The following is a 141,227-nucleotide window of genomic DNA, read 5'->3' on the forward strand; positions in this document are numbered from 1 at the left end:
TATCTATTGTGTAGCCTGTTTTTGAATTAACGACTGTCGGTTTACATTCCCTTCAAAGAAAGCGAAGATTTGTTCAAAGCAGTAAACACTGAGTGGAACTTTCCCAGTGTATCAGATGCATTTAGTGAAGGATGCTTTCATGTGTGATGTCTGAGCCTGCGTGTGTGCAGAGGGGGGAGCGTGTTCAGGGTTGGGCAGGAGAATTTTCTCTTTAATCTCCTAAATTATTCTGAACTCACATGTGGGTATAAAAACTTATAAATTACAAATGCCTGCGCTGAAATGTTGTGAAGGATGTGCGAGCGGAGATCGTTGACAGATGATGCTGTAAACTTTTTTCCCTGAGCTGACAGATGTTTCCATTTCATCAGATTTTATTGGTTGTTTTCAGACGAAGCTAATATGTCCTATTAATATTGACAAAATCATGTAAGACCTTTGCTAATTCACAGCGCTGACTTTCCCATTTGTGTGATAAAGACCTGGGGAATAAGGCCAGCGTGGGAGTGGGAAAGTGTGGGAGGATCACCCGTGGCTCATTAATATTTCACCAACGATAAGGCTGGGTGTCACTCTTGCTCGTCACCACGGTAATGAGCGCGCACTGCCCTCTTAAAGATCAGTTTATTATTCAGCTGGGCGCAGCAGAGACTCAAAGATACCGAACGTGTTTCACACTAATGTGTGAAAATCTCTCCCAAGGTCAGACAAATGCAAATGGTGTGAATGATATTAGTGAAGCTGCAGTAGTTATGAGTGGGAAGGATTACCTGCGTTAAACTGAAGGTGCTCATTTTAATAAATACCATCGCACACAACTTCAAACCAGGAAATTAAACATTAACATTTCAAGTGCTGAAGTGAAGCAGTGTCTTTCAACAGCAAGGTGTGTTTCCTTGATTACCTGCACATCTGCTCAATATTCCCCTGGTCCCTTGAGTCAGTTCATTGTACGGCCCCGTTATAGGTTAATATTAATCTGCACTTCCACCTTTGCTGATATGATTTGAATGTGGGAAGATCCATTGCGTGGATGTGTTTTTACTGAGGAATTCTTGCTCTTACGCACTCGTGTTGCGGAAACTTAATTCATGTACTTTTATAATACATGGTTTCAAATTTCTTAATATTGAATCATGCATGTAAAGTTGCATGTAATTTCACTTCATGTTCTGTTTTGTTTTTTCCCCATTTTTACATCTCCCACCTAGTGCAGTCGAGCCATATAATTAATTACGCTGCTCCAGAAATACATACGCAAAATACGGCTTCAGTGTTTTTTGTAGCTGATCAGAGTTAATGAGCCAATTTAACTCATTACACCACCTGACTGTTCTCATGTAAATAGACACACTGTAGCGATTTAAAAGTAACACCTTTGTGAATGTTAGCAACAATTAGGACGCATGGGTTTATTTATATAAAGCTAATAATTAACTTGTGAGACGCACTAATTAAGGAAGAGGTGGTGACTGAGTGCATTCAGTGTAGCTGATTTGTCAACAACATTGTGCTCTGTGAGGCAAAAAGCAAGAAAAGATAGATCATATGGTTTTATTTATTACATGTAGTTTTACAATACTATTATATAATTTATCATTCTTATTAAAATCTTATTATACTTTAGCTTGACATTGGGTATTTATGTAAAATACAGACAGCTTTGCCTAAATGAAAAGCTCCTAGCATAATACATAGAGTGGTATTAACATTTGTTTAATAAACAAGTATTTGGCACCAAATAATATGTATCTCAATCAGATATTTTAGAGTAGCTGTTTAAGTTGTTTTTACTTTATATAGTGATTTTTATTTATTTATTTTTTTAAATACTGAGAGGCTATTTTTTTAATTTGCAAAAAGTTAAACTGGGAAAGTACAAATTTATCAAAAAGGTTAGCGTGAAAAAACTGCATGCATAGATCAGCTTCAGAGGTGTAAACAGTTTGAGCTTATATAAAGTAAGAAAAGTTCTTCCTGAAATATCATAATGTAATTACTGACAGTACATTTGGTACTTGAATGTGATTGATGTAGCTGAGAAGTCTTACAAATCTACTGGCAGGCTACTCAGACTGTTTTTTTCTACTCACACAGCTCTGGCTGAAAGATAAATACAACTCTCGTATTCTCTGAAATGCACCCTTGTCATGAGTGAACCCTCATCTGCTCAAAGGCATCGGGCCCAAGATTATTCATCTCTTTAAAAGTCCATCCGTTAAACGCCGTCAGCCTGTTTGATTTCAGTCCCGGCTCTGGCAGCGAGCCGCTCGGGTTGGCTCGCAGGTGTCTGGGTGCTCACTCAGTTGCCGACATCAACCGCATCGCTCACCCTTTGGTCCCTCAGCTCATGAACTGCGTATAGCCCTCTGCACCCGTTACTATGACATCCATCCAGATCCTCATGGCCTCGGGGGATGGGGCCACCATGTAGTAAAGTCGGTCGTGAGTTTTCACACAGAAGGTCAAAGATGGATTAGGGCTCTGGGAAAAAAATCATAGAGAGGGGGGTTATCGAACTGAAAGCTGCACCTGTTGCTTTTTCCAGGCATTTTTCAGAACAACAGAAAATATAAAAATGAATAAAACAGTTACACAAAACTGTGTGTTGCACCTTTTGTAAGTAAAGATGAATATTGAAATTAACAAAATGACTTATTTAAACCTTCCCATTGCCCTGAAAATAATGAAAGGCAGATATTTGGCAGTAAAAATCTAGTTTTATACTAAATTTAGGATCTCTTTTTTTTTTTTTAAAGGCACCCAGCACTGCTTGTTAAAATTAATTTTATTATAGGCATTTGTAATAGATCCAATTCACAATCTTCACTTAAAAAAAAAAAAAAATGTCGGTTTGTGTGCGGATTCATTTGTGATTTTAAAACGTACAGTATGAAGCATTGTTTTGGAGTTGAGCACATCACAAACAAATCCACCCAGGCTTTTCATGAATTTACACCTGATTGTCATGCATGCAAAATATTATAAAATAGTCGGTGAAGTTCTGAATTGTAAGTGATGAAAAAAAAAGAGCGTTTACCTTGGTGGCGCTGCGTAGGTGATCATAATAAACCTCTTCGATCGCCTGAAAGTAAATGAGCCCTTTCAGCTTGGTCTCATGCTTGTCTGAGAAGGAGAAAAAGAAAATAAATATATTAAGAGACATTACATTACATCTTGTACTGATGCAAGACCTCTGCCAGCCCAAGCACCAGACGGGAGAATCAGCCAGGGATACATGGGTAATAATAACAATGGACTGATGGAGTTTATTCTTACCTGAAGACTACAGGAGACATTTGGTGACCAAACAAATTTCACATTATAATCTCTGTTCTGTTCTTGTATTTACAGTATTTTATTTACTTTACTTATTAGTCCTGATATAGGAGAAACTAAACCAGAGGAACAAAAACTGTACCCCTCCTTATGGCTTTTAAAATAAAGGAATAACTGGGATCAGTACACTGTGAGTCCCAGCAGGAAAGTTTAAGACGGCTGAAGGATCAGGAGCATAAAAGCTGAATGATACTGTCCCTTATTCAAAGGTAAAGAAACTACACTTTAGTACTCACTGTGTTGATTTCACTTTAAAACCAATTTTTATGTAATTACTAACTGCTTTTTGCTAATTTTTGTCCTCTGGTCTAAGTTGCGCCACGCCTGCCTGCTGATTGCATTCCTGTGTTAGTCCTTAGCTTTTCAATGAATTTCAGTCTGACTATTGATTAAGTATGTGATTCCCCCTTTTTTTAAGATCAAGCTTTGGCACATTTTTCCCCATCTTTCTTTTTAACAGTCACTTGACTTAATACAATTTGACAAGCTCAAACTTTCCCCAGGGTCTGAGCAGTTTAGTAGTAAAAGGCAGATATTTTTGAATGGGTGGGGTTTGTTTGTTGTATTGGATCTTCTTCAACAGGAAATGTGCCTTTTTCTAATCTTAGTCTTATGGCTTACATCTAGATGGAGAACGCAGACAAAAAAAAAAAAAAAAAAAAATGAGGAAAAAGGTGTTTAATTTTTTTTTTTCCCAGCAACACACAATCCATGAATAGGTATGAGCAGTGCCGTATCTGAGCAAAAATTAATTAAAAGTGCAAGTCTATTTCAAGCTATGCCTGAAGTCTTTACCATCCTATTAATTTGACTTGTTTTCTTCAGTTGTACTTTCTGGATTGTCTCTGTGTTTTCTGTAGCTTTTCCCCTTCTGGCGAGGTTGAGAATTTTTATAAATCTTAAAAGAAAAGTCTCTTTTGAATACTACATATGATCCTTCTGTTCAACATTTTCCTTCAAGCAGGTCAGACCTTCTGTCCGGTCCTTTTTTTTTTTTCCCCCCTCTTCCCACAGGATCGCTTTAAGCCTTTTAAAAATCACTAAGTGAAACCTGCACATGAAGCTCATTGGATGCAGTTGGTTGGTTGACAGGATTTTCTAGTTTGGGGCTAAACTACAGGCATTTAAGTGTAAAGGAGAATGTCTTCAAATAAAATCTGCTAAAACAGTTTCTGGATTCCAGTCTTGCTCGAATAACAGTGGTCTTTTTCTTTTAGTCTCTTTCATGCAAACTGGAGTGCCCAACTGAGAACCAAACATCCACCAACAATTAAAAGCAGTCTTTTGAAATGCGTCCGGCACGTCTTCTTGCTTTCCCCTTTTCCATAAAGTCAAATCTGCTTAGTAATGAGATAAATGTTTTTGAAATGTGAGTTTCGTTTTATTAGTCACGAACAAGCCAGGAGCTAGCCTCCTCCCCAAGAAAAACACATCCAGAGAAAGTATTGCATCTTATTTCATCACCGTCATCACCATCATCTTCGTCAGGAGTGAGGGGGTGAAAAGGCTAGGCGAGTGAGCGGAGAGAGAGGAGCAAAGAGAACCGGGGGTAATGAAAACACACTCGGATTCTATTTTGAACCCGACTGTAAAATAATGGCTCAAAACATGCTTTTGAATTATTCAGAAAACTAATTGTTCTCGATTCAGATTCAGAGGACAGTCTGATAGACGTGAATTACAAACAGTTTTAACACACGGGAACAAGGCGAAAAACACCACTTAGAGTCACTTTAATTAGCATTCGCTCACAGGTGAATAAACACAGAAGTGTTTGGGACACAAGTTGGTGCAGTAAGGGAGCAGAGTGTGCGTTTCTCAGAGGAGCCTCAGCACTGCTGTGGGGTGGACTGAATAAATCAGGTCAGGGCCTGGTGTACAGTAAGGAACCTTTTTTTTTTTTTTACCAAAAGGTATTTTGATCACTTGGTGCTGAAAGTTTTTCTGTGAATGAGCCCAGAGGCTAACTTGACAAACCAAACGAGGAGGAGCACAGCATGATCCTTCTACAGAGACTCAAAGAAAGTTTACATAAAGTCACACTGTTAGTCCTTCATACTTGTTGGTGATGAGGGCGCTCAGCAGCATTTAACAGACACTGTAACTTTTAGGCCTCAGAGGAAGGAGGAAGGAAGGGTGGGTGGAAGTTTTTCCCCTTCAGTTGCTCTTGAAGTGCTATTTGAAGATTCTGAAGTGGACTTTGAAAGACAGATCCAATGAGCAGGCTGTGTCTGTGCAGTCAACAAGAATGTAAAAAACACTAACACAAGGATTAGTACACTAGTACATAAGGCGCCGTCAGTGCTGAGGAATAATTGCACTGTGACAGTCTCAGGAGTGACTTCAAGCTGAAACATATCTCAGCTGCTACCTGCTGACCTGCTGTTTAAAAGAAAAAAAGCTGAAGTAGCTCCACGAATACATTGATGTAAACATTTAAAAACATGTTAATATAAACACCACATATGTATGAGTATTGCTTCACGTGTCCCTGTTTCTGTTCTCCATATTATATGGACCAGAGGACGGCAGCGTGAGTGAACAACAAAAAAAAAAATCTACTATCACAACCAGAAATGTCCTTTTGAGGGCGGGAGGAATCGAATCAGAATGTGCCTAATGACTGAACTGCATCCTCGCAGTTATGATGCCAGTACAGCCGTTAGCTCTTTTTTTGTTTTTTTAGGGTAGCATTAGTTTGATGCCATCCTGATAGCTGTGTTTTCTATCTTTGTCATTTACTTTCTTATGTGATGCAACATCTTGGTGTGTTGTCTGTCTTGAGCTGCAGGTGTAAGAGTCTGTTTTTATTTCTGCTCTAATGAAGACCTTGTAAGTTTTGAACTTGCTGGTGTTTAAATAAAGTCTTTAACTATAACTCCCCTTTGTGCACAGTTTGGAATGTTTTCTTTTCTGTGAGCAGCGTTTTTTATCTTTAAAAGTACCTTAAGGGCGCCTGCGTTCACTGCGAGCGTGAGACTGAGTGAGTACACTTGAAGAAAAGCTTCATTATAAATTGGAAAGCTGAATTCACATTTAATGGGGCACCAGATCACAGGATAGATTAGCTTCAAATACTCCAATATACCAGCTGTGAACTTGAAATACTGGCTGGCGATGTGTAGTTTTTTGTGGGGGTTTTTGTGGTTGATGGTCTTGTCTGACTTGTTATCTTGAATACATGCGCGTTGTTCTCAGGCCTCTTGAATAACTGAGGCTCGACTTTCTCTTAATAATAAAAACCTCCCCTCGTTTATTTCTTACCCACGTAATAACAGAAGTTCCTCTTGAGACGGTCAAAAACGAACCAGCGTTTCTTCCAGGATTTGAATTTGCCGCCCATCTTCACCAGGTGGCCCTTGCACATTTTCTCTGAAAGGATGACGAAGGGGCAGGTATCTATGTTGTGGCCGCACGACTCCACGTGGGCACGCAGGTCAAACTCCTCCTTGCGGTTCGGCAGATAGCGCGTCATTGGACGGGCCTGCGAAGAAAACCCCTGATATTGCTTCAACGCTGCTTACCAAAGTTTTGTCAGATATGGAATTAATCAGAAGACTTCACGAGATTTCCTTTCAAAGCCGTGAGAACACAAGATGCTGCCTTCATTTGGCATCATGACGGTCCACCTGGCAAATCCACTACTTCTTTTGAAGCCAGAAGAATATCTGGCTGCTTAGCTGCCAGATATTCTTCTGCCATATACTACCATTTTCTGTTAGTACCATTTAAAGCTGGCAGAGTAGTGTACAGTGCTTTATTTTGTGCTAAAACAGCTGTTTCATGCATCTGAATATGATGCTGATGAGAATGTGTACTAACAGCAAAATTGCAGGACGCATCAAACTGAAGGGCTGAGTGACAATTGTTTGTAGTCTGGCTTCTATAAGCATTCACTGCTACATTAGTCATTTAAGCTGTATAGGAGTCTTAATTGGACACCCGAAATCAAAGTCTGGAACTGACAACAGGCTGATCTCTATGTATTTCTTATCAAGTCTACTATGATGGATGCTGGTAAACACAATCAGCCAGGATTAAAGCTTCAAGTATGTGTATATCATACTTCCATCACCACCACTAATAACTTTCTCTCTGTTCTTCCCTTCTCTCTGTTCACCCTCCCCTCCATTGTCTCCCCAGTCTCTCCCTTCCTTGACGATCTTTGATCTTCATATATACCCAGCCTCTCTTTAGTGTCTCGTCTCTCATCCTCTCCCCCAAGTCTCCTAACCCCTCCCTCCTCTCTTCTCTTCTCCTCTCCTCTCTCTTCTTCCCACCACCCGTCTCCACCTTCTGTTCCACTGACCTGGGAGAACTGCTTCTCTCTCATCTTCACCTCCTCCTCCACCAGCCTCTGCCTGTGGGCCGTCTCATCCTGAAGCCTCCTCTCGGCCTCCTCTCGCCTCCTCCGCTCCTCCTCTAACATCTGCCGCCGAGCCTGCACCTCCCTCTCCTGGGAGCATCGGGGCAGGAGAAAGAGACACAGATGGAGAGAAGAGAAGAGAAAATAATGGGGGAAAGGGAGACGGAGAGAATATGTTAATGGTAGGCAAATATTGCAATACAAAGAAAATGACTGTCAGAAGATGCTCATGAGAATTCAAGTCCCAATCCAGGGTTTTGTAAAATATATCCCTTAAGTCTGTGTATGTAAAAGTAAGCTTTGCTGATGTAAAATGATCCTTTGCAGCTTTCAGAAACTTACATATGGGTCTACTTTGTTTCCACATGAGGAAATAATACAAAGGTAAACACAATAATTACAACTTCATTTCACCACATCTTAAGCTCACCGATCACTTTGAACGCTCGTATAGGCAAGTTTTTATCTGCTGAGCAGGAGGAACACAGGAGTTTTTGCAAACTCAAAGATAGGATGTGTTGACTCTCAGTGGAACTGGATTATTTGGTGATCAGAGTTATTTGTTTATTTTATAAAATTTGCAAGCCAATGATTTTTATAAAAAACTGTAACAAACAATAGAATGTCTGATTTTTTTTTTTTGCAGTGAACATCACTTTGATTATTTTAAATCATATTATGATATTCAGAATATTGCTATGGTTTTAATAATATTGTACCAGTAGACTGCAGCTGAAGAGGTGCACCCACTGATCGGTTCACCTTCTGGCTCCTCCAGTCTGCAGGTAGAAGTGTCTCCAGAGCAAAATTTCTCCTGATGTATCACAGGTGTGTGTGTGTGTGTGTGTGTGTGTGTGTGTGTGTGTGTGTGTGTGCGCGCGCGCGCGCGCGCGTGCGTGCGTGCGTGCGTGCGTGTGTGTGTGTGTGTGTGTGTCTGGTAAAAAGAATGTGGCTTGCAGTGTAAATGTAAATGCAAATCTCTATATAAATGTAATCATTTTAGCCATATAACACTGGACTAACTCCTGCTGCAACCAGGATTTTTTTTTTTTTTTTTTTCCCCACACACACGTCTCCCTGGCTATAGTCATATTTTAATAGTTATCACAAACATTATTATTACTTTGATATAGTCAGTGCTTATACCTAAAAACAGCATAAATATGCATCACTTGTACAGAGATGAGGTGATTACTTCAGGTTCACCACCTGAAACAAGGGCTCTAACTGCTGACTGTGGCATCAATTTTATCAGCTGCCAATTACTTTCTTTTCAATTAATCCTTTTTCATTTTGTTTACACAGTAATTGAACATAATGAAATAAATCCTAGATGTAATTTCCAGCAGCCCAAGAAGACAAATTCAAACAGATTTTTTTTTTTTTTAAATTTGAGTATAATCAAGGTTACTATAGCTGTAAAGGCAACTAAACTAGAATTGGTGGGGAACAACATTTCAGCCAACTGAAATTAAACTAAAAACTAGCTATATGTGTAACAGAAAAAGGTTAAAAACAGTAAAACAAGCAATATAAAAATGCATAACTTTAATAACTCTGGTATATTCAGTTTACTGTTTATTACATATGATACAGGAAAGTAAACCTTCATATCTGATTTGAAGATTTTTACTTAAAAAAAAAAAAAAAAGACAAAAACAGCTGATTATTTAAACTGATATCACCTAGGACTGACTGGTGTGACTGTTTGTTGCAGCTGTGTATAAGCTTTTGGGAGTGAGGGGATTCTGATGTCCAGCCTCGTCAAAATGGAGCCTCTTTTTTTTTTTTTTTTTAATGTCAGAGTTAAAAGTTCTCAAAACTCACTCTGTTCTCAATCAGTCGGGCTTTCTCCTGCTGTGCTTCTTTCAGCATCTTTTCCATCTCTTCTATCCTCTGGGCCTCTAACCCACAGGCGCTACAACACACAGAATGAAGGAGCATGTGATGACAAAAGAGTAAACAGACATGCCTGGAAACCAAACAGTGGAAACAGCAGGAGAGCGAGACGCAGTCATTAACATCACCAAACTTAACTTCACAGCATAACTGGAAACTAGATCTGGCTGGTGTAGCAACAGTCGGTGTACCTCAGAGGCACGTGAGCAGGCATGTAAGAAAACATGTTGTCACGGGAACAAAGCGGCAGTGACCCTTCTAAGAGACGGGGCAGACTTGAGTGTTCCCATGGAAACAGAGCCAGCCTCTCACCTTTCTGGGGTACAGGCGGAGTTGCCGGTGGAGACGCTGGTCTCCATGCTGTCTGAGCTCTCCAGACTCAGGGTGTCATACGCCTGGTTGCCACTGGGTGGCGGCTGGTGATGCAGGATGGAGTGATGGACTGTGGGAGATGCATCTGTGCAGGCAGAGAGGGTGCAGAGTCAGGTGTGACAGACTTACACCACCCTCTACTGATGGTGCCAAGTCATTGCTACTTTTAGATTAAAATCACATGCAGACCACAAGGACACAGAGTACACCACAGCCACAACATAGACTGTAGTAAAAGGTGGACATAGCCACTGTGACATCACCTACTGGTTTGTGAAGATCCATTATGAAGTAATTTCACCATTATGGCATTCATCATTTTTGTTTGTTTTTTTTGTTTTAGACAGAAAATAAAATAACTGGATGAGAGGGTGTAATTCTAAGTCATCAGCCATCACATTACGGTGCATCCATATGCTTTATGGGTACATTTCACAAATACCAATACACAGATCTATTAGTAAGATACAAATAAAATCCTTGTATTTCACTCACCAAGAATGGGGCCCAAACTTTTTGGATGAGTTGCTATTAATCACACAGCAGTCTATTCAGATAATCACACGAAAAATGTCTCCAGCACCAAAAAAAGCACGGTCACAAGGTTCAGTGATGCAAATTAATGGTAAAGGAGAACAGAGCAGCCAGCTACCGGCTACAGTTTCTTGTGTCGGCATTCACCAGTCTGTCAAAACATCCAAGCCCCTAATAATAATAATAATAATAATAATAATAATAATAATAATGACTAATACATTTTGAACAAAACAAAACAAAACAAAAAAAACACCTTACAGCTGTCATATAGAGACCAAAAACATTTTTGGCGCCAGGCTGATGAGGTGTCGATTTTGTCTCTGAAGATGACCATTTTAACATGTGAGCCAGTTGGAATTGACTCGTTTTTTTGGAGCCGAGTGACCACTGGAAGAACTGCAGGTTTTGGCTCATCACATGAAGTGTTACTATTCTAAATAGGCCTTATCTTGTGTACTGCTGGCACATCATTCTCAAAGGTTTTCCCAGAGGGGATTTGGTAGATCTCTGTATAACTTCTGAATGGTACAAGAACAAACCCTTCAGTAAAAAACTTTTGATTGCAGATAGGGAAGCTGGCGTGTGATTACCCAAGACCTGTTTTTGAAGCTTTAACCTGAGCATTTTGACCAATGCAACCGTAACGTTTGCGCTGACGTGCTGTATTTGTAAGTTAAGATTTTAAGTCATAGATATCGACATTAAGTTGCACCAGTTCATTACTTAATTTTAGATGGTATTTTTTTGTAATAAAAGCTTAGAAAATGTGCTGTTTAAATACATAAATTGTCTCATTAAATGTGCACTAATTTACCTAAATGTACAATAGAACAAAGTGCAGTAAAAAAATAAATAAATAAATAAAAATAAGCTAAATGTGTATTCTGAACATTTTTTTTCTGCAGGAAAATGTACATCTCTCAAAATGATCAAATGAATAAAAAAAAAAAACATCTGCATCAGTTTTGCCTTGAGAGCAAAAGGCTATACTCTTCATCTATGTTCCAGAATAAGTCACAGTCTGTTTATCTGTTTAAAGTAGCTGTGGGCATTCAAGCTGAGACCATGCATAGATTGAGGGGCTCCATTACCTCTGCTCGGCAGAGCCAGTTGCCTTCTGGAGTCCATCTCCAATGGGTTTGACATCTCTCTCAGCGCTAAGTGTAACCCCTAAGAACACATAAAAAAGCATCAGGAAGGGAACATTTTACTGATTACAGTTCAGCTGTGTGAAACTGACCTTTGTGGATGCATTTTTCTCCTGTGCAGCACCACTGCAGTGTGGCAGTGCAGTGGTGCTTCTGTTTGATGATCCCTGTCCAACTTCACCATCAGATTTGGATTTTGACAGCTGAGAGAGGAAAAACCGCTTACTCAGTCAGTTCCCAAATGTACAAAGGTTTTTGTGTGTTTTATGACCTGCACTTGAACAGCATTATGGTTTTTCATTGTGTGCTTTGTGTTGTGTTTTGTGTATTGTGTTTTATTTTAGGTATGTCAACAGAATGTTTTGTTTTTTCTTATCTTAATTTAACTTACATGTTGTTTGGAAGAACTGAGTTTTAACTTAACCTTTATGCCCACTAGAGGGCTTCCTAGTCTTAAATATATGGGTGGTGGCGTGATTAATGAGATCTGTATTGCTTTAGTGCCCTTTGGCAAGACACTAAAAGATGTAAGAAATTTACCTGCCCATGTCTGCGTGCGGCAAAAGACTTTGCAGGCAGCGGTGGAGGGCATGGCTGAGGCTCTCCAGCTGCCATGATTTCCTGATACCAGCGCTCAAGATTAAGAGGCGGCAATGCATTCCTGCTCAGCTCAGGCTGGCTCTGCGGTGATGTAAAGCGTTCAGCCAAAGGAAAAAGGGAGCAGTAGAGCAACGGCATCAATAACAGAAGCATCAGGCAGGTAGGAAAGACCGTGGACTAGTCCTTGTGACAATATCAAGCTAGGACAGCAAAGATCATCATAGCAATTCAGTGGATGGCTGCAAACTGTGCACCATTAACAAGAATGAACAAACCTGTGCAGAGAGAAAGGAGGAAGGACCACGTGCAGTTGTGTGGCATGAGAGGGTGGATTCAGAGGAGGCAAGTTGGAATGATGGCATAGAGGAGGAGGAGGAAGAGGAGGTATCAACTCGCTGCATCCCAAAGATCTGACTTAACTGACTAACTGTGATGTACTCCTTCACACAGAAACATGACGTACACACAAAACAAAACAGGAAGAGAGCAGAAAGTAGAAAAGAAAGTCAAGAAAGACATCTGGAGATAATGTTAACATACTTTGTTGGGTTTTAGTACTATGACAAATCAGAGAAATGTATGACAGAGAGCAGAAAAGGGATCTACCTCAGTTGGCAGAGCAGGAGCCACAGTGAGGGAGAGGCAGTGGAGAGCAGCAGGAGAAGAAGAGTGAGGCTGCATGTAAGCATTTCCATACATCCTATAGACATCAGACATCCTGAGGTACTCCTGCATCAACAGCCACAGCACAAGAAGGCTGAAGTAGTAGTACTCACTTAATTCTAAAGATTCACAAAGCAAACCTGAGGAAGTCTCAACACACTCCACTACTCTTTGAAAGAAATATTAACGCCTTTACAGTTTAATCATCAAAGATCATCACGGAAACCTCAAACCATCAGCAGATGTAGAGAAAGGCAGAAAGTTGGCCTACCAACAAACACACTGCAAGCTTGCTGCTGTTTGTCAGCATATGCTACAACACACCGTCATGCCCATTTTTATTGCAGAAACACAAGTGTTAGGATTTGTTAGGTTCTCTTGAGATTTACCTCTTGTAGCCTGACAGGATAGAGTTCAGGGGAGGGGATGTGAGAGGATGAGGAGGAGAAGGAGGCAGAGGAAGGACAGGGACTATGAGGAGAACCATCCACATAAATAAGGTTGGGTTCGCTGATGTGAAGCAATTCCTGTTTAAAAAGTTGACCTAAGTAAAAAAAAATCCACTTTTGCAGTAATTTTCCTTCAGCTCAGACGCCACTGGTGGTTGCAACATGATGCCTCGCATGTACCTGCTCACCTCTTTCATGCTGCTGTCACTGCACTTTGGAAAGTTTCGCCCTCCTGTCAAGGTGTTGTACTTCTTCTCCAGGACACACAGCTTGTCTTGCTCCTGAAAGTCAGAACCAACGTGGACATTTGAGTGTTTCGCAAGAAGTCATAAATATATGCAATGCACTTAAGAGCGGGTTCATGAACAGTGAACAGTGACAATCTAACCTTTTGTAACAGATGCAAAGTCACTATCCTGTCCTTTGCCAACCTTTCACAGTCTTGGGATGCCTGTAACCCCAACTGCTTCACCTGAGTTTCTAGAGCAGCCATCTTCTCCTGCAAATCAAACATGACCGGTTTCTTGATATCATGATGGCAGTCAGCTTGTACACACACATTATACATGTTTATCCCATTCATGTATCCCCACCTTCCTCTTGGCCACGCTACCGTGATACTCAGCTCGCTCTTGGAGCAGCTGTGAGCTCTGAGCTTCCTTCTTCTCCTCTAGGCGGCTCTCTTCCTCCAGCTGGCAGAACTCCATCTCCTCAAACTGCTTGGTCCCAGACTCCAGAGCTTCAGCTTTCTGTGCACATACAGATTTACATATAGGTTATCAACTGTTTGAGATCCATGAAATTTAAGATGAGGCTGGTCGCATCCTATGTAGTATTTTTGTTAACAAAATGCCAATGAAAAGACCAAAAATAATATTGTATTCAAAGCTTCATACATGTTATTATTCTGAGTGTTATATTTCTTTTTATTCACGTTTGCTTATTTGCCAATGCACCATGTAGCAACACTTCATGGACTGCACATAGAAAGTGGATGAAACTTCTGGGTCTAAAAATTTTAACCACTGTGGAAGTACCTTAAACCTGCAATATTTCTAATGGCCAACAGGAGGCGACTTCTCTAATTGCAAAAACAAGCAAACTATATACACTGCTCAAAACAGTTAAAGTAACACTTTGAAAACACATCACATCTCAATAGTGAAAAAAATCATGCTGGATATTTATACTGATATGGACTGGATAATGTGTTAGGAATGAAAGGATGCCACATCGTTTGATGGAAATGTAAATTATCAGCCTACAGAGGGCTGAATTCAAAGACACCCTGAAAATCAAAGTGAAAAAAATGATGCGGCAGGCTTGCCCAGTTTGCAGGAATTTCATTGCAGCAACTCAAAATGGTACTCAGTAGTTTGTATGCACCACACATGCTTGGATGCATGTCTAACAACATCGGGGTATGCTCCTAATGAGACGACAGATGGTGTCCTGGAGGATCTCCTCCCAGATCTGTACCAGGGCATCACTGGCCAGCCTGAGGTGCAACCTGGTGGTATCAGATGGACTGAAACATAATGTCCTAGAGGTGTTCTATTGGATTTAGCTCAGGTGAGTGTGGGGACCAGTCAATGGTATCAGTTCCTTAAGGATGAAGGAAATGCCTGCATTCTCATGCCACATGAGGCCAGGCATTGCCAGCACCAGGAGTAACCCAGGACCCACTGCAGCAGCGTATGGTCTGACAATGGGTCCAAGGATTTCTTCCTGAAACCTGATGGCATTCAGGATGCCGTTGCCTAGCCTGTAGAGGTCTGTGCGTCCCTCCTTGGATATCCCTCCCCAGACCATCACTGACCCACCATCAAAACGGTCATGCTGAACAATGTTACAGGTAGCATAATGTTCTTCACCGCTTCTCCAGACCCTTTTACATCTGTCACGTGTACTCAGAGTGAATCTACCCTCACCTGTGAAAAGCACAGGGCACCAGTGGTGGACCTGCCAATTCTGGTATTTTATGACAAATGCCAATTGGGAGCCACGGTGCCGGGCAGTGAGCACAGGGCCCACTAGAGGACATCAGGCCCTCAAGCCACCCTCATGAAGTCTTTCTGATTGTTTGGTCAGAGACATTCACACCAGTGGCCTGCTGGAGGTCATTTTGTAACTCTGGCAGTGCTCATCCCATTCCTCCTTGCTTAAAGGAGCAGATACCAGTCCTGCTGATGGATTAAGGACCTTCTACGGTCCTGTCCGGCTCTCCTAGAGTAACTGCCTGTCTCCTGGAATCTCCTCCTTCCTCTTGAGACTGTGCTGGGAGACACAGCAAATATTCTGACAATGGCACGTATTGATGTGCAATCTTGGAGGAATTGGACTACCTGTGCAACCTCTGTAGGGTTCAGGTATCACCTCGTGCTACCAGTAGTGATACTGACTCTAGCCAATGCAAAACTATTGAGAAAAAAAAAACAAAACAGAAAAGATGAAGAGGGGAAAAAACGTCAGTGGCCTCCACCTGTAAAACTATTCCTGTTTTGGGGGTTATCTTATTGTTGCCCCCCTAGTGCACATGTTGTTAATTTTATTAACACCAAAGCAGCCAAAACTGATTAACAACCCCCTCTGCTACTTAACTGACCAGATCAATATCCCAGAAATTTAATTAACTTGATGCTATACTCTGATTAAAAAGTGCTTTAATTTTTTTGAGCAGTGTATAGCAGCTCTATGGGAAACCACCTTTCTGCTCACATGATCCATGCCCTCCATAAACATTTTCAAGTCATATCCAATACACCGCAGCCCCAATTAGATTCAGAAATAACAATAAGCTTTAGGTGTGCCTACCTTGCGACACCCAAGTCGCTCAAGGGTGGGCATGCAGCGTCCTTTGGTTTCACAGCGAGCTACCCTTTCACGCCTGCTTTCAAAAATCTAAGATGGCATCGGCCAAAATGCTTCAGAAACAGGAATTCACAAAACAGTTCTGGCCGTTTAATATTATGTGAACTACGCGCATCTCTGGCATACAGTTTAAGCAATAAACCTAGCTGCCACATATCAATCCACAGCTGAAAATAGTCCCCAGCGGATGCTGGTCATAGAAATACTGTATGTGTTTCTCACCTTTGGAACTGTTAAACTACATTCTTCAAAAACCTAATTGTACTTTAAATCCTGCTGAAACGTTGTACCACACATATTTTTGCACATACACACACACAATGTTACAGTGGTTTGCTAAGTGTGGCTAAAGGTAGTAATGCTAGCACCAGCAGCCTTGTCCATATGCCTGCACTTAAATGTTTCATACTAATCTGTCTAACCGAAGGGGTCGGCAACCCGCGGCTCATTCAGGCTCAATCTGCGGCTCTGTGCGGCTCGCGGAAGTAAATTATAAGTATCCAATTGAAGTGCATTTTATTTTTGTCAGTTCGGTTTTTGTTGTAGTTTTAAATTGGAACATTACTGTGATCTTGAAATATTAAAATAAAATCATTTTATTTATTTATTTATTTTAGTTTCTCAATATATGCGTCACCGGCTTCCGCTAGTATTTGCGGCTCTCACTGTTTTGTTTTCCGTGGAAACCGGGTTCAAATGGCTCTTTCGGGATTACAGGTTGCCGACCCCTGGGATCGCTCCTTAGGCTGCCTGGGTTTAGTGAAGGATGGCTGCATAACATCTCAGATCCAACTGTTAGCCTGATGTATATGAATTAACAATTGAACCAGATTTCAGTAAGTGTAGCAAAGTTTAAATGTCTGATTAATCATGCACAACTCTAATTTCTTTTGAGTGGTGAGAAGATACGGTCATATTTAAATATGGACACAGTGTTGCTTGTTTTTTCTTTTTCTTTTTCTCTTTTTCTTTTTTGGTCTTTTCATAGAATTCATTGACAAAAGTGACATAGGCAAAACAATATCACTTCAAGTCTGTGACAGATTTAAAAGTGAACTTGAACAAATTGAAATCATTTTCTACTAGAAGGCAAGCAACTTTTTTTTTTTTTAAAAAGCAAAGCTGTTAATAATATTAATAATTATTACTAATTGAGAATGACATTGTCAAGCATCCAGAATGAGGGAATGGCAGCACATAAGCAGCAGACTAAAACTGCTGCTGGAGCGAATGGGTTGCCTGCTGTGGATTAACGCACACAGATAGCGTTAACATAATAAACCTCGTTTATGTAACGAAACACAAGAGCAGAAAATGAGGAAATGCACAGACTGCAGATTTATGAGAAGTTCTGAGTGCTTCGAGACAGAGTCAGTGTTGTTTCTGTGCAGTACTGCAGTATTCTGTATATTATAACTCACTGTTGCCAGCCTGTGGGCTGCGTGAGAACACTGACCCTGCTGAGCTGCTCCTGTAACTGTTCCCTTAGAGACAAGGGGCACTTATCAAACTGCCTCTTCAGCTCATTGTACTCATTCCTCTGCTTTTCCAGGGCCTTCCGCTCAGCCGACACATTAGCCCTCCCCTAAAAACACACAGAAACACACACGTGCACACAATTGTGCCCGCATTCAGACACACATATCACACCAGAAAGATAAATAAAATCACGAGTAACTCATATTCATGCAGTTGAGCTTTAAGGCTGACTGGCAACCAAGGCAGTTAAAGAAGTTCAAGGGGAAGCACAGGCGTTAGGTCAAGTAGAGATGTTAGGGATTGCAATGTTTAACACAGTTATTAAAGTGGAAGCAATTAAAATGGTTTATGCACATCTTTATGTTATTTTAATTATTTTTTTTTTTTTGTAGTTTTGATCACACTCAGCAAGACTTCAGGTTGCTCTTTTACTCTTTTTTTTAAACAGACGTGTTGCACATTTGAGAAAAAGGACAGGTTGTGTCTTCTGTTTTTGACATAAGCAGTGCAAGTCAGTTGAGAAGATTGTCTATACGTATGTACTGTGTATCCAGAATATTTGCACATTCAGGAATGAGTAAGCTTCATGGCTTCAGATGCAGATGTTTAAGAACATGTCATTCACTTGCAGTTTGTACATGTAAAACCAACGCCTACTGGCCAACAAGCAGGATTTCTGCCCACCTTGTCCTTCTCCTTCTGGGTGGCCTTGTCCATCTGGCTGAGTTTGAGCTGTAACTGGGAGATCATTTCATTTTCAGCCTCCACCTGCTCCTGCTCTGCCCGCCTCTCCGCTTGCAGCAGGGCTTGCTCCATCTCCACCTGTAGACAAATATGGAGTCAGAGTCTGCGAGCCAGCAACTGCTGTCAAGTTAAATAAATACTTGAAAGAGCTTTTACTCCTCTCGCTGCATTGGTGAGGTGATATAAGATGAAAGATGAAATATTTCATCGTAACTGACTGTGTGTGTCTGTTGACCTCATGTTTGGTCTCTTGTAGCTGCTGCTCCAGCTCGCTAACTCTGTGCTTCAAGTCATCAACCCTGGCCAAGATCCTGTTCCTCTCCTCCTCCAGGTACATCTGCTGCTGTCCAGCTAACAGCTCTTCACACTGAGTACAGATTTATATATTAATAAAAACAGCACAATGCAAATCTAGCACATCGTTTAACGCTGGCATAAATACATGAATGTGTATTTTACCTCTTGATGTGTGCTCTCTGTGCTGCTAGACTCCTCTCTCTGGATTTCCTCGTCATTTTCTCTCACCCTCTGGTGTCGACCGTCTCCCGGCAGAGCCATCCCACCTCCCAAGTCTGAGCAAAGTCCTCTAGCAGCACCCAGCAGGCCACTCCTCACCAGCTCCACAGAACCATCCTCATGGTTATACTCTGCGCACAAGTTCAGGATGGTCTCCAATCTCTGTCGCTCCTATAGAAGAGATGCAAAATATAAGCATGCCATCTGATATTAGAGACCACCACACTGTAGATTCAAGTGTCCTTGAGTGACATTGTCCCATTTAGGCAGCTGCCCCTCTGCCGCTGGCACAGGACAACTGTAACCTGATAGCAGCGGGGCTGAGTCTGATGCTGTCTGTCTCTCAGGAGGGGGGCTTCATAGTAAAACCTTCCTGAGCTGCTTGGGTTGTTTATGAAAACACAATCTGAAGTAACTGAAAAACAACAAAAATGCAAGATACTGGAAAGCTGTGTTTGCTGGATGCATGTATTTCTTTAGATGTTGCACTTTTTTTTAGAAACATAGTTTTCATCTATTGCATCATGTCACTTGGTTCGACCTTTTGGCATAGTGTCTGTCATTACAGCAGACAATGGCATGTTTGCTTTAAAACCAAAATAGCATAGACTGTGTAATCATCATTCCAGTGAGGAGTCGAGCAAAACGAGGAACAATTGTGTCTGATGCGCTTCTTCCTGCACTCTCAGTTTGTCTGATATATAAAATACTCAGCCAATTACACAACCACCACTTCTGTTGTTGCAATATTTGAGGGAAAGAAGCAGTACTATCAAAACTGCGTGATTCATAATTATTAGCAGATTAGGAAAAAGCCATAAGTATATGGATATAAAGTGAATCTGTACCATAAAATGGTTCAGTAGATTGCAACAGTAGATATTTAAAGCTATATGTTATTTTACTGCTATATGGCAGTAAAATAGGTTTTAAGTTGAATATTTAACATTAATTCTTTCTTTGTTTCACCCTGTGTGTACATCAGAAGACACCATCAATAAATTAGTTTAAATGACACAATGCAAATGATTTTAATACCTCCCAAATATTGTCTCATGGAGCACAGATATTGTGATGAATTATGGATCTATGACTGTATGAGTGGTATCAACCTTCTTTTTCTTTTATTTACTCTTAATGGGTAATAAAGCAAATAAGTGAATTTCATATCTTATAAAAGAAACTTTCTCACTTAACTTCAGCTCACTCAAAAATACTCTGTGACCTCTTCACAGTGGAAGTGGTTCTAAAATTAACCTCTCTATTGCATCCCTTCCTTTCTGACAATGCCTTTTGCTTTTCCTAAGAGCCTGCAGACAGTTTTTTTTTTTTTAAAGTACAAGCATAGGTGGGTTCTGCATCTGTGCCAACTGTGCCAAGAGTGTGGCGAGCCAAAAATAGGATTGTATTTTACTGAGAGGAAATCCTCTCTTTGTCTGTCTCAGCAGGTGTGCAATTTATGTTTTTGAGGGCTTAATCCAAGACTGTGATACTAAAAAACAAGAGCTTATTTGACTTGAAAATGGCTCCCTGCATACCAGTCATTTTATTTGTTTGTACCATTTCACTAATGAATCAAGTCTGTGTGGGGAAATAGAGACCCACTCAGGCATGGATACAGGGAGAAGCTTCACAGAGAAAGTTTCCAGGCAGGTTTGAACCCAGAACCTCCTGCTGTGAAGCGCCATTGCTAACCACCACATAACCACTCAGACCAATGCTAAAATAAATGTGTGTAAAAGGAAAAGAAACTGCCTACTAGAACCCGCTACAGCTCATTAGTTAACTTCTCACTCTTTATAAGCCAAGTTTTACATTTAAGGTACTTTTGACAAGCCTTTCTGCCAAATTACGCCAAAAATCTTTTCAGCCTCTGATCAAAGCCTGGTTTACTTTTCATCCAACTCTGCTCTTTATGCCAATGAGCCAATGAGCTAAACGTCTCCTTTTCTGGCTTACAGTTAAGAACTGAGGCTGTTTTGCAAAACATTCAATTCAATTCAATTCAATTTTATTTATATAGCGCCAAATCACAACAAACTGTCGCCTCAAGGCATCACATCACCTTTAATAGGAGCCCTGCATTTCCTTGTTGTAATTCAATTGACCGCTACATGTTTATTACTTGAATTTATAATAATTAGTAAATATTATATTAGCACAGTGGTTGGTTGAGTCAGTATCCATGAGTACTATATGTGTGCCAATACTCAATTGCACAAATTATCATAAAGAGTTTCATCAACACAGCAGATTGAAGAGATCACTGTAAACCTATAGCCAATTTCATAGTTATACCTCTGTGTATGAAGGCGTTTGACAGGACAGCAAATGATACTGCTTTTAGCACCTGCAAAACTAAAGGCAGGTAGTGGAATAAAATTCAAATATAGATTAGAAGCAAAAACGCTTAGCAATACATCCTTGGGCCAAGAAATATCTGTTCTCTAACTGCTTGGGTAGTGGATGACATTGTCTACGCAATCAGGTGACTCAACACAAGGCTAGAGTAGCTCAGTAACTATTTTATTTGTTACCAGAAACCCTTTGGGTCCTTAAATAGTCTGTGGACATGAAGGCCAAGCAGCGACCAGCCGCCACTGTGGTCACTTCAGCTGTCACTAAGCCGGCAGGATGAGGTGGGGCTGAAGTATGGGGGGGGGTTGGGTAGTGGGGAGTGGGTGTGAGGGCTTTACCTGAAGATGGATTATGAGTATGTATGCGATCTATGATCGAGTGTGGGTACGAATAGAAAAGAACCTTGAGTCGAGTGCAGACAGTTTTGAATGGAAAATCTGTTCATCCTTTCAGTAAATATAGCGTTGAGCAATAAGCGGGCACGCCCTCCGCTTTGGACCCCAACACTTCTGGAAGAATGTTCACCCCGTGTCACTCGGGCCACATGGGCTGACGATTCCAGTAATGCTCAGAGGAGATGAGCTACTGGAAGTATGCCAGAGGATTTAGAAAAGACATGTGAAAGCAGACATGGAGTCTGCTACAGTATGCCAGCAGTGCCTTCTCCCCTTAACTGTGTTTATGTCCTTTAAAATCATACTGTCTGTCTGCCCTGTAGTGTTAGTCTTTATTCACAGTCCTGTGTTGTTTTAAATGCTGTGTAGTGAAGCTAAAGATCTCTTCTCACACTGTGGAAAATAAAGTCCCCAGCTCATAAGCAAATAAGCTTATTTCCTTTCCACAATCTAGCAAGCTTTAAACCCAGCTGAAAAGAGAGTGAGTGCTGGACTTATACTTGTTTCCAAAACCACAAACCACTGTTGGTGTTTTTACAGCTGATCACTTACCAGTTTCTCCATTTCCTGCTCACGCAGCCTCTCCTCTCTCTGCCATCGATGATATTCAAGCAGCTCGTCCTCATTGTCACTGATCTCAGAGATGCTGTTTTTGCGTTCCCGTGTATATGGTTTTGAAAGATTTGGTTCCTTGCTCGATGATCCCTTCACAGTCACACAAGAGGTCTTTCTTAGGCTTTGAGGGCTAGTGAGAGGAGACATACCAGACACAGAGCCTAAGCCTGAGATGGTGGCATTTCCCGGGGCAGGCCTTAACTGCCTGCTTCCTTGCTCCTTCTCCATTCCAGGGAGTGGTGATGGACTCTGGGCATATTGTGCCCTCATGACTTCTGCTTTTGAAGGAGTTGTGGGTTTCCGGTTGCCCTGGGGGCTCTCTGGGATGGGTTTAGCAGTGAAGCCTTGTGAGGTAAAGGGGAGAGACGAACCCTGCGATCCTGATGTCCCTCTGCAGGACATGTGAGGGCTGAGCGGAGGAAGTTCTCTAAGGCTGCTGGACCCAGATGGGTCTGGATTAATGAGCCTTTGAGGTACGTCTACATGGGAGAGATACTGACCCTGCTCGCGCAAGGGGCTTTGGGATCTCTTCTGTAGGGAGGAAACTCTTAATTGAGGGCTGGATGGAGCCTTTGGGGAAAACTTGAGGGATGGTGGTTTGTGACTTTGGCTTAAGTTTTCTGTGCTCTGTCCTGACCCCCTGATATATGGTGTGGGGCACGATGCCTCTGTCCTCATGTTTCTTAGAGGCTTTGGACTCTCCAAATCTCCACTGGTACCACTTGCAGCCACAGAGAGTGAGGTCCGTGGATGCGGGACAGGGGTGTGATTGGTATGAGCTGACTGGGCAGGTACTGGATGGCCATCAAGGTTCTGGCTCAAGAAGCTGCTGCTGTTCTCATAAATGGAGATATCTATTTTGGAGCTGCTGCTTCCATTTAGCATCTCTGGGGGAACAGGCTGTTTACCAATCCCTGACAATGACGATGATGAAGTCTTGAGCACCAAAGAGTCCTGCAGGGTTTTTGCCATGTTGTTAATTTTGGAGTCATGGTTCCCATTCAGAGTCTTATGGGGGTCTGCAGAGGGGAAAACAGAAACACTTGTGCATGAGCATTCCTGCTGAATAAAGGAAGAAGACAGTTGAGCAAATATACATAAACAAACACCCAATGTGTCATCTTTGTCCTTTTGACCTCCACCATGCCTCAGGTCAGCTGCAGGGCATAGAGGATCAGTCCATACAAGGAAAAACACGCCATGCCTGAACATGTTTTTGCACACACATTCATACATAGTGCCTCAGTGGCTAAATAGTGATACATGTCTTGGAGCCCATAGGTTCCTGTATGAACCAGTGGTCAGGATGCTCCTTAGTTGTGCCATAATCCTGCAGGAATCTGAACCAGCTAAATATAAATCTGCAGCCATGTACCTCATTCAGAGCAGATGAAATCAGGGCTTGGTCAGGAAAGAGTGAACCATACACAGTGGGCAGGGTGTGGTGGCTCTTACTGTTCAGGCACTGACAACCAAAGCAGTAAGGTCAGAGGAGAATAGATTCTAAATATCACTGAGAGCACAGGGCAGCAGTTACAGTAGGCGGTGGGCCAGAATAATTACATTACAATAATAATTACACAGAAGCAACTGCAAAAGCTGACATATTAAAAACAAGAAAAGATTACAATAATCTTTTACACAACGAGGTCACACACTGAGCGAGAATCACAGATTTAAGTGGAGTAGATCACTATGTAGGCCACAGATAATTAGCTCTGAACAAGCTATTTCTGCATCCTGTCAAGGATAATAATATTTCAGTCAAACTTCAAGACAAATGTGGCTGAAAATCTTTAACCTTTTGACTTCTACAACAAGTATCTCAGTCAGAGATACTTGTTGTAGATACTCCTTGTTATCAAGGATCTAACCCTTGATCTGTGGATATTTTAAAAAGCCAATTATCTAAAGTTTGATCACTAAATGTCATTCAGATATCCTGCCTGGTAATTGCCATCAAATTGTACGGCACCTGTTCAACATTAACAGAAATTCTTACAGCAGAAAATTAGGAATCCAAATTGGTGTGTGTGCCCACGGCATTTGCTCTGCCCAGAATAGCTGCCGAGGTGCTCGTACACGCAGTTGTCGCAACAAGATTGTATTTGGATCACAGGAAACGTTCAGTGTGGTGTTACATTGTTTTATTGCATTTAATAATCATTAAAACAGGGCCTTTACCAGGAGTTTTTGTGGCGCTCAGCCCGCGGCTCCCCTCGGGTAGCATGCTCTTCATCCTCTGAGCCTCTTCAGGATGGTTGAAACGGAAAAAGGCCGACTGACCGAAGCACAGCATGCAGCCTGCCAGGAGAGAAGACCGTGCACATAGAAAACTTTATTCACTGTCCACGTAGAAGTGTCAGTGTCAGTCATGTCACAATAAATCTACAACCTTACATGTAATTAACCAGTAAGTGAAATCAGCTCCTCGTCGTGATTCCTGATATACTTCATGTGGATCACACGCTGAAGTTTTGCATTGATATTCCACATGAAGTTTAACACGTAGCTGATCCTTCAGAATCCACAGACCTGCAGCACTGATCCTTATAATGTATAAATGAAGCAGTTTCCTCCATTCATGAGTTCTCGTCTTTTTCAGAGTTTCATGATTGTCCAAAGCCTGAAGTATTCTTGTTCAGCAGCTGCTGCCTCCACACACACTGGCTTCAAATGACATTTTGGTGTAGCTGCTGGCTTGGGTCCCATAGAGAGGGGACTGAAGGGGGGCGGAACATTAATGTCTCGCTCTCTGTTTTTTTTTTTTTTTTATGGCAACTATGCATGTTACTGGAAGGGCATGGAACTGTTTTGTCATCATGACACCTGACCATGTTGTTTTGTTTTTTTTTAATCAATTTAGCCTTAATTTAGACATCTGACACTTAACAGTTTTCTATTTTACCCAGTTTTGTATTGCAGGTCAGCAAAAGCAAGTTTTTAGAATATACTCACTAATATATTTGGATAGTCCCAATATGACCAATACAATCACTGCCCTGCTCAATCAGTTGCCATGATTGCTTTACATTTTGATGGTAAAATTTTGAAGAAACTTATATACAAGTCACAGGAAGCAGTCTTTCATACCAGCAATCATATTTGTCCAGTTACTGTGATGGTGCTACCTTGAGTAAGCCGACAGGGTTTGGTGATGCGAAGGCCGTCTACTGAACACTGGTTCCCACATGGGTACAAGGTGATGTTGCCTGCCTGGTTTTCAATGTAGCAGTGCTTAGCTGTGATGCCGGGGCCCTGCAGGGGGATATCTGTCCCCTCACTTCCCAGTGTGGTTTTTCCTGCAACATGAAGAAAGAAAAAAAATCTGTCAATTTTTGGAGAGTGTGGTCCTGACTACTCTCTTAAAATATTCTTAGACCTGCAGTTCAAAGCCAGTAATGATGTGAGTGGAGTCACAAAAGGAACCAGCTTATGAACTCATGTTAAACAACAGGTGTAAGTCTCAAGAGGTGTGTTTAGTCTGACAGCTAACAGGGATCTCATCAGTGGGAATTAATGCATCCATCTGCTGCCCTTACTGTTGTTGTATTTAGGTTATGAGTTACATTCTGTCTGTGCATGCAGGAAATATACTCTAGCATGATACAAACACATACTATTCTTACAAATTCCCCTCTTTTCTCTGGGGTGACACAGCCTCTCCTCTCTCACCCTCTGAAATGTTAAGGCTCAGGGGAAGACAAAGACAAATGGTGCAAGAACATCACAGACAACATTTGCAACTGTGGCTCCGTATGAGTTAGAAGACGGTTAGAAGTTAATGTGTCATCAGTCTCTGTCACTTCATCACTCTTGACATACTGTGCCACTTACTTATTAGAGAACAATTGCCTTACTGTGGGCAGTTCTACTTATGGATGTGTCTGTGCTGCTAACCGTAACATACAGTAGACCACAGTTGCTCTTCAAGAGATGTATGCAAACTGCCTTTTATGATTTACCATCCTCCACTTAAGAATCTAACCATGGACCAAACACACACACACACACACACACACACACACACACACACACACACACACACACACACACACACGGGTCGTCACCTTCCAGCAGTGGTAGTAAAGTGATGGCTGTGCTCAAGCGTCCACTTCCCAGGCTAACCAGGTGGGGGCGCTCTGCCTGGACTTTGAGGGACTTGCCTGTTTCAATCAGGTCCAAAGGAGTGCTCTGTTAAAACAAAATCATACAATAAAACACCATCATATTTATTTTTACACAGCATTAGGATCCATTTTACACATCTGGAAACACAAATTGAATGCATGAAGTAAACAGCATATCATAACATAATATACAGCATGTAATTAAGCCTGTTTGCCTGAGCTAAACTGTACTACAGGCCTCACCCAGTAAGATTTACTAATGTTATGTGTTGTACATAACATTAGTATAATCGCCATAACATGCTTATAGTTATTGAAGAACTACATTTTGTGATCATTGAAATAAAACTCTGTACAACCCAGATGTGTCGCTGCAGCTGGAACACACTGAGATTTTAATGAAAGAAATTATGAATGATGAATGATAGTGAGTGAAGTCAGAGCACACCTACATTACTGCATTTAGAATCTGTAGAATTAACCTTGTGCTGTAAAGAGAGCTGTGCCCACTCTTAAAGCTAATATTACTGCTAAGCTCTTGCTTTTAAACTCCTACACCTCTCAGCTGTGCCAAATAAAGTCGATGTATAACAGATGCTGCTAGTAACATGAGTTACACTTGATTTAACATCCCAGTTGTGTCTACTATAAATAGTCAGTGACACCGCAGGTAGAAATTGCCTCACCTGTAAGACCTGGTGCGTTTGTCGCCCATGCTCCGCTTTATTCCTGCTCACGCGGTCCATATCGGCTGGACTGTCAGAGTTATCTGACTCATGAAGGTCCTGAAGCACAGAGATAGAGTGGCAGGGCATGAATGGGCGTGCTGGGAATACTGCTACTACAGCTGTACTACAATGGGAACAGTGCTTTCCATAGAAACCCTTCTGCCCCAGTTACAAGCCCATGTGACCAAACCGTTGTACAGAGTAATTGTTTCTCAAGAGCTAAAGACAGAGCGATCCATCAAGAAAGCTGCTATTGATTTATGCTTCAGCTTTTTAAAAAATTGGCATGTTAGAGAATGAATACAACAAACACAACAATAGTAACCACAGATTTTATGTGAACATCACAACTGTGCTTTGGATATATAGCAGGAGATGTGAGCTGGCTCTGCAGGTGCTTCATACATCAGGGGTCAGATGACTTCTTCCTCTGACTGTGGTGAGTCACTGAGATCTTAGAAACAAACAGTCCATGTCTGCAGACACATGCTACAGATTAGAGCCAGCTGTCTGCTCATCTTCCTCAAATCAGACAAGAGTAAAACAACAAGCCACGAGGACTAGACATGACTCAAGCAAACACACACGCATGGATACGTAGGCAGCCCGGATGACCCACTCATTTTTCTGCTAAAAGCTGCCATCCACATCCTTCACTATCACTTGTTTACCTTCTTGGTATCCCGAGCAAAACTGGAGTAGACGCAACTACCTTACTATCTGGTGTCCGTTGTGTCTACCAAGGATGAAAGGCTGCTGTGTGTCATGTAATGTTAGTTTACATTTCAAAGTAGAGCTCTATGCCACCAGCGCCAGTTTGTTTGAATGATTCATTTCAAACTCAGTGACATGTCTTGCGGTGCTTGCTACATATCGTGTTTTTCCTCACAAGTGTGTGGAAGTTATGTCATTCACACACAGACGTATTAACACAAATGCCTGAGCTCTTTGTCACTCTTTGTTGTCATCACTGATAAATTAAAACATGTTTTTTTTAAAAATATCCACTGCTGCCATCCTCCAAGTTTAGTTCATGGTGTTTGACACAACAGGGCGTTCAGTCTGCGTCTGATGTCACTCCAGACAAGGCTGCTGGGCAAAACCGCACACATCTGACAATCACGCCCAGTGTGTGAGTCTCAGAGGACCCAGTGACACGAAGAACAGACCATCCCCTCTGTTCAGCACTGACACTGGACCCCTCACGCCTCTGCTGTCAGCCCACTGGCTGTCAACACTGGGCCTCTTTGAGCCACGCATTCAGACACAGGACAGGAGAGTGGGCAGGCTAATGTGCCTCTGTCTGCCTGACTCACACATACACACACACACACACACACACACACTCCCATATGCTCATGCTCTGAAAAGCCTCAGTGATTTAACGTACACACCCAGGCCAGAGAACAGTTTTAATGCTTGCAAATGCAGGGCCTTGCATAGTAACCTGTCATTATGGAGGCAGTTATGCCCTTCAGAGCTGCCACGGGCTTCTGAAAATAGACACTGCCTGCCACACAGCCCGGGCTGCCACTTTTAAAGAGAAATTACTTTGGCTGGGAGTGAACAATGAAAAATCAAAGGAAGACAGAAAATCTAACAGCTGAAATGGTCAATAATATATATATATATATATATAAAAAATAAAAACACTTGGAGTTATATATAAAGAAAAAGATAAAATATTAGCACAACCATGTTGGCAAAAGCAGCCAAGTGTTTACTTACTTCACCGACTGACAGGCAGCGCTTACCATCTCTTTACTCTTGCTGAGTCCAGACAGCAGCTAGGTCCATGGGTTTGCCTGACAATTATTAGTACACAGAGCAGTGTCCACATTATTGTGTATGTCTTGCTCCTTGCTTTTTTCATTTACTCTCTGAGTTCCTCTGCTATTTCCCTCCTCCCAGCCCCTTCTCCTCCCCATCCCGGTGCAGAATTACATCCCATTAGAGTTACAAACAGTAGAGGAGAACGAGGCATCAGCAGTGCCCTCCAAAGCATGCTCCTAATTCCTACATATTCATTCCCTTTTCATTTTTTGGCAAGTATGCGTAAATAACTTCATTCTAACATCCAGTTTCAAAACACTTCAGGATTAGTGAGGCATAGAGTTCACATCCTGCTGAGAGAGTCATTTAAATGTACGGGCTCTTAACAAGCTTTCCATTAAATGAAAGTTCAGATGGGCTGCAGCACCAGAGCATCAGAGAAGGCGGGGCAGACTCCTTAAAAGTTTCTATGGGTTAAGCAGGTGTTAACAGCCCGATTCATGCAGGAAATAACATAGTGTAGGAGGTGGCGATGGAAAGGACCTTGTGTCCTCTGACTTCCTGCTCTGAGCTCTGCGCCGCTGATGTAACAAACTGCAAAAGAAGTGTTTCCATTCTGAAAACCTGTTGAACAACACTTTATGATAATGCTAACTAAATAGACTACAGTGGATTACAATGCATCTACTGTGTAACGATGAAGCAGAGCGATACAAAGTTCCACAGGAAGCGAGTGAACACATGTGAGCATCTTTTCAGACATCCCACAGGAACTATTTGGCTTACAGACAAACACAGTGAGAGTAGAAGAGAGTGGGAGAAAGGCTCCACTATTGATCTCTCAAGGCTTTTCCCATGGTCGCTGGCCAGAGAGTAGAGGGAGGAAGTGAAGCAGATGATGACTCACTGAGGAAAATCAAAACAAACAAACAGAGGCAGCTTAGTAACCCGATGGACTGGAGATTGCAGAAGTCTGCAGAGAAGGTTGATGTTCTGAGTCAGTCATCCTCGGTGATGATGTGGAGGTTACAGCTGACGAGAAGAAAGTTTACTGAATGACCTTTAAATGATGATTCCAAGTGAATCCCATTATAGCTGTCCATCTATGTCAAGAAGCAGATGGAAGTGATTATTAAATACAGTGCAGTCCTTATTATGTACCAAAATGCAAAGATAAATGGTAAATGGTGTTATCTAACAGGCCATCAAATATAAGGATAAACTCTGACAAGGAGTTTGCACACTAATATTTTTCTTTTATGGACTGGACTGGTACTTAAATACCACCTTTATACTAAATTTGAGCATTTAAAGAATTTTCTGCCACAAGTGTCATTCACCCACCCACTTACACATCAGGGGCAAATCTGGGTTCAGTCTCTTGCTCAAGGATGTTTTGGCACCAGAGTGGCCAGAGATTGAGCCACCAACCTTCCGATTGATAGATCACCCACTCTTCCACCTGAGCCAGAGCCACCCCATATGTCATATTGGATATTGATATATTACTTTAGTCAAGGAGGACTACCGGGAAGATGGCAATAATTATGAAAAGAGAGACTGAATAGAGAAAAAAACAAAAACAAAACAATGTAGTTCTCATACTGAAAAGTATATAAATTAATTCAGACACAGCAGGTAAAGAGGAGCTGGGGGATGGGGGTTGCAAAGCAGCTTGCATGTGTGCAGAACTCTAGGCAGGCATAGCAACTTCAGCTTTTCAGTCTTTCTGAACTGACTGCAGCAATGCCTCAGCCAGGTTGTGAGCACTATGGGATGATCATAAAAGTTCACAGCAAGTGGAATATTTATCAGCTGCACTGTGAGTCTGTGATTTCCCACAGATCCTGAATTGTTTGTCTGGTAGGAGGTTTGGCTCATTCAGCTTGTGAACCCTGCAGTTACACACTGTTAAAAACTGTGAAGCAGATGTCTGCTGGTCTCTGCAGGATGACATTAGACTGCAGGTGGAAAGAACGGAAGATGGCAACAATTATGAACGTGGGGGCTCGGTCACTCAGCATTCACTCAGGCTGTGCTGGAGGCTGATGAGAAACAGCTTACACACAGCATGGATTTCATTGCCTTAAATTGAAGGTTTCGGTCTGTACTTCCTCGCAGACCAAGCATAAATCCTACCCCTTCCACTAACACTGATGGGTCAAAACAAAACATTTCCTTTTAGTAAACCTTAACCTAAACGCAACCAGTAATTATTCTGATGCCACATGTTGAGGGGTTAGAGAGGCTCAGCTCAGGACAGGAAAGACTATCCTTAAAGGAGGGGTGATCAGAGTTGCAGAGTTGTTGCAGAGTTATGGGATGCACGGAGCCTCATTTTTGTAAGGGAAAATATAAAACCTTTACAGCAACAATACATACGCATGAATGCCATTCAAATCTCCTGATTGCCTTCTCATTCTAGTAAACAGAAACAAACGTCACACTGAGAAGAAAGTACTAACTCACATCATATGATGTGATGTGAGTTGATCAAATGATGATCAAATGATGCTTAGAAAAAGCCCCAAGCCCAGACCAACGAGAGAAGAGAAACTGGAGAAATTTCCATCAAAATAAAGTCCTCTGAGTTGCCAACCAAACCGATGGACTGTTTCCTGTGTGACATCTATACACCTGTCTCTTTCAGCTTATCAGTATGTTTGTAGTCATCACATAATTATTTACATATAAACAAGTTATTTTCATCTGTCGCAAGAAAATGCTAGAAGTTTTTAAAGTTATACTCACTCAGGCACATGTGCACCTCGCATGTGATGCTATGCTGGAAAAATACCTCATCATCCTGTTATTTCACCAAAGGCAGCCTGATCTCACACGCACACACACATACACATACATAAAAGTGTCCATTCACAAAGCCAGCTGGACTCAGCTCTTATCTTTCTCTCTGCCAGATGACTTTCACCTGCCCACACCTCCCTGTTAAATCAAAAAGCTGCTTTTAAAGCTAAAGCAAGCAAATTCTAAAACCGATACTGATACTATGTAAACTTTCTCATACACAGTGCCATACACTGAAAGCCATCTGTAAACTGCCACAGAAGCCTCGTCATGTCCTTGTCTCTCCCCCCTTCTCAGCCCCTTCTCAACACAAATACACTATCAAGCAAATATTTTTGTTTTCCATTACCCAAGCTAGAAAGGAACATCTCCTCGTCTGCAGAATGATTCAGTCCGAAGATTAAAAACACAAGACGAGGCATCCTCCCAAGTTTTCATGTGAAAAGTCTTCCAGTTCTTTTCTCGAGGATGGAGACATGCCGTCCCCAGCTTCACTGTTGTTGAGTAACTAAAATTAATGTTTCGGTGCGTCTGAGCGTCATTCTAGCAGATCCACCCCCCCACCCCCACCCTTTTTTTTCCAGCCCTCTCTCTTATCCCACTCATCATTCCTCATTCCCATTCATTTGAATCGGGTCCTTCTGTGTCCCTGTATGGCTTTGTTTCTCACATATTTATTGTGTATACACAGATTTTCTCATGCACGGACAAATTTAGGTGTTTATTTTACAGCAAGTTGGCTACATCAATACAAAAACCTACTGATGAACTCGAAAAACCTTTTATTTTAGTGTCAGAGCAGGTATTTATTTGTTCCGGTCACAGCTTCACCAAACTGTAATTAACATGCAGAAGGTGTTTTGTGTATGACGCAAATTCAAACTTCAAAAATTTGCAGAAGCCAACAAATTCCATGAAATGACCAAAATGACTGTTTTGACAAAGATCATTCCTTTGCCACAAACAGCTGAAAAGAGTATCGGCAGTAAATTTAGAGCCTGTGACAATGTCAGCTCAGAAAATTATAGTTATAACAGCCAGTGGACACCGGGTTTTTCCTTCTGGACTGGAATTTTTAGCCTGGATGTTGGTGTTGGACACGTTGTCAAGGCCCAAGTAATTGGTTCAGCCTGTCCTGGGCTCAGCTCAAACTTGGTGCGTCATGCTGCTTTTGCAACTATAAAACAGTCCAGGCAGACAAAAATATCTCCTGTGGAAAGGTTACGGGTGAGTTTAGCTACACATGTCTGGGGTTTAATGAAAAAATATGTAATCCACCACCATCTTTGACATAAAACAACCAATTTGTTTTTATCAGTTACTGATCTCACAAAAAGAGCTGGGTATATATTAATGGGACCTTAAATTGTTTTTTTTTTGTTTTTTTTTCAGATCTCTTACTCGGTTACATACCAGTTTGAATCTTTTATTTGCAGCACAAAGTATTTCCTCTGTATTATGAAATGGTTCGAGGTGCACATCTGTCAGCATAAACAGAGATCTGTCTTCAATAGTAACACACATGGGTAAAAGTCCCAGTCTTTCAGATGTTAAACAGTCGACCCCTAGTGGCAAAATTAGTGAATAACACTCCCATTGTCATGTTTCCCATGATTGCTGCAATGTTTGGCTACTTGTTTAGTCTTTGATGGGAAATAAAATGTATTTGAGCCTTTTAAAAAGCATAATGAAAAACTTGTGATGGACTGTAAAAATTCCCTGCTTGCTTTAGTTTTGCATCTCTAAAATGTGAGTGGATTATGGTCACAGAATTGTATACCTGCCTTTTCAGGAAACCAACTTTGCGTGCAGCTTATCCCTGACATGTATGTGAATCAGTCGGCTGAGGTTTAATGCTTTGCCCTGATCCCTGTGGGCCACTTCACTTGATACCACGTTCTTTTAAGAAGGTGGTAAATGCTAAAGTAAACTAGACATTATATGCAACCAAAATAAATACTGGAAATTTAACCAAATACTCATAAAGGCTAATGGTCTATGTCAGGGATGTCAAACTCATTAGATACATGATAAAGAAATGCTCCTGCAGTAAATGAAGGAAATCTCTCAGCACTCTTTGGGCTTACATGTGTAAAATTAAAGCACAAGCTCTGGTAGCTCATTGTCCAGACTGCCCTGTAATTGCAAAACACAAAGTTTTGTTAATTCATGGAAAATGTCCTGTTTTTTTTTTTTTTTTTTTTTACTGTGGACCCATTGTAAACAGCAAACTTTTCTATAGTAGACAGTGAAAAAACAAGAACTTTTCTGTCATTTAATTGTTTATCTATAACTTAATTACTTTGGTGTAATATGAATAGGCATGAGGGAGGTCTTTATCAGTAGGAAAAGCTGTAAAACAGTTACAAAATACAGATAAAAGTTCAAAATGTATGCCCTCCTTCACATTTTCCATAGCCGTCCAGTGAGGCGGATTGGTGTTGGGTCAATTCTGGCACCCAGGCCTTATGTTTGACACCCCTGATTTATGTGGAGATAATTCACTGCTTAATGTACAATTATCCTGCACATTTGGATGATGTAATACTGTTTTCTCAAGGGTACAGCTGGTGCACAGGAGCCATACATATTGGATCAGATGTCACTGTGCCGGTAAACTGCAGCTGCTTGTATCTTCACATTTAACAAGGAAACACCTGGAGAAAGAGCCGTTGACATGTTTTGCAGGCTTTTAACGACAGTTTGAAAAAAACAAATATTCAGGTCACTCATACACGAAGATAAACGCATTAGCAAATAGGAAGCGCCAACGCCTTAACTCTAGAAATCAGTCCCTCAATCTCCAGTTCATCAGGTGTATGCAAGGAGCACTAATGTAGCATAAAGGAGCGTGTTTGCAAATAATCCTCCCCTGCTGAGGGCTGTTTCACTACACGTTGAAACTATTTTAAAGAATTTATTCAAAAATATGGCCATGCCAGAGGGTGCTTGCGATCCTTCTGATGCAGAAAAACCTTCAAAATGGCCAGAAATGTAAAACTGCTCCATACAAATGAACACTTTAAGAGCTTAAATTCTGATTAGGGTGAATTACTTTTAGCTTGTTACACCTTAGATGGAAATATGCAGTACTACTGACTGACATAGGGCATTATTTCAGCCATGAATGGGCACTAAAGTTTTATGTCTGCCAAACTAAGAATTAAGTATTAACCCATCTTCCACCAAAGCTGCACAGTCATGCTACAAGCAAGATCAAAAGCAGGCTCTGGGCCATGAACCAGCAGTAAATGTTACGTGGAGGCCATGTTTAACACTGACCATGCAACATAGAGCCCTGCTAAGTGAGTACTGTTGTACTCCGACGCTCAGGCTCACATTATCGGTTAAAGACCGCCATGCAAATAAATAGTTACACTAGACGGGATAGCAACCTTCACCTACAATACTAGCAGATAGCATCAAGTAGCCTTAAATCAGCAGAATACCACAACAGTTACAAAAAAAAAACGCTTTTATTAAATAAAAATCATGCGAAAGGCGAGGCAAGACAGCAGTAATCAGGAAAATTTGCTCTTTCAATTAGGAGTGGGTGGCCCTTAAAAGGACCTTTGGGTATTCAAGTTATTAGCCAGCAAGCTAATACTCCTGTGACTGAGAGGAGGCCTTCTTTCCCGCCTTGCCGGAGCTCGGTGCAGACTGGCCGGTCTTCTTGGGCAGCAGGACGGCCTGGATGTTGGGCAGGACGCCACCCTGTGCGATAGTCACGCCACCGAGGAGTTTGTTCAGCTCTTCGTCGTTGCGTACAGCCAGCTGGAGGTGACGAGGGATGATGCGAGTCTTCTTGTTGTCCCTGGCGGCATTGCCGGCCAGCTCCAAGATCTCAGCGGTGAGGTACTCGAGGACGGCGGCCAGGTAAACGGGGGCCCCGGCGCCCACTCTCTCTGCGTAGTTACCCTTGCGGAGAAGACGGTGGACACGACCCACGGGGAACTGCAGACCAGCACGGGAGCTGCGGGTCTTAGCCTTAGCGCGGGCCTTTGCTCCGGTTTTACCTCTTCCAGACATTATGGGTTAGTTACTGCTTTCGTTCAAAACACAGTAATCGTAGGTTTGCTAGTGATGAGAAAGAAAGAGCTGAACAACCTACATATAAACCTCACGCGTTGTCCCGCCCTAACCTGCGATTGGGTTTAGGAATGAAAATACTGTTATCCGATTGGCTCCGAGGGGAACGTCAGAGAGAAAGTTAATGACTATTGGTGGATCTATTCTGTCTTCTGAACAATCACGATGGGGCCTAAGTCTTTGCTTTCCGTCAGTGGGTCAAAAGCAAAGAGGCGGAGCTAGAAAGCCAATCGAGGACCTTCCCTCCAACTTTAAATTTTTGGCGCGGGTAGCGGTTCTGCAGTAAAAGTAAAGTAAAATTAAAGGGAGCGTTTAAGGAGGACAGGCTTCACGTTGACCACCGTTTCGTTCACCTTAATGCAATCTACAGAAAGAAATCTGGACGAAATAGTGACAGTGTGGCAATTGCATCGACTCTGTGTGCCAAGTGTATTACACTTTATTCTGAAATATAAAGCCAGTAGAAAAAAAAGAAGTGCAACATTATTGTGTACTAACAAAAATAAATAAAAATGTTTGCTTGATACAGGTTTTAGATTGAGCCATAGTCACTTTGGTCAAATCTGTCCCCAGTCCACATAGATGTAATGGCTTTTGATTATAAGATACCTTTACTATTGTATTTCTTTTGTAATACCTATTTGAAAATTCTTAAATCTTGCCCCTGACAAGTCTTGTTATTCAAAAAATAAATAAATCTAATACTAAACAAAAGCTAAGCACTTTTAAACAATAAAAACTCAACTGAAAACCAAACAACTTCATTTGATCCAGCAGGATGTCTGCAGAAAAGGGGATTTAGCCCTGTACAAGCAGGCCAGAAACATACAAACAGCAGAATTTCTAAAAGAAGCTACTCTAGAAAAAGCTGGAAAGAAAGTCAGTGGAGAGGCCTGGAAGACAGGGAACCATCCCCCACTGCAGGCAAATAAAGACCTGAATGCCTTCTACTGCAGGCCTGAGAGGAACACCCACCTCAATTTAACAGTAGGCCCCACATCAACCTTCTTCACTACCCACAGATACTAAAACCGCCCCTAAGAAGTTTTATAGCCATACACCATGTCAACATGTATCTGACTCTCCATTCTGTATCCTGTGTATGATCTAGTTTACATATGTATGTATCTGATCTTGAGAGGTAACCACAGCTGCTAATCAAATTGAAACCTTGGGCCAGCTCTGGTATTACTAGTCACTGAAGACAATTGAAATGCAGGGAAGAGCCACATGAAAGCATACTTATTATCATAGGTAAGTTACCCACAGGTACAGGAAGTCTTTTTTTTTTTTTTTTTTCCTTTCATGTTACACTACATAAATGCAGGCTTAGTTTAGCCCATGTATCTTCACAGATCTATTTTGCAATTGCACCATAAAAAGAAAGTTCTTTGGAGTGATTGAAAATACAATGAGCAGACCCAGGTACAAAGATTAAGTGATGCTTAAAAAATAATTTATTTGCAATAAATTAAATATTTAAAATATAACAGAAGTCATCAATTTTGCAGCCACTTTCTGTTTCACAATACAGCCACAAATCTATATTTGCGTTTATTCTATGTGCCTTTAGAGGGTGAAGAACCTTTGTTCTCTTCTTCAGCATTTGGAATTGTTTTTGTAAAGCATGTGCCCTTCGACAGCAGAGCCTCCCCCTCTTTCAATATCCTGTTATGGAGGGAAAAAAAGAATAATTGAAAAAGAAAAATAGCAATTTATTTAGTTTGGTTTTTCTGACGTCTCATAGTCAGTTAAAAGATTATTTTCATGTTTTCAGATGAGACAGAAACGGCCCTAAAACATATGTACAATTTTACACTGAATCTATTTGCCTTAAAAGGACGCAGAAGCTTTCCTCATACCTGTGGCTGCTAATAGATTTCATTAAAACCCTGAGTACAGTATTTCAACTCTACCCCACACCGAGCCCTCTCTTTGCCTGAGCACACCCTTTGTGAACACTGAGACACACTAAGCTCCTTTTTTTTTTTTTTTTTTTTTTTAAAGATAAACTGCAGAAATATTTTAGTATGACTTACACATATCTAAAAATATTACATTATAATAACGATCCTAAATGCTCACACAGGAAATGCTTTACTATGTTAGTTCATAGGAAGGAACTAATCACATGTCAGCATTCTCTGCAGGTGATTTTGCCTGCGACCCTTTTGAGGCATTTAACACGACATGTCCTGCAGTTACTGACAGCTGTTGCAATAATGAAATCTGCAGAAGCGTGGAGCGGAGTCACGAGAAGAGCAGATCACACCCGATCGTGTCGCCGTTTTTCTTTAACAGAAGACTGCCAGAGTTTTAAAAGTTTAAACTCACCTCCTTGGCTTGACAAATCTGCTCAAGATGGTGGGCGGTTAAATTTTTCAAAAGGAAAGTGAAGATATGATACTCGATAGAAAGCAGCATTGTAAAGCAAAAGTACAATAAATGTATGATCTTCTCTGGCTTTTATATAAGATTACAACATTTAACATCATTCTAAAACCAATGTCGAAGCAGATGTGAATGGACATTATAGCTAGATCAAGACATTTCTTTCAAAACATATTTAAACTATGTGTTTAAAATTACATTTGTATGGAAAACACACTTCAGTGTCTCTATATTAGAGTGTAATGTGGCTATGATGACTAGTTTTAGGGGTTCAAATAAATAGCACTTGTTTAATGAGTCCCACATATTAATAAATTACACTTTTACAACCATCAACTTCATATGTGCTGTTTAAAAAAAAAAAAAAAGTCCAATGTGCAACCAATAGCATCAGTGGCATTTTACATCATTTAAAAAGTTTAGTAGTGTTTTCACCACCAGTGCCAGTCCAACACTCCCACCGGAGTTTGTGTTCAATGGGGGCACAGAACATTTCCTCACCGAGCAGCAGATTTCTCCTCAAATTTAACAAGAATTCATGATCACATTTTAGTTTCAGTGACGTGATTTAACGTGACTTCTGTCCTGAAAGTGCAATAATTTATTTCCAGAGGGGAGCCCTCCCAGAGGTATCCTCCTTTAAAGCTGTACAGCTGACAACCCGCCTGGGGCGCTCAGCCTGTCAAAGACCCATGCTGAAGCGTAGTGAAAACACTCTGAGAGAAGTCAGAACGGCCCGTGTCCATGTCCGCTAGCCACGAGGAGAGTTAGTTATCCAGCGCGCTTGCTCCTCCGTTGGTAGCAGCAGACTTGCCTTTTGATTTGCCGGAAGAGCGGAAAGAGAAGCGTTTGATGAGACGACGGGAGAAGCTGCCAGACTTTTTACGGTTGATGCTTGGTGCAGCAGTAAAGTTATTGCCCATGTTGGAGATGTCTTCGTGGGACTGGCTGAGGCAGGACTCCTTCTCTCGATGTTTTCTGCGGAAAAGCAGCTTCGTCCCGCTCTGTAAAAAGCCCACTGCAGGAAAACAGACAGGAAACGTCACGGAACCCATCACAGATTTAATGTGGCACCGCATAACTGCAGCAACCATTCACCCATCTACTAGTTTCAGAAATTAATGAAATTATTTCATGACATACAGTACTGTGCAAAACTCTTGAGTCACTCCTCACTTCTTTATATTTTGCTATGAAAATGGTAAATAGGTACAGCAATTTATTGAGTTCTACTTGAAAGTCAATATTTAGTAAGACCACCTTTATTCCTCAACACACTCTGAACTCTCTGAGGCAGCTTTCTTCTCATTTCTTTAAGACGTTTTCAGGAATAGTTCTCCAGGTTTCTTGAAAGACATTCAAAGCTCTTCTTTGGATGTTTCTGCCTTTAGTTCTGTTCTTTGTCAGGATGATCTCACACTGTCTGTGTCTGTTTTTCTTTTACTGCTTTGACAGTGTGTTTGGGATGATTGTCATGCTGAAAAATGAAGCTGTTGCCGATCAGACGCTTCTCAGATGGCATCAAAATCTGACGTTATTTTTCTGTGTTCATAATTCCATCAATTTTGACAAGATCGCCAACACCGCTGGCTGAAATGCAGCCCCAACCATGACAGAGCCTCCACTGCGTTTTGCCTGTAGACGCTCACTGCCGGACCTCTCTCCTGACCTTCTCTGTACATACTGACAACAATCTGAGCCAAAAATGTCAAATTTGGATTCATCACTCAATCAGACAGGTTACCACAACTTTCAGTCCAGTTCTTGTGTAATGTAAAGGCTGGCATGGCTCAGCCTTTCCTCCCTGTTTCCCTTCCTGAAGAATGGCTCCTTGACAGCCACCCTTCCTCTGAGACTATTTCTGATGAGGCTTCAGTGAACAGTAGATGGATCAGCTGAAGGGACAGATGCATCTCTCAGGTCCTGTGTCAGGCATTTGCTGGATTTTTTCCTGTTTCTTAAGGACATGACTTTCAGATACTGTTCATCTGCTGGCTCTTTGGGAATCACCTTGTTGGTGCAAAAATACTATTTTATGGTCATCAAACTGTGTCATCTTCAGTAGTTTTCATAGATTCAACTAAATAAATGGGAACAAATCATGTGTTTCAGTCACAGGCTGCTGGCAACAACGTGCTTAAAAGATACAATTTAAAATTGGTTCTTTGCTAAGTTGTCTGTTATGTGTAGACACAACACAGGTTCATCCATTAAGTTATTAAGAAAGTCTGTCTCCTTGGAAGCAAAATACAAAAAACTGAGGGGTGGCTCAAGACTTTTGCATAGAACTGTATCCACCCCCTACCCTCACCTACCAAATATAATTAAAATGCACTAAAGAAGACAACGCAAAACAACAACAAAAACACACACATTAGTTTAGTTTTGTGTATACTGCAGTATGGCCTCCAGAGGGCAGCAGTAATAGAGTTGTTCACTATATGGTAAATCTGTGAATCAAACTGAAGTTTTGATGTTAAGTAAGGCCTTACTTTGCATATGAAATATATGGTACTGTTTTAAAAAATAATGCAAGATATAAAATGAAATGAAAAGAAAAAACCTTTATATGGACAAAAAAAGTCACTTTGTTCTTGAAATTGTGCTTTAGTGACAAGAAAAAACAAAGGTATTTAAAGAATTTGCAGAATGAGTTTTGAATTGCTGAATATTGTTTTTACAGTAAAAGTTTCTGCAAGATGTTATTGAGAACTGAACCTCCACCTCTGATGCTTTAGAGCACAGACTGACCTTTATGGTCCTTGAGACTGCGGGTTTCCAAGGCACCAGTGGAACCAGTATCTGATTCCACATCATCCACAGAAGGACGCTCTGACACATCAGAGGGCGTGGTTTCATCCGGGTCATGGTGACGCCCTGACCCATAATGGTTGCCGTGCATGGCTGCGTCCATGGCGGCAGCGTAACCGCCTGATAACGCACAGTTATCTTCTGAAAGTGGAACCTGAAGCAGAGGAATGTATGTCACTGCCTGTGAGATAAACCCAGTTTATGATGATTACATTAAAATATACTTAAGTGTGTATATGTGTCTACTCTCAGAGTCTCCAGATTAAAATTCCACTGTATTATATGTAAAGTGCACTGAACGCATTTCCACAGATTCTCAGTCAAAAATCAGGTCAGAAGAGTCTCATTCTTCCATAAAGCGGTCCAATGGGGGTGCTGTGGACTATATTTAGATCACATTCATTCTGCCTGGCTCCTCATTGTATTATACAGTAGATTCCCAGTAGCAGTTAATGCTTACTGCTCATATAATAAGAGTGAAGTCTGAACTATTTATCAGTCGTCATACAAGAAACTGATATTCTGCTGATAACTCCAAAATTGCTGAATTAAATCAAAAATCAATCCACTTGCATACATTTAATATATAGTATATATATCTAAAAAAGTAAAGATGAATTATGATTACTGCATTGTTTAAGATACAAGACACGGTTTTCACTCTCTGACCTTTGACACGCCCGAGATGATGAGCGTGCTCCTTTTCGTCGGCGTCTTGCGCGCTGCTTTGGATGCAGACTCTGTCAGCTGCCGAATGGCGGTTTCTGCAACAGGATCCAGGCCATTAGAGAGGCGGCTGCTCTCTGAGCAACAAAAAACACAGATATGTAAATCAGCACTAAACTAGTAGATGGTCACATACTGAATTAAATGTTGCTGCACTGCACATCAGTTTGCGCTCATCTTTTATCTGTTTCATGTCAGCGATTAGCTCCCCGGTGCACCAAAAACATCACGTAACTCTAACCTGTGTGCGAGTTATGTGATGCTTTTTGAAAAGGATTACCTGCGCAGAGCACATGATGCGTACTCAAAAGTGCATTCCTCTCGACTCGTGTTACTCTGCTGCTTGTTGCTTATCCTACTTTGCATCTGTTATGTAAAACAAATCTGGTTTTCAGGGTAGAACTCACTGCTCGGGTTGGGGCTGCTGCTGCTTCTGCTATCAGGCAGGACGGTGGGTTTCTTCTCAGTCACCTCCACTTTAGATGGAGAACGCAAAGGGGAATCACCTGAAAGGCATCACTGCTATTTCATTTCATATCATTACAAAACAAATCTTGCCGTGCTGCTCGGCAGGGGGAAATGTCTCGCTCTGTCAAACGCACCTGGACTGCGATCGAGTTTGAGTCGAGACTGGACCGTTGTGACAGTGGTGACGATGGTTCCGTCTGGCATGATAGTTCGGTCCACGTCAACCTTCTTGGTGGGGGTGAGCGAAGAGCGAAGTAGCAGAGCATTTTGGGCACTGCTAGGCTCTTCTGTTTCCAGGTACAGCAGCTGGAGGCGAAAAAACAAAAACTATATGGAGCCAAGAAAATGTTTTGATGGCTCTAAAGCTCTAAAGAGGTGGATGATTATTTATTAGGTATAAGGAGGGGCCCAGGTATCCTTTAGGTTATTTAATTTCTTAAAGAACAACAGAATATACCAAAACAGAGACAAAGCATGTTTATGCTCTCTTTAAAGACAGTGTGGACTGCAAGGAGGACAAAAAAGCAACGAGTTGGCTGCTGAAGAGTCTACAGGAGACGTGACAACTATTACAAGCAACACTCCTTTTTGTTGTGACTCTTTAAGTACAGCTTTAGATAATAAACTGTGAAGCAACTTTCGCCATGCGTCAACGCTTTCCTATACTCTTACAAAAATCGAACTCATCTGGTCACTCACCTCGGTGGTGATGACAGCATTTGGTGCCGACTCTTGGCCAGAGCTTATGGACAATATGTGCTGTCCAGTAGGAACTTTGCCCAGGATGTCCAAGGCAATGGAGGCGTGACCAGGCAGGAATTCTATTCACATTTAAACATAAAAAAGAAAATAAGCATTTGAACAAGCGGCATGAAAGTCGCTCCATTTACTGTAGTTCTGAGGCCAAAATTACAAGGCTCTCCACACATCCCAAAACGCTAACAGAGACGATTACAGTCAGTCTGCCAGCACTGCATTTTCAGCCCTGATGACTTTGCTTAAGCAGTAATATGTTCCTGCTGATCAGGTTTCTGAGCAGCAGCCAGTAGTAAATTACTATTGAACTTACGTTCCCTTTTGCCATTCCGCTCCAGAAGTCTTACTCTCAACTCTTTGGTTTCTGGGCTCAGCTCCCTTCAACACACAGGAAACAACTGTGTTAACCTTACAGTGAAACTCCATTATACAATTCTTATTTTTATTAAATCATTTTGTGCAATTGTAATGTTGCTAAATCTTAATTGTAGTTTAAAAAAAAAAAAACACTAAAACAAAAGCATACTGAAACCTCCTGTGTGAAATCCCAAAAATTGTTGCAACTTGTGTGATGTTGCAGAACTCTCACTCACAGCACGAAACTTTAATGCTGACCTATTATGCTTTCCCTTATTTTCTGTCCTACACATGCTGTTGCAGTGGTGGAGGCTCATATTAAATCTGACCAAAGATGCAAATGCTGAGGTCCAGGCTTCAGACCATGCTAAACACCCAGACATCTGGATTTGTCTTATGTAAAGGAGAGCTCTGGCTGTGAGCACAGCAGCTCCCCCACCTGCTGTTCAGACCTTATGTTTGTAAGGGGCAGCCAATCAACTAAATTAAACTGTGAATCACGCAAAGCTACTCTAGCAAAACGCAGGAATAAAATAGGGGCTGCAAACAAGTCAAACAAGTTCCACTTTAAATGCCGAATCTAATATGAATCTGGCTTCTAAAACGGCAGCTTACAGAGTGACGTCTTCACTCCATTCGAGTGCAGCATTGGCACTCCTGGGCACAGCCAGGAAGCGGGTTGTCCGCTCTGTAGAGGGTTGGTCCAGGCTCAGGACACAGCACAGCTCCCCTGATTTAGACCACTGACCTGCAAAACACACAATGATGCAGTGAGACTTCGGTAATCAGCAGGAAGCTGTGCGGAAATGATCTGACGCTGGGGGGAAATATCTGACCTTTACTTAAGGTCACCCTGAGCTGTCGGAGGAGTAGTCGTCTCACCAAGACGCTCTGGGATACAGAGTTCAATCCCACAGAGAGACGGTCTATGGGGGCCTGGAAATGTGCAAAAAGGAGGGTGGAGAGCTGAATAGTGAAACTGCTTCAAGCACATGATCCATTATATAATATAATATATAGACCTTTTAGTTAATTTGTCTCATTAAAGGCAGTGAGAAGCATATTTCTCACCAAAGGGCCAGACGTCCTGAGATTGAGGACCATGGCCGGCTCAGTGCTGAAAAGAGTATCTTCTATCAGTCCCTTAATCATGTCTACATCTGCTTCACCCTCAGTGCCCTGTAAAGAAAAAATATCCTAATTATTTAGTGATAGTTAACCAACACACGCTAAACCAAACTAACTACGGTCACAAACTGAGAGGCTTTATTTATTTCATCTTATTTCTAATAGGATCCCAAAGGAAACAAATGGAATGTCATTGTTTATTGTAGCTTTAATCTAAAAGCATTGCACCTTTTGGGGGGGACTGAGCTAATCTCACAATTGGCATAAAATTCAGACTTTTTTATAACCCCATAGAGTGGACTTCATTAGTCAACAAAATTTGGTGTGCTAGCTATTTGTTTCTTTCCCATTTTATTAACATTGTTACTGCCTCACACAAATGGCATTTAATGGCATTCACATTTATATAACTATATTAAAGAATAGCACTTCTTTCATGACTCATCGTGAGTTTAATGGGATAGAAAGTGACTCGCATGCAAAATATTGCATGTTTATTTAAGAATCTGTGTCTTCCTTTTTTTGGGGGGGTGGGGTGCATGCTTATAATTTCAAAAATGTGACATTCACTGACTGCAGTGATATCAAATTAGTGGTATCAATCTTAAATGTTCCTACCGGTCTCTGCAGCTTGCATGGAGACACTGTCAGAGAAAAAGACGGCTGCTTGGAAAGAGTCCAGGAAATCAGCAGACCCTCATCCTCAACCTCCTCCAGGCATGCCACAACCTGATGGGAGACAGATGGGGGGGGGGCACGGATGGAAAATAGTAACCGAAAGCTAACAGGCATGCAGTGACAACAATAGGGATTATCTGTGCAGAATCTTCTCATTAATAAATAATTGTATTACATTGTAATGCATCAGGTAACAGCTGGAAGAAAAACATTTCACATTTAATGATGATGGCACGGTTGACATGCGACTGTCTGTGTAAATTTTCACATTTGAATAACAATGCAAATCATGCTCAGACATTTGTTTTTAGAGGTCTGATTTCCCGCATACAAATCACAAAAAATCCAGGTGCTGTGCTACGATACCTTTGCCACTACGGGTGCTATAGTGATCTGATAGGTGTCCATGGAAATGGCAGCAGGTGACTGCTGGGTGACCGTCACGGGGAACATCATCCTGTCTACCGAAAAATTACAGTGCAAAATCTGCAAAATAAGAGGAGAGGAGGACAATACTCACACACATACACTCAAAACGTATTTCTCCAATTATTAGAGCCATAATGAACATGATGCAAAAATTACTAACCATTCGGTTTGCTGACTGGTCAGTGCAGGTCACGCTTTCTATTGCAGAGGCAGCACTTAACTGGAGGCTGCTGTCAAAAGTTATCTGAATTGAGCTCTGGCAGAGACAGAGGAAGAGAAAAATGTCCCAAACATTACACGAGAAAGAGAACAGAGACTTGGAAATGACAAAAGATTTAACAGTGCACAGATACAGCCTTTAATGCAGCCGACTGGCATTTGAGTATGGGCAACTTCCTTCATGAATCTTTAGTAATTTCACGAATGACAAAGCAAGATGTGAATAAATCCTGGTTTTTAATACATTTAAACAGTGTCTGCTATCAGATATCTCTTCATAGATCTTTCCATGAAGTCATTGGATGGATATCCCCATAAGACAGTGACTGTGTCGTTCACATGCTGGTCATAATGTATAATGCAGCCGTTAAACGGTTAAACCTACTGCGTGGTGCTGTTTATACACTTTCCTGCTAAAGCAAAAACACTGTCTTTGCAGGAGCCAAAATGTTCCTTATAGCTACTTGTGTGACAGATGTTAGTGTGTGATCATTTTCTTATGTCAAAGGGCTCAAAAGTGATAGTAAAAAAAAAAAAAAAAAAAAAAAAAATCACATAAATCTATGGACATTCTTATAAGTGCAGTGATGAACATGGCCGTAAAAATGACTTGATGAACAAATGCATGCAAATGCATTATTGAATTTTCAGTGCGTGGCAGAACACAACTGTGATTTAAGCCCAGGCAGCACCGTGGTTTATTAGACTCAAAAAAAAAAAAAATGCACTGGTTAATTGTGGTAATAATGAATCATTATGAGGTTTGATATAATCCTTGATATAACCCCATGCCTCAGACCTCACAGAAGCATCCATTTATCAGGACGGCATCAGTCAGTGCTTACTCAAGCTTACAGCAGGGCACGTTTTCCTGCATGGAGGACAGCCCTAACAAAAGCAATAAGTATCTCAGTTTTAAGAAAAGATTCAGCAGAATCCCTGGCGCACCAGTGACCTACAATCATTGTGTGTGCATGTGCCAAACGATCTGTTTTACTGGGCAGCTTTAACTGAGAAGTGAGAGAAAACAAAATCCCCTATTGTCAGGGCATATGTTCCACTAGGTCCAAGTCCAATCTGTATCAAACACAACAGTGGAGGCGGGGCAGAGGTGGGAGGATGATATAACAAAGTTTGTGGTGCGCGTCTGTGTGTGTCTGTGTGTGTGTGTGTGTGTCCGTATTGCAGCCAGAGGGGCAGGAAGCTAAGTGCAATGCCGCAAGCTTACGTAGGTTCCCTGGACTAACACTGCAGTCACGTGACCGCAGCGTACAACCGGCTGTGTTTACTTCAGGTTGGCTGGAGTCTCTAAAACTGCTCAGCCACCCAACTGTTCATTTGATTTTAAAGTGCAGAACAAATACGATGCCATTTATTTCAGATTCAGAAATACCCCTCAGTGATGTCTGTGTCACTGCAGTCAGACACATTAGCATCAGCGTTCAGCAGAAATTAGGATGAGGAAGGCAAAACAAAATTAATTTTTTTTTAGCCTGTTTTTACAGCATTTTGCCTGGATTAGATGGCTTCTAGTGTAGTTATAGACAAAATATGGGGAGACAAGCAACAAAGGCGCCTAGAGTGAAATGAGGACATCGCACTTCAGTCACCACCAGAAAACAAAAAAAACCTCGAATCCAGAACCAGTTTTCTGGTGAGCCGAACTGTATTTACAGCACAGATTTGTGTTTGTGTGTGTCAAACTTGCTAATCCACACTGAAAGGACACTGTCAAATCTCTATTTTTGCAAATTACTTTAGGAAACATGGCAGCAAAATATTGCCAGCATGTGTCAATCACAATCATTCAGGGCTAAAAGAAGGCTGCTTCACTCCAGCTTTGCTCACAGTTTCGGTTAATAATCATTCTCTAGGCTGGTCTTTTTTTTTTTCCAGCACTGTCCTTTCGGGGGTAGTTTGAGGTGTACCGTGTGTGCCTGGAAAATTATTTTTGGAAAATATTTAGCTATTATCGTTTGCTAGATTTTTGCAAATGAATCGAATATCTAATTAGTGGTAGGTTTATGGTTTCTCTTCCTTCCAGGGAGTTTACACCCATTGGCTTTATAAGGAGCCATCTGGTGCACTGTGGTGTTGTGTATCCTCCTTGGCTGAGCCAACAGAGCTCATTTTGTCAGGAAGAGGGCAATGCTAGTAGCATGGCCACTGATTTGTCCTTGTGAACCACCGCTGTTCAACAGAGTGTATGTGAGGGGTATTTCTGGGTAGAGATAGCTCCTAAGGACATCCACAGTGTCACGTCAGGTTTGTCAGTGTCCCCCCTTTGGGTCGAACTGGCTGAACGCCTCTGAAAAGCATGTGGGTCAACCAGAAATACACTCCCCTGTGGCTTCTGATGACCCCCATTTTCCTCCCTGTATCTGATGTTATCAGAGGTTCCTGTTACAACAAGGTACACAATTGAAAAACTAAATATATGCAACATTCAGGCGTAGCAATTATTTAACAGTAAAAGCATTAAAAATTATTATTGATAAACACACTGATGTAAAAACTTGAAATGGTAAAATAACAGACACATTCTGTTTTTAGGCCACACTAGTGTGAGGGCATGTTAGCTCCCACAGTAACAATCGAAATGCTTACATGCTGCCATAGTAAAACCAACTGAAGGGATACACCCCGGACAGGTACAGGGGAAACATACAAACTCCAGCCAGCCAGTAGGCCTAAACCAGGAACCTTCTTTCCATGAGGAGGCTTCATTAACCACCGCACCCCCACACTGCCCCATCAGAAGTGTAGACATTAGATGCTCAGTTGAACCACCTCAGAAGCTGACATAAGTGTATAAGACGCAGATGATTGTGGTGGATATAGGTGACGGGAGGCTATCAGGAGGCTGCTGCTCGCTTCATTCCTGAAATCTAAATGCTGGCTGCACCATCATGCTGTCAGGTTCCCTAATAGTAACAGAAAGGTTAGTAAACAATCTACAAATGGAACTATATTTACTGTCTCCACTTTTTCTATCAAAAACAGAAGAAAAATACAAATTTTTGTATAGACTGTAGAAAAGATGGACATAGCCACCATGACATCACCCACTGCTTAGTGAAATGCTGTTATGAAGCGTAGAGCTAAGTGTTTTTTGTTGTTGTCATCTTAGTGTTTTGAAACCGGATGTCACGATTTAGGGTGTATCTGACTGAGAAACAAAGGAAACCCTAAGATCACTCTCTGATGACTTGTAAGGGTGTCCTGGATGATCATCCTTTCTGCCTCTTAGAATTAAGATTCATTTACAAAGTGAACTTCACATTCTACTCAATATGACCTGAAACCAGCCACTAAGCTAATGATTTTTACTGGCATCACAGGGTCAGCAGGTAAGGGGCTGTTTTTGTCTGGAGCATTCAGGTGTGTGTTAACACAATGCTACAATCTTCCCAGGAGTGGACATCCCAGCAGATACACCCCAAGGTCAGACTGTGCAATGCTCAGAGAAACTATTTTAAAAAAACAAAAACAAAAAAAAAAACAGAACTATACCTCAGACTCTACCGGCCTCAGTTAGTACGTTAAATGTTAAAGTTCATGACAGCACGGTTAGAAAAAGACTGAACAAGACTGGCTTGTTTGGAAGGGCTGCCACGAGAAAGCCTCTTTTCTTTAAAAAGAGCATGGCAGCACGGCTTCGGTTTGCAAAGTTGCATCTGAACGAACCACAAGACTTCTGGAAAGAGAAGACCAAAGTGGAGATGTCTGGTCACAATGCAGTACAGTGTTTGTATAAAAGATATTGTATAAAACAACAAACACAACATATCAAATACCTCATGCCGACTGTCAAGCACGGTGATGGAGGGGTGATGATTTTGGCTTGTGTTGTGTCCACAGGTCCTGGGCACCTTGCAGTCATTGAGTTCACCATGACCTCCTCTGTATACCAAAGTATTCTAGAGCCGTCTGACAGCTAAAACTTGGCTGAATTGGGTCATACAACAGGACAATGATCTCAACCGCAGCAGCAAATCTACAACAGAATGGCTGAAAAAGCAAAGAATCAAGGTGTTCCAATGGCCCAGTCAAAGGCCAAACCTCAACTTGATTAAAATGCTGTGGCGGCACCGTAAGAGAGCCACGCATAAACGAAATCCCGGGAATCTCAATGGACTGAAGCAATTTTATAAAGAAGACAAAGCCAAAATGCCTCCACAGTGATGTGAGAGACGGATAAAATTAGACAGAAAACAACTGCTTCAAGTTATTGCTGCTAAAGGTGGTTCTACGTACTACTGAATCATACACTTAGTTTTTCACTTTTTCACCTGACTGTACATTACATAAATATTGTAAAAAGATGGGGTGAATCTGGAAAGACAGCACATAGATCCATCTTCACTTCAGAATTTGTTCAGGTGCTATTAAATCTGGATATTATTTGTGCATATTTAAATGCTGAGTCATAGAAGGCACAGGCAGAAGTTGGCATAATAGTACAATTTGGCTGTTCAAATAAAACTGGCTGGTGATGGATCTCATCATTAGCTTTGACTAAGAGATTAAAAAGGTTGGTTTCCTGCACTACGGTATCAAATCAGAGCTGAGTGTTTAATGGTCCCCTGTTGTTAAGAAGGAATCTACTTGAGAATAATCATAGGTCATTAATCATCTACCAGCAGCCCTCAGAGGGAGAAGTGAACTGTGTCCTCAAGCTATTCACCAGACTCTTCATAATTGCAGATTGTGAATATACAGGGAGCTTCCTTCCCTGCAGATGTACCCTCGCTTTGTCCTCCCCTACCACCCAGTAATGATGGCTTGACAGCATGTGTCAGCTGCACACACAGGCTGCTGATGCCTTATGATCTGCACGTCTGGGGTGGCCAAGCAGTCCAGTCCTTCAAGACTCCTCTACAAACTAATCCGGCCAGATACATCTGAGTAGCTCCATATCAAGTCATTTCTTCTGAGGCAAGATTATATCCAGAGGCTCACGCAGTAAATACTTCAGCAGACACGACATTTTCGCTGGGTAAACAAATGAGTCAAGAAAATGAGCTGCATCATGGGATTACTTCCCAAAGCCACAGGAAGAGACCAAAAATGCAGATATATGCGTTATATAAAACCATGCTATGCAATCAAGGTCATATCAGATGTAGGTGTAATTGGTGTCAGAAGTAAACATTTTAAATTATGGTGCCGAACTTCAATAAAGTGTTCCTGATCATATAAATATAGTGAATGTAAATCACCAGAGTTTGATGCATGTTTATGCAGCAAGAAGACATCCTTCTGTTAACATCGCAGCAACGAGCTGTAATGAAGCCTCAGGGCACTCCATGGACTACAAGGACACAGGGGTGGGGGTGGGAGGGAATTAGTTATTGAGACTAGAAGCAGACTTGGCATATCTTTCAAAACTGTGAAGAAGAATGAAGCATGGCCGGTGCTCCACCTGTTTCCCTCAGGTTTGCAATTGTCTTCTCTAATCTATATCAGATACTGTGTGTCAGAGGCAGAAAAATCAAGCCTCATGACTTAAAGTATCTGCAAAGAAGAAGCCAGCTGGAGCAGGATGCCTAGCCCCTTGTCTCCTCAAATAACAGTCTATTGGGAGAGTGTAAGCATTTTGAGCTGTACCGTTCTGCAGCACAAATGTACTTTCAAGTCATATTCAATTTAAATAAGTTGCCCTCATTATCTGCCTCAACATCCTGAAATCTCGCTAGAAAAGGATGAGGCATTAGTATGAGACATTTGATGCCGTTTATGTAACAAGCCCAAACCCGGTATCAGTACTCAGCCCTCTGAATTTTTTTTTTTTGTCTCATCTTGTTTCAAATGCTGGACATCAGGGTCAGGGTTGGGTCTCCCCCTCTGGAGTGTTTTGCTACAAGGATGCAGCATTGTGATAACACTCAAAATGAGCAAGACAGCAAGAGGATTCCTGGCTTTCTCCACTCTCTGCTGCAGTCAACAAAATATCAGCCTTCCAAAAATGACTTTTTCAAAATTGTCACGTCACTGACATGTAGGAAGAAATCAGAAAAAAGCTTACAGAAAAATGATCTAAAAAAAAAAAAGACCCTAAGGCACCTTTTTTTTTGGTGACCTCTTTTCAACGTGGCAACAAGTGCTAAATTCTAAGCGTGCGAGTGGTTAGCATTAATCCAAAAATTTTATTACATTTTAAACTATCATGTTTCACACTTATCTTAAAAGCAGCACAGTCTTAAAAATCATTATGTAAAAAGGCCCACTAGCAGGCTACACCAGACTGCCTGTCATTTCAACTGCATTGCTCCACAGTGTGTATACAGCCAGTGTTATGTGTATTAAGTTGTGGCACATTGTCAAACTTAGAACCAGGTGAGATTCTATAAATTTAGTTTTCAGTTCAAGTGGAAATGCAGCAGAGCCAGTCATAAGAAAGCAGCTGATAGCTATGTAGGGTAGGGGCACACAAGGGTCACATCTGCCATGAATGTTTGTGCCATGTAGGAACACTGGGTCAGTAAGGTCAATAAAATCCATAGACTGCATTTGTATTTGTCTAGATGGTCTGAGACAGTGGCCTTACCACTCATTTGATTTATGAACTGCGTAAAACTTTTACTAATGAGTTTATTATGTAATTTGCTGGCTTCAGGTCTTATTAAATACAACACTGTGCTCATTTTGTAAATTATGCATTATGCCCATTTAGAGTAAGATATACAACAAAGCTTAGGTAGGCTGTATAAAAAAGATGGACGTTGGTCATAAGTGTGTAAAGTGAAGCAAATACACAAGTGCAATCTTTCCAGCAGGGGGCGACTCTCTTGCTTTACTGATGAGAGTTTGAGCTCAGTCACTAGTTTTAAGTCATACTGAATACAACATGATGTTCACTCTGTCCATAAGGACAGCAGAGCGGGGTGTGCTTTAAGTCCAGTTTCCCTTGATTTCACAGTCAGAACCGCCCCACGTGGCATCTGGTTTTAAAAAGCTACGCTGGGGAAAAGCTCAGCTTAAGGCCTCACAGCGAGACTTTGTTAACCATCGGGTGACTGGGTTGGCTATATCCATTTTTTATATGGTCTATAATCAGGCTCCAAAGAAACAACATGGTTATATCCAAACGCCAAGTTGACCCTTCAAAATAAACCACGCCCCTATGTACTGGTAGTTAAGTCCGCCTGTTTTATACAGTCTATGATAAAATATAGCATGATAGAAGTTCTATGATAATGTATTATGATAATATTTTGGGTAAAATAATTGATCATTTTTAACAGATGAAATAGTCGCAATCTCCACAGGGACTACTGAGGACTATTATTAAGTGTAGAATAAAATTATTATTGGAAAATAATTAGTCATTAAAAATACCATGTGGCCTTGCAGAACATTTGATGAACCCTTTCTGTTGTTCCAGCTTGATCTTGCATGCTCAGTCAGCTGGCCTTTATTTGGATAAATTTCAGCATAGTAATTATTTAAAGACCTCTGTCACCATGAATCTTAAGTGCTGGAAAAGTACTTAGGTTAATGCTATAAAGGATTTGCGTACTAATCCCCACGATGACACTGAAGCACTACTTTCCTGGTGCCGTGTTCCTCCAGGGAAGCTCATGTTTTGCCCGATGTAGAAACACAATCATGAATTGCAAGTTAGAGGAGAATATGAGTCTTCGGGACCATAATATATATTCCCGTGTCTGTTTTCAGAGCAGTCAGAGAAACCTGCCTGGCAGGTGGCAGAGCCTTACTGTATGTGAGAAGCAAAGAATGCGATGTGACTCATTTCTTGCCACTTAATGCTTACCATATTTCCACAGACCCCTCAGCAGGTTTTTCCAGTCTGATCATTGTGTGGGAGGTGAACATAATACAACTAAGACAGTGTTAACTGGCTAACAGAACATGATACTACTAATAATGAACAATTGAGTACTATCACATCCAATGCACCTGTTGTTGATGTTAAAACGACACTATGGAGACCGAGCACGTGTCCTTTAGGTTTCAAGAAAAGGCCTGCTTCTTAGATTACTTCCTGTAGGTATATCTTTTAAACTAGGCACATTGGTACTGAAGAGTAATGTTGGAAGGTTCATTAACAAACTCACATTTGATTTGCATACGCCCAGACGCATTTAGAACACCTGCTTCCTCTGTTTGCAGATGATATGACTTCTATAACTTTATTTTGAGGAGTGAACTCAGGAAGCCCTGGGTCACACGCTCAGCTCACGAACTAAACACCCCATGGACAAACATACACAGCCAGCTTGTGTCTGTGTCCTCCAACACTGACTCACTTGCCCAGTGTAGAAAATTATCACTGAGCTACGAGCAATTACAGCTAGGTGATACTGCGATTTAGCTTTGAATTATTGTAAAGTCATAAAACATTTTATGAAGGTAAATACAGCGCGCTCAGCACCTGGAAACTCTATTGAACAAACTGCCATTAAAAGACTCACCCAGTGTTCACTCTAGCGTTTGAGAGTTTCTAAGTAAATGAGAGCATCAACGGTCACAGAAGACCAACCAACTAGGCCACTGTAAGATAAGGAAGCTCGCAGCTCATATTTTCAACAATGTATTAAATAAAAAAAAAAAAATCCACTAAACCACTGAGACCTCTTACCACCAGCACAAAATGAGGCTGGATGAAAGCAGATATTGTGAAAGCTCACCAGGCTTAATGCTGCAAACAAAACATATACAGAGTGCAGAGAACATCCATTTATCTGTCACTTTACTAGGTACACCTTTTGCCTTCAGATCTCTCTTAAATCTTTGTCACATTGATTCAACACGATGCTGCAAACATTCCTCAGAGATTTTGGTCTACACTGACATGATAGCATCAGACAGTTGCTGCGGATCTGTCAGCTGCACATCCTTGATGCAAATCTTCCATTCCTCCACATCCTAAAGGTTTCTACTGGACTGAGATTTGGTGGCTTGTGGAGGCCATTTAAGTACAGTGAACTCATTGTCATGTTCAAGAAACCAGTTTGAGGTGATCTGAGCTTTGTGACATAGAGCGTTATCTTCCTGTAAGCAGCCATCAGCAACAATACTTGAGTGGTGTTCAAATGATGTTCAAATGGTCCCAAAGTGTGCCAAGACAATATCCCATTCATACAAGTCAGGATGGATCCATGCCTTCATGTTCTGACCCTACTATCTGAATTTTGTGGCAGAAATTGAAACTTAGACCAGGCAACTTTTTTCCAATCTTCTATTGTCCAGCTTTGGTGAGCCCATGCAATCTGTAGCCGCAGTTTCCTGTTCTTAGCTAACAGAAGTGGTCTTCTGCTGCTGTAGCCCAGAGACGCTGTTCTGCTTACCTCAGCTGTAATGAGCGGTTATTTGCATTACTGCTATCAGCTTGAAGCAGTCTGGCCATTCTCCTCTGATCTCTGGACTCAGCTAAGCCATTTTCACACAGAGAACTGACACTCACTGGATGTTTTCTCTTTTTTGCACCAATCTCTGTAAATCGTAGAGATGGCTGTGTGGGGAAAATCCCAGCAGATCAGCAGTTTCTAAAATACTCACATCAGCCCATCTGGCACCAACAAGCATGCCACATTCAAAGTCACTTAAATCACCTTTCCTCCTCATTCTGATGCTCAGTTTGAACTTCAGCAGGTCATCTTGACCATGTCTGCGTGCCTAAATGCATTGCATTGCTGTGATTGATTGGCTGATTAGATATGTGCATTAACATGCAGTTGAGCAGGTGTACCTAATATAGTGGCTGTGAGTGTACATGCAATATAAAGAAATATGAGGCAAGCAGTGTTCAAAGTTCTGTGCTCCCATTTAGACGTTTAGTTTCTTATCTGTCACATAATACCATTAATAACCTGAAACAGATGGCATGGCCGTGATCCCAACTTCATGGGGTCAGTCTGAGGTTATATGAAGAAACAGAAAGAAAATCAGGTGCCTGAAAGTATCCTGAAAAACTCAGTATGAGAACTGGTGATCTTTTAAAGAAAAGCAGTGGTCACAACAAATACTGATTCACTGCACATTGTATTAATTATTTCTGAACAAATACTCTCCTTTGGAAGATTTTTTTAATAGAGTTTACTATGGATATGTGTGGCTAGGCTCTCAGTCAACAAAGGTAGGTGAGGTGACCCTCCCGAATCAGGAGCGAGTGCTGTCTGTTGTGAGTGTTCAATGCATGTGATTGATCTGATCTGACCCCTTTAAACTCCTCGCCAACTCATCTCTCAATAAACACACACACAGATTTAAAAGTGGGGGGTAGAGGAGCCACCTCCATCTGACTTTGATTCCCACAGATGAAAGAAGGATTTAAAGGGAGAAAGACCTTTAGCAACTCTGGACACTGGCAGCCCGTCTGCAGTACTAAATGCATTGGGTAGCATTTTAACTGAGGCGAAGGTTATGAGCTGAGAGAAGGGCGAGACAGCCCGACTACACTGATTCTCTGCCTCTTCCCAGTGTGATCGAACACACATCCACTTCTTCCCATGAGGGTATAAGACTATTTTTACGAAGTGTGGGTGTTACTGTGGCTGCGCTGACTGGTCTTGCGTCTCCACTCTTTTGTGCATTAAATCAGAGCTGTTACGCAAGGCTCTGCCCCCCCATCCTCTTACCGATTAGACACTCCAACTCCCACACCTCCACCTCCCTGCCTACACACACTTCCAGCTGCACACGGGCACACCGACTGTATCAGCTCCTGCTTAACTATTTATGCCTCCACTTAATGGAGTAACCTCTAATCCGCACACGCTGCCATCACGTTTGCATCAAGTTAAACATTATGTATTTAAGACTTAAAGATCTCAACTCACCCCATGCCTGCAAGCTTGCTCGTTCAGAGCTTTGACCCAGGTCCTCTGAAAGAGCTCCCTGAAGGACTTGAAGGAGAACAGAGAGGTCAACAAGCTTTTAACCCCAGCCTCAGATGCGGGTCCTCCATCCCGGCCTGAGCGGAGCTTCAGCAGGAAGCCCCACAAACCTCCAGCCAGGCTGTGATGGGGCTGCTGCCGCCAGGCTGGCTCTCTGCTGTCCCGCTTTGCTGCGTTCCTCGCTCTCCACAGCCGCAGCACAGTCAGCGAGTACTGGAGCAGCCATCCCAGCACAATGACCAACGAGGCAAGGAAGAGACCCACCAGACACAGCCAGCTCAACTCCTGGAGCTCCATCACCGCCTCCGGGAGCCTCTCATATCATCAGCTCCAGATGGAAATAGCAGGACTGTCAGTGTGAGCAGATCAGCTCCCTTCAGCCTGCGAGTGGCAGCAAACAGACGGTCGTGTTGATTAATCGAGCACTTGCGCATTTTAACTGAGGTATTTCCCCAGAAATACGAGGAGATTTTGGTTTTGATTGCATGCACTAATTTTCTCATTTTCGAGCAAAATAACGAGTATTAAGCAGGAGCCAGTATACTTTAATAAAAATGCGTTTGCGCCCTGCAAGCATATAAAATTTATGCGATATCTAATAATTACAGAGAGCGGTTAACAGAGAAAAGTCACATAATGCAGCTCCATACAAACCTGAAGTTTAAGCGGTTCGAGCTGCAGGCTGCAGGTTAATCGAAAACAAATGAAGCCGTCTTCACGGCGATACGGAGCGCTTCCAACAACAAACGTGTCTGTCCCATTTCCGAGCCGTCAGCGGAGCTCCGGCTGCTGCCTCCTCGCTGTCATCTACCGATCCAAAAACAAGCCTTCTGCTGTCCGCCTGTGCGTTACGGTCTCCGGCGCATTTAAAATCTCCGCTGGTCCCAGCTCCTTCCCCCGCAACCCCTCTATGATGACGACTTGACAAAGAGCAGCGTCGCCCTACAGGTGGCGCTGTTGCGGGGGGGACGGACGCGTCAGCAAAACGGGAAGCGAAAATGGGAGCTTTCAAAATAAAAGCAGGGAACAAGATGAAAAAAAAATGTAGGTTGGTTTGAAGGTGGTGTCTTGTGACTTTTGGCATTTAAATACAATATCGGGCTCTGTGTTTCTGAATAATCAGTTACCCTATCATTGAAGGGTGAAATGATTAAATTCAGACGCACCAACTTTGTGTTTATTTACTGTGGACTGTGCTCACATGGTGCATGCTCCCATATGTAGAAGACACTCACCACCAGCTAAAAGTAACAAAACGGCGCCTTCAGACGACGCATTTAAAAGTCCTGCAGTGTGAAAGTATAAAAGCATTATAAGAAAAATATACTGAAAATCAATATTCTGCATTAAAGTGTCCCTGAGAAAGAATAATATTAATAGTACTGATACATAAACCCCCAAAGGGTTGCAAGATAAACCTGAAGGTTTTGGGGTTGTGACATTTTTAATAATTACAGGTATTTAAATAAGACCTAAGCAATGCCATTCTCACCACTCTTAATGCTGTTCTCACATTAGTAAGGCATTTTTTTCCCACTCACATTGGCCTTTCTCACTGCATTTGCACACACTGCTGTTGTTTCTACACATACTTCACTACTAAAGACTTTTTGTATTTTGTTGATGCATTTCTCATTTGAATCTGACATCTCATCAAAACAGTTTGGAGCACTATTGTCAGTCAGAACTACAGATTTTTTGCTTCCCTTAATAATACCAGCACTGCATTAATCAAATCACTTCAAACTTTTTTCAAATATGTATGAAAACGCAAGGCCAGTAACACACTCCCAGTGCTAGGTGTGAAATTGCCCTTCAGCTGAAAGTAAATAGAAGCACATGTTCTCAGTCTTGCATCAGAGACACAAGCATATACTGTAGTTTTTTTAAAATTATGTTTGTATTTTTTTTCTCTGTTTTCTGATGTATATAGTTTCACACATATCATTTTGCTTTTCAATAATTATATTGTGGAACGTTTCAAATAAATCCTTCACTTTTTATTTTTCTGTCTGAAGGCCTACTTCTTTTTTTTGCAGCAACTTTTTCAAAGTCAGAATTAAGAAGTAGAATTTAACAAAAGTACAAAAACATTTGGTGTTCAAGTCTTAAAACCGATTTTTATTAAGTGGTCACAGTGATCAAGTGTTTGATTTTGCATGTTTTGTTGCTTGTGAAATAGGTTTTGATTGTTTTATTGTCTATTGCACAGGTGGCACGGTGGTTAGCACTGTTGCCTCACAGCAAGAAGGTCCTGGGTCTGCACGGTTGCATGTTCTCTCTGGGTACTACAACTACATTATGTGGCTTCCTCCCACAGTCCAAAGACATGCAGTTAGTGGAGTTTGGTTAATTGGTGATTCTAAATTGGCCATTAGTGTGAATGGCTATCTGTATCCCCCATCCCCTGAGAACTGGACAGTCAGAAGAAAATAGATGGATACACAGGTGAGTCTGTGTTATGAGAACTGCATTAAGAGTTGTGAGAATTGCATCAAAGAGAACAGGACAAATGAACCATCTTAAGTCTTATTTAAATATTTATTAAAAATGCCACAACCCCAGCCATACAGTTTCACTTGATACCCTCTGGGAGTTGATGGTTCCATACTAACAACCGTGTGTGTGGCTAGATAGATAGATAGATAGATAGATAGATAGATAGATAGATAGATTTTCTCCTGAAATTTATTGTCATGTATGATGTGTGCATGATAATGACCTGTGTCATGGCCTTGGACGCGGCTTACATTTTAGTTGTTTTCTCATCTTCACACACTCAGTCTTTGTATAAGAAAATTGCAGTTACATGCCCACAGAGGTTATTTGAGCTTAAACATAAATTTTCCACTACAGTGTTCCTGAATGGATCTGATTTCCAACAACAGACTCAATGACAATAGGACCATTATCCATTTTAGTGTTTGTTTTTTTACAAAATTATAATGCTAAAACCTGAAAAGCAACTACAATTGTCAGACAACTATGGCAGTGTCCTTTCTGAATTTCCAGTACCAGGAAAGATAAGATAGCCTTTATTAGTCCCACAGTTGGGAAACTCACATTATTACAGCAGCAAAATGAATAGAGCAGGAATAAATAAAAGCAGTCTAACCTATAACAATAATACTATACTGCAACAGAAGTAAAATGCACACCATACAAGATTGGAAAAAAAATAAAAAATTATTTTTGTCAACAGGTGGCAGAATTTTAACAAACAAATGACGTATGCGCGAAAATATGTATCAAAGAAGAAGATTTCACTTCCGTTGTTCACTTCCTTGTTAGTAATAATGCCGCGCGAACAATAAAGGCGCACATAAAGCTCTTTAAAACGAATCAAACTTTCAGAAGTTCTGTAAATGTTGCAAAGGTAGAAACTTATATACAGCAACGATTTCATATTTATGGCAACTTGTTTTTCTATCGTTAATAATGGGTTCAATAAACAAACGTTAGGGTTGAGCGACATTTTATTCTGTAAGGTTTTACCGGATGTTTCACCTTGTTGTCGCCTGTATGACTTAGCGGTTAAACTAATGTCAGACGTGGAATTAGCCAGGCTATACAGAGCTAATAACGTAACAAACTGTAATGACAGATGGTATGGATTATTACTATGACTCGTGGACTTACAGACGTATGGATTTTTCTTTGATCGCGGGATCACAGAGACGCATTTTGTTCTGAAATGATGGCATGACATGTTTGTTTGAACCTCGGTGATCACAGTCTCAGCGCGTTCATCGACCGCCTGCAGAGAAGCAGCGTAGGTTTAGCTACAAACTGTCAGAAACTAATTCGCCAAAAGCCTGAAATAATGTCACCCGTACCCGTCCTTCCGCTGGTGATCAACTGCTTCATGTCAGTGCTCGGTTGCTTGGCCACACTGAAACTCATTCCCGCTTTCAAAGATCATTTTATTTCAGCCAGATTGTACGGAGTGGACCTAAACAAAACATCCAAAAAAGAAGTGTGAGTCGTCCTCCTGTCTGCCCTTTACCTTCACACCTTAATGAGATGTACAATAAAACATGGAAATTTAATGTGCGCTTTTCCTGTGCTAATTTTCACTCTGGTCCCCATCTTTACAGTCCGGAATCTCAAGGAGTCATCAGTGGGACTGTCTTCCTCATCATCCTTTTCTGCTTCATCCCAGTGCCTTTCCTCAGCTGCTTTGTAGGAGATCAGTGCATGGGCTTCCCACACGATGAGGTGAGTACACTGATGTGCAATGAACCTGCGTTCCTCTCAAATCGGAACCCCACATCTGACCTTTGTTTGTTTTGTTGGCCAAGTTTGTACAGCTCATCGGTGCACTTCTGGCCATCTGCTGCATGATCTTCTTGGGCTTTGCTGATGATGTGTTGAACCTGCGGTGGAGACACAAGCTCCTGCTTCCCACCATGGCTTCTCTGCCGCTTCTCATGGTCTATTTTACCAACTTTGGCAACACTGTTATTGTGGTGCCCAAACCCTTCAGAGCACTGCTTGGGCTGCACTTGGACCTGGGTGAGTTGTGCGGTTGTTTGTGGAAACCGTCCATTAATACATCCATTGTTCTTTGTCCAGAGCCTTTCTCTGGACTTGTTGTACTGTATAAATGGTATTCTGTAAATTATGACCCCCCCTCTGCAGGTATCCTGTATTATGTCTACATGGGAATGCTTGCAGTGTTCTGCACAAATGCCATCAACATCTTAGCAGGCATCAATGGGATCGAGTCAGGTCAAGCCCTGTTTATCTCTGGCTCCATCATCATATTCAACCTGCTGGAGCTCAGTGGTATGTAGTTGTTCCCCATTGTCTACATTACAGGTCACACACGTGCAGAAACTGGACACATTTTGTATGGCATTTGGTTAATTGTGTTTTCTTCTTTATTAGGAGATTACCGCGATGATCACGTTTTCTCCCTCTACTTCATGATACCATTCTTCTTCACTACATTAGCGCTTTTGTACCACAACTGGTAAAATAAATGTACCAATCTTTGGCAACCAAAAATGAAGCACTTATATGTGCAGTCTCCCTGTAATTTGCCTGTTTTGTCACAGGTACCCCTCATCTGTGTTTGTGGGAGACACTTTCTGCTACTTTGCTGGGATGACCTTTGCTGTAGTTGGCATCCTGGGACACTTCAGCAAAACAATGCTGCTGTTCTTCATTCCTCAAGTGGTGAACTTTATCTACTCCTTGCCTCAGCTTTTTCACATAATCCCCTGTCCAAGGCACCGGCTCCCGAGGTGACTGTCTGATTATGAACATCATTTATGCCAATTATACCCTATCATCATTTGTATTTCTTAATTTTTCCTTTCTTCCAATGCTACATCTAACTAAAGACTGAATCCAGACACTGGGAAGCTGGGGATGAGCTACTCTAAATTCAAAACAAAGGACCTCTCTAAGTTAGGACAACTCATTTTGAAGGTAAAGCTTTTGTGTATTTTCTTTTTGAATATAAGCTGTAAACCATGTCAGCTGCTGATCTTGTCCCATCAGCAGTCCACAACCTAAAGAGGAAAGCACCAAATCCAGACTGCTGAAAAGATGAAATGAGGGAATGTTTTTGAATATTATTTGTTAATTGCTTTGAGCAATGAAGCTGATTGTTTCTGCTCTACTTCCCTCACGTTGTCAGTGTCCATTATTAGAATGCAGACTCATACACTGTATGATGCAGTCCTGTGAAACAATAAGTACACCCTTACTGCTTCCATAGGAAGAGGTTAAATAAACAGCCAGGTGCTGCTAATCAAAAACACTTGATTCATTGCTCATCAGCAAGTGTGAGCACCTGTATAAATGCAGAGGTTTTGGTAGTTTGCTGGTCTGGAGCATTCAGGTGTGTGCCGATGCAATGATCTGAGACTGTTGGTGTCCAGTCAAAATCCAGACCTCAACCTGATTGAAATATTGTGGCAGGACTTTAAGAGACCTGTGCAAACCTCGATAAACTGAAGCAACTTTGTAAAGAAGAGTGGTCCAGAATTCCTCCACAATAATGTGAGAGACTGATAAAGTCATACAGGAAATAATTACTTCAAGTTATTGCTGCTAAAAGTGGTTCTACAATCTACTGAATCATAGGGAGTACTTACAGTCTTTCACAGCAGTGCATACAGGCTGTATTATACATCACAGCATACCTACATCTGGCACTCAATGGTCAAGCCCATGAGACAAGTTGCACGCATCCTGAGAACATGAAAGTGATCAGTTAGTAGTGTACTTGTTATCAGAGACCTCATCAACCTGAATTCATTAGGACAATTCATTATAAAAAACTGGAGAAGTTGATAGCAAGTCACAGGTTTGGATATCAGGCTGCCTCTTAATAAAGTGCATGAAAGTGTATGAAAAACAGTGCAGGTGGGTAGACGCACACACACACGCACACACCCACGCCTGAGGCAGACCAGCAGCAGAGGTCTAGCTGTGTTTATTGGTGGATAACAATAATGCCTTTAATCCTCAACAGGTGGCAGAGTTATTGAAGCTGCTCGAGGTGTGCAGGGGCCAGGGGGGAGATGATGATTTTATTGAGTGCAACAACATGACCTTAATAAACCTGGTACTGAAAGTGCTTGGACCCACCCACGAGAGAACTCTCACAGTCATCATGCTTATCATACAGGTATAACAGAGCACCTGCTGTATCCACAGATGCCTGAATATAGTCAGTCACTGACGAGTGACTTGTTTCTCATGTCTCTGTCTCACTCAGGTGATGGGCAGTGCAGTGGCTTTTGGGATCCGTTATCATCTTGTGCGTCTCTTTTATGACGTCTAGTTTACCAGGACGGAGTGCTGACTGAGGAAAATATGACACTGTTGTGGAACTGTTTTACAGGCTCACTGTTCATTTGCCTTTTAATGGATTCCAATACCTCGCTGACATTTTTTTTAGATTCAGACTCTTTCTGCAGTAAAGACCCAGAGCAAAAGTTAAAGCTTTATTTAACGGGAGCAGAACGTTTTCAGATACGTAAGCAGAATGGCTAATGGTTTGATACCAGCAGTAGCACTCTTCTGGGATTCAGTCATTACAGGCAGGAAAATGTAACTGGGTCTTAATCACCCCACGTGTCCACCCTGAAAGTATATTTTTTTACTTGTTTTTTGAAAACAAAGCCTGTTACGTGTGGTTGACTTTTGGTCTTCGGTGTACCAAACATTACTGGATGAGTTGCTCATGAATTGCTGCCATTTATAACGGACCTCTGAACGTAGAAATCCTCTAAAAAAAAAAAAAAGGTAAAATATTCACAGATTCACACACTGCTCGAATCTGCTGTTAAGGGAAAATGTGCCCACGTACACTTTACTTAGCATGACTTCTAACTCATGCGATATGGGTGGGAGTATTAAGCTCATTTAATACTTTTTGGTTGTTTCTTTTCCCTCTGAACAAAAGTGACAACAACAGAATGGTTGTAAAGAAGAGCAGTGAAATATCAAGGGACTATAGTTATCAATAAACTGTCCGGAGAGGGTTAACCAGAGGTAATGAAGTCACATGACAATGTCTTGATTATTGTAAAAGAACGAAAGGTGTCCTGGTTAATGAAAATTAATTGTTTTTTTGCCTTTCTTTCATCCGATACATGGATGTATTCTTCATGACCGATATGTATCACCCCCGCAGTTTCACCAAACATCAATGTGAAGAAAAACTGGCACTGGACTTTTTTTATTTAGGAGTGTAACTACAACTGCGAACTGTTTACCATTGAGATTGAAGGCATAAACTATCAAATAAATACTGGAAAAATGAAGCTATAAGGTTGTGTTGCATTAATTCTTGGATTAAGTGTCCTAAGCATGCAGATACTTAATTGAAAATTGCAACTTCATAATGTAGAAATACAATGTTTTAGCTTGTCACGGATATATTTAATGGATATTTCATAGTAAATTACAGTGCAGAAATGACAAAGCTATACAGTGCCCTCCATAATGTTTGGGGCAAAGACACAATCAACGTGTGATTGAAGTGCAGACTTTCAGCTTTAATTCAGTGGCTTTGAAAAATATTTGCATGAATTGTTTAAGAATTACAGCAATTTTTACACGCAGTCCAAAATTAATGGGACAAAGTAACATAAACTTAAATGTAAAGAATCTTTTTAATGCTTGGATGAAAAAACTGCAGCCACTGTCCACCTGAAGTCTAGAACCCGTGGATATCACCAAATTCAGGAACACACAAGGAACATGAGAAGCTTGATAAATACCAAGGGCTGAGAGAAGAGCTAGAGAGGATGTGGAAGGATGGATGCTGGAGATGATAAGATCTTCATTGGGAGTGACCAGGATGGACTCGTTTAGAAAGGAGTGCATCAGAGGGACAGCTCAGGTTGAGCAGTTTGGAGATAAAGTTAGGGAGGCTGAGATGGTTTGGATATGTGCAGAGGAGAGAGAGTGGATACACTGAAGATTGAATGCTGAATATGGAGATGCCAAGCAGGAGGAAAAGAGGAAGACCAGAGAAGATTCATGGATGTAATGAAGGAGTACATGCAGAGAGTTGGTGTGACAGAGGAGGATGCTAGAGATAAGCTGAGATGGAGGCAGTTGATCCACTGTGGTGACCCCTAAAGGGAGCAGCTGAAAGACGATAAAGAAGATGTAGGTTGTTTAAATGTGACATATATTTCATGTAAAATACTGTATCCATGTAGTAAGGTTGCATTTTTGCTTTTAAAACACGTGCATTGTCGAGTATCATAAAATAAAATTTATTAACTGGAACAGAAATACCCTGAAATTATTCTTAAGTCAAATATTTTTAATAAATGTCAATTAAAATTAGTAGTAAATTACTGTCTAAGACTTTTTCAAGTATTAATTGTAAATGCAACAGAGATTTTGAGGAGGAACTTATTTAACTTAACTTCGTTTCAGGGGGAACATCGGTGCTGTGCACAGCCCGCGTTTCTGGACGGACTCCGAAAAGTACAAGTCGTTTGTTCACAACCCTGCACGCTCTCTTTCAATGCTGCCTTGAAGCTTGTAAGAGTTTATCGCTTTTTATTAATTTCGGTTATTAAAGAGTCCCGTGCTGATGTTTCTAAAGCTCAGTGAGAGCTCGTAAACGTGTTGTAGACTGCTTAACGTTAAGCTAGCACCTGGCAGGCGGTCGGGCTATGGTCAAATAGGTGGGAACAGCTGACATTTAAACCACATTTAGAGAGATGCCTCCTAACAAACGCATGCAGAAGAAAGCACTCAAGCTGGAGTGTGAATGGGGTCCATGCCAGGAGTCGTTTAATCGGATGGAAAACTTTTGCAAGCATGTGGAGGGTCATCTTAACGCTTTGAACGCGGAGGAGGAGGACGAAGAAGAAGAAACAGAAGGTGAGGTGAAACGTAGCTTTATCTTTATCGTGACACATCTGTAGCTGAGGTGTTTATTTAGAGATGTCGTTGTGGACAGAAAGCTTTATTTCTATGTTGATGGTTGACAGCGACGTGTTTCACTGATTTGGTTCAATGGACTTTACTGGCGTCCCTCACTGCCCCCCCCCCCCCCCCCCCCCCCAAAAAAGAGCAGATGTCTTTTTATACCGGCCAGGCAGACCACCAGCAGAGATGAAGAGCATGCTTCTTTGAGTTTTACGCACCAGCAGCTCATTTATCACAAAAACTGGCCACTAGATATTAAATTTTTACTTGACGTAACACTGTTTACATCCAGCTTCTTCTCTTGCTTTTCAGCGTTGATCAACAATGCATTAAAACCAATAAATCATTATTGCTGTGCCACCTAATCCTGTTTCTGCTTTTTGTGCAAAGGGGAGAGAAACTGTCTGTGGAAAGACTGTGGTTTCTGCTCCATGGAGGGGTCTGAAGAGTTGCGAAGACATGTGTTCTTTCACTGTTACCACACTAAACTCAAGCAGCTGGGTCAGCAGGTGCTCAATGCCCATCCGGAAGTTGGCAGCTGCTCCATTGCCTACCACAATCGCAACATCATCCCCGAAATCCCGGACAATTTTGTCTGCCTTTGGGAGGAATGTGAGGTGAGTTTACTGTGCTTACTGCTGTTGGTGTAACATGAGAGTTTTTGCACACTGTGGAAAGTCGTCTCTTCACAGTTTGTGTTTGGAAGACATAACAAATGACAGCAGCTCTCCATTCTGTAATTACAACCCCAGTTCCAAAAGAGTTGGGACGCTGTGTAAAAAGTAAATAAAAACAGAATGCAATGATTTGTAAATCCCATAAACCCATATTTTATTCACAACAGAACATAGAAAATGTATCGACTGCTTAAACTGAGAAAATGTACCACTGTCAGAAAAAACGGTCATTTTAAGTTTGATGGCAGCAACACATCTCAAAAAAAGTTGGAACAGGGCCATGTTTACCGCTGTGTAGCATCCCCTCTTTTAAGAACAGTCTGAAAACATCTGGGAACTGAGGAGAGCAGCTGTGGGACTTTTTGGGAAAGGAATGTTGTCCGATTCTTGTCTGAGAGAGAATTCTAGCTGCTCAGCAGTCCTGGGTCGTCTTTGTCGTATGTTTTTGGTTTATGATGCACCAAATGGTTTCAGCAGGTGAAAAGTCTGGACTGCAGGCAGGCCAGTTCAGCACCCGGACTCTTCTGCTATAAAACCATTCTGTTGTAATAGTTACAATATGCAGCTTAGCATTATCTTACTGAAATAAGTAAGGCCTTCCCTGAAGAAGACATCCCCTGGATGGGAGCATTTGTTGTTGCTCTAATACAGGGGTGTCCAAACTTGCGGGCCGCTTCCGGCCCCGCCCACTTCTGGTCCGCGAATTGCTGTCAAAAATAACATGGAGGGTCATCTTAACACTTTAAACCCTCGCTTAACAAGGCAAAATGTCAAAAAAGTAACTTAAAAGGCCAAATTATGTTATTTTTGACATCAATTCGCGGGCCGGAAGTGGGCGAGGCCGGAAGCGGCCCGCGGGCCGGAAGTTTGCACACCCCTGCTCTAATACCTCTATATACCTTTCAGCAGTGATGGTGTCTTTCCAGATGTGCAAACTGCCAGTTCCATAGGCAATGTACAATCAGATGCAGGATTTTGAATCCAGCGTTGATGGCAAGCTTGTCCTGTTCCCCTTTAGTCCAGAGGATGTGACATCCATGTTTTCCAAAAAGAATTTCCAATTTTAGTTTGTCTGACCACAGAACAGTTTTCCAGTTTGTCTCAGTCTGTTTTAAATGACCAGAGAAGATGGCAGTAGATCATGTTCACATATGCCTTCTTCTTTGCATGATAGAGCTTTAACTTGCATTTGTTGATGGTGCAGTGAACTGTGTTCACAGACAGTGATTTCTAAAAGTGTTCCTGAGCTCATGCAGTGATTTCCATGTCAGAATCATGCCTGTTTTTAATGCAGTGCCTGAAGATCATGGGCATCCAGTATTGTTTGACTTGCGCATGGAGATTTCTCTAGCTCCTTTGAATCCTATGATCTTGTGTACTGAAGAGATATTAAAATTCTTCACAATTTTATAGCAAAGAAAAGTATCCTGAAATTGTCCACAATATGTAGACAGAGATTGAGTTTTTATTTATTTTTTGGCAGATTGGTGAATCTCTGTCCCTCTTTACTACTGAGAAACTCTCCCTAAGATTCTGTTCTTATACCGAACCATGTTACTGATCTGTTGCCAGTGAATCAAATTAGTTTCAAAATGTTTCTCCAGTTGTTTCTTTTTAGTGCTACTTATTTTTCCAGTCTTTTGTTTCCCCTGTCCCAACTTTTTTTGAGATATGTTTCTGCCATCAAATTTAAAATTACCTTATTGTTTTTTTTCTTAAAACATTTTCTCAGTTTAGACATGTTTTATATGTTCTATTTTAAGTAAAATATGGGTTTATAAGATTTGCAAATCACATTCTGTTTGGAGTTTTTAATTATCTGTGTAGTAGTATTGAACAACTTTCTTTTCAAACTAATAATCATGTGGCTCTGTGTCTCTTAATGCACTTTTTTTTTTTTTTTTTTAAAGCAACCACCATATGAAAACCCTGAATGGTTTTATCGACATGTGGAAATGCATAGTCTGTGCATAGAGATACCTGCAGGAGACTGTGAAATCGCAATACGCTGTGGATGGAAAGGTATGCTTTTAAATCTGTAAGATTGCTTTGCAGAAATTGTGTTTGCAAACTAAAGATTTTACAGCTGTACATTTTCAGTGTAGTGCTGAGGATGTCAAACTCTTGACTCCCATGTTTTGTGCCTGTCATTTTTAGACTGTGAAGCTACTGCTAAAGGCCGTCCTAAGCTGCGTGAGCACCTGCGCAGCCACACTCAGGAAAAAGTGGTGGCATGTCCAGGCTGTGGGGGGATGTATGCCAACAATACAAAGTTGTTTGACCACATCATACGACAGAGTGCCATGGAAGGTAATATCTGTCAGATTTATGACATGAGGATTAATAATGTAAAAAAGTTAAAACTGTAATCCTCTTAGAATTCCTGCTTCTTGATTTATTTTGTTGTATCTATATGTGTCATGTCATGTAGGTCAGAGGTTCCAGTGTTCACACTGTTGCAAACGTTTTGCAACAGAAAGACTACTGAGAGACCACATGAGGACCCACGGTCAGTTCCTCCTTCAAACTCAAGCACCAGCTCTCTTGATCATTTATGCTGTTCTAACAAGAGTGTCAGTTTTAAAATAAAGTATCTCATAAGTATTTCTAATCTTGATGCAACCAAAAATAAAAATAGGCCTTCGCAATGTCTATTTCTGTTCAGTTGACCATGTGATACACTTTGTTGTGAGTGAAGGAATCCTGTTATTATAGACAATTTAATCTCTCTGCTACTTTCTTGGGACAGTGAGCCACTACAAATGCCCATTATGTGACATGACGTGCCCATCGCCCTCTTCACTGCGCAACCATATCAAATTCCGCCACAGCAATGAGAAACCATACAGCTGTGACTACTGCGAGTACAGGTACCCAATCCTCTGAATCTGCAGCAGTTTATATTAGGATTAAGCGGTTAAACAGACACTGACATTTGCTCCTTATTTTTACTCATAGCTGTAAGAATCTGGTCGACTTGCGCAAACATCTGGACACCCACAGCAGCGAGTCAGCGTTCCACTGTGACGTTCCTGGCTGTGGCTTCACATCTCGAGCCTCTTGCACCATGAAGTTTCACCACAAAAGAGAGCATGAGGTGATTTTTTTTTTTTTAAACTTTGTTTACTTGCACTCAAAAATAGGGAGTTTTAACATTTGTTTAACATGTGTTTTATTTCCATAACCAGGGGAGTTTTGCAGCTCGCTACAAGTGCCACGTGTGCGGCCAGTGTTTCACCAGGGGTAACAACCTAACTGTCCATCTGCACAAAAAGCACCAATTCAAATGGCCCTCTGGACACCCCAGGTTCAGGTGAGTGTCCACAATATGCAGACAGAGATTGAAATACATTTTGCAGTATTGAAGCAACTGCAATAACAACCACTGCAGCAGTTATAGTCTGTTTACTTTTGACAGGTACAAGGAACACGAGGATGGTTTCTTGCGCTTGCAGCTGATTCGCTATGAGAGCGTGGAACTGACTGAGCAGTTGATGCGAGAAAGACAAAACAGGCAAGCAGAGGACGACGGCGACAGTGAGCAGACTGAGGGTCAGGAGCTAGAGGAAGAAGCCACAGGGGCAGCTAATGCAGAGGTGCAGGTAGAACTGAAAGGAGTACTGCTGGAAGAGCAGAGGATTGAGGAGCCAGGCTCGACTGTCAGCACTGAGGAGCGCGGTCAGGAAGAGGGCATGCTGTATGTCCTCACTGAAGGATTGTCACAGGCAGGAGAAGAATCAGTGATGCTGCAACTCCAGGATGCTGCTCAGCAACAGGAAATGGAGGTGGTTTGATTTGATACACATCCTGTGTCAAACTGTATGAAGAATCTTCTTGGAATTCCTGAACTGTTAATGCAAAGACGTTGCTTGGATTTGAACAGAACGTGAAGTGCTTTATTTAAATTAAAACCTCTAAATGAAGGAACACATACTCCTTATGATACATGTTAAATATAAGCCTATATTAGGCAATTAAACAGTTTTTATGTGTTTCTTTGCTAATGTGTAGCATCTTAATTCCCAGTGTATTTAAACTGTTTTGTTAGGTCTTGGTGTGTCATGCTGTAAAATCTGTTGAGACAGTTGGAGGCTAATGTTGCACTGCCTGCTGCGTTCTCAATCAATCAAATTCAGAGATCATCAGCTAAAACCTTTAAAGGTTAAGACCATGAGTTATGGGATGTTGTGTTGTCATTAACATTCACCAGAATCTGTGGAATAAAGCAAAGAGGGTTCACCTTATCTTGGAGACTGTGCACCTTTTCACATTAAACTTGAATAAACAAATGAAATCTTTCTCTCTTTTTTTGTATGTTCTTTAATGTTTTATAGTGTTTTTTTTTTTTTTTAGATCACTACAGTGTTGTGGCTGCCTTAATTCTTCATGGCATAAATTCAACAAGGTGCTGGAAACTTGGTCCATCTACGTGTTGGCATCACACACTTGCTGCATATTTGTAGGCTGCACGTCCATGATGTGAATCTCCCATTCCACCACATCCCAAAGGTGCTCTACTGGATTGACTGTGGCGTGGCATGGTGGTTAGCACTGCTGCCTCACAGCTAGAATGACGTCTAGAAGGTCTGGGTTTGAGTCCACGTTGGCCTGGACCTCTTGCTGTGTGGTGTGTGCATGTTCTCCCTGTGTCTGCGTGGATTTCCTCCCACAGTCCAAGACATGCACTTACTGAGGCTAGGTTAATTGGTCACTTAAATTACCCATAGGCATGAATGGTTGCCTCTGTGTTGGCCCTGCAACAGGCTGGTGACTTGTACAGGGTGTACCCTGCCTCTCGCCCTATGGCAGCTGGGATAGACTCCAGCCCCCTGCCACGATGCGGAAGAGGATGGATGGCTGTGGATGCCGTTTGAGTACAGTGGACTCATTGACAAGTTCAAGAAATCAATTTGAGATGATATGAGCTTTGTGACATGGTATGTTATCCTTCTGGATGCAGCCATCAGAAGATGGGTACACTGTGGTCGTAAATGGATGGACATGATCTACAACAATGCTGGGGTAGGCTGTGGTCTTTAAATGAATAACCCCCACACCATTATAACTGCTCAAAAAAATAAATGGAACACTCAAATAACACATCCTAGATCTGAATGAATGAAATATTCTCATTGAATACTGTACAAAGTTGAATGTGCTGACAACAAAATCATCAATGGAAAATCAAATTTATTAACCAATGGAGGCCTGGATTTGGAGTCACACACAAAATTAAAGTGGAAAAACACACTACAGGCTGATCCAACTTTGATGTAATGTCCTTAAAACAAGTCAAAATGAGGCTCAGTATTGTGTGTGGCCTCCTCATGCCTGTATGACCTCCCTACAATGATTGGGCATGCTCCTGATGAGGTGGCGAATGGTCTCCTGAGGGATCTCCTCCCAGACCTGGACTAAAGCATCCGCCAACTCCTGGACAGTTTGTGGTGCAACGTGACGTTGGTGGATGGAGCGAGACATGATGTCCCAGATGTGCTCAATCAGATTCAGGTCTGGGGAACAGGTGGGCCAGTCCATAGCTTCAGTGCCTTCATCTTGCAGGAACTGCTGACACACTCCAGCCACATGAGGTCTAGCATTGTCCTGCATTAGGAGGAACCCAGGGCCAACCGCACCAGCATATGGTCTCACAAGGGCTCTGAGGATCTCATCTTGGTACCTAATGGCAGTCATGCTACCTCTGGCGAGCACATGGAGGGCTGTGCGGCCCTCCAAAGAAATGCCGCCCCACACCATTACTGACCCACTGCCAAACCGGTCATGCTCAAGGATGTTGCAGGCAGCAGATCGCTCTCCACGGCGTCTCCAGACTCGGGACAGAGTCTGTCACATGTGCTCAGTGTGAACCTGCTTTCATCTGTGAAGAGCACAGAGCACCAGTGGCGAATTTGCCAATCCTGGTGTTTTCTGGCAAATGCCAAGCGTCCTGCACGGTGTTGGGCTGTGAGCACAACCCCCATCTGTGGACGTCAGGCCCTCATACCATCCTCATGGAGTCAGTTTCTAACCGTTTGTGCAGACACATGCACATTTGTGGCCTGCTGGAGGTCATTTTGCAGGGCTCTGGCAGTGCTCCTCCTGTTCCTCCTTGCACAAAGGCGGAGGTCCTGCTGCTGTGTTGTTGCCCTCCTACGGCCTCCTCCATGTCTCCTGGTGTACTGGTCTGTCTCCTGGTAGTGCCTCCAGCCTCTGGACACTATACTGACAGACACAGCAAACCTTCTTGCCACAGCTCACATTGATGTGCCATCCTGGATGAGCTGCACTACCTGAGCCACTTGTGTGGGTTGTAGAGTCCGTCTCATGCTACCACGAGTGTGAAAGTACCACCAACATTCAAAAGTGACCAAAACATCAGCCAGAAAGCATAGGTACTGAGAAGTGGTCTGTGGTCCCCATCTGCAGAACCACTCCTTTAGTGAGTGTGTCTTGCTAATTGCCAATAATTTCCACCTGTTGTCTATTCCATTTGCACAACGGCATGTGAAACTGATTGTCAATCAGTGTTGCTTCCTAAGTGGACAGTTTGATTTCACAGAAGTTTGATTTACTTGGAGTTATATTGTGTTGTTTAAGTGTTCCCTTTATTTTGTGAGCAGTGTACTATTACCACCACGAACAAATCTGTGCTTTCATATTTTTACCAAATTCTGACCCCATCCTCCAAATGTTGCAGCAGAAACCGAGACTCCAATGCTTACCCACAATGGGGTTTTTTTTGTTTGTTTTTTTTGTTCAGTTTTGGTGAGCCTAGGCGAATTGTAGCCTCAGAGTCCTCCTCTTAGCTGACAGGACTGGCACACAGTGTGGTTTTCTACTTCTGTGCTTCATGGATGGACACGATGTGCTCTTCTGCACACCTTGGTTAGAATGAGTGGTTATTTGAGTTACTGTTGCCTTCCTATCAGCTTGAAGAAGCCTGACCATTCTCCACTCACTGGATATTTTCTCTTTTTCAGGCCGTTCTCTGTAAACAGTAGAGATGGCTGTGTGGGAAAATCCCAGCAAATCAACAGTTTGTGATGTACTCAGACCAGCCCATCTGGCATAAACAACCACACCACATTCAGTGTCACTTAAATCACTTTGATTCCCTTGGTTTGAACTTCAGCAGTTTGTTTAAATTTCACCATGTCAACACTAAGTTGCTGCCATGTGATATTTGTGTTAATGAGCAGTTGAATCATTGTACCTAATAAAATGGCTGCTGAGTGTCTATTTAGTGATTAAATTACAATGTTTGGCCAGGCAACTATTTTAATAATCATTTAATTATTTCAGTTGTTTTCAAGCAACAGGGCAAAAATGAACTTTAAGTTTCCCGCTTTTCTCATATCTGACACAGTAAATAACTTTATGGACTGCTGGTTGGGCAGCTTCAGTAAACTAATGTTACTTTTGTTTGAAAAGTTTCAGTGCCATTTTATAGTCGAATAAAGATCAAAAATAATTGTTCGTGCTGGCCAAATCAAAGTACTGTTATATGTCTCTTAATACATCTAGATTATGGGGTTATATTTTGGTTAATCCACTTAGTGTGATTTTTGTGCTTTAGATCAAAGTGTCTCACATCATATGGACTAAAATGTATAAGGTGTTTGTGCTTGAGTTACAAGTATCTCTACTATCTTTCGCCTTTCTCATACATTTTGAGTCTTGCCATCATTCTCTTGCTTAAATCTTATAAAAAGCTTTGATCAGGTGTCAAAATCATGACACACTTTTGTCCAAGTGGACTCCCAGGATGATAAACAGTACACAGCATTAGCCGTTTGTAGAAGATTAGGCAGCACACAGAGCTTAGTTTAAGTGTTACTTAAACTCTCTCTCTGCTTTCTCTTCCTGCAGTCAGTGAACTCAGCTCTACTGGGACAGCTTCTAATGGCTTCATGCCTTCTGACGGCATAGTATAATGTTGCTGGTTGGTTCCCAGGTGCACCTACGGGTTTTGTTTTCTACTGCTTCAGTGAGGAGATGGGCACTGTGAGGTTTAATGTACTGCTGCTGTTGTTGTTTGGGTCCTTCCACAGAGGGACATCTCAGTTGCCTGAATGGAATGGAGAGCTGGAAGGTAGTGGTAAGATCTCCTCCTTTGAGACTGCATGGTTATTTTTTTCAGTAACTTTCTGATTTCTAGGTCATGGCACTGGACTTTGTGGGAGCTGTTCTTATGGTTCTCTACGATATCTTTCTTAGTGTGCTTGAGAAGCATTTCCACTTTGGGGTTTCCACACATTTAATGAATATTTGAATGCTTGTCAAGTCCTACTGTATGAAGAAGCCAATTAGTGTGCTTTTTTTTTTTTTTTAAGGTGAGATAGAATTGACTGCCCAGCCAGATTCCATAGATGACACATACTGGTCTGGATCAGCCCCTCTTTGTTTAGGAGGCTGTAAGGCGCGGCACCGGGAGCTGAGGACAGATCGCTGTGGAGACTCTAGCTGCTGCTGGATCGGCTACAAATCTTTGTGCAGAGGTAAGACTCAGGATCAGAGAGAAAAGTCACTGTTCTTTAAAATAGCTTTATACCATGCTTTTTCTGTGTGTTAGTGAACTGTGGAAGGCCAGATGTGGACTACAACGGAGTAGTGTATGGTAATGACTGGTGGGTGGGTTCTGTGGTGAGGTACACCTGTCGCTCTGGGTTCAAGCTTGTGGGAAATCCTACCAGATCATGTCAGCCTAACGGCCTTTGGACTCCAAAACCTACCTGCCTACGTGAGTCAACACAAACCACAACAAAACAGCAAAAAAAAAAGATTTTATAATCTAATATTTACGCTCTTTTACCCACCTTTTAGGAATGTGTAAGCAGGGGCGCATTGAAATCAGTGAGCGTGAACTAAATGGGACGTGCAGCTCCACTTGCAGGGATAAGAGCTACTTTGGCCCACCCAAACAAGGCTGCACTCAGATAAACAACTGTAAGAAGAAGGAGATGGGCTGGAAACGCTTCTTTGCACAATGTGTCCCTTGCATTTGTGAATGTGCTTTTTCATGTGGTGAGTAGCTTCCACCTCCACATTGTCAGAACAGAATGAGCGTGGTGCCATGTTGTCTGTGTGCAAATGCGTTTGAATGTTGCGTTAAACATAAATTTGTCATCCTTCTTTCAGGAATTATATCCACTGTGTCTTTTTTGTTTTTAAGCATCTGCCGGCTAAAACGCAGAGAACACACACTTACGATGCGAGGAGACTGCAGACAAAGAAGCGACACAGACCGGCTGTAGACCAAAGAGTCATGCTACATTTCTGCTGCTTCATCCAATTTTGTGAACAAATCTGGGTGTTTAAGGACAATAATTTAATCTCTCTGGCGCACATTGCTTTCTGTATGTAAAGGATTATGTGACAAGAACAAATCCTTCTGTCACAGCAATGTTAACTTATTCTTTATAGGATGTAAAGTGGCGAGAGGCTCAGAAAAACAAAAGTGAGGAAACAGATTTCATTAAAGGCATCTGAGAGGTTTAGATACTGTAGACTTGAGTCCAGCAATTATTTTCAGTGGAAAATGACTTTAGCTCCCACATGTTTGATCCCTCAGACATTATTTCCAACATCATTTCCTGTCCTCTCCAGATACATATCACATACTGTATTTAACATGGACGTCTGTTAACACACGCACATGTTTATGTGCCTAAGATAAGGAAGGAAATAAAAGAAACAAGGAGAGAGGGAAGTGAAACCACAGAGATTAGCACCTTGCTCCTCCTCTCAGTCCATCTGTTGGGGAAGGAGCTGAGACCTTAATCTTGTTACTAAAGGTTTGTTCAGGAGTCAGTATTAACAGGGAGAGTGATGTAGAACATATCTCTTAATAGTGTTTATACTTAAGTTGCTGTGCTGTGTGTACTATTTAATTAAAAAAATAGAGTCTCTGAAATCAAATTTTTATTTGTATATGTTGCAGGTGAATTTGATGAATGTGAAATGAATTTAAAAAAGAGCAAAAATGCTACTCATGTGTCTGAAACCAAAAGTTGAACAGCTAAGGCACAACCCAGATCATTTCCCAGGTGCACAGATCTCAAGTAGAGCTTTACAGATGGCACTAATAATATTCTGACAGGATTATATCAACAGTTATCCCCCGTGACCACTACCCCATCAATCCTCACAGAACAGCATGTCAGCAATGCACTTCCCGGCCTGTGATACCCAGTGTAGTTTAGTAACAAATAGCATGGATAAAGCAAGTCACAAATCAAAAAATATGTGAGACAAAATGTTCCATAAGTTTTAACTGCTACTCGCGTTTGATTATTTGCTCGTGTTTGACTCCAGGATTTTTTTCTTGCATAAAGCAATATGTAGCAGACAAACCAAAGCGAAACACCACAGCAATGTTTTCTTTGTTTTAAACCAGTTTTGTTAATAGGATTTTCATTCACTCAAGCACAATGGATTTTGTTTTAGAAATGCCTCAAAATAACATCAATAGCCTATAAGCAAAAGGATTACACTCAGGCAAGGTAGCACAGACTTTTTCGTAGTCACTCAAACGTCCAATATGGGTCGGGAAAAACAATGAACTCTTTCTTTCTGTGCATTTAATAAATGACATTGCTGCTGATAACCACAAGATGTTGCTGTTTTGTCACAACATGCATTGCCAAGATACAGTTTGGGACTGATTTTCTTCCACGTCTGTTCCTGAAGATTTACTCCTCAACATGCATCATTGTTGAGGAGTCTGGGTGGTGTACCTCAGGATGATGTGGTCATTTGTTTTGGGTGTGTCGCAGCTGATTCCTGTGAGCTTAGATGAGAAATACTGATATTTACGAGCATACAGGTTGACATAGCATTCCACCAAAAACAGCAGTTACAAGAAATAACTACGTGTGCAGGATCCTCTCTCTACAAAAACAAAGATAATTTAACAAATAACTCACTATTAATGTGTAGCAGCGCTGTCTTCTCCTTCTATAAAACACAGACATGCAAAAATGTTACAAGAGAGATTGTAGAACAGCTACAGGAGGCATTAATTGAAAAAGCGACCAACTCTCGTGTCTCATTACAGCTCATTAAGTCATCCTCAGATATGTTGAACTGAAGCTCTGGGGAAGACACTCACCCACATCCAGTCTGTCAAATTCTCCAGAGCTTTCAGATAGGAACTCCCAGTGTGTCTTCTCGTCCTTATTTCCATCTACTCCACTCACACTCTCTAAGAACAGGCCAAAGTTTGCATCCTCCTTCACTGTGAACCTGGCAACACAAAGAGTCAAGCCGTCTCTCTATAAGAGTTTCTTTAAAAGCAGAAATGGGTCATCATCAGCTTAAATATGTAAGTGAATCAGCCGGGGCTCCTTTTAAGAATAAAGGATGATAGGCAGTTATATTAAAGGGGATGTCATGGGTGGACTTACTTGAAGTCATGCTGTGCATCCCGCAGGCTCCGCAGAGCTCCTAGCAGCGCGCCTCCCTTTACCATAGTGCTGGAATAGGACTTGGAAGGCTCGTTAGACTGCTCATTCTCCACAGACACTTCGACGGAGAGAAATCCAGAACCTGCACACAAAGCAGTTGACTTGTGATACAAGATGTGATGTATAACTACAAAAGATTAACTTCTTTAAAATGTACCTTCATCCTTGTCTGTAAGAGTGCCACATATCAGCACCAGGAAAAAGCCAACAGAGAGCAGAGCAGATGTTCTTAGCGCCATTGTGAGTGATCTTTTCCCTCGGATGTGCGTCTAACAACAGATCACCTCACTACTTATAGTATGCCTAACCCACATTTGTAAGCATACTCCAGTCCCAGGTACTCCCATAGTCACGGTGTGACTTTAAGATAAGATTGTTGAGGTAACATATTGCATTCACACTGAAGTGCTTTTATGTGGAAATCAGTCATGGTTAATGTGTGCTTTATAAATAAACAGTGTAATCGCTGAAGTTACATTACATGATTCATTATCTGCCCCGTGCCTGTGGGATTTTCTTTCAGATGGTTTGTTTGCAAAGTGAAGTGTATTCTACAGAGAATGTAAGGAAAAAATTTTTTTCCTTAAGGCAAATATTATAATATGCAACGAAGATTTTTATCTTGGTTGTGACCCAGTGTGACGCAAGTCTTATCAGATGAGCTTGGATAAAGTCATATAACACATTAATAGAAGCCTAAAAACAAAGGATTCAAGTATGTTTTGTAAAGTGACTTGCCTCCATCACACCAAGGGTGAGTTACAGAGAAATCAGAGAGAAGAAACACAGTGCAAACCTGCTGATTTAGGCCTAAACCAGTGTAATGCTTTACCGTCTGTCAAAAAATATGATTCCTCCTGGTTGATAACGTTAGCAAAAGTAAGGAGATGAATCTCGCAGAGCGATGGGTTGGTGTGCTGAAATTGCTCGTGTGGTCACAAGAGAGTGAGAGTTCGTTTAAAATTAGTCTGATTAAGAGGCAGGTGCGATTGGCTAAAAATGGTTTTGATTTCCTCTCAGGGGTGATGTAAGGCATGTAGGGCCCGCTTGAACGCGAGTAACCCCGTCTGTTTTACCGAAAATAACCCGGGCACTGCAGCATCAGCACCAGGCAGCTGCGCAGGTGCGGCCTTTAAAGAGACAGAGGAGTTTGAAGTCTTCGTGTTTACTCCAAGTGTACAGCAACGGAGCCAAACCTGATCATGTGTATCAGCTTTGTGTGAGAAGATGGATTATGGGTATTATATGGGTATATAAACCGCCCAAAGTAACCCACAGAGCAGAAATCAACACTTTTTAAAATAAAATTTGCGATCAGAGAGACCATTTTAATCAAGGATGCTCAAGCAGTACGTGTGATATGAATAAATTTAATGAACTGTATATGAGTTTCCACTTTAAGTTCAGTGTCCCAGCTTTAAAACCCTACAATATGTTTAAAATGATTTGGAAATTTGTTCATTATTAATTAGCCTGACTATAGACTATTACTTTCATAATCTGTTCCTTTATGTCCCAGTGGGACTTTATTCATCAAAAAAACACGAGGTCAGGATGACGATTTGATCTGTAAAAACCAAAACACTGCTTCCCCCACTAGCATCTTTCCAGCAACGCCCTGCATCCCAGACCGGCGTGCGCACCACACAGACGCACTAACCGGTGAGAGGATAACGGCGGCTGCTCTATCGAGCTGTAGCTGATGCTGCTGAAGCATCTGCAGCACTGTTTGGTTGGGGGTTTGTGCGTGTGTGTTGTGTGTGTGTGCGTGTGCGTATGTGATTCCAGATGTCAGCGATTGAAGATCGGCATCTACACCGCTGCGGGAGATGTGTGTGAGTTTAGGCCGTTTCGATGCGAGTTCAGGACGGACGGATTTCATGAAAGGAACAGTCTTTGCGAGGGAAAACATGAGAGGCATCCTGCTCCCCTGACGATTCTCCGGGATGCAGTCATAGTCTGAGGCCGGACATGATTTTAATCTCAGGGGTTGCTGTAGTGGATGCGGGATGATGTGCGCCGCACCCCGAGCGATATTGATAAGGGGAACACAGCTCGGTCCTTCATTGCCCCACAGCCGATCTGTATTTTTGCTGGACTGTGGCGCACAGTGATCATCTTGATTTATTTATTTTTTATTATTATTTATTGATGTTTTTCCTCGGCTGGGACTGTTTGGGAGACCTTCTGATGTGGAAGGACTGGGCTGGTATGCCTGAAGGGATCAACTGAGCACTGTTGCGCTCACCCGGAGGGAAACCAGGGCTGCTCACCTGGTCATTTCAACACAAGTATGTCAAATGTTTTGCTTGTGTGGGTGTGCATGTGCAATGAAACACTGTATTTATAGGAATGACCGGTAAAGCCACATTTACTGCAAATATGTCCTCAGATCATACTAATGTATGACTCATATACTAAAAAAAAAAAAAAAAAAAGTCACTTCTGCTCTGTTATTTGCTAAATAGTGTAATTGGCTTTCAACCGTTTGCCGTTAACAGGTGCTTTTTGGAGAACTGTGAGCATCCCTCACCAGTGACAAGCCACTGCAGGGCACAGAATCCATACACCATTGCAATGCTATACATTATAATAATAATCACATCCTATCCCACTATATAGGAGACTTCTTCTATGGCTGCCTGTGCTCACATGTCCTGTCTTTAGGGCCGCACATGCTAAAACATGGAGGCCTTCCTCTGACTGAGAGGCCATTAAAGTCTGTCAGGGTTTTACAACGCTCATATGCAGGCTCGTAATGGAAAGTCAGTAATGGCGGGATGATCAATAGAAGCCATGGTCAATCTTCATCACCGGCCATCCTTTATGTGTGGATATTTTATTACACATACAGTAGGTCATGGGTAGCAGACACTGGCTCAGAGTACTACTGCAAGCACTGCAAGGCTTGCATGACAGCAGGGGATGTTTGTAGCCTATACAGTATATATGTAAACAGTTTGGATTTTTACATACTTGTTCCATAATGTTTTCTAATATATTTTCACATTTAACTCAAATTACTACAGTAGATATATTTCTGGTCTGAGTGGTGTCATGTCAGTCTTTGGTGGTTCATGAGGATGGATATGCCAGTAATGATGGATAAGTGGATGATCTTGCATTGTTTCTGTGTATACTTATAATGTGCCGGTTATTTGCATCTGCCCAGGATGGTAAAAACAGTCCTAATGGTGCATATTAATAATTATTATGCCAGTTTCAGACCTGCATAACTAAGCCCCCCCCCCCAAGTATTTAAAAATTATTTGGGCAGAATTCTGTCATTTTGTATGTTAGTTTTGTTCTTTTAAAGTTAGATACTAATAAGACTTTTATATTTTAAAGAAAACTGATTTTATACAAATAGTACAAACTTGCTAATGCATTCTGTATTACAAAACACACACCAACCCACTCAGTTAGGGCACTCTGTGAAGATATATTTGGATGAGTTTATTTTTTTAAACATTTGTCAGTAATGGCGTTTGAGTCACTTGACAAGTAAAAATGGAATGGACACTCTTTATGGCGTGATCTTGTGTTTAAAAAGCAGTTTACTTTATTCTCAAACACACGGCCATATTGGCCAAATTACCGGTCCACTATCCCCCTTAAAGTTTACGTTTACGGGACACTTCTCTTTGTAGAAATAGAAACATTAAATCCCAGTTTCCACATTAGTCTGAATAAGCCTAAAGCACACGCCAATGCAAGTAATCCACAATTTTGGACAATATCAAACAAATTTTATACAAGCCTGGTGCTTAAACATAGTCATTATTGATCAAAAAGTATCTACATCATTGTTTTGATTGTGCATTCTAAACTATATTCATCCATGTACACAATAGTACTTTAATAACTTTAAGATGATGCTTAACTTGCATGCAGTTAATTTAAAGCTTCATAAAGGGCCATAAACCTTTAACTGACAACACAAGGCTCTTTAATTGTAGCTGGAGCACTGATCCAAACCAGGCCACTTAATTAACTCCTTAAGTCATTTGAATTAGGCACATCATCCCCTAAGTTAATTCAGTTTAGTTCAAATAGAAATTTCAGCGCGTTAGAAGCGATTGACTTTTGCTTGATTAATGAAATAACTGTAATATAATTTTGTTTACACTTCCAACAGGCTGCTTTGACTAAGGGTAAATTTGTGTGAATCAGCAGTACTGCAAGTGTGCTGCAGGACTGAAACCAGATCCCAACTCCTCACACTCTGAATCGCATTCCCCTAAAAGAGCCAGTCTATAGAATAAACTGTAATCAAATCAAGTCCAGCACCTAGTTTTAGGATGATGCCTGCAGTTAAGCTTAAAATCCTTCCTGGAACACACCCTTATGTCCACACCTCTGCTGAAGCTATAAAATCAGTCTGTTCACTACCTAGAAAATAACTCAAATGAATGAAATGTATTCTTTACTGGCCAAGGTTTCACTTAATCTGGTTAAAAGGGTGTCTGTAAAACAGTTTGCATTACAGACATGATTCATTAACCTTTTACATTTCATGTTCTCAAATGCACTTGGAGTTGTGATGTTTCTTTGATGTTTTATCAGGGGAACCTGTTTCTAACCTACATAAAACCTTAAAGATATGAGACACTATTCCTTTTGAAGCAGAGACTGACATGTCTCTCTCTCCATTGCAGCCTTTCAGCATGGCTGAGAAGACGATTGAGCAGGGCTCGGTCAGCATCCCCATGGAGGAGACCAAACTTCATGGTGGAACACCTCAGGAGGCGCCACTGCTTACCCACCTGAAGAAAGTGGAGAACCACATCACTGAGGCTCAGCGCTTCTCCCACCTCCCACGCCGCTCTGCTGTGGACCTGGAGTTCAATGAGCTTTCGTACACCATCCGGGAGGGTCCCTGGTGGAGGAGGAGAGGTACGGCAAGCTCGTTTCACATAGTAACCGTGATGGATGAGCAAGCAAACATCACCTATGACGATCAATATGTGGAGCACAGAAATCTCAAGGGAGGCATTTAAAAGTCTTTGTGACATTTAAGAAAAGAGTTTTTCTTGTTTTTACTTTCTGTTACCCTTCTCCATTATTCTGTCACAACCCAGTTGTCTCACACACACTCGCACGCACACACGCGCGCACACACACACACACACACAGATCTCGACCATGTTGTAGCAGCCAGTGTGCCTGCAAGCTTTGCTGTGCTCAGCACAGTTTAGACATAGTAAATAATTTACACTTGCAGGTTGGCACATTGCTTGCGTCTCTTTTGTGGCGATGGCGAGTCAAGCCCATGATTGAGCTGCTTGTGAAACACGAACAGCATCTAAACTCCCCGCCCTCATTCCCGATGAGCCTCCAGCCTTTGGTCATCTCTACTTGTCAAATAAACCACCCTCTACAAACGGTTCAGTTTCAGTGCTCTTGTAATACTCTACATACTCAAGAGGGTGGGGGGGGGGCTTCAGAGGAATCCTTTATTTACATTAGGCATATGTTACCCTAAGAAAGTCTCTACGTGATGCATTGCAGGTTGTGCTATTTTCAGGCTTGTGTAATATTGATGCGCATTATGAAAGCCTAGCAGAGGAGTATTGTGAAAACCTGAATTCATGGAGAGTATTAACAAGGAGGAAAGAGGAACAGCAAGGGTCCTTTGAGCTTGGATCAATAATCCAGCTTTTGTTTGTGCACTGAAGCACGTGTTTGTCGAGACTAGTCTTATTAAAATCGGCCTGTGGTTTGCTTTTGTTGTCTCTCTTGGGCGGCACTGGGTGGGGGGTGGGGGGTTACCTGCCTCAGCTCATCAGCCTGATGATGTGTGAACAGAAACTGTCTCTCCGTCCATCAGCTTTTACAAATTAAGTGGTGCCATTAATAAAGAGGCTCTCCTGTCATCTCACGCCTTATACTGGACCTGTTCAGTCTTTAACTAACAAGCTACACCTAACTTTATAATCAAGTCAAGTCAAGTTTATTTATAAAGCACATTTAAAACAACGACGTTGACCAAAGTGCTGTACAAGATCTGTAACCCCAAGGACTATACTAAATAAAAATAAAAATATATAAATAAATAAATAAAATAATAAAATAAAAATAAATAAATAAAAACATTAAGAACAATAAATAACATAAGAAAATTAAAAATTAAAACGTTTAAAACAAGTACCATAATCAGTGAGGCGTTTAAGTGTGACCCATGGCCATTTACCCAGCTAAACTCAGAGCTGCTTCTCTCTGATCAGAGCTGTAAAGAAGGTGTAACCACACAGAGCTTAGAACTGTCATCCTGTTGTGTGCTTTCATAGTCAGTGACTATTGCCTGTCTGAAAAATACATAGTTTTCTATAATTCCTCCTGAATTACATGTTGCAGAGCAGAAAAGAGGAGAAAAAGGAAGGCATGCAGCATCAACTGTGAGCTTTGAGACCGTGACATCAGTTGTATTTAATGTGTTTTAGTCTTTTGGTTAGTGACGCATCACTTATGAGTAATCTCCTAAAATGTCTGTGACGAGCAGGAAGCAGAAGAGCTTGTAATGCAGTAAATGTAGAGTTGTTTCTGTTTACTGTAAGACACTGGGGGAAGGTGATGCATGAGCTGTCCCCTGTCTGCATTTGTTATTGTGGGCCCTTTTTCATGAGGTCGGTTATTTATCGCTGCAAGGATGAAGCTACTGTGACCTCTTTTCATGTTGGGGATATTCTCCTCCCAGGGGAGATAACTGGTGAAACACTAGCCCACACTTAAGAGGGGAGGGAGGGAGAGTAGGAAATGTTTACATGCCCCTAGGCAATTTACTGTGAGTTGCTCATCGCATCTGCACTGATCATCTGTGAGTAGCCAAAGGAGAGTTGTCTTTATTTTTTCATATATTTACAGCTTACTTATTGAATGGTGCACTTCCTGGACCATTCTCCCTTTTGAGCTCATCTCAGTGCACATAAAAGCTCAATTCTGAGAGGGAAGTCGTGCACCCTGCTTCATCGCTAACATTGTCTTGCAGAATGGTTATGGACATTTTTGATGAGTGTTAATCAAATATGAAAATTAAATTCTGTGCATGATGTCTGTATGATCATATGAGGGTAAATCAGAGGCCCCAGAGTCACTCTGTGTATTTGCTGGATGAAGACTACTAAAATATAGTGATTCCAGTCCTTTTTGTTTCATTTTCATTTTCCGCCTTGTAGAATGACACAGGCTGGACAATTCACTCCAAATGGTTCCCTGCAGTTTAACAGAGCTGTTTCTTCCATTACACAGTCTGAAAATGGGGAAATGAGGCTGTGAAGTCAGAAAAGACTTAAACTTCTATCACTCTTTCTTCGTTTCTTGTTGAGGCCTGTGGCTCTCTGATGCATTAGCTTTCACTAGTAGCCTGTAGCACACCCACGTCTCTGAGTGAAGTGTCAGCTGTATTGTGGACAGCCTAGATATCAGGTTTTGACAGGGAAGAGGAATGCATGCAATAAAAGGTTTGTGTCTCTTGTTTTGCTGCGTTTTTTAAAATCATTTTTGTGCCTCATGTGTATGCAAATGCTATAGAAGTATAAATTAACGAAGCACACCTAAACAAGCATGTTATCTGTCATGTGAACATCATAGTGCATTCTATTATTCTGTTGTGATGAAATGCATTGTTTCTCCAAGAAGGCAGAGTTTGAGCAGACACTTCCTTTAAAGTTAGAATGAAATTAGATAAAATGGAAAACATTTTGTGGAGAAAAAAATGTTTATTGGAAAAGATCTTCCTACTGTAAAAACTGACTGTCATGAGCTTCAACTTTAGGCATGTGATGACCACACCTGATGTTATTCACCTTCTTTGACATTGCCTATGAGATCAGGCTTTAGTCACTCGGTGAACACCGGAGTGAACAGTGAGGTGAGCCACATAATCTATGGCTCTCATGGCACTGGGTTATGTCCCTGCAGTCCCACACAGATAAGGCCATTATCATGCAAGACTTATAGCGCCAGGTTAGATCATCAGTATGCACCACATGCCATGGCATCACTGCCTCTCTGGCAGCAAGTAGCTCTGCTGTCTGAGTGGAGACTGTCTGATGTTCTAGCACTGAAGGGAGGGGGGGGGGGGGCACTACTTTTAGGCTACTTAACTCAGAAGGCTGGCAGCTGTGCTGCTGAGACCCTAATTACACAGCTCAAGACAGGAAAATGTGTCCATACAGACACTGGAGAAACGGGTAAGGCAAAGAGACATGCGTCAAAAGGCGGGGTACTTAAAGCCTCTTCTGACATTCACTTTAGAAAAGATTTCAGATTTTCTGTCAGCTCTTAAACTGGTTGTTTTTGCTGTTCTCGAAGAAAAGCAAAGGTTAAAGAAGTGCATCATTAAAGCCTGAGTTATCTTCATTTGCAAGCTACACCACAGCAAGGGAGTGCATGGGAGTAATGACTGGTTTTTCTGTTGGTGTTAGTAAGGACATCATCTTAGATATTTCTGTAGTTTTCTTTTTTTTTTCTTTCTTTAGTTTTTTTCACAGTACTGCTTCGATGTGCACAAAGTAAACATGGTGAAATGTTTTTTTTTACACCCATATGCTACCCCCTGCAGGTATCAGACCCTCTTAGAACTAAGCTAAGCTAAAGTTCTTTTTGTCCATGCTTTGAAGTAAACAGTACGTGTTTTCACCTTTAATTACTTCATATTATACCTTAGCTTTTAATTCTTTTTGTTTTCATATATTTGCAATTAAAGTTTTTTTTCTTGAATTTGTATTTTATTGTTCATCTTTCTTTTAAGGCAGCATGGAGGTGCGGTGGTTAGCACTGTTGTCTCACAGCGAGATGTCTCAGTTTGAATCCACCTTGGCCTGGGCCTTTCTGTGTGGAGTTTGCATGTTCTCCCCGTGTTTGTGTGGGTTTTCTCTGGGTTCTCCGGTTTTCTCCCACAGTCCAAAGACAGGCAGTTAGTGGGGTTAAGTTAATTGGTGATTCTAAATTGCCCATAGGTGTGAATGGTTGTCTGTTGCTCTGCGTTAGCCCTGCGACAGGCTGGCGACCTGTACAGGGTGTACCCTGTCTGTTGCCCTATGACACCTGGAATAGTCTCCATTTGCTCCATTTGCAGAGACCGGATATCAGATTGAACCAGAACTGCTGTTCCACCTGTTTCCCTGTCGAAAGGTTAAAAAGGTGTTTACAAAAAGTGGTTAAAAAATGACTGAGGGGATGGGTCACGACACTTTACTTTTGCATCATTTTACAGTAAAAAGAACGCAGAATATAAACACACCAAAAGTTTATTTCATGTTTTTCTCTCTTTATTGAATGGACCACATACATTCAATAAATTACAGTACTTATACTCAGCACCCTGTTCTAAAAGCTTTAAACTATCTGTTTGTCAAATAAAAAGCATTCAGACTGACTCTGACATTTCCCAAGGCTATTATTTTGAATCTTACAAATAAGCTCACTTTAATTCATTTTCCTGTTTTGCTTTGGAGCATTTATTTTCAATCTTTGCTCCTTTTTTTAATTTTTTTTTTTTTTTTTTTTTTACTACAGTTTATTAGTCATTCTCTTTGCATGAGAAATGCTCACATTAGACTTCATAACTTTTGGCCTAAAAACATCAATATTAACTTTGGAGTAGAGCTTCAAAGAATAAATGATAAGATTAATCACAGGAATATAAATAACACAGCTTTTTCTCCCCTTATCATCAGGCTACAAAGCCCTCCTGAAGTGTCTGTCTGGAAGATTCAACAGCAGAGAGCTGATTGGCATCATGGGCCCTTCTGGAGCCGGGAAGTCCACACTGATGAATATTTTGGCGGGGTACAGGTGAGCCCTGAAACTCCTAAGTGGAAAATCTTCTCCTGTGTAATCTTTTTTTTTTCCCCCACTTAATTTAATGATATATGCATGATAAGGTCTCTGTCATGCTTAGAAGCTGATATTTTGTTTGGAAACAGGGAGACCGGCATGAAAGGTACGATCCTGGTGAACGGCCGACCGAGGGATTTAAGGACTTTCAGGAAAATGTCCTGCTACATCATGCAGGATGATATGCTGCTGCCACACCTCACTGCGAGAGAGGCCATGATGGTGAGGTCATTAAAAAAAATAAATTCTTAACACCCCGTTGAATCCTAATGTTCAGTAATGAGTGCTGAGTCCTATCTGTCTTTCAGGTTTCAGCCAATCTGAAGCTGAATGAGAGCATGCAGGTCAAAAAAGAGCTTGTGAGTCTGAGTTTCTGTATCATGTGCAGAAATAACTGGCAGCCGGGGATGGGGAAATTAATATAAATTGGTCTAGCTACAGAGATTTTTCCGTGTCATTCATACAAATATTTCAGAGGTAATTGTCAGTAAAATTGCAAATGAATGAGGAGGATTTACTTTATGGTAATTTTGATTTACATAATTTTTGTACCAGCGTAAAAACATAACTTTATTTTTAATTCACCACTTTAAACTGAAACACTTCCAGAGTAATGAGAATATACGCCAAGAGGGAGGGCATCAACCTAATAGTCACCTGATATGATGGAAATCACATGGCATTGGTGGCCTATAGTATCCCAGCTAAACTAAACTTCATTATCACATGGGAGCCAGTATACTTGTCTGATCAGCATCAAACAGCATTGAGGACAGCGAGACGCTGTACGCTGATGGCAGTCATAGCTGATGATCACTATCTTGTCTGTAGTGAAATCCTTCTGCTGCACATCACAGCACACATCCATATTTGGCTTTAAGGTTACATCGCTTTCATATTGCCCGCCTCTATTTTTAGCTCCGAGTAAGTGTGCCATGGTGTTCCAACACTTCTCTTTGTTTGCATTTAAGGTGGATGAGATCCTGACGGCTCTGGGCCTTCAGGAGTGCGCTCAGACACGCACCATCTCTCTCTCCGGGGGCCAGTGTAAAAGACTGGCCATCGCCCTGGAGCTGGTCAACAATCCACCTGTCATGTTCTTTGATGAGCCCACCAGGTAGGATGTCACTCACGTGGTGTAAATCTGTGTGATTTTAATTTAAATGCTAACTAAATAGTCTTTCTGTTTCCCCTCCCAGTGGTCTGGACAGCGCATCCTGCTTCCAGGTCGTTTCCCTCATGAAGTCCTTGGCTCAGGGAGGACGGACAATCATCTGTACCATTCATCAGCCCAGTGCCAAGCTCTTTGAGATGTTTGATAAGGTAACTTGAGTGCTTTTACTCCTGGGTATATCTAACCACCCATTAGCTGCAGCTCAGGCTCAGAAATGACATGTTTGCAAGTTTCATTTTATGCAGCTGAAGCAGGGCAGCAGTCGATATCCGGCCCTGTTGTTTTGATGGTTGTTGATGTATTGTTCAGGGAGTCATCGGGTTTGAAACTATGTTGATTACTCTGTTCTTCATTCACCAGCTGTACATCCTAAGTCAGGGTCAGTGCATATACAAGGGCACAGTCCCTTACCTCATCCCTTATCTGAAGAACCTGGGCCTCCACTGCCCGACATATCACAATCCAGCTGATTTTAGTAAGTTGATTACAAGTGTATGTCCATGCTTACCTTTTTTTATTTGTGCATTTTGTTCTCATTATCTTTCCTTCTCTCTTCCCAGTCATTGAGGTGGCATCAGGGGAATATGGAGACCTGAACCCAGTGCTGTTTGAGGCAGTCCAGGGTGGACTGTGCTCAGAGGAGGGCAAGAAGAACTCCAGGGACAAAACTGACTCCTCCTGTCCCTCTCAGTGTCACAGTGTAAGTAATATCAGGCCTTTAACACAGCACATGCACTTCTGTGTCTTGTACAGGAGTAAATAATAAAGCATGACCTCTGAAAATGCCTGCCTTTACTCATTTCAAAGAACTGTTCATTTCTAGGAAAATGCATAAAATCTTGTGTGTTGTTCTCTGTGGTTTCTAGAGGATTAAATGCACTCATTATTGACATCTACATCTACTACCAAATAGATGCAGGCAACATGTTTCAAAACTACAAAGCCACAGTAAAATAGAAATGATAAGTGATACACGTATAAAATAAATTTCAGTAAATTAGTGCTGTTGGCTGTATTTCACCCCAAATATTCAAATTACTTCCGGCTGAATGTGAACCTAAAAATGTTGCTATGACAGCCAATAACAAAAAACATCCATTAGCTATACCCCGGGGTTAAAAAAAAAATAGTCCTTTCCTTTTCACATTAATACCTTTTTAAAAGAGTTTGAATTTTTCAGCCCTAATCCACTCCATTGATTTGTCTCCTCAGTCTCTATAAGCTGTCTTCTCACTTTGTCTTTCCCAGACTTATAAGGTAATAAGAGCATCAGCAAAATCCTAGAACCGTGACTATAAACCACCCACAGTTGTGTGCTTTACTGTCAGCCCTATTTAATGCATACTGCAGTTGTGCCATGCTGCTCCCTCAAACACAGTGAGGTCATTGATTTTTAACTGTTTTTCATGGTTATGCACTTATTGCCCATCCGACTGAGTCAGAAAACGAATGCCACTATTGTATATGTCCTTTAAATAAAACTACAGCCAGTAGGGTTTTAATTTAGATCAGCACAGGAAGTGGAGTTCTGAGTTTGAACATGGTCCAGTGAAGGGACCGTGTGGAGTTTGCGAGCCCTCCACATGTTTCCAGCTTACTCTGGTTTCTTCATCAAAAACATACTGGGTTAATTCTCCTGTCACTGTGCCGTTCATCAAGGCACTGGCTTACATGAAGAGTTGGCCCCTGGGTGCCCACTGCTCCCAATAATAATAATAATTAGGATGGGTTAAATGCAGAGAACATGTTCCTCTGTGGAGATGGATAAAGATATCCTTATAGTATTTACACTTCCATTTTTGTGCGGATTAAACAAACAAGTTATAGACCATTTATCAGCTGTAGCCTAACATTCAACAGACACACAGACAGGGCGCCTGGGTGGCTTAGTGGTGAAGCCGGCGACCACATACACACACCATGTTGCGGTGCAGGCGGCGCAGGTTTGCGTCCCGGCCCGTCGCCAATTTGCCCGCGTGTCTTTCCCCCATTTCCTGTCACTCTCCACTGTAGACAAAAGCTGCTGTGGCCAAAAAACAGGCAGGCATCAGGCTGTGGTGTATTTTAAACACTTTGAATGTTGTTTAAAAAACACCAGGAATTAGTGCTACATGTTATCATTTTAACCATGAATATAAGGATTTCAGAAATGAATACATAACTGACTCTCTTTGCTCTGTTGTTTTTGCACAGGACACAGGAACCCTTGAGAAGCATAGCTTCGCCACCAGTACATTCACACAATTTTGCATCCTCTTCAAAAGAACCTTCATTACGATATGCAGGGACATGGTACAACATTTACTCTGCAAATATCTACAAATCCTACTTTCATTTTTCTTTTCTTTTTTTTTTTAATTCTTGCAGGCAGTCGCAGGCTTTTGAGCTGTAGTTTTTCTTTCCATTTTTTTTCCAAGGTGCTGACCCACCTTAGGGTGATGTCCCATCTGTCCATTGGAGTGCTGATTGGCCTGCTTTATCTCAAAATTGGAAATGATGCCAGCAAGGTTTTCAACAACACTGGCTTCCTCTTCTTCTCTATGCTGTTCCTCATGTTTGCTGCCCTGATGCCCACAGTGCTAACCTGTAAGACGCTAAGTCTAGGAAGAGATTGCAAAATGTTTATCTGTTAGAAATGGAAAGTCTTTTAATGCTGCTGTTGTTCCACAGTTCCTCTAGAGATGTCTGTGTTTATGAGAGAACATCTTAACTACTGGTACAGCCTGAAGGCCTATTACTTGGCCAAAACCATGGCTGACATACCGTTTCAGGTAGTATTTCAGTTTTTAAAACGTTTCATGGTTTGTGCATGCATGAGGTACAGTTTAAACTAATGGCAGGAAAAAATCTCCTTCACAGGTGATTTGCCCGATCATGTACTGTAGCATAGTGTACTGGATGACAGAACAACCTGCAGAGGCAGGTCGCTACCTGCTCTTTATGGCCTTGTCTACATCCACAGCCCTGGTGGCGCAATCACTTGGTCTGCTTATAGGAGCTGCATCCACATCTCTGCAGGTAGGCAGATGCACATACCTCAACCTCTTTCTGCAGCAGCTGTTTTGAGCCTGCAGTATTTGCACCTGATTTTACATAAAAATACATAAAATATGTAAAGATTTATGGCTTAGACTGAACAAGGCATTTCCACAAAAGAATAAAAGTACGCTAAAAGAAAAAATGAATTAGCTGCTGCAATTATTTTATATACACAGAAGGCTTTATGCTTTCTACGTGTTTGCACATCCATGACTTTGGGATATCATAAACAGGAAGCCAACTGTGGTCAGTTCTGCAACTCAGGACCTCCAGATCATATGTGCACGCTGAGTGTCTGCTTTCCAGTAAAGTCAAAGGCATTTGTGTGTGGGATTTTCATGTTTTGCTGCTGGACTGTCTCTACAGAGAAAGCTATTTGAAATAAATTGTCTCAGCTAATACAGCAGTTTTGTTATTGCAGCAGTTGGTGGTTTTTAAGCTGTTGCACATGAACTCTGAACAATGTTGTGAATATCAGATGTGGGCATTGTCTTAAATGACTATTCTCACGTGTAGCACACAGCAAGAGATTGTGCGTGTCAGAGTAGCTGTTGCTACTGGTAATAATTTGTTTGGATGTAGGCGGAGGTGGACAACCTTTATCAAAATGGGAGAAAAAATAATCCCTAGAATCCGGGTTTTCTTGTGAAAATTTTGTGTGTTCTTGGCAAGCTTGCTTTCTTTATCCTAGCAAGTCTACATTTAGGAATGATAGATCTTCCACTTTGAAACAAAGCTGAGGTTGGTGCTTCTGTGAAGGCTTATGTAGTTGGTGGGGCAAAGCTACAGCACCTGCTGCGTGGTTAGTAAATTTCTGCAAATTGCTGTCTGGTTATTAAACGACAGTGTTTCACATTTTTATTTTGGCATTTTTTTTCAATGAAAAAGATGCAGTATGTGAATATGCAAAGCAGTTAATTTGTGGGTACTTAGCTAAAAACACCCTGATAGAGTTGATAGCTGAGATTTACTGTCATGTAATTACTAAATTATTACATTTTCAAAAAAGCTTGTAGTTTGAGGCTACATTAGCCACAATGAGCATAAAATAATGCAGTGCAATATAATACAAAAACAAAAAATGTGTTTATGTCTCATCCACTATTTCTAATGAAAGTTCCACAATATAAAAGACCATATTTTGCATCCCACAAAGTTGATTCAGTTCATCTGGACACAGCGTTTTCAGTAGTACAAACATTTCATCCCTTATCCAAGTGACTTCTTCAGTTTCAGCTGACTGCTGGTTTCCCAATCTTATAAACAGTACAGTTGCACAATGATCAAAGTCAGCACTATTGCCTAACAATGAGCCACAAGATCAGTTTCATGAACATTAATATACATATAGTCATGGCTGCTGGTCAACCCCTCCTCAGTTTAGAGATGGTTGTTCCCCTTTTATATAAATAGCCTTCCTAACTCCCCACACAAACCAGTGCTCATCCATGTCCAGGCTGTGCACATCCTTGTCACTGAGAATGGCCACTAGCCTGTAGGTGTAAATAGCTTGCAGAGTCCTGGCTTGATTAAGTAGCTCTTCTGTGTGAGTGTATCTTTCACCATCTTACAATGCTGTTATTGCAGCCATTCGCCAATTCTCTGTGAATAGTACAGGTGGGCACTGAGCAGGGGTCATGATGATTTGCATATAGACAATCATGAAACTGACCTTGTGGCTCAATGTTAGGCAATGGTGCTGGTTTTCATTGTTATGCAACCGTACTGTTTATAAGGTTGGGGAAATCTGCAGTCAGCTGAGACTAAAGAAATCACTTAGGTGAGTGATGAAATGTTTCTCTCACTGAAAACGTTGTGTCCAGATGAACTGAATCGACTTTCCTTACCTGGATTATTGAGGATGCATCAAGACCATGTTTTATAGAAAAACTGACCACTATGACCAAACAGCGGCTGGTGATAATGCAAACTTTATATGATAACTAAGTCTCTGAAACCGCATTCTGTGAAACAGGTCAGTTTTTATCTTTCTTTCTTTAATATAGAATGCAGCACTTTTTTATGTTTGTTTGCAAAGTATTTAATTGAATTTTCGGTATGATTTTTGCTGCTAATTTATTCCACAGGTGGCAACATTTGTGGGTCCGGTCACAGCCATACCTGTCCTCCTTTTCTCGGGTTTCTTTGTCAATTTTGACACCATTCCCAAATACCTACAGTGGAGCTCTTATGTCTCCTATGTCAGGTATGTCAGCTACTTTTTACCGTCCAAATAATTTCTAATGTTACTGAACAGAAATATCAGTCTTTTACTAAACTGACTTTGGTTATTGGTTACTGTGGTTTGGCCATCTACAGTTTAAAATGATTTTCTTTAATGGTCCACTTTCAGGTATGGCTTTGAGGGGGTGATACTCTCTATTTATGGGATGAACCGGTCTGAGCTTGAGTGTCCGGATGCTGCGTGTAAGTTTCAGAAGCCAGAAGAGGTCTTGCAGCTGCTGGATGTGGAGGACGCAAAGCTTTATGTGGACTTCATGGTGCTGGGCGTTTTCTTCCTGATCCTCAGACTTGCCACTTACCTGGTTCTGCGCTACAAAGTCAAGTCAGAGCGTTAAGACGCCCAGAGGCACAATGCTGACGGCTATAGATGCTCATGAATATTCCACAAGTGTGAGATAGCAAGAAAACCTATAGTCTCTCTTCTTCAGTTTCAGCATTACAAAAATCGAGCACTCACAATCACACAATGCCGTCCTGCACCATTACCTAAACTGTACAGTATGGCACAGATTGAAGACGTCTGTTATATAAGAAAATGAAACGTTTAGACTGGGAAGTGTTGTTCCCCTGCCCACCATTATTGTCTGCCAGATAATGGTATTTCTAAGTGAGCATTACCTTTACCTTTAATAAATAAAATAAAAATATTGTGTATTGGCACCATGAATGGACAGAACATCCCCCATCCCCTCAAAAATATCAGAAAGCATGTTTTATCAAACTGAGAAATTTGGAAAGTGTCTGTAACTTGGAGCTCCTTAATCCAGTGCCTAACAGGTATTTCAAGGCCCACATCAGAATCCACTTAATTGACACATAGAACAGCACCTATCAAGATGACCCTGAAACAAAGTTTCAATTTGGATCCCCTGTTATTGCCACCAGAAAAGTGGAAAATCTTTTTGTGCGGCTCATCTTTCTCTCCTGTAGGGGAATCTTGTCCAGGTATCCTTACCAAAATGCTCAACATGATAACTTGTCTTTATGGAATAGAAACCGACTGCCAGTGGATGACTCTCCTCGCTGTCTGTCTTCAGCGAGCATAACTTTCGCAGGCCTTCTGCCCTAATGCTGATGGCGATGGGACACTTCGCCTTGGATGAAGAGCTTGTGAATATGTTAAGCAATGTGTCTTATACAAAGACTGATATGGATTTGCCCTGCAGCCAGACCTATGACTCCTTTCTTGCTCAACATGTTTGCTTCTTCCATAACCCAGGAAGCATTGAGTGAACTGGAAGCAACCTATGTGAAAGCAAGTAAGCCGTTTGGAGCCTGATGCAGAGGCCTGTCTTCATTGCAGACAGAATAGCATTTTAGGTGGAGTGCAATAGCATATATTATTGCTAAAAATATTAAAAAAGAAAATGTTTGTCTAATCAGTGTCGCTCTTTTGACACAGTTCTTTGAAATGCTTGTTTCCACTCGTATGGCTCTTTAGCTGCCTCCTCCCTGAGCTGCAAAAGGAAGTACCCTCATCCTTTCCTCCTCTTTCTCTCTGCTTTGCTGATGTCTGACAGATGCGTGTTGTTCAAAAACAATGCTAGATACTTGAAATGCTGGCTGGGCAGTTTTTGTGCCTCTGAACTAGAATGAGTTGATTTTTCTCTGCTTTCTTGTTTGCACATACACTACACCTTATATCTATATACATATTGTTCTCTCTCTCTCTCTCTCTCTCACACTCACACATACACACACACACACACACACACATACACATACATATACACACAAACACACACATTGTCATGGCAATGTTTAGAAGAGCCTCTCTTAGTCACAGGGCAATGCAAATATTTTCCAATAGACTTGCTATGAAATATTTCTTACTCTAACTATGCTACTTAGTAATCCTTATTATAATACTTCAAATAATGTGAGTATATAATCAATGACTGTACAGTGAATATGTCATGCTGTAAACAAATGTACATTTGCACTTTTCAGTGTATGTTTATTCTTTTTTTATTTATTTGTATTTAGTTTTATTTTTTTAAACCTGCGAGTGCTGCTGAAGGTGCAATGGAAAAAAAAAAAAAACAGCAACTGGATGTTCCATGTTCACCTTAGGAATGAAATATTAAATTCCCGAGTATGGGGCAGTGATTTTGTTTCCTCATCCAAACATGTGTCCCACCATGTTTGAGGAGATGCAAACCCTCTGCTCTCCAGTGAACATTTTTAGAATATCTGGAGTCATGTGTGCGTCACTAGCGCAGATTAAAAGAAGACAGAATCAGGAGTGAAAAGAGGCGACTGTATGAGATGCGTTAGATGGAAGAAGGCGGGGATAAAGAACAGTGAACCAAATGTATCATTATGTAGCTAAAGAGGTTTGCAGTCTCTTTGGGAAGCAGCTGGATCGGCGAGCGGATCACTAATCACTGATCTGCTTCGCTGGTCGGTGCACGCACAGAGATGGCTGTCATTAATAGCAATAGTTCACATCGTGATGTTTGTGAAACCTCCCACAGTTTATAAGGTTTATGTTCTTCTTACTGGTTCTATTATGTGCAATAACCATCCAAATGTAACTCTATGCGACCAACTTCATGAAATGTGACACTGCATTTTGTTGTGCTTTTGTTGCTTGTGTAATGTAAGGAAGTGGATTGCTGCAGTGATTTAAACTGAGGGAACAAAGTGGGATCGTAAAAGGAAAGTGTTGGGGCAGAAGTTATTCTAACATCAAGATAATTACAGGAAAATTTGTAAAAACTGAATTTTTTTTTTACTTAAAGTCAGTTTTCCTGCAAACACAGAAGATCTGTGTCGTAAGCTTCCCATATATTGGTAGCAGATCTGTGGGTATGACTTTGAATCGTTAAACAAAAAAAAGAAAGAAACATAACTGCAGAAAAGAATCATCTCCAACCGACGAACAGTCATTAAGTCATTAAGCAGTCCGGGGGACTCTGGGTCTTAGATGTTAAGGCCCGTGGTACCAAAGATGAAAAGAAGTATGTGGATGTAGTGGGTGCAATTCTCAATGCTGTCCAATGTTCTCATTAATTTTCTGACCAAAATTAGCGCTCTGAGAACACATTAACAGAGTCTGTAATAAAGTCAAATTAAACTGTGATTCGTTTACTGGGAAATTGATTATAATAGATGGACATGAAAATGTGAAACATATGACACTGCAGGATGTGGCTGACGTTGGCCGTCTCTTTAACACTTTGTAAAATCATTTCACAGTTTCACCTGTTTCTCAAAATAAGCCACCAGACATATTGTGCACTCGCATGGCATACAATAATATGCAGGCTGTCCCTACAGAAGGCTTTGACTGTCTGATTAAAAATGAATAATGGGATTAGAAGCTGTTCTACACAGATGGTGGTTTTGTCTGATTTATCATTTACAGTTTAATTTTTGGTTTCTCAACTCAAAAAAAATGCAAGTTCTGTGTACTGTACGCCGTTCTGAGGATTATAATAAAGATCATTTACAACCTTTACCCCTGCTTTTTTTGCGATGATTTGCTCAGACACTGATCATTATTACGTTACATGTGCACACATCCACATCCACATCGAAGCAGAAGTTATTTGTTTTTCATAAATTACATACTTGACAGCAGTAAGAGCACCAAAAACTTGACCGTTTATGCAAATTTTTCAGTGCACGAGTGTAATCTCTTCATGGACATTTAAAAAAAAACTCTTTTAGCTTTAAAGTTACATTAGCGGCATTTAAGTAACCCGGTTTGGCTGATGTTTCCTGTAATGCACTGACATGAAAACCTCTTCAAACAACAGCTTTTTCAAATATACTCTAGTGTTACTGTGGACAGAGTAAAGTGGTAAGAAGAGCAGGTATGCTTTAAAAAAAAATAATAATAAAGCTGGGGAGTGCACATGAAACATCATGAAGAACCAGAAAAATTATTCCCACACTTTATTGCACATTTCACAGCTCCAGAGCACCATTGTCCCGGTGACTGGGAGAGCAGTAATTGCAGACTGGCACAATGTAGCAGGATGAGAGGGACTGAAGTGTTTGTGCAAATGTACATAATGGCTTTATCCAGCAAGGTGAATGAGTTCAGTCATAAATTACATTCAGCGTCTCAGCAGAAGGTGAGAAAAGAAAAGGAGCTTCAACAAAAATGCTGTATTTTATGCACTCACAGGGAAAATATCTAGTTTGGGTGCGGACAGGAAACTAGATTTCAGGCTTGAGCTACTCTCATCTTTTAACACAGAGGAAAAACACATGAAAAAGCACAAGAAGAGAAGACGTCCATGTTCTTCTGCTTATCTAATTCAGGGTTGGGGACGCTGCTGGATCTTATCCCAGCTGTGACAGAGCAAGAGGTCAGTGGTCTATTGCAAGGCTAACACAGAGAGTGTTTTTAACTGTTCTAATCATTTGTGAGTGTTGCACAGCCATAGAATGGAGTTTAAATAATTTGAAGCCAATGAGGCTCTGCCTTAGTGGCTTGAGACAAATCTCACTGGCCAATAAGGCAATGGTATAGCCAACAGAGGAGCTGCATTCCTCCCACTTTGCTCACCTAAATCCAGCAGACTGTGAACGAGGGAGCAGCAAGGCATAAAGTTAGACTTTATGAATGTACTTAAAATAATGGAGCTATTTAAGGTAACTGTTAGTGCGCAATTCTAATGAGTTTCACTGCTGGTTAAACTGGTCAGAGATGATTCCAGCTGGGCTGATATCCTGTGGCCTTCTGCCTGTCATGCTAGAGGGATAAAGGTGGTAGAGGTACAGCATTATTCTTCAAAAACTCCCACTGGAGTGGCATTTAATGAACTATACAGATATGAAATAAGAGGTAGAGAATGATAACACAGCTCTCTGCTGTTACAGCTGGTATTTCAATACTTAGAGTGTTATCACAGTATTCCTTATCACTACACAGCACTGGAGTGCAGATAATGTTCAAAAAACAAATTCCTAAACAGCCACCTATCTGCAGACCCTAATCACAAAATCCACACTGCTGCTGCAGATGCAGTCATTTGTTGCATTTAGTAACAATGGAGGGTGAAATGTAGAAGTGGCTTAAAAAAAGTTAATTAAACTCACTATCCCAGTGAAGGTGGTTGCCACAACTTCACTGGGCTGTACCTTACTGGGCAGTGAGTGCACTGATTTGCCTCAGAGTGGACCTCAACAGAGGTGACCAAAACTTCACAAAAAGTGAGGCCTCATAACTCAGCAGGCCACACAAGGTTACTTTATGATGAGAGACATTTGTTTTCAGTACATGGTGAAACATCTAAGTACAGTGATGTGGACAAAATATTAACAAACAAAACAAAAGGGCCACTTCTGCTCAAATGAGGTAATGCCATATAAACAAATCATATCTGGTTAATGACCGCAAAGCAGTACAAAAGACAGCTGAATTACTGTATTACAGACTATAACTTTTTGCCAATTGAATGTAACTTCCAAGTTGGACATGTTATTGTTTTCAGTTCAGTTTAGCTTCATATACTTTCCACAGTGTTCATGCTATCTTTTTGCTTGTTGGATTAGATTTTAATTCATTACAATGTTCTCACACAAACACAACATATGGCTTTCATGATGACCTCCCAGTATCAGTAAACATACAGTACCTCTGGCTCATGGTAGTTGTGTTGACAGAGTTAACCTATTTGACAAAGACCAGTGTTTTATACATATATAAAATTTTTTGTTAGTTTTTAAGTAGACGCTATTGTTTTCAACAGAAGCTCCCACCACTAATTATCCATCCAAAAGAAAAATTTTCAGGTTGTTATTTCAAAATTTTGACTTGGTGTCTCAGTCTGAGAAAATAACTCAAAACTGAGGGGGAAAAAAATTCTTGTTATTAAGTCAAAATTTCGAGGTAATTCGGCAATTTTTTTCATGTGTTGTCTTTTAAGGAAAAAAAACATTATTATTATTATTATTATTATTATTATTATTATTATTATTATTATTATTATTATTATTATTATTATTATATCTTAACCTTGGTGCCGAGGATATCCACACAAGTTGCCGTATCACTTCGGGGTTGTTTTTCCGGCTCCTTCTGGAAGTTTCATCTTGCCGTTTATTTCATCTTTGATGTAGACCGGCATTTTCCCACAACACCCCGCTGCTGCTCGCACAGATGACGAAAATGGCGGACAACTCATCGTCGGTAGGTTTAAGAGCGATATAATGTTATTTTAGGCACATTGACCAGTTTTATGATACAATTAATGTGTTATTTACAGGTCGAGATTGTGGAAGGCTGTCGCCTACCGGTTCTTCGTAAAAACCAAGAACACGAAGACGAATGGCGTAAGTATTGTCCGTTTTTCCCCCAGTGCTAAGCTAATGCTAAGGAGCGCGGCTCAGCTGTTGTTAGTAGAAGCCACGGCCTCCAGTTAAAGCGCTGTAAACACCGTAGCCACAGATGATTCGCGCAGCTGTACGGTGTGAATGAATTAAATTTAGAAATTTGTGAAAACTGCTGCCATTCTGTCACAAATTAAATGGTAAAGTCTTAGTTTGATTTAGTTTTTAAGTATTTAATTAATAGAGAAAAACCGGACGAAATCCATGTGGCATCAGTGATGTTTACAAATCTGAGAGCGACTTTATCAGGGTCTGTCTCTTACTCTCTCGGGACTCAGTTTGGTGCATAGTAAGCTGTTGCCACTGTTTATTTTGGCAGGTTTCCGCAAAGAAAATAAAAAAGTTTATTTATTGATAGTTTATTAATTACAACGCTGCTTCTAATCTTAATAAAGCTAATTGTGGCAGCGTCCTGAGATCTCAGCATAAATGCTTGTATTTTAGGACATTTTAAGTCTCATGTCCACGTAGACTTTGCAAACTTTTGGTTTATTTTTAGCCTTCAAATCTAAGCAGTAACTTATCCCACTTTCTACGTGTATGCATTAAGTATGGTAAATCTACAGTGGTTTAGCTGTTTCATGGAAATACATCACAACAGTGATGATCATTTAAGTACAGTTCAGTTAAAATGTGGCTTCTCTGCTTTCTTACAGCACTGGCTGAAATTCTGAGTGTGAAGGAAGTCTCTGCGAGAAAGCTCTACTATGTTCACTACATTGACTGTGAGTATAGTTTGTGTCCCTTTTATGCAGTTTTTTTCTCAAGGTTTGTTTCAGAGCCCAGTTCAGTAAAAACAAACCAAAGCTAATTATTGATTGTCAAGTTATTGATTAAGATTCCAAGCTTCATGTTAGGCATATTTGGATCAATTCAGAATCTCATCATATTCACCTACACATTGTTATTGTCACCTTGTGAGCTAAATATCTTCACACATCACCATTGTGTTCTTGTGTGTGTTTGTGTTTGTGTGTGTGTGTGTATAAGTCAACAAACGCCTGGATGAGTGGGTCACAACGGACAGGCTGGACATGAAGAAGCTTCAGTTCCCTAAGAAAGAAGCTAAAACACCAACCAAGAACGGTCTTCCAGGTTCCCGTCCTAGTTCTCCGGAGAGAGAAGTGGTAAGGACTACACAGGCCACTTGAAATGTCGTAATTACATCTAACTATAATTAATGTGTAACTGAGTCATTGTGAAAATGTGGCTGCATGTTGGACTAGTGGACCTGATTAGTTGATAAAATTGGCAGTAATCAGCTAGCTTTTGCATTGATTCAAGATTCTCACTGGTTTAAAACATTATGTCAGTCTTAGTTCCAGTGTTATGTAATTATTACTCAGTTTATAGAAAAACCTGTATGATGATAACTGATAAGCTTTACTGTATTGCATGCTGTTTGATCAATTGTTTGTTACGATATACCCACAGGAAATGCAGCCATAAGAACTTTTTTTTTTTTTTTAATTAAAGCTAGCGTCATGTTACAGAGGACCCTTCATGTAACAAAACATCGATATCCTCTGTTTTCACTCTTAAATTTGTGTGTTAGTACTGCTTTATTTCAAATGTTGAATCAAACAGCTGCCACAGAAACCTTTTTTAAACAGTGTCTGAGTTACATCCTGTGTTCATGGTGTTTTTAATTATTAAATCTTTAGTTAGAATTTGTGTGAAGTGAATCCCTGAGTATTGACCTGAGGGTTAAGATGAATTTTGCCAGTTTTAACCCCCTTCCTTCTCTTCCTTTCTGTTCAATTCAGAGGAAGAGTATAGAGCTCAACCTACCACCTGCCACAGCTCCATCCAGAGGCAAAACCCTCCCCACACCGGTACAAGTAGAATTTACCCATTCCACAAATTACTGAGACCTTTTTTAAACCTGGTGTGATGGTGCCACTGTTGTACTGCACTGCATGGAAAGCTATAGAGAGCCATAGCATAAAGTAAGAGGAGGATCCAGTTGTGTAAGTCGCATCTTGAAGAGGTTTAATACAGTATGTATACAGTATATAGAATTTCCAAATGAAGATGTGTATTTATAGTTGAAGTGCAACCCAGTGCAGCTGCAGCCCGTCTGTTGCCATCACATATTAATACCAGGTTTAATGGGGTGCATTTGCATTGGTTAACCTGGAGATCAGAAATTTGGGGGTGGTAATTGATTTGCTGTGGCTATTAAACAGACAGTCTTAGGTCTGTCAGTAAACAAACTGTTGAAAAGGCACCTTTATATTAAGATGTCACTCTTCATTGAGGACAAATGGAGTCCCCAGCTTTTAATTATGACATTTGTTTACATTTCAAAAACTCAAACATAAACTTCTGCTCAGGCTGAAATAAAAATTCAGATTCAGTTGTTTGATTTGCTCTTACTCATTTAAAGCTGAATATTTAACACTGTTTGTTTGCCGCAGAAGAGGAAAGTAGAGCCCGTCCCCTTGGCTCCTCAGGTATCCCCGGCCCCCCCTGTGCCCTCCCTGCCAAGTTCAGCTGAAGCCACTCAGGCATCTGTTTTTCCTGCTGTGAGAGAGACGCCCACCTTTAAGTCCCGCGAAGACCATGAGCTCACAACGGTAAATAAAATCCTCTTAGGTTATTACATGTTTGAGTTAGTGTCTCTTTTTTTCAGTTGATCATGAACATCTTTTAATGTCTTACTGACAGCAGAACGGCACCGCCCGACGACTCATCCCCACTCAGCCCGGAAGGAAAAGGAAAGCTAATTGTGGGGGAACTGACGAGGTATGTCACTTTTATTTCATGTTTGCAATCAGGTTATTGTCCTCATTTTTCAGTGTGTAAATTTGGTGTCTGTCTGCGTTGGGTTTTGTAGAATTGTGTTAGGATGTATTTTGCAAAGCTAAAATACATGTGCAGTATGTAAAAGTTCACTCACAGGGTCATTCTCCAGTTCATCTGTTTATTTTAAAGGGGACCTATTGTGCTCATTTCCAGCACCATATTTGAATTCTTGGAATCTAATAGAGTAGCTTTGCATGAGTCAAAGTTCAATATAATCCTTATTTTTCCTCGGTGCAGTCCCTCAGTTCATCCTCTGTCTGAAACAAGACATTTTAGGGTCATTTCCCCTCCATTTAAGCAAGCTTTCTTTTGATTGGCTGCCCCTTGAAAATAAAAACAGCTTCTGTGTCTCTCTGATGACCAGTTTAGGGATATCCTCTGTCACTGTCATCATGCAGATCTAAGAGTAGAAAGCAGAAGTGTGTTAAAACCTGAGCTTTTGCCTCACAGGCATTACTTGTACATATGCTGGGCTTTGAAAGTTTGGCCATTTTTGTTCTGAGCATCCAGGTCTGTAAAGGTGTATATGACAGGAAAAAAAGGAAAAGTATAATCAGCTTTAGGGGGCTAAAGCTGTAACAGTATAAAATGTCAAAAACCACTGCACATGGCATTAAACTGCATTAAACAAGTATATGATCTAAAAGTAAATCCCATCCATGTGCAATCATAATGATGAAAATGTTTAATAAAAAGTGAATTCTGTCATCCTTCAACATCCCCCTTTCTTAACACTTTGTGTGTGTGTGTGTGTGTGTGTGTGTGTGTGTGTGTGTGTGTGTGTGTGTGTGTGTGTGTGTGTGTGTGTGTGTTTCCCTTTTCATTTCTCACCCACTGTCATCCTTCTAACCACCACAAAACATTTCATTAGTGCTGTTTCATTTGTGGATGTGTTCTCAGCTTATGTTTGTCATTGTGCTTAAAGCAGCGAATTACATTTGCAACTATTTGGTGATGGCTTCTTTGTTTAATGACTTTAATGACGGTTTTTTGATTACATTATCATAATTTTCAGTCTAGCTAATGGACACAGTAACCTATAACATGCTGGCAAATACTGGAGGCTGTACGTTGTGCTTTCATACATTGTCATTTTTCAGCATCTGCTCCTGTGTGGGTCTGTGTATTGGAGTTGATTTGTGGCCATTTTTTATGCCGTGTTGAAATCCAGCTCAATATTTATTATATATTTGATGTGAATTATGTGCAGCCCACAGAGCACAAACCAAGAATCTGGCACCACATTATATGAAGAGCCTGTATTTATAGTTTTATGTCTGGGGAAAAAAAAGTTTATGATCTTTGACAACTAATCTGCAGTGTTTTTTGGTTTTGAGAGGTTTCTAGTTATAACCCAGCGGAAGATCTGAAACACAAAACACACTAAAAATATATATTAAAAAAAAAAAAAAGACCAAATCAAGGCCTTCACTGGATTTTCAGTTTCCTCTATCAAGCTGCGTGTACACAAGCAGCTCAGCTGTATTGTCACTGGACTGTTACATGCTGACCCTCGGCATTCTCACATCGTCACTGATGGCAGTGGCCCGTGGGTTCATCATAAACATTAACAAATCTGTCAGATCTACATGAAATGAATGTTTGTGTTTGCTCTTTTTCCCCACACTTCATTCGCTGTCTAACATGTCTGTTTCTATTATTATGATTACCAGTAAAGCTGGCAGGCTCCTCATGCAGCCACCCTGGATTGTACTAAAAGTCACAACAATGTACTGAAGATCATTACTGCTTTCAGGCTGCCCCTTAATCAACCTGTTCAGTGTCAATAAGAATCATTTTATTCCCCTCTTTAGTTTCCCAAAGCCCGTGTTTTTGTGTCTTTTTCTGCTAGATGATAAAGGTTTTGCAGTATAGCAACCCTCAAAGTGCCAGTGTCTTTCTGCCACCACCAGAGGTCTGTTTAATTTCCTATTATTGCCCATTGATTGTGTGTTGCTGTCCAAATTCAACTGTGCCTTAGTGGGTCCAATAAAACAGAGGTGCTGTTTACCTCAGACCCAAGTTTAGTCTTTTTGGACTAAACATGTACTTTGATTACTCATGTTACTTTTTTTAAATAAATCTGTGATCAATCATGTGATCAATCAGCTTTTTGTTTGAACACATTTGGAGCGCTTGAGAATAACTGCTGCACATATGTGTAATCTGTGTAATGTCCACATTTTCTACCACCAGGATTCCCAGGACAGCTCGGATGGCATCCCCACTGCACCCCGCATGACGGGCAGTTTAGTGTCTGATCGCAGCCACGACGACATCGTCACCCGGATGAAGAACATAGAGTGTATAGAGTTAGGACGGCACAGATTGAAGCCCTGGTACTTCTCTCCGTACCCACAGGAACTCACCTCGCTGCCCATCCTCTACCTCTGTGAATTCTGTCTCAAGTACCTCAAAAGCCTCAAGTGTCTTCAGAGGCATTTAGTAAGACTTTAAACCTCTTAGTTATGTTACCAGCTTAAGCCCGAAATGTGTGCTTCTTGGATTTGCATTACTGTCATTGTCTTTCAACAGACCAAATGTAATCTAAGGCATCCTCCAGGCAATGAGATCTACCGCAAAGGCACCATCTCCTTCTTTGAGATCGACGGCAGGAAAAACAAAGTTAGTGGTGTGATGCTTCGTTTTTTTTTAAAAAAATGTTTCCCTCTTACCAGATTTTTATTGTTGTTTATTTCTGGTTAATAGATGTCTTATATTTTTCCAGAATTATTCCCAGAACCTGTGTTTACTTGCGAAGTGTTTCCTTGACCACAAAACACTGTATTACGACACAGACCCTTTCCTCTTCTACGTAATGACCGAGTACGACTCCAAAGGCTTCCACATAGTGGGCTACTTCTCCAAGGTACACATATTAGGCAGAGAATTTTTTTTTTTTTTTTTTACAGTGTGACAGTGCAATCATAACAGGAAGCAGTCCTCCGTGTAAGCAGGGGTTTCCAAAGCTAAACAACATTTTTCTTCCCTTTGTGCAGGAAAAGGAATCGACTGAAGATTACAACGTTGCCTGCATCCTCACCTTGCCGCCTTACCAGCGGAGAGGTTATGGCAAACTGCTCATTGAGTTCAGTAAGTGTAGTATGATCAGTTTGTTGTTGGATTTTTTGAACATTTCTGTGTTCAAGTCACCTCTTGTAATGATCTGTTTATTGTACGTGCCAGGTTATGAGCTGTCCAAAGTAGAGGGGAAGACGGGAACTCCTGAAAAGCCGCTTTCTGATCTTGGTCTCTTGTCCTATCGTTCCTACTGGTCCCAAACTATCTTGGAAATACTAATGGACCTTAAACCTGACAATGGAGAAAGACCACAGATCACCATCAAGTATGTAAATGCTCTGATTCGTTTACTGTAGTTGAAAAAGGCGTTTAGAACTGAAATGTAATGATTCTTTGTATCCACAGTGAGATCAGCGAGATCACAAGTGTAAAGAAAGAAGATGTTATTTCAACACTTCAGTACCTCAACTTAATCAACTATTACAAGGTGAGAGATGAGCACCAACTGTAAATTTACTGTTCTTCTAATTAGATGTGAAATGCTCTGCTAACTATAGAAACAAACTGAAGCTAACCTTGAACTCTTCAGCTTAATGAATCAGATATGTGACATATTGTTTTCAACAAAGAAATCAGTTTGCTGAATTCTAACATCTGAGTTCAGCTGTGTGCACAGTGGATAAAAAAATCTTTATTCATCTAAATAAATAGAAAAACTTTCATTTTGGTACGACTAGAAAATTAAATGTGTACAGTTTTATTAAACGTACCTCATTCTTGCTCTTTGGTTTGGCTCTTCTCCTTAACCAGATGAAAGAGGCTGAATATTAGTTCACTATATTCAACATTAGGTCACAAAGTTATTTCATTGAAGATTTAAAAAAAAAAAAATCATAAATTACTTGAGCTGCGTCCACATTGGAAGCGACCTGGTGACCAGTCTGTGACTTCACACATCTGCAGCCAAAATAACCACTGGTAAAGGGGATGTGGGCGTGGCCAGAGATTTCTCAACTTCCAGGCGAGCAACTGAAGCGGCAACCAATGAGATTAAAGAACACTGCTGATTGATGTGTGATCTGGTAGTAAATATGTCAGAGCGGCGTGACCAGCGGAGTGACCAGCCGTTAGCTTCAAAGTGATGCGTGACAAGCGAATCGTGTGGATGTAGCTTTAGAGACCGAACATTGCAGCCTCATTAACCAAACTACAGATTATGTTTATTATTTGCAGTTGAGAAGTTATTAAACAGTTACAACCACATCAATCATATATTTAAAAAAATCTCAAAAGTCCTGCCTAGCTGCTCTGAGTCATTTTTACATTATTTATTTATAATCTTCTGTACGGTACAGAAATGAATGTCCCACTTTCGTCTTTACACAAATTCCAGTTTAAAAGTCAAACCTGAAGCCCAAAGATATGAGTTAGAGCTGCACCTGCACATAGGACTCTTTAAATGTTTCATTTATTTCTGTCCAGAGTTCAGTTACTGAACCCAGACTTCCAATCCAGCGGAAGGCTCTTACTCATTTGCGTAAGCTTAAGCACACAACATCCCTCTCTCACAGCAGTGATCGCTGTGCTTCAGTTTGCCGTATTGTTGTAGACTTTTTACGTTCCTTTTGTGGCTTTCAAAAAGGAAAAATCTTAATCTCATGACTTTGTGGGGGGTAAAAAACGATAATTGGAGTGGGAGGTCTTGGTCCCACACCGCAGCCACACCTCTGCCTCTACTCTGTTTAGTGAGTGGATGGAGTGGAGCTTTAGCACCTTTGTGAATGGGCTGTTTGCACATGTGCAGTGTGATTCCTGTGGTTAACAGGAGGCTGTGCACTGTGTGAAAAGAGAAAAAAGACATTCTGACACTTTTGACTCTGAGTGATGAAATTACATGTTAATACAGCTGAAATTGCAACACATTGTCTTGTTTAAAAGCTGTCATCACTGATTAATGTGTGCTGACTGGTTTCTTGAATGCAGGGTCAGTACATTCTGACTCTGTCAGAGGACATTGTGGATGGACATGAGAGAGCAATGCAGAAGAGGCACCTGCGCATAGATCCTAAATGCCTTCATTTCACTCCAAAGGACTGGAGCAAAAGGGGCAAGTGGTAGAGTCCTGAGCTGGTCCACTGAATATTCAGCCTGAACCAGGACAGCCGACCTGAAGCAAACGGTGGATCAGACGAAGGTTTTTGTGTCTTTCTTATCAAGAACCTTTTTGAACCCAGGAGCTCTCTTCAATAAACAGTGAACTTTTTTTTTTATTTTTTTTTTTTATTCATTATATATTGTGAATCTAAAAAGGCTGTCAAACTTGAGAAAAGGAGAGAGACTGGTAATGGTAACACCGCCAAAACACAACACACCTTCTACTGTGTAAAAGATCCTGTTTATGACCAAAACAGTGCATTAAAAATGACAATAAGGTGTCTAACAGTGTATAATTGCAAACGCACAAACCACTGAATGGTTGTTTTTATAGACAATAATTTCCGATCCTTCGGTGAACTGCTTCATCTGCTGATAAATCCGCATTTTGTAAAACTCACCAAGAACATCTGTTTCCTCCTCGTTTCTTTTTGTCAGCACCATGTCTGCATCCCTTCCACCTGCCATGTTCAAATGTTGTCAGAATTATTTGTATTCCCAAAAAAAGATTTGACTTTAGGGTTTTTTTGTTTTGTATGTTTTTTTTTTTTTTTTTTTAGCTAAAGTCATATTTAAGAAATGGAACTAATGCCTGAACAACACTCCAAAATGAAAAGTGTGTTTTTGCTTTTTTGGGTTTTTTTGGGGGGGGGGGGTAGTTAAAGGCTAAGGCTTCAGGCCCTCTCCAAAGCCTTTTCCTGGGTGTAAGAGACTGAACAGTTATTGAAAGCTAAATGATACCCATTGATGAGCAGACCGTGGACACTTTTCCACTCTCTCTCTGACCAGTGACTGAAGCAGATGTTTATTTTGAGTGGAAAGAGAGGGATTGTACAATAAGACACTTTTTGGGGAAAGTTTTGTTTTTCTTCGAGTGCCTGAATATTAATGTTTCTTAGCTAATAATAATAATAATGCATCATGCTGTTTCTAGTGTCAGTTTATTAGGCTCACTTCTGAAAGTGAACAGCCCAAAACATTTGGATTATTTATTTTGCAGAACTCAAAACTAGGCATCAGTTATGTTACATGGTCTGTTCAGGCTTCTCTTTCACTAAAGTAGCTTTTCCTTTGATTTCTCTGTATTTTAAATGCGTGCAGATATTTATGCTCTTGGTATGTGATCATTCAGGCCAATATTTCTTTTTTTCCCCATCAGTGATGCATATCATTCACCTCCCTGAGTAAAATTCCCTGCGTCTGTACATACTGAAGACAGAAGCCATGTTGAACTTTAAGGAATGTAAAATTTATGTACAGGTGTCTTTCTTTTTTTACTCAATGTTCTCTAACAGGCTGCACAATGTTAAAAAAGACCTAAAAGTGATATTTTACCTTCAGTTTGTGTTTTATGTTTACATGTCAGAAAAGGATGTAAAATCTACTCTGTTTAAATGATTTAGTAAATCTTTATGTGAAACACTTGAGAGCATTTAAATGTTTGATATAAACAAAAAAGAAAAAAAAAAGCAGGTTGAATTGATTTAAAAAACAAAAGTGTCTTCTTTGTGTTTGTCCTGGCCTGACAGTTTCAGGTGTGTGTCCAGGTTACAAAGTCAAGCGGTGCTAAACTCTGAGTGAAAATGACTGAAGCCTGAAGGACACACACAGTGCAAAGAGTGTGTTAGTTTGCATCTAAAATAAGTTACATTTTTACATAAATAAATGTAGTTCATGTCAGAATATGTTGTTTTCCAGACATAAATGCTGCACAGTTAAAACCAGGAGGCTCAAACAAGCAGTCTGGCAGCCCACATGATGGCTTTGCAAAGTGTAAAAAAAATGTTATTAATTACTCCAGTTTAATTTTTAGGTGGTGCTCATATTACACAGCTACAATTTTTAAAGTATTTTTTTACAACGGCAGAAGTGAATTTTTTTTTTTTTTCGGGGGGGGGCTACTTGTTCTTGTGCTTTCAGCTTTGTAGAAATCTCAGCTATGGTTTGGTTACTCATCTAATTGCACTTCTTCACCTTTAAAATGCGAAAATATGATGGAATACTTTTATAATGTACATTATTATGCAGCCGCTTTACTGGTCTGGGCCTCTTGAGGTCAAGATGGGCTGTAGGTGGCCCGTGATCGTCTGCCTAAAAGTGATTGCTGGTATTTAAACTGTTGTAAATAACTTGTTGGCCTTTGTCAAACACATCTCAAACATATCTCTCAGGAATGATATTAAGTCATTTTGAGCCAGAAAAAAACATTCCTGTCACAAGATAGAAGCTGCAATCACTCTTTGGCAAAGTGACTTTCATATATTCTTTAGTTATCACAGTAAAAAGTGTCTTTGACATTAAAAATGCCTTTTTCAAGAGAGCTCTGGGCAACATAACCTCACGGGTTATCATGGATTGATTATAATGTAGGTACAATAACACATTGTCATAAAGATACTTGCAAAACAGGTCTTTATTTAATTTAATATATTTGTAAACACTTTTGACTACAGCCTGTTTACCAATTTAAGCAAACATATTAGGCATTAAAAAAAACAAACACCGGAAATCATTTCTTTGGCGCAACACCCGTTTAATCTCCTATCATGGAGTTTCAGTGTAGATCGTTACCGCCAGGGGGCAGCATTGTCAATTCCTTACCAGTGAGAAATTTTGCGTTGACGTTCAGACCGCAGGAAGGTCCAGAGGAGCTCGCAGCGATGAGTGACACAACAACGAGTGGACAACTGCACTGGATCAAATTTGGTAACCCAAGCTGCAAAATTAAATTAATATAAAAAAAGCAGAGGTGCACTTTGGCATGCGTGACATGATGGTGTTTTGTTTTTAGAGTGCATGGTTGCTTTTTTATGTTGCTGACCAACACACAGCTGAACATGGCACGTAGTCTACCCTCTAGATGTGTTAAACCTTTAATGGATTATACCTCTTTCTCTGCAGGAGGCCTCATTTATTGAACACGTTTCCCCGGCAGCTGCTTTGGGCCGATCAATGATCTGCTTAAAAGTGCATGTTGGCAGCGCTCAGGCCTGATGCTGTCTTAATTTCTGCAAGTCAGGTTTAAATTATCAGCATCTGTTCTCTGAAACTTTGTTACACGGCAGCTCTGTCAACATCACAGCACACACATTCTGTCTCTGTGCACCTGGCAGAGCCACACTGCTCCCCATGAGGACAAAGAGGCATTTCACACTGATATCCTTTTCCTGACTTCTAGTTTCCCTCAGTCTGAGTGCTGGCAGATTTTTGTACTTTATGGGCCAAAAGTTTATTTTGGGCCTTGGTTATTTTTACTCTGATAAGCGGTAGACACAGAGAATGTGTGATAGGTTCATAACAGTTGGATTCTTCATTAAGAACAGTCAAATTTGGAGTAATTTGGACTAAAAGCAGCCTTTGTTATAGCTGTATTTTACTAGTCTTTAGTTTTAAGAGTCAGATTTGGTCATTATTATGTTGAAGGATGGGGAGAGCCCATCGCTTGTAATTGTTTCAAACTGCTTGACAGTAGTGTCTCATAAAATGCAGTAGGCCACTGAGCATAACGATAGATTTCCACATGGTGTCACTGTGGCACTGAGAGTTGTGGGGCTGTTTGGTTTCTAAAAACACACTGTTGGTTCAGGCCATCACAAATCATGCTCCAGCACTGCAAACTAAATATTTAAAGATATATATTTACCAGGAATTCAAGTGCAGATTGGATTAGAATTGGATTTAATGCCCGATGTTATTCCCTTCTGAAATGTAAGAATAGTTATAGCTTGAATTTACTTTAATCTTTCTTATTCATGGTTATTATTACATTGTTAGATATTCATGAAATTATGTGTCAAATTTTGACACCACAATGAACACTTAGACTTTTTCATTGGCTTATTTTGCTGATGTCTCTGGTTTAAACAGACAGTAAGGGAAGCGCCCTTCTCCAAAAACACCTCCTGACCCCTCATGAGGGCACAAAGAGGTATGTTTGTTTGCAAGAAAAACTGTTTTCTCTGCTCTCAGCTCCTGCCTCTGTTTTTATTTTTCTTATCTCTTCAAGACACACACTACCAATAACGCAAGCCTCTCCTCTCCACTCCTCTCCTCTCCTCCCCGCCCCTGCCCCCAACCCCAGACCAGAGCCGCTGACCTCGTAACACACACACAGCAACATATGGTACAGCCGGGACAAAACTCCGTGCAGTAATTAGGGGGATGGTGCCGGACACTTGGCTCTACTGCTGTGTAGGTTAAGCAGCGAGATACAGCATCTCCTCACCTGAGCATCATGTAATGGTTTATCCAAATTCACAGGTATGTGCTTTTAAAGACGCTGCAGGGGCTGATGAGGGAGGAGAGCCAAAGCTGTGTTGTTGTGTATCCTGTGCTCTCATTGTTCTTAAGGAGGCTGATTGTTTGTTATGGTCTCCCAGCACACTGAGTACGTTTGTACGCAGAGGCCTCTGCAAATAAACACTGTGACACACACATGCACGCACAAACTGCCATTTTTCACCTTTGCCTCTGAGGTTGTGCGCCTTTATCTCTCTTGTGCAGAAATTTGAGTGCTGGCAGGGGAGAGTGACACTTTAAATGAACATGTTTGTTGTCGTGAGCGCCTGTTTCCATCAATAAATTAGTCAGAGAAAGGTGGAGAAATGCTAGGAGGTGACAGTCTTGATACAACATTGCATCAGCATCGGGTCTGCCACATTGCTGCTTGTGCATGTCTTACTGTTATATGAGCATCTTGGGCATTTGAATCAGCAAATTTTTTTTAATTCATTCTCCTGGCCGGGGAGGTCTTTTAAATTCCAGCGTAAGAAACGCAGAGCTCTCCACTTGGACGTTGCTGTCCATCCTCCACTGCCTCAACCTCTCTGTGACAAGGAGAGGAGGAGGGGGGGGCTGAGAGAGAGAGGCCGGGTGAAGCTGTGTGTGCACGAGAGAGAGACAGCGAGCGAGAGAGAGAGAGAAGGGGGGAGGAGGAGAAAGAGGGGGTTGGCTTTAGTGTGATGTGAATGGAATAGAATCAGCACGAGAGGAAGAAAGAGGGAGGAGGACAGCGCAAATCAACCTGCCCCTTGACTTTAACAACAGAATAGAGGAGCCGGTAGACACAGAGATCGGGAAGTGTGCGTGCGTGTGCCGTTGTTTTATTTTATTTTTGGAGAGAGGAAGAGAAGATCAGACAGGAGGAACTGAGGGAGGAGGAGAAAGAGCCTCACCGTGGAGATAGATAGCAGAAAAATGCTGTCATGGGGAGAGAAGGGGAGGGAGTCGGCAGAGAGAAACAGGATGAAACGAGACAGGGTTGAGCAGGACTGAAATGTGGAGGTAAGCCTTTTCTTTCTGTATTAGGAATTTACATTCACACTGCTTCCCGTGTCCTCTTCCAGAAGATAATGAATTCAGATTGATGGATCTGCACACCCTGTGTGCCACATACCTCTGTGTCGGCATGCATATGCTCTGATAGTCATACCATCCAACCAGAGACAATGTGTGAGAGCAGTAGAGGATATAAAATAATGGGTTGGCATCATGATATCTTGCAGCTTGTCCTCCCTCTTCCTCTCTGCCCATTGTGTTGTTGTCCCCCTCTTTAAAAATGGATTTTATTCAGTGAGCTAAGGTCTCCTGTACATACCATTTACACACCACATTGTAGATTTGAATCCAGCTCGCAACCTTTGTCGCATTTCATCCCAGGCCTGCCCTTCTCCCCTCCTCCTCCTCCTCCTCCTCCTCTCCCAGCACTAACCCCCTCCTCATCATCTACCCTGTGTCTCTCCATTGTGCGATCTTTAACGAGGCAGGATTGTCTTAAAAACGGTGCTATGACATTGTCAGGAAGGCACTGCGAAACCTTGGCGTAGAGCGCTTGTGGCCGCAGGACTCAGAGATGAGGGCAAGGTGGAGGGAGGAGAGAGAGCGAGAGAGAGGGGGGAAGGATTGATGGAGGGACACTCATAGAATGAAAGAGAGACAGAAAGAAAGAAGATGCAGGAACAAAAAGAGGATCAGGATTTGTTCCAGATACATATTTTCAAAGACTAAAAAGCCGTCGGTCTGCAGTGGGCTGGGATTTGTGTGGATAAAGAGGATTGTAACACCACTGATGTGCACAGACAATGATGGAATGGAGAAGCACAACCGGGATTGGGGTGTTGTTTTTCAAGGTGGCAGTGAAAATGAGGGATGCAGGAGTCAGGCTCTCCCCACCGTCCCCATCCTCTCCTCACCCCCTGCAAAACCCACCGCACTCTCTCATTTAAGATGGGGCCGTGTGTTTATGAGACGTTAGGGTTTCAGGGGCTGGATGGGCTGCTGTAGGGAAAGAAGAGCAGGGATGAAGAGCTGAGCGAGGGGAAGACAAGCAGCAGCAGCTTACATAAGCCAGTGCACTCAAAGGACGGGCCATTTAATTTACATTGAGCTGCCTGGCTGCTCATCCACTGTGGTATTCACTGTGGTTCATATTAGCTTTTTAAATGATAAAATGCAGTTTGACCTGACTGGATGAAAGGAAGGATGTGTGATGACTGGATGTGACCTTAAAGCATCATCCTGGCCAGGAGAGGGTGTGATATTTTTCTACAGTCTCAACTTTTGGCTGGACAGTGCACTGAATGGAAATCCACCTTGCTTTACTCGACCTGCAGGTATTTATTATGTCAACGGTTAAAGATGTCTGCATGAAGTGCACCGGCATAATGGTGCCCACAGTGTGCCGCCTGCTCATCCAGCTCAGCTTCAGATGACTTTTGTTCTGCTGCCATCCACTGCGCTGCACTTACAGCGTATCAAAACAGCAGAATCCTCAGGCTCGGCCTTGCCTAAATGATAAAAGTGAAAAGGCCCCCTTCAAAAATCTGAATGCTCCTGTGTATTTTAGTGGAGCAGTTGCACAGAAGCAAAAATGTCATTTAAAAGGATAGCAGCGCCAGTGTAACAGGGAGCCTTTGTGTCTCTTGGCCATCTAGTTTGCGTTCTGCTTAGCCAAATAAAGCAAACTGCTGGATTTCTTGCCTTCTTTCCAGGAAGTGTGTTTTCTGATGTGAAACTCACTCTGTTGGTAAAGTAGTGTAGCAATTAGCATCAGTTGTTTTTCATTAGTTTCCATAATCAAATCACCTCAAATAGTTATATGTCTGCCTGCTGCTGCTTCAGAGTTAGAGCCTTGTCTGTGAGTGAAGATGGAAGATGAGATGCACTGGATTGGGGCGGCAACTGATGAGTATTTTCAGTATTAATTAATTTTTCATATTAGAAAATTAAGAAAAATACAAAAATACATTGTGCAGATGTATTCAAGCCCACACACACACACACACACACACACACACACAATTAATTTACCAGCACTATAAAAAGAAAACCGGCTCATCATGGCATTACTTTATGATTAATGAGTCCTCACATCTGCTACAGTTGATTCACTAATTATCTGACTCAGCTCCAGTTTGGTATATGGTGGCTTCCAGGATATGAGGACATCATAGAGTCTGTTCTGGCCTGGACCCCCTTGATAGTCCATCCTTATGAAGTTTCTATTTGAATAACTTTGGTTATCTGACACATTTAACATAAACTCTCAAATCCCAAAAGTCACCTGTAACCTGAAACTTTGTTTTTGCCTGTGTTCATAGATAGAAACTGAAATATCCAGGACCAAAAGAGTACAGAGAGCAGCCCTGACACTGTGTGTGTGTGTGTCTATGTGTTGTGTGTTTTAAACTCAGCAACCTGTGTGTCCTTTCCTGTGAGAGGTGTCCTCAGTGGGACTCATTCTGTACCAGGTTGAGTAGGCGGGGAGCAGAGTCGCGGAAGACTCTTGAATTGATCGGCCCACTTTCATTTCCTGAACCAAACAAGAGCCAAGAGAGCCCGGCTCTATACATGTGAACGTCATGTGGATGCAGATTCAGCTGTCAGCTCGTATTGTTCCTTATTGACGATGCCATAAATTTATCCTGCACTCCTTCAGTTACTGTTTATTCCAACCGTAACCTCTGATATCAGAAACAATGTAGCTGATAGGTTCGGGTTTGCCTCACATTGTGCACCTTGTTTCTGCACAGAATGAAATCATGACTCCTTTGTCCACAGAGCAAATAGATGACAACAGTTAAAAATCAGCAGTCCTCCTCTGACAGTATGCAGGCTGCAAAAGTGTTACTTTCAATTTGCTCTGCATCACAAAGCGCCCCTATTTGATCAAAGTGACTTTTATCTGGTTTTGCACTCAGTTACTGTGATTCAGATAAACATATCGCAAGGTTACTGGGCAGATTTTGTCCTGGTCTTACTCAGCATTATGTCACTCCTCTCATTTGGAGCCATTTTGCATGGCTACACCCCAGCAGGCTCCCTGTGGGGGCTCAGTTAGGAAGGGCTGTTGGAGGTGGAGACTTCCTCACATCGGATGGCAGGATGCTGGCAGCGTGAGGCACAAGGTGGATCCTCTTAGTTTGTGCTCTCTGCTGTCATCTGCCCACTCCTGACCAGTGATCTTACTGGAAGATCAGACCTCTTTCAAGGCTTTTGCCATTCTCTAACTATTCCATTGCACAAATAGAAAGCAGCATAAAAAATTGAAAAATGTAGGAGAATGACTCATGATTCAGAGCGTCAGCTAAAGTAGGACTGCACAATTGAGATAAATCAGTATGACAAATATTCAGTGAGAGTTTTACCATTTAGGGAGTCAATTCTCACGGGGTATTGTCTTCTTCAAAATAAGCACTGAAATACTTAAGTTATTAAAATGTCCCTCTGTGATTTTGCCACATGCACTTCTGTGTGCATGAGACAATTTTGTTAGATTTTCAAAATTACACAAGGAAAAATTTTCTGACTTTCAAAACCTCCCCTCACAAAATCCATCAGCTGTTTGAGTGTGAAATCAAGGATGAAGTGAGAAATCAGTCCTTCACGTAGGAAGAACATAATCACTGCCGGTGAATCGTGCTTTAGACCTGTTTAAATAAATGATGTCGTAATTGTTCTGATGAGTATCATGTCTTCTGTGCAGAGAGAGAGAAATTTTACGAGAGCCGGGCATGTCTAACAACAAGGCCCTGATGTAATAGTCCTAAAATATATGGAAGCTGCTATCTTCATGAGACATATTTATGTAAGCATCTGCTGTCAACACAGCCCACATGAATAAAATCCCACATTTTATCCATGTTGCAAAAATGCCCCCTTCCAGAAATATATTCAAGCTTATTGTAGCAAATCACAAAGTCCCTCTCAGTTATGTCATACATACATTAAACCATTAAGCAGTGCAGTGGCTCCTTCTCATTGTTCTCATTGCTATTACAGGAGAAGTGCACTCCAGGGTATTCAGAGCCACTGAAAGCAGACTGGGACCGTCAACGTCACCTCATTGCCATACTCGGTCGATAGAGATCAAAAAGCAGAAAACATTTCCAGCGCTGATAGGAGTTTAAAAATACCCTCATAAAGAATTATATTCTGGGGGATAATGTTGAAAGGTTAAAGATCGCCATTTGTATTTTATTTCAGACTGAAGAGCCTCTTTGCACCATCACAGATATGAAAAGGAAGTTGCATTCTCGTCCATTTCATTTGCGCGTTAAAGGCAAATAAAGAAGTAAGAGCAGTTTGAGCAGATACCTTACAGCACCGCATTGTCTCTCTGTGGGGCCCAACAGCGACCGCATGCAGGAAACTGAGAGATGTGACCTTACAGGCATAGAGGGGAGGAGGGTTCGACTGGTGTTTTTGTATTTAGCTTCTGCCATATTTCCCCTTATTCTAAGTCATTTTTATTAATGTGACACAAATATGCGCCTTGCGGTCGCAAAGGAAAGAATTGGGGTGGGGGGATAATAATGTTAGCTCCAGGCATACACTTCTAAACTTTATATTTGAGCAGGTTCTGTCTGTAATGGCTCAGTGAATCACCACGCAGGCATTGCTGCACACTTCCCAGAATGCACAGCGTGTATTTTCATTCACAACGGGAAAGCCACAGATGTACAGAACATGTTCCTTCTTCTGACTGTCCCCTACGCACATAGCATCACAGAAAATGCTTCAGTAAATAAGTCGGTGTCTGCGTCACCACAGTTAACATATTGGTGTATGAGCTGCTCTTTTTTTTTTTTTTTTTTCCTATCTAGGTCAGAAGGTGCAGTGCTGCTGGTGTAAATAACACAAGGGCCACCAGGCAGAGGAGGGGCTGTAAACTGCAGCAAGGTTTCTGCGTTGGTCACATGTGCAAAATAATAGTACAGCTGTCCATTTGCTCTCAGCCTGAGTGGGAACAGAGATTCAAATATATTGATATTCATAATTGTGGATCACTTATTTTAATATTTTAACACAAAGACAAAACAGTATTATCGAGGGGAAAGTACAAATAACGAGTGACACCACGCGTAACTCCCTCGTATTTTTAGTGTTTGCAACTTGGGTTCAGCTTGATTTCTGTATTAAAAGCATAGCTCGAAAAGCAGAGAGAATCACTTGATGTGAGGCTTTACAGATGCCTGTGCATCTGTGAGAGGGATTAGTCTATTTCTCCAAATAATGGTAGCAATTTGTGTCCTCTGAGCTCATAATGAGTGTAGATGGAGCCAGTGTAGCTTGTAAGTTTGATGGTGACCATTTAGACGTGGCCTTTCCACACACGTACATCCCCGAGTCATAAGCAAAGCTTATTGAGAGTGAGTGAAGATGGCTTTTGGTTCGATTTGCTCCAATAAACAAAGATTTTTAAGCTTAAAATGTGTGATGAATTAGGGCATTGGCATTACAGCTATTTCATGTGCACACATTTCCTTGTATAACAGGGACAGTGAGGAAGCAGAGGTCAGTGTCTCTTCCTCTGAAAGTAGACAAGGTACAGTCACACTTCAGTTTGCTATTAAAGCAATATTGAGCAATCTCTTTTCCTCTGCTGCAGAGCTGGTTGCACAGATGACAGAGGGGTAACAGTGAACCGTTGAGCTCAGTATAATAGATACAGTCATGAAGCTGAGGGTCAGTTCCTTTCTCTGTCACATACGCCCACACACACAGAAACGGGGCATTTGCAGAGGGACAGCTGCTCTTCCTGTCTCTGTGTGGACAGTGTGCCACATCTATAAGGATACTATTTTATAGAGTCAGCAAAGGCACACAAAGACACACTCTTTGACACACTCTCAAATACCTCTCACATCTGCGCCTTAAACCTCTCTGCCTTTGTCGCTCTCGTGGTGCGCCACAAGGTGTATTTTCAGATTTACAGGAAGTGGCAGTGCTCTGCCAGCACACAGTGTTGATGTCATGGCAAATAGCATGTCAAACAATGGAATGAGTTAAGTTGCATTATTTAACTGTGGCCGAACAACATGAAGGTTGTGATAGAAAGAAAATTTGTACTTGAGAGTGCATTGGTTTTATGTTACACTGTTTAGTACTAGAGGAAGTTACTGTAGGTTTTAACATTGTAGGAAAGGCTTTTCTGAGCATACTTCCTCTTTGCATTAAGGTGGGCCATTGAATCAAAATAATATAAGCCAAAGTCTAAATGCACTGATTTGCGAAACTTCCAGATTTGTACTTTTATTCAACCTCTTCTTCAATTTTAGCAGCTTTTCCTAAGGAAAGCCTCGCCCCCCCCCCCCCCCCCACAGCCAAGACAGCCAAAAAATGAACTGAAACTGGACCAGACGCCACTGAAGTCAAACATTAGATGACCTTAACCATACTTTCTTACTCTGAGACAAGAGACACGCAAACAGAGGGAAGTCAGACATGGACTTAGATTAAAAAAAATAACAAATAAAGTTCCAGTGCCGGTGTGTGTGCTTGAATGTGGATGGACAAGGGAGCAACCAAACAATGAATAATTAACATGGTAAGCCTCGCCCCTTTTTACTCCATCCTATTAATAATGTAACAGACTTATTTTCAATCTTTGAGGGACTCGTGTGAAGGAAGACAAGTCTCCTTGAAATTAAAGCTGTTACATTGTGATTAGTGGCCCTTACTATCTATGGAGTTTAGAGGAAGTCTGTACCTCTTTATATAGTCATAACAGTGCCATGCAGCAGAGCTGATGCAAGCAAAAAATGGCATTTTTTGCTCACTGGTCATTTAACTTCCCACTGAGCTAATAATACACTTCTCTGACAGAACAACAGACCAAGGAGATAGTGTTGATGTCATAGACTGTAGATAAAAGATGGACATAGTCATTATGACATCATCTGTTAATTTTGTAAATTGTTTTGGAGCCTCAATTTTAGTGGCTGGCTGTAATGTTGTTTTTTTGTTTGTTTGTTTTGTTTTTTTGCAGCAAAATTTGAAAGAAAGAGTGGCAGGCTGAATTATTAGCTCACGCTAGCAATTTGGTTAGCAAGCCGCATCCATAGATTACATGGACACATCACAGACACAGATCCACTGCAAACACAATCACGGTGAAGCCTACAAGCTGCAGCTGGTAGTTGTCACTCAAAGCATTCACATCCCTAACCTTAAAAAAAAAGTGATCCCTTTACAGTCACAAAGAGGGAAATTATCTAAAGAGACCCAAACCACCCGTTTTACCAGGCTGTAAACATGTTTATTTTTACTGTAAATTTTTAACATTCCATGGGGAGTTGACATTGTCACAATGACTTAAAATGACTGATACAACAAAAACATGCTTCAATTGGTATAAAGAAAGTAATTTCCAACAACAGCTTTGACTAATCACTCCTCTCCTGTCAGCCTCACCTTGAAGTTCTGCAAAAAACACAATTAGAGCAAGACTAAAAACAAGCTTTTGTTCCATTAGTGACGATGCATGTATAAAATTTAAGGCAAAAATCCATGGAAATTTCCTGACAGGCTCCGACAGGTCATACTTGATGGCTTAAGTACCTGTGTCGCTGCAAAATATTGCTCACAGTAACGGCAGATGTTTTTTGAGATTCGCCAAAAACCTGCTGTTTTTCTTGTCGCCTTGATAGCTATCCTCTTTGTTAAAATCGTCCCTCTGAGCACCAGGTGCCAGCGTGGATGGAGGCTTATGTGTCTTTGGGGACCAATAGCTCAGACTGACGTTTGCAAAACAGTTTGAATTAAAAAGAGGGATAAAACACATCACAAAAAAAGAGAGTGCATCATCTACTTAGAAGGACTTGGCCCAGTTCACTGTCTGCAGTGTGGCAGTGGGTCCATGAGGGAGATTGAGGAAGCTGGGTGCAAGTGTTGGGCATTAGAATGAACTCATTTTCTGAGTCAGATCCAGCCACATTAATACACATTTACTCTCTTGAAAGCACTGCAGCTGCTCCAGCTCGATGTCACATATTCGGAGGCAGAGCAGGAATGCAACCTGATCTCTAATGTAGCAGGACTGTGTGCGATCAATAATGAGAGTGAGACTGAGCCTGGCTTTAAATTTACCCAAATCAATCACTGTTAGGAGCTGATTTAGACCTTGTGGTTAAGAATCGGCAAGGCAGCTTTTAACTATAAGGATAGACGGTGACATTAGAGGAGCCGACCTCGACCTGTGAAGCGGGACAATTTCTAAAAGATGCCTGAGTCAAACTGTGTGTCATTTTATTGCCTCGTGTCAAAACAGTGACAAGTGTTTTGACTTGCATACATATGTGGAGACAAGTGAGGTGTTTCACAACTTTAGTCTGGTCTTTGAAAGATACCAAGCACAGAATGAAGTTGCAGGTCTAAACAACTGCTGCAACCTGACGTGATGGAGTTGCAGTAACTTTTTCCACTGATCAGGTCTAATTGCTGCTAAGCTGTTAAGCCGATTGCTGCAGCTTCACCCAAAGGGAAGTCAGATCAAATCTCAATCGTCTTGATCAGGAGGCTACCTTTCCCTTTGCCATCAAACACTTGAAATGGCAGCACCGTCAGCGGTAATTACGAGTCACTTTCACAAAGTTAAAATCTGCTCATTCACCCTGCAGCGTGGCAGCCAGTCTCCCATAAGTGTAGTGTACAAACGATGACGACACACATCCTCTCAGAGTTCAAAAGTCAGGCATCTCTTCCTGTTTCACAGGACGTAGACTTGCACGAGCCGTGCAGAATAAGTCAAGCGGTCATGACTTCCCCAAAACGGTGCATGTTTAATTCGACTCTCCCCTGACTTCCGCTTGTGTCCTCACGTTGTACACAAGAGGCGCATTAACCTTGTCCTGGACTCAACACAGATGTGGAACTCACTTACTGTCATCAGTTAAACCACCGAGCCCAGAGCAGTAATGGACCTTCAAAGTGAATCTGGTGCACTTTACAAAGACATATAATACATTAAGATTTTCACCAGGTCATATATGTTTGGTATATTTATAACAATAATTTGCTTTGAAGAATAGTCGTCTGATAAAAGTTACAATTATTGGCTTAGAAATTACTAAAAAATAAAGCATATGCCTCTTATTTTACTAAAAAAAAAAATCCAGTTTTCATTTTAAATGTTTAAACTTTAGATATGACAGAATAATCCTATATGTGTTTGTGCCTCAGGTTTCCACTTCCCATTTGTAAGATGACTGATGGACCAGGGCTGGCATCTTTGTGATGTCACAAATCCTGCTTGCAGGTAAAGGCCTCAAACTTTAGATGGACACAGCTAAATGCTCCACTTTCATTGTATCCATTTGAAAACAGTGCTGCAGCATGAAAATCTGAATCTGCACTAGTCTGTGCACTGAAACTCAAACATGAAAGACATTACATTTACCAAAGCTTATTTTTTTGACCGGAGGACCATTTGTGCTGCTCCATGGTGTAAAGGTACTTTCCCCTTCCTGCTCAAGAGTTTCAGGTTTTTTTTGTGACAAAATCAAGAGCCAGATATTGTCATCACTTCTGACACTTGCTTAGCACTAAAATAAACTGTTTTAACGTGTGAGCTTAACACTGAGGTCATTACCGCCCAAAGGCTGAGTTCTGAGACGCAGTATTAAACACTGCTGTCTGCATGTATTATTAAGTTTCTCAGGGATGGAGACTGGCTCTTGTACCACGGGAGTATCTGCGGAAGAAAGCAGGCAGCAACCTCCCGGTGATCTTTGCAGATGCACTACAGCTTAAAAAAAAATCCTGGAGAGCATCAGTTGCATGCCTGCGTCACACGACTGAACCTACAGCTACAGAGAGAGACAAAGAAACTTTCATTCTGCTTATTATTTTTATTCATCCTAAGTGACAATAGATTTCATCGAACAAACAACTTTCTCTAATTTGGGAAGACAAACAACCAGATCATAAAGATGTAAATCATGACCAAATCACATTCTGTGCAGTCCTTTATTGATGCCATTTAATTCAAAGTGTTGAAGTAGTGGTCAAACTATGGCTCGGGGGAGCATCAGGGGGGGTCAAGCATGGTTTCTATCAACCGCTGCTCCATCTGACATGTAGGCGAGTGCATGCATATTTGGAGTATTTGTACAGGGCAAATGATAACTGATGTGTCATGCTGCATGCTTGAAAAGAATGTCGAGCAGCGTCTCTATGAACAGCGATCTGCTGCTTTGGAAGTGCTGTTTGTCCTTATTATGTTAGAAAACGAATGGCATCATAATGATGGACTCAGCTTTAGGCTTTTTTATAGTAACTTTATGCAAAGAAATAAGGATCTGAACCGGCTCACACAGAACACACAGGAATGTTATGATGATGCGTCCTGTACCGCTAATAGATTTTAAACCAGGGAGATACAGAATCATCACATGCACATTTACAATCAATGTACAATCAGCTGTACTGAAAGCTTTTGAGAAAAGAGCTTCCCGTTACTGTTTGTTGTCTCAAGCCTAATATCCTAAGTTATTTTTTATTGCCCCTCAGTCAGTCCTCCTATTATGAGATGATCCACTTATGATCATATTAGGGTTTGGTTTAAGCCAGACTGATATTTGCTCATGAGATTGTTCAGCTAGGCATATCCTGGGAAAACATTAAGCTGGTTATCAATGATTTGTGCTGTAGCAGTTTATGTGCATGCAGCAAAAAATATATATATATCTAAATTGGAAATAATGGCTTCCTAAATAAATTAAGCAGAAACTTGAGGGGGCAGGGACAAAACACCAGTTCCTCTTTACTTTGTACTTCTTCACAAGGTATATGACGCACTTCTCTATAGTGGTAACACGCAGGCCAATTTCTCTTCAGTGAAGTCAGTGAGAATATCTATTTTAACATTAGCATGTCTCTGTCAAAGATCTGGTTGAAGACATTTTATGTTTAAAGGTAAGAAAATAACTGATTTGCTTTCAAACAGGGTTCTTGCTGTCCTCAGTAAAATAAAAACACCACAAGATTTTAAAGTAGTTTTTTCCAGGTCTGGATTTTTGGGAAATATGGACCTAGAAATTTTGGAAAAGAGTATGCAGTTTGATTAACAACTGGTGGAAAAAAAATGTCATTGGTGTGTTTGAGGAGACCGATCTTGTCAATTAATGTGTCCCCGAATGGGGACGCCAGAGCATCAGACTCGGTGGAAGCTGTCGCTCCGACAAGATATAAATTTGATTTTCTGATCAGAAAATGCGGTTTTAATAACGGCTGGCTTCATGAGGCATGGCTTGAGAAAAACCAGGACTCAGGATGAGCAAACTGTCCGCTGTGTAGTAAAACATTTAACAAAGAATCTGAGTGGCAGCCAAAAGGGCCAGGCCACAGAAATCATCCCTCAACTCCAGCACCCACTGCCAGAGCTTTCCTTTCACCCACTGTCCAGCTAGAGACCATTTTGGATGCTGTGTCCATAAATTGCAGTTGCAGAGGTGCTGTGGATCGCTAAAGGTGACTAATTTTTTTTTTTTTTTTCACCCACGTGAAAGATTTAGGTCCCCAGTGCCACATGGTGACTTAAACCCATGTGGACTTGTGTACCCCTGGGGAGAAAAATTGTGGTCCCCACAGGGTCCAGACTGCCTTTTCAGGGTTCAGGCTTAGTTTGGAGAGCAAAGATTAGAATTAGGTTTGTCAAATAAGGTGAGACTGACTCACTGCCTTTACAGTATCTGGACTGATGGTACTTCCGTGCCCCAGAGGCCCATTCTCTTTGTCGCTGAACACACCTGCCATAGATTTGTGTGGTCCAATCCATGACTAGTGAGCGTTCAGGGGCCAGGACACTGTTGGCAGGTAATGCAACTTTAATGATCTCATTGCATAACGGCCTCTGAAGCTGATTAATCATTGTTGCTGGGCATTTTAATTTACAAACATTCGATTTTTTTTTTTTAAAGATACACTTTTATTTTTATTTTCTTCATGCATGACCAGCTGCTTTGGAGAATGTGTAGTAATGAATATTTTTTCTCAAAGGCATGGAAATATTTTTACTGAGTGTATATCAACGCTGTTTAAAACATTTTGCTCTTTTGCGTGAACGAAGCTCTGCGTCTCTCACCCTCACGCAGTGGTAAACACAGCTGAAAAGAACGCTGGCAACTGTGTAGATGTTGAAACAGCTGACAGATTTATAAAGATAAAACAATGCAAAAGCAGAACATGTAGGTCTCTGATTATGAGCAGTTTCAGGTAGTACAGTACAATGGGAACACGAGGAAATACAGTAATCATTTAAAGAAGTATCTACAAATATCTTAAAGTTGAGATTTGGACTCAGCCAATAAACTAATATTACCGGTTTCAGGCAAGAAAGGGAGAACTAATCTGTGGTAGATGGGTTGTGATATGCATTTGCTCCAGAGGTATATTGCGTATGTGTAAAGGTAAGTTATTGTAATCCTAATAATAATTTAACAGCGATTTAACAAGGTCGCCACTGTGTTGATAGCAGATGTTAAGCAGCTGCAATCATTGACGCACTCCATCCATCCATCCATCCATCCATCCATCCATTTTCTTCCGCTTATCCGAGGCCGGGTCGCGGGGGCAGAAGCCTAAGCAGAGAAGCCCAAGCTTCCCTCTCCCCAGCCACCTCCTCCAGCTCATCCGGAGGGACCCCAAGGCGTTCCCAGGCCAGCCGAGATACATAATCTCTCCAGCGTGTCCTGGGTCTACCACGGGGCCTCTTCCCGGTGGGACATGCCTGGAACACCTCACCCAGGAGGCGGCCAGGAGGCATCCTAATCAGATGCCCGAGCCACCTCAACTGGCTCCTTTCGATGTGGAGGAGCAGACGCACTCAGCACTGTTAAAAAAAATCACACATTCTGATGCGTTCCCTGATTGAGTGCTACTGTAATATTTTGTTATGTTGTTAGATTTTGTCAAAGCTCGACATCGAGCTGTATTGTGAGACGCGCAATTGTGTTTTCTTTCGGTGCACACTGTTACTTTTGTTATCCTGCAGCCACCACACTGATCTAGATCTATGCGTGTGACATCTGTATGTCTGTGACTGAGAAATATGAAGAATTTAGTGTTTAATAATTATTTTGTGATTTGAAGGGAAGCAGTCACATGACAAGATCCATTCCCCACCTTGTTTGTCCTCGGTATCGTGTCCCTGCAGTTTGCTAAGGATTATGACCAAGGTCGCTGACACAAACATCACCAGTCGAGGGCTTGTTTGACAAAAGTGGAGCTATTTCAGTAAACAGGGTTGTTATAAAGCTCCGGTGGACTGGATGCCACATAGAGAGGGTGGCACCGTGTAGGTTGCTATGGAAACAAGGACTGATTCATGGTTTGAGGTCTTGAGAAGCTCAGGAACATGTGATTTTTACAAAGGCACCGATTGATAAGTGTCCAAGTTCAACCAGCACTGTGTGTTGGTGGAGAGAAGGAGTGCTTCTGGTCGACCTCGGGCATTCAGATTGTTCTTGGAACAACATGAAGGCAATCTGTGATTTTTTTTTTTTTTCTTCCAAAAACAACCTGCTGCCAATAATCTACACCCCCACTTTGAGACAGTGGAGAGAATTGATTTCTCACACTCTTTCAAAGCACTGTGAAACATGCTGATGATGCTGCATGTAATGATTGCAGATAGGCATAGACACACGTCGTTGTTGCCCACATGGGTGTTGAACATCTGAAAGTTTCCAAGAAAGGAACATGAGCAGGTTTTTAATGTCAAAAGCTGCGGCACGCAGCACAGAGAGCAAGCAAACCGGTTAACTGGTGCTCATTTGTCAGATCAGGAAGCACACATGGGAGAGAGAGAAGTATGGGAGCCTATTGGGGGCCTAATTAAAATGATAATGTCAACTTGAAAGTAAAAGTATAGACTAAAAAATGCTCTGGGTTATCTTTTCCAAAGAAACAATGTGCTTAAACAGTGAGCAACACTGAAAATTGAATGAAAATTCAGAAATTGCATTTAAATTTTCAAGATTAGATTAAGATTGCCATATTAATTAATATTAAGTCCCCTATAGGCTTCCACAGCAAAGCCTGAATCAGAGGTGCTGAAAATGTTGAGATTTTGGCCCTTAATTCAGTACTTCACTGCACCTACTCTTTATCATTTGATGCATGCCAAAATAACCATCTTCACACCGATTCAGACAGATGTGAACTAATGTGGTATTTCTGAGTTTACATGTATTCACTCATACCGAACCACAGCTTGTAACAGTGTAACATAAGCCCCCTGTAACCATAAGCATTTAAATACCAGCAGAACCTTGAGGTACCACTGAGAACATGTCCTCGGCATTGTTTCTAGAAAGTTTTTGGATTAAATAACCTGAGCAGAATTTTACACTTATGGTGTTTACAGAGGAATCCCTCATGGTGACTGTTTTTAGGCTGGATTATAAACTTGAGGATATTCCAACTGAAATTTATATTCCTGTCAATGCTGAAAGCGCAGCATGCTTGTCTTAGGTGATCATCGAGAGGGAAGCACGTAACACAGATTGAGGCTTTTTTGTTATCCGTGAGAAAAAGTGTGGCTTCTGAAAATGTTCTTGCGCATGTATAGCACATTTTCAGATCAGTTGTGACATATACAGTAGTACAGCAGACAATGTTGAACGTGATCCAATGCAGAATTTGTTAGAACAGAGAAGCTCAATAGAAGCACTGTTTCCTCTTTTTCAAACACAGAGATCATCCACTTTAGCGAGAACTTCCTGCTCATAGTGTAACTCACTCATATCAGTGATATAATTTAAAGACGTCAACACTTATTCAGACATCTTGACAAAACGCTGATAAACTTCCATCCTTATTTAACCTGTTTTTTTTTTTTGTTTTTTTTAAAAGACATTTAGTTTAAAGATGTGGTGGCAGATTCTCTTACGGTGCAAAAAATGGAGAGAGTGTGAGCAGCAGCAAGGAGGGGAAACAAAGGTTTTTTGTGACTTCCTCACTATTTGGGTTTTTTTTTTTTTATTGCATTTGTGTGTGCGTGCGTGCGTGTGTGTGTGTGTGTTTGTACTTGTATTACGCATGTTCTGGGGACCCAAAATAGTTCACGCAATCACATCGTGGGGACTCAACTCCCTTTTGGGGACAAAATACAAGCCTCCATAACATTTAGACATAGCTTTTGTTTGTGCAAGTAGCGGTTAATGTTAGAGTTGGGATAGGTCTCAAGGAAATGAATCAAAGTCAGTGTGATGTCCTCAGAAGAGATGTAAATGTGTGTGTGTGCTTTGCACCAATGCACCTGCTCTTTAGGCTGCAAGCTCGAGAGAGGAGATGCAAGTGAGAAAAAAAAAAAAAACTAGACAGGAAGAAGCTTCATACCTTATTGAGAGCGACGAAAAGGTTTCAGCTTGAGTTGATTGACGTCAGTTTGGTCCAAAACAGGGAACGAGCAACAAAGAATGACACAAACTGATCTGTACGGAGAACAGAATCCACTTTGACGGTAAGTCTGCTTCATGAAGACAGAAAATGATGAATTCTTTTTGGGCTTAAAAACAGGGAAGCACTCTGCTTCACAGTCATGACTTTCAATGACTCTAAAAATAGCAAAAACAAATAAATAAATAGTACCTGTCTCAAAATACAGCACTTGCTGCTATTAAAAGTGCTTTATTTTGTCCATATTATTTGTTTTGTGGCATTTGTTTAAATGCTGGTGTGGGAGTAAACTACAAAACTCTTTGGTGGTGTGTGAAGGCACAGTATCAGGGGGTGAGAGACAGCGTACACTCATTTCGCTTGTATGCTGGCACATTTTCAGTAAGCCAGGAAGGACCCTCCCCTGTGTTAATACTGTCTATTGTGAGCGTGTGGAGGGTGGATGTGGTGAGCATTAAGTTTGCTATGGAACTATTTAGGGAAACTTTGGAACGGAAAGTGTCTAAAGGAAAGAATAATAATGAGAGAAAACAGAGGTACAAGGCATTACCCAACAATAAACCACACGTCACACCTGCTTACTGCCTTATTGTTGGAACTCAATACTTGTTTATCAAAGCTTTTTCTGCCAAGCTGCTACGGACCAAATATGAAGCTGTTGATTAAGATTATATCAGTGTGGGTAAAATGTGAAGATGAGGGTGAAACTTATATTTCTTTTCTCGTCTTTTCTGTACAGGTTGCCAGTGGATAAGACCAAAAGAGAGGCTGCAGGCACTGAAGAGTGCACACGGAAGGACGCCGTGTTGATAAATAAGGAGCCTCTCTTACACAGAGGACACAGAGTCAGGCTCCAGTGATGATCCTCACATCCTTTACAGGAAGGAGCACCCCGCAACTGGAGTACCACCTAAACACAGGTCTGCACACCTGGATGGACCTCTCCAGCGAGCAGCAGCAGCTTCAGTTTCTCTTGTGTCTTCATCTTTCACAATCGAGAACTTATTGACAAAGTGCAGCATCTCACACAGCATCTGTGAGAACCCCAGGGTGGAGAAAGGTCAACCTTCATAAGTGTTGTGAAGTTTGTTGCTTTTACTCAGTTGGATTTTTCATCTTAGTGCACAGTGTTCCCATTTCACACCAGCACCATAGAGACCAGGGCAAAATTTTAGCTCGCGGAGCAGGAAGCTCTGGACCAGAGTGGAGAAAAGACCGCTGGACTGGAGTTGGTTTTTGAGGCATCATGCAGTCAGACGACCTCTTCATTCGTAAGTTTCGCCGTCAGAATGTGCGGCCACCTATCGCCACAGTCAACTTTGACCCCAAGAGGGAAGCAAGTGTGGTGGAGTGGCCGCCCAGAAGGGACGGTGATGGAGCCGAAGCGGACAGCCTCACTCCAAGCCGTGTAGGGTTGAACCTGAGGTCTGTGGGTCGGAGCCACATCATGCAGAGAAGTAACAGCGACGTAACCCTTGGAGACTTGGACTCCTCTGGGAAGGCAGGGGGGAAAACAGCACGAGTAGTTGGGGAGAAGGTGGATGCTGGGGCTCAGGGAGACACAGGTTTGCTGTTACACAGGGAATACGGCAGCCTATCATCACTAGAGAGACAGACTCAAGCCCAGGAGTCAAGAGCAGATGACCAGGGACCCCTGAGTCCAAATGCCCTCCGCTTCAAAGACCCTTTCCTGCTTTTAGGACTGCAGGGACACCCTCCAGAGCCTGATGGATACTTTCGGGGTCTTTCCACAGGGGATTCTCCAAAACCTGTTAAGCCACCGAAGCCTGAAGGGCTTAGCAAAAAGTCCAAACCTGTGACCCCTCAGGTCCCTCAACCAGGCCCGTATGACAACATCGGGGGCGGAGCCTGGGTGAGGAACTTTGCTCATTACGATGTGCAGAGCATCCTGTTTGACCTAACCGAGGCAGCCACAAACAGAGACAGCATTGGACGGAAAAAGAATATCACCTCAGGGGCTTCAGCTGCCTCCCAGCTGCGTCCCCTCTCCCTGTCCACCCCATCCTCACCTGCACAGGGCGTGAGTGCCAGTGCAGGAAATGCAGAAGACCCTGAACAATCGCTGCTGCTAGACGAAGGTGATGGCAATGATAACGAGCTTCTCCTCAGCTGCCCCCACTTCCGCAATGAGACTGGGGGTGAAGAGCAGGTGGGCCTGGGTCGATCCCAAGGCAGAAAGGGACTCTGGTCTAGCCTTCGAATCCCCAACGATGCAGTTTCGGTCCTGGAAGAGCCCAGAGAGAGTAATGTACAGCAGCAGGGCAAGAGCAACTACTTCATAGAACATGCTGATCTGGGTGCTCATTACTATCGCAAATATTTCTACAAGAAAGGTAAATGCCACAATATCAAAGGGATAGAGATCAGTTACTTTTCTGCAATTTCCTAATGAATCTAACACTCTCAGATTTCTAAACTTTCTCATCATCATCATCATCATCATCCTGGGCTTTAATTTTCCCATAGTAGGAATAGTAGTAGAATAGCAGAAGTAGGAGCAGTTGATTGGATGGCTGTAATATCAATTTTATGAAAGCTTATTAGTTTAGCTTTATGTTGGCTTTATTTTCATGTTATGTTCACCATGGATTAGAGGGGTGATTTAAAGTAAATATCAGTAACTCTGAGAGTGCTTTTTGTTTTAAATAAAATAGGGTTCTACTGGGACTATTGGTTTTCTATCTATAGTATTGTAGGGTCTCTGGCTAAAGAAATAGAATTATAATTTTTCTTTTTCTTCTTTAATTTTACATTTTTTTGTCATTTTTGGTCCTCCAAATAAATCCCCTCCCCTCACAGGTCCTTATAAGCCTCATAGATGCTCTGACAGTTGTTTGACCTTGTGCTTCCTTCAGTTTTGCCCCTCACAGTATTTATTTGTCTGTCCCGTCATCACAGAACACCAGAATTTTTTCGGAATTGATGACCGCCTCGGGCCGGTGGCCATCAGTTTCCGTCGAGAGGAGAAAGAAGGATCCAGCGGAGCTCAGAACAACTGTAGAATCATATTTCGCACCACAGAGGTAAAGCAGCACGTTTCTCTTGTCAGAGCTGTCCTGTGTGTAAAATTGCTGCGGCTGGATGTGCTGAGTGTGAATCCCCTTGTCAGATGAAGACTCTGCGAGGTTCCATCTTGGAGGAGTCTGTTCCCTCTGCAACTCGACACACGACCCCTAGAGGCTTGACTCCCAAGAGGCTGCTAGAGTTCATCATGCCTGAACTGAACCAGCACTGCCTTCGCTTGGCCTCAAATTCCCCCAAGGTGCGGGACACCCTGCTCAAGCTGGATGAACAGGGGGTGAGTAACACAGCACCAGTGGTAGTGAAGATTGCTGCATATGTCAGGCAGAAAACTGTGAACCGTGTCAAACGGCATCAGATAGCATTTGTGCATTTTTGTTGAGAGCCTACAAATACTGTCCATAAAGTCAATTAACACAGTTATTGCATTTGCTTCTATTCCATTAGGACTGCAGCTATAAGCTAATTGTAGCCAAGCTGTTTATGTACTGCAGAAGAGTAAAAAGCTAAAAGCTCTTGCTTTATTGTTTTTGTTTTTCACTGTATTGTTTTACTTGGAGCTATTGCTTATTTTCTGATGTCTGTTTTTTGGGATTCTTTTTCACTATTGCAAATTGTTTGGGGATATATTTCTTTCACTGAGTGAGATTAATTCAAATTTCAATTAGTTTTTAATTAACAGTTCATATTTTGTCATGATTATAAATTTTAACATTTGTTTGTCATGTGTCCAAAGCGTTTAGTTTGCTAATTTGTTTGAAAAATACTTAAGTGCTTTTCAAACAAATTTTCAAATAAAATTAAGAGATATTAATAAATAGAAAAATGAAGCCCATTCATTATCCTGTGTCTGAGGTTACATATTCAATTCAATTCAAGTTTTATTTATAAAGCACAATTCACAACAACAGTCACCTCAAGGCACTTTATATTGTAAAGTAAAGACCCTACAATAATAGAAAACCCCAACAATCAGATGAACCCCCCCTATGAGCAAGCTGTTGGTGACAGTGGGAAGGAAAAACTCCCTTTTAACTGGAAGGAGCCTCCCGGGCTCAGGGAGGAGCAGCCATCTGTCACTGGGTGGGGGTGGGGGGTGAGGGGAGGGGAGACAGGGCAAAGGACACAATGTGGAAGAGAGTTAGAGATTAAAAATAACTAAGGATTAAATGCAGAGTGGTGTATAAACACATAGAGAGTGAAAAGAGGTGAGTTCAAAACAGGAAAGAACAGCTAAAAAGTCTTGTGTGTTGTGCTCTCGCCTTTTACTGTAAAGTAAAATATCAAATAAGAGTTATAAATCAGGTTACAAATTAGAGTTGTTGGCAGTTTGAATGAAAATGTTCCATCCGTTTTCAAATGTGCAATAACTTTGGCGCTTCTCTGTGATTCCAGCTGAATTTTCAGCGAAAGGTTGGGATAATGTACTGCCGGAAAGGACAGAGCTCAGAGGAAGACATGTACAATAATGAGAGCTCCGGCCCGGCGTTTGAGGAGTTTCTGGATCTGCTCGGGGAGCGGGTGCGGCTGAAGGGCTGGGAAAAATACAGAGCTCAGCTGGACAACAAGAGTGAGCTGAAAACACTTCACTACACCCAGATCTATTGGCTACATCTCACCTTGTCGCAGTACCATTATCTGAAGGGCATCAGTGCACCACCGAAAGTCGAAGATAACTCCTATCTAGCCACATGTAATCTGAGTAATGCCTGCAAAATAGCATAGTCACTGCTGATTATCTCTGAGCTGTTTTCCCTTGAGTGAGCAGCAGAGAACAGCAAATGGGACACATTTCATCCTAGCTGTGACAGCCTGAGTTTAGTGTTTCCTTCAGAGACGTCGACTGACTCTGCTAAATCTCTACCTGTCTGTCTCTTTCTGTGTGTTCCTGTGCGTCTCGTGCAGCCGACTCAACTGGGACACATTCACTCTACACGCGCTACCAGGACTATGAGATTATGTTTCATGTGTCCACCATGCTGCCCTACACAGCCAACAACACACAGCAGGTAACATCAGCCATAACCGAACAGGCTCATGGCACATGGTTTCCTTTTTCTGCTCTTTTATGTATCAATTAAAATCTCCCTTTGGTTGTCCTCCCATATTCTGAGTGAGCCTCAGCACAATTTTCATTACCCAGCTCTGTTCATACTGTCATGCTTTGGTAGAAGCTTTAGAGAAAGCCTCTATGCTCCACAACAAGAATGACATAAAAATCCTGCCCACCAGTGTTCACTCCCACCATGAAGGTATTCACTGCTGCCTCACAGGCCGTCTTCTACTTGTTCAGCCGGCTGTCGTGCTTGAGCGTGCAGTCTAGGGTTTAAGCCTGCTTGACGTCATTTACAAAGAAACCGGACATTGCACGATAATATAGATTAAAGATTTTACATGGTAGTGATGAAGCCCAGCAGTGCCTCTTTAATCTGCCTGCTTTTTTGGCAGCAGCAGTTTAGGTTCTGGTTAGTTTTAATGAAATAATCTACAGCTGAGCCTGCATTTGTACCTTGTGTTTTTGTAATACCATTTCTTTTGTGTTTATTTATGAAGGAAAAATCATTTAAATCATGAAAAGTATAATCAGTGAACTTCAGATGAAAAGACACAGGAGTATTGATAGCTGGCAGCTGCTTAGTTAATTGAATTATTCTAATAAACATTATTGATTCTTATTGTTTTGTTCGTGTTTGATGTTTCATATACAGAAATGAAAACAGAATAAGTTACGAGTTAATTGGCTGACTGGTAAAACATGATCGTTGTAATGATGAACTTGCTCATGTAATTTGCAGGCCTGTCTTAAAGCATGAGCTGTCTCCTCTTTAAATGTTTTTGTTTGGTAGGTAACTGTTAGTGTGAGATGCAGCAGGGTGCGTTCTCAGGTTTAATTAGCTGCGATGGCTGCTGGTTTAATTAATTTCTCTGTGTTTCTGTTTGGTCTCGTCAGTTGCTGCGGAAGCGCCACATCGGTAACGACATTGTGACGATCGTGTTCCAGGAGCCTGGCGCTCTGCCCTTTACTCCAAAGTCCATCCGCTCCCATTTCCAGCATGTCTTCATCATCGTGCAAGTTCACGAGCCCGGCACTGAGAACACCTACTACAGGTCTGACTCCATCCTGTGTGGTGTACTTGTGACATTACTGTTGTGTTCATTCTGAGGGATTTAATAAGAATTTTCAGCCCCTAAAAAAAAACTCACTGAATTGTCTTAGGGCAAAGAAATCGAAGCTCTGAGTGTTTTGTGTGAGAAGTAAGCTAACTTAGAGTAAGTAAGCTTTAAGGATAGGATACATTAATAGCTGACAGACAATTTTCAATCGATCTAAAAAAATGGTGTCAGTGGGGATGTTACAGTCCTGGTAGTTGTGTGTGCTCCACTGCAAAGTACCACTCCCCTGCACTGAAAACAAGACATAGATTGAATGTTTCTGCTGCACCCTCTTCCTTACTCCATCATTCCTCACTTTCTCTTCCTCTCAGGGTGGCTGTGACACGCTCTAAAGACATCCCATTATTTGGGCCTCTGTTCCCTAAGGGTGCCCGATTCCCTCGCTCGGCCGCCTTCAGAGACTTCCTCCTGGCGAAGGCAGTGAACGCTGAAAATGCTGCGGAGAAGTCAGAGAAGTTCCGCTCCATGGCCACCCGCACACGTCAGGAATACCTGAAGGACCTGGCAGAAAATTACGTGACCACCACGCCCATCGACTCCTCCACTAAGTTCCCCCTGCTCTCTCTGGGTGGAAAGCGCAAAGACAAGATGAAGGGCGCTAAAGGAGCCGAGCTGCACAGTAATGGGGCACTTGTGTGGGCGGTGATGGTCAACAGCATTGATGAATGGGAGGCAGGAGAGCACAAGCTCCCCTGTTTGCTTGGGGTGTCAGCTGAGTCAGTGGTGCTTATTGAGAGGTGCTCACGCAAGGTGGTTTTCAACTGCTCCTGTCGCGATGTCGTTGGCTGGAAGGCAGTGATAGAACCTAACGAGGGGGGACCCTTCTTAGATATCTTCTATGAACGCGGGGAGTCTGTGTCGATCAGTGTGATGGAGAGCCAGGCAGAAGACATACGCGAGGTGGTGCAGAGGCTTGAGGTGAGTGATTGTGACCTTATTTGAAATTTTGCTGTGGCTATTTAACTCCTTTCTGATTCATTCATTCCGGTCTACTCTTCTACAGCTGGTTACGCGGGGCTGTGAGGCACGGGAGGTCACCCCCTTGCGTGATGGAGTGGGGCAGCCTGGGTTCCTGATGAACGAGGAGGGCTTTGTGACTGATCTGCAGCGGTTCGGCTATGCTGAGAGCGGAGGCCTGCAGCTGTGGGCTCGTGTGGTGCGGCTATGCGGACACTCGCTGGTTCACCTGAGCCTCGATGAGAGGACTAGGCTGCTCCGCACTGCACATAAGATCCACATCACTGTCATCCCACCGGATGAAAACGGCAAGCCTCGCAGGTGGGTGATGCCGCGGGAAAGAGTACGGACTCCTGCGTATAAAACTAGCAGCTGAGAGTGAAGAGGGTTAGTGGGACAAGTCAGGTCAGAGCAACGCAAATGCCACTCTGGGGTCACCTCTCACTCTTTAGTGGGTGACAGCCTGCAGTCAGTGTCACACCAGCTGGCTAGTAACAAATCAATCCCTCTAATTATCTTTAATCACACTGTCACAGGCTGCCCGACTGTTACCAGCACCTTTCCTTCAGCTCAAATCAGAGGCAGGACAGAAACAGCTGCGGAGGGAATGGTTTAGATAAATATAACCGGATGCCTTTGCAGGTGTATTTATATTTCAGCCCTGAAGTTCTTCTTCTGTGACAACAAAGTACAAATTGTCACAAAAATGTCATAAAAAGACAAATAACTGTGCTTTTTCCATCTCCTCTTAGTTTTTGGCTTCTTTTTTGATTCATTTGTGACCCATGATGTAACATAAAGCAGGACATAAGGCAGTAGTATCGTGGTTTTTATCACTGCAAAAAAAAAAAAAAAAAAAAATTTCTCATCTTCTGCAGGAGTTTCTCTGAGCTGTATCTGAAAGCCATCAAGGACGCAGAGTGCAAGCCTGGTGAGAATCAGTCAGGAGAGGCCTGGGTGCTGGATGAGAGGGAGGAAGAAGAGGAGGCGAAAAAAGAGGACGATGTGAAGGCGGGCGGGGTCGATGAGCCGGATACGAAGGAGGTGCAGGTGGAGGCCGACAGGGGCGAAGAGCAGTCCTGTGATAAAGGGCAGAGTGAGAGCTGCCACTACTCGCTCCTCACGCTGCCCAGCTTACCTTTGTTGCGAGCCACGTCTCTGCAGGACCAGCCCACCAATCACGGCAGCGCCTCGCAGCTCCCGCGCAGCTACTCTTTGGAAAAACAGCTGTCCTACAGCGACACTAATGAGGAGCGGTGAGTGTTACTAAAGCTTATCGAGCTGCTCTTTGAAGTGTTATGAACACATCATAAAGAAATACAAGAAATGAAAATCAAAAAGGAAAAAAAAAAAAAAAACGCTTTGCTAGATGTTGCAGGCTTATGCTGATGATGCAACACCGTTCATCTCTGTCACTTTGTTTTTATGTCACTTTTTTGGTTCAGAGCATGAGGCACGGAGAGTGGACACACACCAGTGTGACACTCTACTTTCAGCTTGACTGGGCGCTTACGTTTTTTAATTTTTCACATTGCAAATTTGCTTTGATGTTCTTTTTTCAAAATGCTTTGTGGTGGAAAAATTCTCAAGTACTATTAAGTATAGTATAGTATAGTATAGTGAAGTGAATTAACACTAAACTGTCCTGGTTAAGGGAACACTTAAATCACACATCGGCTCTTGATGAATGAAATATTCAGCTTGAAAATCTTCACAGACATACATGGTGTAATTTGTTGACAACACATGGATGCAGCAACAGTCTTAAATGAGTTATTCATTATTTACCAGACAGCAAGGGCAGCTATGCCAAACATTTAAGTGGTTTCATCTTCTCAGTTGTTCTGAAACTGAAGGATTTGTGATCTTGTTGGACAAAACAGACATTCGGAGATGTCATCGGGAGATCTCTAAGCAGGAATGATATTTTCACAATATCCTTTTTTGACAAATAAGCAAATTAAGGGTTTGATAATTAAAAGGAGCAGTTTCATTGCCATGTGTCATGCTTAAAAACAACTCAACCAACAAAAAGGTGCGATAATAATATGGCACAGGGATCATTTCCCTACAGCCACAGCATTTACTTTTGATAACATAACCCCATTATTTTTCTGATGTAACATGAACTGACTTGTTCTTCAGGAAACAAACCCGAAAAAAACCTTCCACCACTTACTTTCTCATTGTCATAAAACAGGTCGGCAAGCCAAGCAGTTCTTTTTTTCTCTCCTGCACACAGTTTTTCTAAAAAAAAAAAAAAAAGCTTCTTCAAAGACCATATACTGTAGCAGACATGTCAAATATGATAACCACAAACCAAGTTTATTGTCAATTAATTGATTACCTACGTAATGATCTGCACTGTGCACTATTTCCTCATTTTCTTGTGTATCAAGTCCCTCATCGGTGAGGGAGCAACCTCTGTATCTGTCTGGGGTAAATCCCTTTAACCACACTGGTCAGCTAGATGAACAAACTGTGCATAAAGGAAATATTCATGAGGATAATATTAAATTCTGCTGCTCGCTCAATTGAATTTGACTTCTTTTTATCGTCACACAAAGCAGTACTGAAAAATCTGACTGGACTGCATCACATGATGTGTTTGATGGATAATTCTGTGAGTGCACCACAGTAAATGTGAATCAGGCCCAAATCTGAGCCTTTGTGGAGATTACTTCTCTAAAGTGCTCCAGTTTATGTTTTGACCTTTGGATTGGTTTAAAAAAAATGAAGCATCAACATCCAATTTTCTTTGTGCTTTTTTTTAAACATTTTGTTTTCTCCCAACAACCTCATTCCCTCATTCCCTCTCTCCCTCCCCGGTGTGCAGGCACGTGTACGACAACGTGGGATTGAAGACTGAACACCACATCTATGAGAACGTTGGGGAGCTGAGGGATGCCACACCTGATCTGATCCTGGAAGTCAAACCGAAGGTTCCCCTTGAGGACGAGCAGGTGAAAAACCAACGCGCACCAACACTGCTCCATCTCCTTTCTGACAGCGTTGTCTCTCCTTTATCTCAAACTCTGTCTTGTCTTCAGTTCATGGGGGCTGAGCTGGGCGATGACAAAGCCTCGGCGAGTGACTCCTCTCTCTCGTCTTCACGGTTGTCATGTGTGGATCGAGCTGAAAGAAATTCGAGAGCCCTAAGTCTTCATAACTCCATCACCAAGAGTAAGTATTTGCTTATTTAGGACTCTTATTTTTTGTGCATAGATAAATCTTTATGTTAAATATAAGGAAACCTGAAAGGAAAAATCTCTCCAACACAACAGCCGATACAACCGCTCGAATGAAGCCAAAATAGAACAATTACACAGGTTTGCAAATCATCTCTGCCCGATTTAACCTCAAATTCCTATTCCTATTTCCTACTTCTGCCTTAAAATCCTCTCTTCATTATCCTCCCTTTAGTCCCCTCTGCATCCCCTTTGTTCCTCCTCTTTCATCCACGCTGCCCCCTATTCCGCTAATCTAATATCATCCCTGCTCTGCTGCCACCCCCTGCCAAGGCTGGGATAAAAGGGGGACAGATGGGTAGTGGGAGGGGTGGAGTTTTAGGCAGCCCCAAATCAAGGAACCCCTCTTACACCATCTGCTCTGCCTCCACTGAGACTATGAGACTCATCATTTAACCGCTGTAAGAGCCCACTTGCTCATCCTCTCATCAGATTCTTCTGATTTTTTCCGAAGGCGGAGTCTGCAGCCTCTGATTGGTTCACTGTATGCTCTTTCATTTCTAATCTGCAGGTGTTTAAGTACAAGTGACTTTGTAAACTCAATGGTGAAATTTAGCTTTTAATATGCCTTAAAACATTGTATTTCACCACCTTGAGTGTCATTTAAACTCATTGTACACAATAATTCACTAAATCTCAGATAATATTAAGCTCCTTGCGTCATGCTGCAACTCTCATTTACTATATTTTGATTGTATTCTTCTATAAATTTCATTTAAATTGGTCTTTGAAGGTCAGGCCGGCAGGTGATCCTCTGTGTCACTCTGCCCCAGAATCTGACCAGCATTAACACAGCAGCGCCCCCCAGTGGGGACACTGTGTTATTGGAGAACCAGAAGGAATCGGCTGTTTATGATATCTACAGCCCCACTGTTCTCTTGTATTGTTACAGATAATCTGAGATACATTTATGAAATTTAACCTCTGTCTTACAGTTCTTTCAGAGACCACAGATTCAACTGAGGAGGAGTGGCAGTCGATTTCTGACCTGGCCACAGCCTGCCGCAACATCCTGGAGGCTTTGTCACGGGAGGGTGAGGATCTGTTTATATATGCATGATAAAAGTGTATTAGAATGTAAATAATGCAACGAGCTGTTTTAATGGTCTGCACAATCATAGTAAAATAGACTCTCTATAAATAACTGTAATGTTGGCTTAATTAGAGTATGATAAAAAGTATGCTGGCACCTCTGATCACTGGCCATGAAATGCTGTGGATAATACTGAGCTTCTAGCTTTT

General features: G+C 41.5%; 9 protein-coding genes across 22 annotated transcripts in view; 6 read left to right on the forward strand and 3 right to left on the reverse strand.

Moving 5' to 3' along the window:
* Nucleotides 1–1,573: 1,573 nt before the first annotated feature.
* Nucleotides 1,574–32,276, reverse strand: phldb1a (pleckstrin homology-like domain, family B, member 1a). Of its 4 annotated transcripts, XM_030746854.1 has the most exons (25): nt 32,137–32,276; nt 27,168–27,266; nt 26,422–26,545; nt 25,483–25,653; nt 24,536–24,655; nt 22,289–23,370; nt 18,927–19,154; nt 18,703–18,834; nt 18,408–18,545; nt 17,701–17,829; nt 13,967–14,122; nt 13,762–13,872; nt 13,562–13,654; nt 13,314–13,451; nt 12,868–12,990; nt 12,537–12,701; nt 12,202–12,342; nt 11,754–11,864; nt 11,605–11,683; nt 9,917–10,061; nt 9,533–9,623; nt 7,649–7,795; nt 6,604–6,823; nt 3,041–3,126; nt 1,574–2,484 (listed from the first exon to the last, which is right to left on the reverse strand). In XM_030746854.1, the coding sequence occupies exons 2-25, from the start codon at nt 27,225–27,227 to the stop codon at nt 2,344–2,346; spliced, it is 4,131 nt and encodes a 1,376-aa protein (XP_030602714.1). In that variant the 5' UTR covers nt 27,228–27,266; nt 32,137–32,276; the 3' UTR covers nt 1,574–2,343. The 4 variants fall into 4 exon arrangements, with proteins under 4 accessions (XP_030602714.1, XP_030602713.1, XP_030602715.1 ...); XM_030746853.1 differs by lacking the exon at nt 32,137–32,276 and having other exon boundaries at nt 27,168–27,296; XM_030746855.1 differs by lacking the exons at nt 12,537–12,701; nt 12,868–12,990; nt 13,314–13,451; nt 32,137–32,276 and adding an exon at nt 28,938–29,010 and having other exon boundaries at nt 1,577–2,484.
* Nucleotides 32,277–35,248: 2,972 nt separating this feature from the next.
* h2ax (H2A.X variant histone) lies at nt 35,249–35,877 on the reverse strand. Its single transcript, XM_030746043.1, has one exon. The coding sequence runs from the start codon at nt 35,814–35,816 to the stop codon at nt 35,388–35,390; it is 429 nt and encodes a 142-aa protein (XP_030601903.1). The 5' UTR covers nt 35,817–35,877; the 3' UTR covers nt 35,249–35,387.
* A 1,476-nt stretch (nt 35,878–37,353) lies between these two features.
* c2cd2l (c2cd2 like) lies at nt 37,354–57,632 on the reverse strand. 3 transcript variants are annotated; one of them, XM_030747240.1, is made up of 15 exons: nt 57,356–57,632; nt 56,645–57,082; nt 45,781–45,876; nt 45,558–45,677; nt 45,132–45,242; nt 44,457–44,564; nt 44,222–44,321; nt 44,001–44,133; nt 43,342–43,406; nt 42,972–43,093; nt 42,407–42,578; nt 42,212–42,280; nt 41,748–41,881; nt 41,019–41,232; nt 37,354–39,285 (listed from the first exon to the last, which is right to left on the reverse strand). In XM_030747240.1, exons 2-15 carry the CDS (start codon nt 56,996–56,998, stop codon nt 39,035–39,037), a joined length of 2,049 nt encoding a protein of 682 aa, XP_030603100.1. In that variant the 5' UTR covers nt 56,999–57,082; nt 57,356–57,632; the 3' UTR covers nt 37,354–39,034. The 3 variants fall into 3 exon arrangements, with proteins under 3 accessions (XP_030603100.1, XP_030603102.1, XP_030603099.1); XM_030747242.1 differs by having other exon boundaries at nt 41,748–41,842; nt 42,212–42,310; XM_030747239.1 differs by having other exon boundaries at nt 37,355–39,285; nt 42,212–42,310.
* Nucleotides 57,633–60,027: 2,395 nt separating this feature from the next.
* dpagt1 (dolichyl-phosphate (UDP-N-acetylglucosamine) N-acetylglucosaminephosphotransferase 1 (GlcNAc-1-P transferase)) lies at nt 60,028–64,489 on the forward strand. The gene is made up of 9 exons (XM_030746163.1): nt 60,028–60,679; nt 60,799–60,919; nt 61,003–61,216; nt 61,343–61,489; nt 61,592–61,676; nt 61,762–61,950; nt 62,050–62,137; nt 63,189–63,344; nt 63,435–64,489. Exons 1-9 carry the CDS (start codon nt 60,525–60,527, stop codon nt 63,498–63,500), a joined length of 1,221 nt encoding a protein of 406 aa, XP_030602023.1. The 5' UTR covers nt 60,028–60,524; the 3' UTR covers nt 63,501–64,489.
* A 1,149-nt stretch (nt 64,490–65,638) lies between these two features.
* On the forward strand, nt 65,639–71,091 carry hinfp (histone H4 transcription factor). The gene is made up of 9 exons (XM_030746569.1): nt 65,639–66,067; nt 66,506–66,732; nt 68,703–68,814; nt 68,950–69,102; nt 69,224–69,301; nt 69,542–69,662; nt 69,751–69,889; nt 69,981–70,105; nt 70,211–71,091. Exons 1-9 carry the CDS (start codon nt 65,905–65,907, stop codon nt 70,584–70,586), a joined length of 1,494 nt encoding a protein of 497 aa, XP_030602429.1. The 5' UTR covers nt 65,639–65,904; the 3' UTR covers nt 70,587–71,091.
* A 650-nt stretch (nt 71,092–71,741) lies between these two features.
* LOC115792047 (CUB and sushi domain-containing protein 1) lies at nt 71,742–77,144 on the forward strand. 3 transcript variants are annotated; one of them, XM_030746404.1, is made up of 5 exons: nt 71,742–71,814; nt 75,126–75,290; nt 75,365–75,532; nt 75,616–75,816; nt 75,965–77,144. In XM_030746404.1, exons 1-5 carry the CDS (start codon nt 71,784–71,786, stop codon nt 75,976–75,978), a joined length of 579 nt encoding a protein of 192 aa, XP_030602264.1. In that variant the 5' UTR covers nt 71,742–71,783; the 3' UTR covers nt 75,979–77,144. The 3 variants fall into 3 exon arrangements, with proteins under 3 accessions (XP_030602264.1, XP_030602261.1, XP_030602262.1); XM_030746401.1 differs by lacking the exon at nt 71,742–71,814 and adding an exon at nt 74,656–74,890; XM_030746402.1 differs by lacking the exon at nt 71,742–71,814 and adding an exon at nt 74,656–74,884.
* A 1,131-nt stretch (nt 77,145–78,275) lies between these two features.
* On the forward strand, nt 78,276–95,912 carry abcg4a (ATP-binding cassette, sub-family G (WHITE), member 4a). Its single transcript, XM_030746400.1, has 16 exons — nt 78,276–78,378; nt 80,046–80,548; nt 82,916–83,153; nt 87,938–88,055; nt 88,187–88,319; nt 88,406–88,456; nt 89,069–89,214; nt 89,297–89,420; nt 89,632–89,746; nt 89,832–89,971; nt 91,465–91,563; nt 91,689–91,857; nt 91,942–92,042; nt 92,131–92,289; nt 94,398–94,516; nt 94,664–95,912. The coding sequence occupies exons 3-16, from the start codon at nt 82,925–82,927 to the stop codon at nt 94,887–94,889; spliced, it is 1,929 nt and encodes a 642-aa protein (XP_030602260.1). The 5' UTR covers nt 78,276–78,378; nt 80,046–80,548; nt 82,916–82,924; the 3' UTR covers nt 94,890–95,912.
* Nucleotides 95,913–100,635: 4,723 nt separating this feature from the next.
* LOC115792152 (histone acetyltransferase KAT5) lies at nt 100,636–109,352 on the forward strand. 4 transcript variants are annotated; one of them, XM_030746570.1, is made up of 15 exons: nt 100,636–100,702; nt 100,779–100,845; nt 101,559–101,627; nt 101,893–102,029; nt 102,669–102,743; nt 103,323–103,481; nt 103,573–103,650; nt 105,563–105,625; nt 105,907–106,155; nt 106,246–106,335; nt 106,439–106,579; nt 106,710–106,803; nt 106,897–107,056; nt 107,137–107,218; nt 108,715–109,352. In XM_030746570.1, exons 1-15 carry the CDS (start codon nt 100,673–100,675, stop codon nt 108,847–108,849), a joined length of 1,629 nt encoding a protein of 542 aa, XP_030602430.1. In that variant the 5' UTR covers nt 100,636–100,672; the 3' UTR covers nt 108,850–109,352. The 4 variants fall into 4 exon arrangements, with proteins under 4 accessions (XP_030602430.1, XP_030602431.1, XP_030602433.1 ...); XM_030746571.1 differs by having other exon boundaries at nt 103,576–103,650; XM_030746573.1 differs by having other exon boundaries at nt 102,669–102,737.
* A 4,532-nt stretch (nt 109,353–113,884) lies between these two features.
* sipa1 (signal-induced proliferation-associated 1) overlaps nt 113,885–141,227 on the forward strand; it is a 33,163-nt gene continuing 5,820 nt past the window's right edge. For 2 of the 4 annotated variants that reach the window (XM_030745622.1, XM_030745626.1), the window contains exons 1-13: nt 113,885–114,168; nt 130,304–131,918; nt 132,484–132,608; nt 132,695–132,883; nt 134,002–134,176; nt 134,512–134,615; nt 135,557–135,714; nt 136,092–136,698; nt 136,784–137,058; nt 137,616–137,993; nt 139,574–139,700; nt 139,788–139,920; nt 140,921–141,019. In XM_030745622.1, coding sequence (XP_030601482.1) covers nt 130,811–131,918; nt 132,484–132,608; nt 132,695–132,883; nt 134,002–134,176; nt 134,512–134,615; nt 135,557–135,714; nt 136,092–136,698; nt 136,784–137,058; nt 137,616–137,993; nt 139,574–139,700; nt 139,788–139,920; nt 140,921–141,019 — 3,478 coding nt within the window. In that variant the 5' untranslated portion in view covers nt 113,885–114,168; nt 130,304–130,810. Of the gene's footprint in view, nt 114,169–123,345; nt 123,422–129,453; nt 129,629–130,303; nt 131,919–132,483; nt 132,609–132,694; nt 132,884–134,001; nt 134,177–134,511; nt 134,616–135,556; nt 135,715–136,091; nt 136,699–136,783; nt 137,059–137,615; nt 137,994–139,573; nt 139,701–139,787; nt 139,921–140,920; nt 141,020–141,227 lie in introns of those variants that run through there. The other 2 variants (XM_030745624.1, XM_030745625.1) reach the window with 2 other exon arrangements.

The sequence above is a fragment of the Archocentrus centrarchus genome, chromosome 14 (genome assembly GCF_007364275.1).
Source record: "Archocentrus centrarchus isolate MPI-CPG fArcCen1 chromosome 14, fArcCen1, whole genome shotgun sequence".
Classification (NCBI taxonomy): Eukaryota; Metazoa; Chordata; class Actinopteri; order Cichliformes; family Cichlidae; genus Archocentrus; species Archocentrus centrarchus.

Coding starts and splice junctions, on each gene's coding strand:
- phldb1a (XM_030746853.1), bottom strand. CDS start 27,296: ATGCCCTGCCACTCTATCTCTGTGCTTCAGGACCTTCATGAGTCAGAT. Junction 18,835..18,926: donor CAGAGAGCACACATCAAGAG/GTAAAATACACA, acceptor ATCTGTACTCAG/TGTGAAGAGCTGTTAGCTGG. Junction 18,546..18,702: donor TACAAGAGACCAAACATGAG/GTCAACAGACAC, acceptor ATTTGTCTACAG/GTGGAGATGGAGCAAGCCCT.
- h2ax (XM_030746043.1), bottom strand. CDS start 35,816: ATGTCTGGAAGAGGTAAAACCGGAGCAAAGGCCCGCGCTAAGGCTAAG.
- c2cd2l (XM_030747239.1), bottom strand. CDS start 56,998: ATGGAGCTCCAGGAGTTGAGCTGGCTGTGTCTGGTGGGTCTCTTCCTT. Junction 45,678..45,780: donor ACCAGTCAGCAAACCGAATG/GTTAGTAATTTT, acceptor CTTATTTTGCAG/ATTTTGCACTGTAATTTTTC. Junction 45,243..45,557: donor TAGCACCCGTAGTGGCAAAG/GTATCGTAGCAC, acceptor GTCTCCCATCAG/GTTGTGGCATGCCTGGAGGA.
- dpagt1 (XM_030746163.1), top strand. CDS start 60,525: ATGTCACCCGTACCCGTCCTTCCGCTGGTGATCAACTGCTTCATGTCA. Junction 60,920..61,002: donor TGGGCTTCCCACACGATGAG/GTGAGTACACTG, acceptor TTGTTGGCCAAG/TTTGTACAGCTCATCGGTGC. Junction 61,951..62,049: donor CCAAGGCACCGGCTCCCGAG/GTGACTGTCTGA, acceptor ATCTAACTAAAG/ACTGAATCCAGACACTGGGA.
- hinfp (XM_030746569.1), top strand. CDS start 65,905: ATGCCTCCTAACAAACGCATGCAGAAGAAAGCACTCAAGCTGGAGTGT. Junction 68,815..68,949: donor AATACGCTGTGGATGGAAAG/GTATGCTTTTAA, acceptor TGTCATTTTTAG/ACTGTGAAGCTACTGCTAAA. Junction 69,663..69,750: donor TGTGACTACTGCGAGTACAG/GTACCCAATCCT, acceptor TTTTACTCATAG/CTGTAAGAATCTGGTCGACT.
- LOC115792047 (XM_030746401.1), top strand. CDS start 74,788: ATGGGCACTGTGAGGTTTAATGTACTGCTGCTGTTGTTGTTTGGGTCC. Junction 74,891..75,125: donor TGGAGAGCTGGAAGGTAGTG/GTAAGATCTCCT, acceptor TTTTTTTTTAAG/GTGAGATAGAATTGACTGCC. Junction 75,533..75,615: donor TCCAAAACCTACCTGCCTAC/GTGAGTCAACAC, acceptor CCCACCTTTTAG/GAATGTGTAAGCAGGGGCGC.
- abcg4a (XM_030746400.1), top strand. CDS start 82,925: ATGGCTGAGAAGACGATTGAGCAGGGCTCGGTCAGCATCCCCATGGAG. Junction 88,457..89,068: donor TGCAGGTCAAAAAAGAGCTT/GTGAGTCTGAGT, acceptor TTTGCATTTAAG/GTGGATGAGATCCTGACGGC. Junction 91,858..91,941: donor GATGCCCACAGTGCTAACCT/GTAAGACGCTAA, acceptor GTTGTTCCACAG/TTCCTCTAGAGATGTCTGTG.
- LOC115792152 (XM_030746570.1), top strand. CDS start 100,673: ATGACGAAAATGGCGGACAACTCATCGTCG. Junction 100,703..100,778: donor TGGCGGACAACTCATCGTCG/GTAGGTTTAAGA, acceptor TGTTATTTACAG/GTCGAGATTGTGGAAGGCTG. Junction 106,336..106,438: donor TCGACGGCAGGAAAAACAAA/GTTAGTGGTGTG, acceptor ATATTTTTCCAG/AATTATTCCCAGAACCTGTG.